Source organism: Panthera onca, chromosome C1 (genome assembly GCF_046562875.1).
Source record: "Panthera onca isolate mPanOnc1 chromosome C1, mPanOnc1 haplotype 2, whole genome shotgun sequence".
NCBI lineage: Eukaryota > Metazoa > Chordata > Mammalia > Carnivora > Felidae > Panthera > Panthera onca.
The window spans coordinates 204,888,455-205,032,633 of NC_138346.1; the positions used below are offsets into that span (position 1 = coordinate 204,888,455).

At 47.8% G+C, this 144,179-nt stretch overlaps 1 protein-coding gene across 1 annotated transcript; it reads right to left on the minus strand.

Moving 5' to 3' along the window:
- Positions 1 to 15,682: 15,682 nt before the first annotated feature.
- ZBTB40 (zinc finger and BTB domain containing 40) lies at positions 15,683 to 95,317 on the minus strand. Its single transcript, XM_078452232.2, has 18 exons — positions 95,153 to 95,317; positions 53,240 to 54,003; positions 52,149 to 52,282; positions 44,037 to 44,229; positions 43,292 to 43,434; positions 39,253 to 39,445; positions 36,449 to 36,585; positions 35,837 to 36,038; positions 35,349 to 35,482; positions 33,547 to 33,715; positions 32,761 to 33,228; positions 31,795 to 32,001; positions 27,824 to 27,988; positions 25,068 to 25,282; positions 23,756 to 23,918; positions 22,974 to 23,060; positions 21,572 to 21,789; positions 15,683 to 19,748 (listed from the first exon to the last, which is right to left on the minus strand). The coding sequence occupies exons 1-18, from the start codon at positions 95,245 to 95,247 to the stop codon at positions 19,554 to 19,556; spliced, it is 3,882 nt and encodes a 1,293-aa protein (XP_078308358.1). The 5' UTR covers positions 95,248 to 95,317; the 3' UTR covers positions 15,683 to 19,553.
- Between the last annotated feature and the right edge of the window lie 48,862 nt (positions 95,318 to 144,179).

Sequence of the window (144,179 nt, forward strand, 5' to 3'; positions counted from 1 at the left end):
TCACCCAGGGAGCAGCAGAGAGACAAGGACCCCAAAGCGGGGTCTGTGGGGAGCCCACCCTCAACCCTCCGCCCAGGCCTCCTCCCTGACCCTTAGCTCCTGGTTCCCAGCAGCTTGGGGCTCACTGGCGCCCCGTGGGCAGAGGCTGGCGGCCTGGTGAGGCTGGTGGCTGACCCAGTGAGCGTACTCTGAGGGAGCCCCCGGGGGTGACCACTGGAGGCGGGGCGTGTGGGGAGCCCACTCCCAGTCCCTGGCGTGGTGGCCCCGTCCACACCCTCTGGCCACCATCTCATTTTAACAGCAATGGCCAGCTTGCTAGGGGACTTCAAAGAGAGTATTTGAGGAATTTTAGCAGCTTCAGCAAAACTCTAATTTGAATTTCAGGCGCGGGTGTGTGATTTCCTCGGTGACAGCTCCGAGGAATGCTTGGCTCGGCTGTCATCCAGTGGGGCCTCCGCTGGCTGCCGCAGCCGCCTGCCTTCCCGAGGAGGAGAGAGACAGCAGGCTGAGAGGAGCTGGGGCCCCACTGGAGCTCAGGGAGGGGAGGCACACGCGAGTGACAGGGAGAGGGCGGGCGAGGGAGGGGACCCGAGAGCAGAGACGGGAGCACAGAGAAGCAGGAGGCTTCGGAGGAGAGAAAGGGAGTCCAAAGTGGGGGAGGTTGGGGGGCCTGGGGGGGAGGAGGGCCTCGGAGAACAACAGAGGGGGGAGGCGGGGAGATGAAACCCAGAGGGGAAGAGGCAAGAGAAAGGGGGGAGGAAGACCAACTGATGGCCAACATCCGGACTGAGGGAGCAAGAGAGACCAGACCGACAGCGGAGGAGAGGTGGAGGAGCCCGAGCACGGAGGTGGAGATGGGGACACAGGAAGACAGCAGAGGGCAGGGAAAGACAGGGAAGGGAGGAGGGAGAGGGGCAAGCTGAGAAGGATGGGGGTGGTGAGGAGACCCTGCGAAAGATGCCCTCGGCCAACCCCCATTTGCTAAGCGAGCTCAGTGCCAGGCCCACAGGGGTTGCAGGGGTATCTAGACAGGGTGGGGGGCAGTGAGTCTGTCCCCCAGCACCCCCCCCAGAAGCCCCTCCCATCCTAGCTGGTGGGGCTGTTCCAGGGGTGAGGGGCGCTCCCACTGAGGCCACGCAGAACTGCCTTCCACCTGCACCCGGGCCCTGCAACGTGGACCTTTGGGGCCCTATCCTAAGGCTGTGGGCCGGATGGGGCTCATTTCCCACGGAGCCCTCCCCGACACGTGTGCGCCGCCCACACGGACACACGTGTGCACATACACACGTGGGCACACACTCACCACCGCCCCCAACACACACATACACACACACACACACACACAGCACTGGGAAGGAGAGAGGAAAGGGAGGCACAGAATGAAAGAGGGATCTGGAAGCAAGGGAAAGGTCAGTCCATCTCTCTGAACTGCAGGTTCCTCCTCTGCGGAAACCCAGGAGAGAACAGCACACGTCCCGTGGGGTCCTTGGGTGGTGAGATCAGATAATCAAGCAAAGGGTCCAGCGCTGGCTCAGATGATTCTCAGCCGAGGGGACACCCATCCAAGCACAGGGACCCTGGGTTCCGAGGTCTACTTTCCCCGTGACGTCGCTCCTCCTGGGGGAAGAGGAAGGCAGCGCCCCTCCACCTTCTCCTTCCAAGCTTCCAGGCAGCTGCACAGGTCTCCACCAGCCTCGGAGCCCCTGCGGCTGCAGTCCAGGGTGGGGACTACGAGGGAGAGGCAGCCCACAGTCCCCGAGGGCACCAGAGTGCTCCTGGGTGTCTAGGAGGGAAAGCTCGGGCGCAGGACCAGATGGGAATTCCAGCCCGGCACTGTCCAAACCACTGTGCTAAACAGCCTCTGGCCGCGTGTGGCTATTGAGCACTTAGAATGTAGGTGGCCTGAATTGAGATCACTTATTATGAAAAAAATATAAACTATCTCATGAGTATTTTTGTATCGGTTACATGTTAAAATGAAAATAGTTTGGATGCATTGGTTAAGTAAAATATATTAGTCTCAGCTGTTTCTCTAAAAAATTTTTTTAACATTTTAAACTTATTTTTGAGAGGCAGAGAGAGACAGAGCGCCAGTGGGGGAGGGGCAGAGAGAGAGCGAGGGAGACACAGAATCTGAAGCTCATTCCAGGCTCTGAGCTGTCAGCACAGAGCCCGACACGGGGCTCGAACTCACAAACCATGAGATCATGACCTGAGCTGAAGTGGGATGCTTAACTGACCACCCAGGCACCCCTAACCTGTTTCTCTCTCTCTTTTTTTTTTTTTAAATTTTTTTTAACGTTTATTTTATTTTTGAGACAGAGAGAGCAAAGCATGAATGGGGGAGGGTCAGAGAGAGGGAGACACAGAATCGGACCTGTTTCTCTCTTTTAATGTGGCTATTAGAAAATTTAAAAGTCTACGTGGCTCATATTATCTTTCTATGGGACTGCACTGTTCTAGAACGTCTAGACATCCAAGACTCTGAACCTCTGTTTTATTAACGGGGAGACTGAGGCCCGGAAGGAAAAGGACTTGCTCCAGGTCACACAGCCGAAAAGGGGCATCTGGAAGATTCATGCTTAGGTCTCAGGGGCAGAGCTGGGGAGACAAACACTGGTCTCCTCTGGCATCGACAGACCATCAGTTCGTCGGCATAGTTCTTGACCGTTCCAACACCGGCAAGGAGGGTGAGGAGCTTGGACAGGCGCCTGCTGGGCAGTCGCAGGGTCCCTACCTGGGGTCCGGGCCCTCCCCAAGGATGGAGGCCAGAGAAGCGACGATGCCACTTTCACCACTGAAGGAGTGTCCTCGCTTAAAAAGCGGGAAAAAGGAAAAGCTGACCTATGAGCAATTATGAAGGCTGTAGTCTTTACCTGCTTAATAAAAGGCAGCAGGGGCGCCCTGAAAACATGACCCGTCCCTCGACTAACACCCTCAGGGGACCCAGCAGAGGGCTATGTGAAGAACAAAGCCAGCGTCCCAGACCGAAGCCGGCTGGGTGACCTCGGGCCACACCATTAGCCTCTCTGGGTGCCAGCTTTCTCGTTTGTGGCCTGGTGTCTAAGAGTGCAGGCTTTGGAATCGGACAAACCTGGCCACCGGCTCTGCCATTATCCATGACCCTGAGCCAGCCACTTAACCTCTCTGGGGCCCCAATTCTTCATCTGGAAAGTGTCTGACTCCTACCTCAAAGGATCGCTGGGAGGATGCACGGATGACAGCCGGGTGGTGCTCAGCCCCTGCCGACACATGGGAACAATGGTGGGGCACCTGCATTCTCCGGGGCCCTGGGGATCCCACAGCGAACAAGGCAGGTCCCCGCCCCTGCGGTGCTTATGATGCAGGTGAGGAGAGAGGCCAGTGGGTACTTGATCAAAGTTTCGATCGTGGTAAGTGCTGTGAAACACCAAAGGCGGGTGGAAGGTGGATGGTGGCGTGGGGCTGATCTCGGCAGCGTGGACAGGGACGGCTCTCGGGAAGGAGGCCTCCGAGCTGTTGTTCCTATCAACACGATCTGAGAATCCCGGTGTTGGAGAGGTCTACAAAGGCCGCTGACCTCACAACCCCCCACCTCCCTGGCCCCCCGCCCCATCCCCCAGGAGGGCTCTCCCAGCACAGCCAAGAGGCTGTGACAGTCCCTGCCCCACCTCCCAGCAGCTGCGTGATTCTGGGCAAGTTCCTTTACTTCTCCAAGACCCGGTTTCTTCACCTGGATAATGGGGGACACCCGCAAGGCTGCACTGGCTCCTGGCGAGGGGCCCTGAGGCTCTCATTCCACCCACTGATGCCGAGCAGGCTGGGCGACAGCTGAGGGTCCCAGGAACAGGGAAAGGAGAAGGTTCAGCCGAACCACAGAGGACAGATGGGCATTCTGACCCGGGTTCGGGGAGCAGGGAGGGACTCCTCCTTCTTGCCCCAGGGGTGGGGCTGGGCAGAGTGGGTCGCAGGGGCCATTGGCAGTTTGATAACCAGAGAGTGACAAACGAGGGAACGGTGAGTGATGGAGGCTGGGGAGGCCAGCAGAGAGGGGAGGCCGGCAGAGGCCAGGTCTCCGAGGGCCCCGCCTGGCTGACTGAGCCTCCAGGACTTTCTCTCGGGTGCTGTTGCGGGTGGAGCCAGGGCACCGCGAAGTCGGATCCCTCTGACAGTTGAAAGGTCTGTGAAGACAGCTTTAGGGCCCCTTGGGCCTTCCCTTTTCTGGCTTGGGGTCTCCAGGGCCTCCTCCGGCTGCCCCCCATCCCACCTCCTCAGTGTGGCCTCCACTTGGAGGTGGCCCCAAGGACAGTTAGAGATTGTGGCTCTTGGATGGACAGCCAGGGCCACCCACGGGAAAGCTGTCAGGTGTCATCCAAAGCAATATCTCGAGTTGAGGGATGAAGCTCTAATGGGGCTTCCAAGCATCAGCCAGTAGCACAGCGTTATTCTAAGCTGAGGACATGGCAGAAAGATCTTCTCAGTCTCCCCTAAACCCATTCCGCACCCCACCTACCCAAAGGAATCACTCTACGTAGGCGTCTGCATTCTCTGCCCCTAGACAGGATCTGATGGGCTGGCCTTGCCCAGAACTGTCTTATCCACCTGCTGAAGTCCCGTTTGGCCTAGTCTCTGGAACCTTCCTGATGCTAGGGCCCTACCTCCACCCCCTGCCCCTGGCATGGCCCTTGTCATCGGGTATGACGATTGCCTATTTTCTCTGTCTGCCCCTTACTAGATTGTGGGCTTAAGGGCAGTGTCCTTTTGCTTGGTCACCTCTGTCCCCAGCACCGAACTGAGCCCTCTATTATTGTGTGGTCAAATGAGTGTGTGCTCTAAGCCCCGACCCTCCCTCCCTCCCTTAACCTGGTGTTTCTTACTCTTCTATTCAGTATTGTTCCCCAAGGAGCCTTGTAAGACATTTTCTCCCCTAATCTCCACTCCTATGGAATCAAATACTACAGATACACTGCATGCCTGTGTGTACTCTACACGTGTCTGCACTGTCTATGTAGAGAGTATGATTTTGTCACCCTCCCACAGTCAACTGCCAGCCCTCTCAAGCATGCAAGCTTTAACTCAAGTCACCTGTGAGTTCTGTGGACGGTAAGCCACCCTGGCTAGGTTGACTGGATTGCTTCAACACTTAATCACTTCCGGGTGAAACATGAAGAGGGCAAAATGAATGTCAGGGTGCATTTGCTGTTCCGATGGGTATTCCGGGAGCAGGGAGCTCCGCCTGAGCCATGGGGGCCCAGCTCAGAGGAGGGCAAGGGCAAGCCGGCCTCGCTGGGGTACTGGGAGGTCTGAGTTGGTGAGTCTCTTGAAGGTTGTCCGGTCCAAGCTAATTTTACCGATGGAGAGACAGACGCCAAAGAAGGAATGTGGAGGCCCGGGGGTGAGAGTTTGTAACCAGCTTGTGAGTCTGTTGAGGGGACTCGTTCTTAGGTCATCAATGGGACCAAGATGTGCAGGGCATGGTGGGTGGATGAATGGATGGACAGACTGACGGACAAAGGAAGGTCAGACTGATGCCCAGTCTCCTCCCCTCACTGAGGAGGTGAGTCCCAGCTGCAGCCCAGGCCTCTGGAAAGCTCTGGTGATGTCAGGTGCCAGGTAGGCCTCCAGAAACAAAATAGGAATGCCGGACAGAGTGACCTCTAACTCCCCTGACTGCAGACTCTTGCTTCCCCTGCCTCCTTTCCATCTCTACTCGGGCATTTCACAGACACCTCAGACCGAGCATGCCTCAAAGTCAACCCGCCGTCTTCCCTCTGGGACCTGCCTTCTCGTGGTTCTCCCCATCGCAGCACACAGAAATCTCGTGAGTCACCCTTTGGGGCGGGGGGGGGGGGGGTCTCTCTTTTCCCCTGAGACCCCACGTCCGGTCCATCAGCAGATTCCACTGGCTCTGCTGTCAGCATCTGACCCCTCTCCACCACCACCCTGGTCAGGCTGCCGTATCTCCCCTTGCCTGGCTGACAAGCCGCTCAGAAACTTACTTAGGTCCTAGCCTCATTTTCATTTTCAAGTTTCGAGCAACTCTGCTGTGATGAGATATGGCAACAGCCCCAAAGCAATCTCCCAGCACTCACCCTTCTCCCCATACTTACTCTCTACCCACAACCGCAGCACCGCACCCAAAGCCACCACCAACCAGATCCTTGACATCACCCAGAACGTCCTACATACTCCAGACCCCAATTACTTTTCTAGCTTTATCTCCCACTACTCCTCTCCTGCCCTTGCCCACCCTGCTCTAGCCACATCGCCTCCTCCATACTCCTCAGACAGGCCACGTGTACTCCTGCCTCAGGGCCCTTGCACTGGCCCTGCTGGGGGGTGGGGTGTCTCCCCCAGACACACAGCCAATCCCTCAAAGCCATCAGATCTTTCCTGAAGACACTCGCTAAGTGAGGTGGCTTTTCCTGGCCTTCCTCTCTAAAACTACATTTGCCTGATGTTGCCAACACTCTCCTTGACGCTTAGCATTATTTAGCATACTATATACTTCAATTATTGTCTGTCTCCCATACTAAAATATGAGCTCCATGAGAGCAGGGGTTTCATTCTCTTTTGCTCACTGTGGTGTCTGTAGCACTTAGAACACTGTCTAGCCCTTAGTAAGTGCTCAACTGATGCCTGTTGAAGGAAGGACGGAAGGAAGGAAGGAAGGAAGGAAGGAAGGAAGGAAGGAAGGTAGGTATTCTGGCTTAGGGATGGGAGAGCAGCGTGGAGGGGCCATGCCTGTCTCAGGAAGCCTCTGGCATGGCATGATCTTTGTTCTTTGGCCTCTTTACCTGCTCTTTTTACTCGATCACTCAATAGAGGCCCAGGGCTCTGTGGAGGGTTAAGACACGAACACAGACCGATACTGTACAATCCATTTCTGTGAGAAACAGACTAATTCATAGACAGGAGGCGCAGAGAGGTGTCCGGGGCCTGGGAGGAGGGGGGCTGGGAGTGAAGCTAGCAGACTTGGGGCTTCTTTGGGGGGTGCTGAAAATGTCTAGCGGGTAGTCTCAGTATAAAGTGCTGAGAATGTTCTGGAAATGGATGGTGGTGGCAGTTGCGCAACAACGTGAATGTACTCAATGCCGTGGGATTTTGCCCTGAAAAATGGCTAAAATGGTAAATTCTTTTGCTGTACTTTAGCACACACACAAAAGGCAATGAAAAAAATGAACAGAGATTACCACATGCTCAGAATCGTGGGCTGCAGAAGGTATCAGATGAGTCCAGAAGGCACCGTGGCTGGTGTGACCGGGGGCAACTTTGTGGAGTGGGGGATATTTGGGATGGGCCTTGAAGGACGGGGACATGGAGGGTGGGAAGATCTGGCAGAGGACGCGGGTGGGGGTGGGGAAGAGGGCGGCCAGGAGGTAAGTCTGGCCCTGTGTATGTGTGCTTGGCTGGGGGTACACGTGGCCCCACACGGGGGACCCTGAAGCCCCGTCACCTCCCCCTGCCCCCTGGCAGCCTGGACCTGAGCTCCTGGAAAGGCTCATGGGGAGGCTTCTGGCCAGGAAATAGGGGGCAGCCCACGGTACCCAGGGAATCCTAGCTCCTCGGGCCTGCTGAGTGGCGGGGTGAGGACGCCCCCACAAACGTAGGGTTCCGGGCTTCTTCACCTGGCCAGGCTGGCCTACCCTGCAAGACTCTGGGCCTTGGGCCCAGACTCCCCCTGTTAGTGCCAGGGCCACGACGTCTGCAAGGTCAGGGCCGAACACCTCGCGTGGACGCCCTCCTCGCCATTGCCCTGTGGGCACCAGAGTCCACACGACAAAGCAGAGTCTCCTGCAACCACTGCCCTTTCCAGGCTCAGGCCCAGGGGAGCTAATCGCAGCCACCTACCGAGTCCCTTCTCTGCCGGCACCGCACGGGGGTCTTCATGGGTATTACTTCATAATCCCGAGGGACGGACAAGTACTGGTACCCTCCCCATTTCACAGGCAAGGAAAATAGGGCTCAGAGAGGCTACATGGCCTGCCCAAAGCCAGAGCACTCGGGTTGGCATGTGACCGTCTGACTCTCAGTCCCTGAGCTCTGGGCTGGCTTCAGACCAGGGCTCGAGGGATGGCTTGGCCACTGTCCCTGTGTCCCACTCTCCTCCTGGGGCAGCGCCTCTCCCCAGCTCTGGAAAGCTTCCCTCTTCCTAGGCCTAGATGGTTTTGTCGCCCGTCCCTGCCAGCTCCTGGGGGGCACGGTCTCCAAGGCCCCAGCCCTCCCTGAGGTGAGGGGAGGCAGGGCTGCCCTGGACGGAAGCTGCCACAGGAGGCTCCCACTGGTGCCACTCTCAGCACCTGTGCCAGCATTTTGGCCCAAAGAGGACAGGTTTCCCCTCCCGTTGAGGACAGGAGTTCCTCCCACATCTGTTCCCCACGAGTGGTTATGAGGTACTTCGCTGCATGCTTGCCCCAGGCCGGGCTCGGTGCTCACAACACTGCAGGGGCAGCACCAGCACGGATGAGGAAACCGAGGCCCAGGGAGAAGTCGCACAGGTGCAGGTTGCAGAGCGATGCCCGGAACCCGGACTGCCCCACTACCAGAGCTGTGCAAGGAACCACAGACTGCTAGACAGGGGCCCTTAGAGGCCCTCTGGTCCAGTCGCCGGGGTGGGGCCTGCGGCTCGTGGGTGACGATGCATCCAGTTTTCCTAGGACTTCTGTTCTACATACGTGCTGACACGTTGCCACAAATCTTGTTAGCTCCAAGATAAACAAAAGTCACGTGTAAGTTTATAGTATGCTTTAAAAAACCGTTTAATTGAGGGGCACCTGGGTGGCTCAGTCAGTTAAGCGTCCAACTTCAGCTCAGGTCATGATCTTGCGGTTTCTGAATTTGAGCCCCATGGGGGGTTCTGTGCTGCCAGCTCAGAGCCTGGAACCTGCTTCAGATTCTGTGAAGCCCTCTCTCTGCCCCTTCCCCAACTCACACTCTGTCTCTCTCAAAAATAAACATCAAATAAAAAAATTTTTTTAAATGTTTGAGGCAAGTACCTTCTACTACGATAGCCGACACAATGCCACCGACACAGGAAGGTGAGCCTGGCCTCCGAGAGTGTGCCTGGCCCCCACAGCTCACTCTATGTGGACATCGGCTGGTGCCCGGGGCAGCACGCTCAGTGTGACCGTGTCCTCTCAAAGATGGGGTAGGCAGAGGGCTTCCTGGCTGCCCCTGTGGCAACTTCTCATTTGTTTAGCTCTGGTCTGGACTTTGTGTTTACACCAGGGTGACCCTTCTGGCAAAAGCTGGCTGACCTCAAATTCCTCCACCCTGTTGAGCTCCAATGTACCCACCTGCAAAATGGGCTAAAAGTAATGTCACTAGAGAATCAGCATCCCCGACGGGGCAGGGAGAGCCCCTGGTATCGACACTGACTCGAATGACGGAGGAGGAGGGGACAGAACGGGGATGGTGCGAGCCTTAGGCGCATATGGCGAGGGACACCCTTAGTGAACAAAAGGAGGCACTCCTGACCTCGCTGACACTGTCCACCGCTCAAGTGCCTGTCCCTCCTGGCACTGGGCACCAGTGGAAATGTCACAGGCTTTGGGGACTGACAGACTTGGGCTTGAATTTGGGTTTAGCCGCTTCCTGAATGTCTCTCACTGAGCACGACAGCCACTAGCCACATACAACTATTTAAAATGTAGGGGCGCCGGGGTGGCTCAGTCAGTTAAGCGTCAGACTCCTGATTTCAGCTCAGATCGTGATCTCACCGTTTGTTGTGAGATCGAGCCCCCCCCCCCCCCCCCCCCGCATGGAGCCTGCTTGGGATTCTCTCTCTGCCCCTCCCCTGCTCACAGGCACGTGCTCTTTCTCCCTCTCAAAATAAATAAATATTTTTAAGAAATAAATTAAAATAAAAAATTCGGTTTCTCGGTCACACTAGCCACATCTCAGGGGGTCAAAGCCACATCTGACCAATGACTCCCACACCAGGCAGTGCAGAACAGACCGTTTCCCTCATCACAGGGAATCCTACCGGGCAGGGCTCATCTGGTGACCCGAACAGGATGCGATGTCTGCGCTGGGGACGATGCGCACACGGACCGGCCCAAGGCAGAGGGCAACGAATGGAAGTGCTCAGCCCGCCCCGGCCGCGAGGGCTGAGCAGTGCCTTTCCCTGCAAAGTGCAGGTAATGCTGGGTCGGGCTGCTCGGATTGCCGTCTTGCTGCGGACTTACTGGGTGACCAGGTGAGGTCGCCTCCCGGAGCCTCAATTTCCTCATTTGCAAAATAACAATTCATGCTCTTTTAGCCCCAGAGCACTGCTGCCAGAGCCAAGCAAGCAAATGATTCAAAATGCTCTGAAGTATGGGGGCCACGGTGACAAAAGGGACAGCAGCCCAGTGGAGTGGGAAAAGCCCACGTCTGGTGCCAGACACCTGGACGGCAACTCCACCTCTGACCAGCCGAGGACGCCGGAGCCCAGAGAGGAGGCCGCGGCTGAGCTCCTTCGCTGCAAAAGGAGTAATGACGAAGAGACTTAACCTTCCGTGTTGCTGTGAGGCCGGATAACGACCCGAGGACGGCAGAGCGCCACGAAGAGTAGGGCCTTATGGGCCTGCTGTTACCCGTGCAGGGAGGCCAAACACTAGGGAGGCCACGCCGGGCCGGGCGTTTGCCACCCGGTCTCCTCGCTGCGCTCCGCCTGCCTGAGTCCCGCTCCACCGGCCGGGAGCCCTCCCACTGCTCCAAGCCGGCACGCCCGCAGGGGACAGACCTGGAGGCACCAAACGGACCGAGACAGCCTGTTCTGCTGATGCCAGAACAAGAGGCCACAGGGCCAGGACCTCGGGGTGTGCTCCGAGCTGAGAAGTCAGCCTGCGGTTGGTGGCACACCCCTGGGCTGCAGGCTGTAGCTCCAGGCGGCTCAGCGGTGCAGCAGGAAGCAGCAGCAGGAGCGTGGCTCCCGGGCATCCAGACCCCAGCTCTGCTTCTGGTTTTGCTGCTCACCTAGTCACTCAGGTGTTTCCTGAGCCCCGGCCATGCACGACTCCAGGGGAATGGGGCAGAGAGAGGCGGCTGAGGAGGCCCTGCCTTCCGGACACTCTGTCCAGCTTGCCCTCTTTTCCCTCTTCCTCCCCCACCCAGAAGCCCACCTTGCCCGAGCTTCAGAAGTACCAGTGGGGTCTCTGCATCGGGGCAGGGACCACTCCAGAGCTCTGGGGCCCCTGTTAGCATGAGTGGCATTTTTTTTTTTTTAAGTTTATTTATCTTTGAGAAAGAGAGAGAGAGAGAGAGAGAGAGAGAGAGAGAAGCAGGCAGAGAGAGAGGGAGAGAAAGAATCTCAAGTAGGCTCTGCGCTGCTGTGGGGCTCGAATTCATGAACCATGAGATCACAACCTGAGCTGAAATCAAGAGTCGGATGGATGTTTAACTGACTAAGCCACCTGGGCGCCCCATGAGTGGTATTTTTTTATTGAGCACTTTCTACATGCAATAACCTATACCAAAGCGTTATATGTGTTACCTTTAATCTCCACAATTACCCTAAGAGTTTTTATTACCTCCATTTACAGACAAAAAAAAAAAAAAAAAAAGAAAAGAAAGAAGAATCAAGGTAAAGAGAAGCTAATACCCAGGGTCACACATCTAACAAGCGACACAGCAGGGTATTGAATTTAGATCTGAATAGCTCGGAAGGGTGGCTCTGAACCACATTTCATATAGTGTTCTAATGAAATACTTTCCAATAACTTTGGCTGCTGTTCTGGAAAACATTTATCTTTTAGGAGCCCAGGATTAGGGGAGAGGTGGGGAAGTCAGAGAGGCCAACATGCTTCCCGGAGCTGTGTGGGTCCAGGAACCACCCTCGCATACCTGTGCCAGGCTGTGTAGGCCTCTGCTGCTCCTGCGGGGCTCAGGCTGGTCAGGTGACTGTCCTTCCACGCTCCAGGGACTGGAGTGAGCCTGGACTGAGGTGGCAAGTATTGACTGAGGGCTGGTGAAGCCGGGGTGGGCCCTTGGCCACAGACCAGCTAGTCCCAAAGCCAAGGCAAAGGGCATGACACCACATTTCTAGCGGATAAAAGCAGAGGTTTAGGCCTGACTGGCCATCTCGGGAGGGACGGGGGGAAGGGAAGGGAAAGGAGACAGCAGGCAGGGAGCCTTGCTAGGCCCTCTGACAACAGTCCGGGTACGGCAGGCCGGGCTGTCAGGGACTGGTAGTATAGCTGACTAGATATTTTCTGGCCGACTAGGTATTAAGCAAGAAATGCTTGGCAATTTCCTTTTTTTTTAAAGGTTTTATTTTGAAGTAATCTCTACACCCAACGTGGGGCTCGAACTCACAACCCTGAGGATCAAGAGTCACACGCTCTGCCGACGGAGCCAGCCAGGCGTCCCAGGCGAGAAATGCTTGGATATAGCGTCCACGTAAGAAAAAGCTCTGGAGTCAGAGCGCCTGTGTTCGAACCCCTGCTCACCAGCTCTGTCACTCATTAAGTGACTTCTCTGGTGTTGGTTTCCTCACCTGTAACACGGGATAACAGCAGTGACGTCACAGTGCCAGGGAAGTAAAATTACACAAAGCTCTGTGTCCCAAGCGCTTACATACAGTAAGCACTTAACAGGGAATATTAGGAGAATATTTCAAAAAAATATTAACCACTCCTATGTAAAAGAAAACAGAGAGAGAGAGAGAGAGAGAGACAAACACAGCATTTATAGGTACTTTAGGTGTGGACCGGCATGGATGCTTTTGGTCCTCGTTTCTCATAATCTTTGTTTGGGCAACATGACTATCGGTCCCTAGCACGACCCGACCTCTACAGCATCTGGCGTGGGACGGAGGCCACAACAGGACCTCAGAGAGCCCAGAACTCCAGGGAGAACAGACCTTTTGCCATCAGACACCAGAGGTGCCTGGTTAACTGTGTGCACGTGTGCGTCTGTGTGTGTTAACAGAAACGATGATGTACGGTTCTTGCCCTTGAAGGGGTCACGTTTTAGTGAGGGAGGATCTTAAGTCACCCTGTGACAACCTGATAACCCCATACTCCCAAACCCACCCTCGCTCCTGCCTGACACGTCTCAGCCCATCGCGTGCGTGTGCACAGCCGCCCTGTTCCCCGTCTTACCTACACTCCCTGGGCTCACAGGCAGCTCCAGCCCCGGCCTCTCTGCAGGTGCTGGCTTTGGTCTGGACCCTGTGTCGACCACAGAGGTTCCGACCTTAAAAGGAATGAAAAGCTGTTCGGTCGTGCGCCAGCCCCGTGGGCCCTCTTCCCACCCCCTGCCCGTTTTTATCAGACCCTCCTGATGGCAGGTCTATGAAATCTTCCCTGGAGGGGGCTATGGGTCCCTGGACTGACCTTGTCCTGATGTGTTTGATCAGCTGTTTCTGGCCTACGCTGGGGGAACCAGTGCGAGAAGAGTGGCAGGAGTGGTGTTTGATCAGAGCAGCTGGGGAGCTCTGGGCCTGGATAGCTGCTCTGAGCCTTCTGCTAATCTCTCCTCGGAGGACAAAGGAAGGAGGATGTTCTGATAGACCAGCCCTCAGGTGGCCTGGGGAACAGCCTCGCTGGCAGGGGGGAGATGTGGGAGGGGGTTTCTCCCTGAGGGGCACGAGGGCAAGCCAGACAAGCGGCATCTACCGAGCACTTGAGTGCACCGTCTGGTGCGATAAGTGTGCAAACAGATGCAGGTGTCTTAGTGGGCACGCACTGACTGACAGGGCAGAAGATGGCACCGGGGCACAAGAATAAAGCCTAAAGAACGTTCACAAGAAGAAATAAACCTCGTTGTGGGTTTTTAAAGGTTTTATTTTTAAGTAATCTCTACACCCAACATGGGGCTCGAACGCACAACCCTGAGGTCGAGAGTCGTGTGTTCTACCGACCAAGCCAGCCAGGCACCCCTGAACCTGGTTTCTATGCCCATGTCCTAGACCCTCTGTTCTAGGTGAAGCCTTGGGTACTGGAGTATTTCTCAGTGAAGGGTGAAGCCCTTTGGTCTAGGACAAGTTCACACAGAGGCAGCCAGAAGCTACATTTCTCTTTACACCCAAACACATCCCTGAGTGTAAGTGTGGAGGGTAAGAGAAACAATGAACAGGAGCACTCCAGAGGCAGGGTGGGAAGACCAGACATCATTACAGACTCCGTGTTCCAACTCCCTGGTTCTCACTGGGTGCTGCCCCCACCTGTGCTCAGACAAGACTCCTCGGCTGTGCTGCTGAGGGGCTCCGACAGTCCCTGCTCCACTTGGGATGTCCTGTCCCCCCCTAATCCCCATTCACTTGGGTCTGGGACAGAGGCCCTGGGATTACACGGTATGGCCCAGAGAGGGGAGTCTTACCTTGGTCTTGGGCACCCCGGCACTCTATTGCAGGCCCTCTACCTTAAGGATGTGTTGGACGTACTCCTTCTTGCCCTTCTCTGCCCTCTCCCCCCAGGCTCTTTAAACGTGTTGCAAACATCATTTCCAAAGCATCTATATGCTGGTAGAAGTTTAGGAAGGCCTTGCCCAAGGTCATTCGTCTAGTTAGTCCATGCCCTTCCCACTGTGCTGCTTAGCCTCCTACAGCAGCCCCCAGGCCCAGGGCGGAGATGACTGGATTGTCAAGGGATCACTCGGCCCATTTCCCACCTCTGCACACACTCACCTTTGTGGCTGGAGCCTAGGGGTGCGTTACCATTATCCAGAGCCACCCAGCACCCTGTAAGGATTATTGCTTACAACAGAGGGCTCCAGCCTCTCTCCAAAGACCGCTTAGGCAGGGGCACTCCTTCATAAAGGCCCTGTGGGCTCTGGACAGGGATCCATTCGAGCCACTCCAGGACTGTCCCGGGAGACGTGAGCACAGAGCCACCCTGCCCGCCCGCCTTTCCCCAGCCTCAGGGCTGACCTGACCTTAGAGGACCTCTGGTTAGAACGCGCCTCCCCTTGCCTTTCACGCTGATTCTTCCTGCAGAAATGAGGTACATCCTGCCCGTGTGCGGCCTCTCGGTTTCCTCGTTGGCTGCCAGCAACGTGACATTTTCAGCTATTTACCACAAAAGGTTTCTGCTTATTTTATACTCATCCGCTCAGCACTTTGTGCTTTGGGGCAGTTGAGATTCAAGAGATAAATGAAAAGTGGTGGGTGTTATAAGGTTCCCCGAGGGTTCAGAGAGAGAGAGAGAGAGAGAGAGAGAGAGAGAAAGGCAGGGGGAGGGAGGGAGAAGAGAAACATGAAGGTGCAGGAATGGACACCCGCCTCAGTGCCAGCCATCGCAGGGACCGGCTGACCTCCACGTGAAAGACTTCGCGAACAATTACAATCTCAACGCTAAACCCATTAAAGTCAGACCTGGAACCTCCCTACAGTTCTGTACGGCAATATCCCCCATTATAGATGGGAGTGGGGAGGGGGGAGGCTGAGAGGGTGTCTCCCCCAAGGTCACACAGTCAGAAAGTGGCACAGCTTGGACATACCCAGGTGGCGCACCTACGCCCATCTCTGAAACACTGCGGCACACTTGCTCCCTGGGAAGAGGGCTTCGGAAAGAGCCTCCACGTGACAGGACAGCATCCGTCCGCCCCGCCCACTCCCCCCCCCCCCCCCCAACGCAGGCCAGGCTCGTGTGGCCTGAAGGCACAAGAGCCCCGAGGACACCAGGCCTATCAAGCCGGTGCCCATCTGACAGCTGACCAGAACCAAAGAGGAAACAGGTCTGTAACATCACAGTCCATTTGAAACTCAGGCAGCACAAGATTTTCAAAGTACGTATTTTATTTATACAGAATAGTGCAAGTTAAATGAAAATAACGGTTTGTAATCTAATTTACACAGCACCAGGTGCTGGCTAGTTGTCCTGACCGTGGTGGGAGGTGTGGCTGGCCTTGGGAAGAGAAACGACGAACATTTACACGGTTGGGACGCAATGTGAATTAGCCCAGGAAATAATTTTTCTCAACATGATCCCCAGGACACAGGCGGCTTCCCTCGTCCTTAGAGGCACAGCTGTATGCGCAGGAAGTTTCTGAGTTCTGGCTGTGCTTTGAGCCTTTGGCTCAAGTCCTACCAGCCCCAAGGTTTTCCATGACAACAAAACAATCATCATCAACTTGCTTCCGATACCCTCTTCGACCCACAAATCTTACTGTTAATCCCATTTCTTCCCTACAACTCAAGGGACCCTGGGATACACTGGACCAAGCGGAGCAGGGCTGAGGCTGCTGTTCTTTGTTTGGGAGGAATAATTAAAACATCCCAGCAATTTCTCTGTCACTGTCCAGCTTTCCAGTCCCGATTTAATAGAAATGCTGCTTGTCCCCTACAACCGTTCTATGCGAGGTTACCAGTTTCTTCCATCCCTTAGGCAATTCATAGATCTCAGGCACATTGAGATTTAAAGGCACAGCCCTCCCATCTCATTAATATGTCATCAGCCTGTGGAGACTGCGACATCACCTGCAGTGAGAAACTCTTAGGGCCCATCTCATCTTTCTCGATTCTGAGAGTACACCTGATTTATTGAAAACCATGAGCAGAGTAGGCCACCTCCCCCACCCCCCACCCCCCCAACCCATTCGCCCTGTCGGACTGGACCTCATTTTGTCCCTCGGCACCTGACCATCAGAGCTCTTCCCTGGGGCATGTGGCCAACACCCGTGGTTGGTGGGAGAGGAGGGTCAGTGTTTCCGCACAGAAGCCCTGGATGGATCACCAGGATTCATCACGGAACCCAGGATTCACAGCACAGACAAGACCCTGGCACTCGCTGGGCTCAAAGGCTTCTAAACATAAAGCTTCTGAGACAGAAGAGACAGGCTTTTTGCCTCAGCCCCTCTGCTGCCCTGCCGGCCCCAGGTGCTGCTCAGGTACTTGGGACAGTCCGATCTTCCTCGGGCAACCCTTGCTCTTGAATCTCCTATCTGTCGTCTCACTTACCTGGGATGGCAAATCCCGTTCCATAAATGATCCCCATTATTCCCACAGAAGCAGACTCCAGCTTGGAATCTGACTGCCTTTCCACTCCTCACCGGCTGCTCCACGAGCTCTGGAAGCAGAGAAAGTCCGCGGTCCCACTGAACGTAGCCGGGAAGCCCACAGGCTCCTCCACTCCACCGCAAACGTGCCAGGGTTCAGCCTGGAGGCCAGCGGGGCGCATCCCTGGCAACGAGGCAGACAGACACCCCTGCCATAAGAAAGCAAGTGACGGGGACCGAGGAGAGCACAATGACAATGTCCTCTGTGGCAGACATTCAGAAGGTCTCTCGGGCAGCAGTGGGAGGAAAGAACCAAAACAGCAGAGCTAGAAAAAGTCTTCCTACAATTAAAATCCACACTTAGGCATCTTTGGGGAGGGACACTGTAAAATCACTGCCACGCAGTGCCCTGCAGAGGTCCACTCGGAGCAATGACTAAACTCAGGACGCACCTTTCCTCGCTGTCGACTAGAAGCGGCACAGGGTCCGTGCCTCCTGCCGAACGGGCCACGGGGCAGGCGCGCACCTAGCACACATCCGACCCCTCTGTTTGCTCCCAGCACAGTGAGCTGCGGGTCTGGCGATTCTGGAGGAAATGTGTGCCGTGCCACAATGTGGGGCTCCACCGGAGACCTGAGAAAGGATTTCTCGGTACTTGAAAAGATCTGGAACTTGGTTTAAAAACTTCAGCTTTCCTTCACCAGGAGACTTTTTTAAAAAGAAAAATCACTTTTCCCTACGAGCCCTTAGCAATTAAGTTTCTATTTGTTTTTCGACTAGAAGGGATTCTGACGGCGCTGCAATCCCCAGCCGCCGCCGAGGCTCATGAGGAGTGGCACTCTTATCCGCCGGGCTGGCCCCCGTGGCGCTGTAAGCACGGGCCACTCCATTCTCTTCCGGAGGGTTTCGTCTGGTCCCAAGGGGCGATTCGGTGCCACTCTGCCAGTTGCAGATCGAGAGCTCTCCCGGTCTGACGGCTCACGGGACCGAAAAACCTTCAGAAGAGACGGCCGTGGCAGGAGCAGTGAGGGCTTCACGCGGAGGCCACGTCTTAAGGGTTTGAGCACCATCTTCTGGTCAGGTTTTGGCTTTTGAGGACTTGCCTTTGAAAACTTCATTTACTCCACAATGGGAAGATCCCTGAGCCGACAAGCTCAAGTGACTTGCATATCGAAACGAGGACACGAGTGGAGGCAGGAGCAGTTAGCTGCCTGGTGTGCACAGGCCTGCGCTGGACCTCACCGCCCGCGCACGGCCAGATGGCCGCAGCGAACGCGCCGGTCAGCGGCAAGGCTCCGCCTTCCGCCCTTCCAGCGGGGCGCGGAGGCGGTGAAGTCCTCACCGGGTCCCAAATCGACCCCCTGCCCCTGCTCGGACGGGGTCACGCGAAATGTGCTCGGCAAGGAGGCGTGGGCTCGCGGGGGGCCGACGCAACTGGGCACTACCTCCGCGGGGGGTCAAGCCCCTCGCCGTGGCAGGGAGCCCTGGCTGCTGTGTAAACACTGCACTAGCAGACTGCGACCTCCTGGCATCAAGGAAAGAAGACAAATGCTAGTCGTTCCCTCCAAACGGCAGGAACCTACATCCATCTAATTGCACTTCATAACGGATTCCACAAACCATTAATTATCAGATTATATTTTAGGAACCGCACATAAAAAACTTGGTGAAATTCAGACTCCAAAGGCTCACGACCCTGCGGTAACAGCGGCAGCCTGGAGAGTCGGACGACAGGCCCCTCGCAAGGCAGGGGGAGCGGGGCCGGAGGAAGAGCCAGGGGCAACCACGGGCACCACCGCACCCGGCCCGGCCCTGGTTCATTGGCCGTAACGCCAGCTCCAGAGTGAGGGAGCGAGGGTTGCGGGCCACGTAGACATTTCCCGCTCTGACTGGAAATAGGGGTGAGGGGAATGTGGGAAGGCTGCGGGAACCAGCCTTCAGGTACAGAACACCACGGAAAATATCCTGGAAAGGCAGGGACTGTCTTTGCAGCGGGACGGGCCCACACTGACTGCTTCCCGCAGAAACACGGCAAGGCCTCGTTTGGGGAAGGGCTGACGGTCCTGACGAGGTGGGACTCGGCATGGAAGCGAGGCCTTCCCACGTTAACACGCCGCTCCCCGTCCACCGGGAGTGGGCTGGGCCTCCCGAGCAGATGGGAGGATGACAGGGTGAGGAAGAGGCCAGTGTGCACCAGCCTGGGGCTCTCTGGATCGTCCGTTGTGCTTTGCTCTCATTTTTAGACGCCCAGAAGGCACCGGCAGCCCCGATCTGTGGGCCACTGTCCCCCACACCCCTGCCATTCTGCACAGGGAAGGCTGCCCCCGATATGTGACCGCCGTCCCACAGGCACCTGCCATTCTGCAGGGAAGGCTGCCGGCACACAGCCCCTCTCTGGTGCCCTGGCCATCAGCTCCCGTCCCACTGCTCATCACAGAGGCCACTGCAGTAGGCCCGTCCCCTCTGAAGGGCAGCGGTGTCGGTGCCGATGACTCCAGCACTGTTGGTTCTATGAGACCGAAGTGAGAGTGTTCCGGTTGGTGGAGGCTAAGATGCCCACTACTCGGGCCAGCTGGGGGCGGAGGGCAAAGGGCAAAGCTACGGAGCGTTCTCTCTGCGGCAAACGCAGGGCCCTCCCCTGGATGGGCAGCCACTCACTTGGCCTCGCCACAGATGAGGGTCACGGTACCATCTAGCAAATCCTCCACGGTCACCGCCACAAGCTCAGAGCTGGTCTGAGACGTCTGTGAATCCGGCAAGGTCACAAACACCTGTGACCCAGCAAGCTGGGTCTCCTCCAAGGTGATCACCTGCTCTGTCGGGGCCGCCGGCTCTGGGGTTTGGATCACCTGAAAGGGAAAGACCGCGAGACCGCTCTGGGCAGTGTCCACAGTGGGCTCCCCAGAATTTACGTGGTTTTCGTCTCATGCTGTAATGATGATATTTATGTTTTCACCTGAGGAGAGCAATTACATGTGCCTAATGGGAAGAGGCAAGTCTAACACTGCAGCGATGCAAAAGAGAAGGCAGGCAAACAATTTAAATAACTCCGTGTGCTAAATTGCTATAATTTAGCTCAGTACGCATCTCAGGGTGCCCGGACTCTGTGATTACCCACCGGTGAACACGGGCTCAGTTTCTTACACTGGGTTTTCCTGTCTCGAGGATCACGCTGCGGAGGGGAGCGCCACTGAAAGGAATGCTACTGAAGGTGGCCGGTCTCAGGCTTGACCACGGAAACGGAAAGACTTATCGGAAGCCCTTAGTCAGGCAAAGAGCCTTCCTTGGAGGCTGTGTGGCTACAGAACTTGGGAGCGGGGACGAGTGGAGGAAATGTGACTTCCGTCAGCTCCCTCGTTTGCCTCCCCAGGCTGGCAGCCCCCCTCTAAGGCCACACGGACTTCTTCCAAATCCGGGTCACCTGTTCCAGACGGCCTTCCCATCCCAGGGAGAGCCAGTCTGTGGCGAAACACCCATTTCCTGCCCGGACCTCCACGCTGATGCTCGTGGCCTGTGGAGCTCGGGACAGCTTGGTGCCCCCTGATACTCTGAAACCAGAGAGCCCGTAGTGGGCGACGCTGCCCTGGCTCTTGAGAATCAGCCCGGAGTGAGGAGCAGAGCGCTAGACCTGAGGGGGCAGAGCAGGGGAGGCCAAGCTCAGTCACCTGTCTGTGCTGTGGGGATGAGGGGACTAATTCTGAGGTCTAATAAAAAATCACCCGGGATAGCAGTTTTCAAACTGTTTCTCCTTATTCTTTAGCAACAGAAACCTTTTTCTTCCCCCTCCTCATAAGACATCATAACTTACCAAGAATCCTAGTATATAAAATCCTAGTATATAAAATCCTAGTATATAAAATCCTAGTATATAAAAAAGATCAAAGCAGAGCCATCGTGGGTGATACAGCAGCAGGGACTTCCCTGGAGCCTGCCCACCTGCCTTGGTCTCTGCTCGCACAGAGGCCTGTAAGAACACGGCTCACAAAGGACTCATCTGTGGGGCTGGACAGCAGGACCGTTCAAGCAGTTAATGCTTCCGTTCCAGTCCACCCACAGACGATCGACAGAACTGGGTTTCTTTTCCTCCTCTACCCACCCTCGCTGGAGAAGACAGGAAGAGCAGGAAGAGGACCAGGGACACAGACAGGGGCTGGAGCAAGCTTAGTTTTGAAACATCAGAAGAGGCGAGCTTCCCCCCGGGAAAGGTGAATGGCCCTGACACACCCAATGTGTTTCGAAGGTGTCTCTGGCCCTGAAGGTGGTTGGTCTCAGGCTTCAACGGCAGGGGTCCCGACAGAGAGCTCACCCCCTCTTCTCTGAGGCCTCCCGCAGCTCCTGCCGTACCCCAGGGTGTTTTGCAGAAGATGGGGAGTGTGTGAATGAGGAGAAACCAAGCTTGTTGTGCTTGTGGAAATTCTCATTCCAGGATCCCTCTACCCAGGGGCCATCTGCATGTGTTCGCCAGGAGACTAGAATTTTCTGTTTTGTTTGGTTAAGAGGTCCAGAGAGACTCTTCTACAAGGCCCTCTTGGTCGTGAGTATAATTACTCATGGGACCCTCTGGGAGCCGGAGAGAAAGGCCAGGTGGCATGACAGAGCTGCCTCTAGAGAAGCCTTAGGAACCTCGTGTTAGCACCCTCATATCCGAAGGCCCCAGCATCACCTGCCCCACCTGTGAGGCTGCTGCTTGAGTCTCAGAGCCCGTCACCTTTGGGTGTTCAGATTCCAAGTGGCCATCAAGCTGGGCCTGCGAGGTGAAGAGCTCCCCGCAGAGCTCACAGGGGAAGGTGCTCTCTGACTGCTTGAAGTGCTCCGTGGTGACGTGGTGTTGCAGTGCTCCCGGGAAGCGGAAAGTAGCCGCACAGTACAAGCACCTGAACGGCTGCGACCCTGGAAGAGGGGGACACAAAGGACGGGCTGTGGGTGGAACGACTGAGAGAAGGAAGAGCAGGCACAGGGGAGAGGCCGCACGGCCGGGATCAAGGTGCAGACGCAGATGTAGGTTCTGAGGGGCCTGAAGCTTGTAGCTTTCGGGGATCCTCTTTAGGAAAAGGAACGCAACGTGAAAGATACAGGAATGGGCCCCACGCAGGTGAGGGGCTCTGCAGCACAGCACCAGATTCAGGCTCCAAGTGCCTCTGCTGAAGCCCATTCTTCACTCAACTGCAGGTAAGGGTGCGGACGATACTACACTTCATCAGGTCCCAGAGGCACGTTTTAACATCCCTGACACGGAGCCAACGGCATCTCACGACTGCTGCGGGCCAGGCGGCGGGTGACGTACAATTACCAACGGCTGCACAGGGACGGACGTCTAAGGTGGCGGCACCAAGCCCTGCGGAGTGTGCGTCCAGGGCTTCGAAGGAAACCCCCGAGACGGGAGCAGCGCACGTTGCTAGCTCACAGGAACCAAATGGCTGAGGAGGGACGCGGTAAGCGGTGGACGCTCAGCTACATCCCCAGAGCAGGACAAAGGGGCTAGTTTTCCCTAACGCTCAGGGCACCAACACCGACGGCCTGCGTGTGTCCGTCCCCAGTGCTGCTGATGCGGAGTAGACATCACGCACGACGACACATGCCCTGGCGGTCAAACTGAGAGCTACTCTGAGAAGCGGCTGCTCACGGTAATTTCTGTCTACCTTCCTCCCGACGTGCACACACAGGAGTGCGTACAGCCTCCGTCACATTAAGTCCCAAACGGCACTGAGAACGGCCTGCAAATTCTAAGTGACAACTAAGTATAGTTTAATTGGCAGCAGTGTTTCTTTCTTAACGGCTCATTAAAAACTAGCATTTCAGGTCTGATGAGACACGGCCCTGACTACGATAACCACAGTGGCGCTTGAGGGATGCCCGCCGGGGTCGCGCCTCCCGTGTTCCCTGGGTATGAACACATTCAGTTTGCAGTTACGCCGTGAGGAAGGAGGCACTACGATTGTCCCCGTTTGATAGATGAGGAAACTGAGGCACACGCTGATTAAGGGTCCTGGACCACACACCGCACAGCCGCGGATGGTGGAGAAGAGCATCCCCGGGGCGGCGGGGCCCAGGAACATCGTGGAGGGGGCACTGACCTGAATGCTGGCACTTGATATGAACCTGCAGCAAAGCCGGTGTGGGGAAGAGCTCCTTACACTGGTCACACTCGTGGAACTTCGTATCTGCGGGGCACACAAGGAAACAGGTGCTGGGAACAAACAAGAGGATGGCCCTCTCGGGCCGGAGAGGCACAGGGCTGGGGGTGGCAGTGACGGCGAACACTTAGCCAGCGTCTCCCCGGGGAACCTCGTGCCTACAACCTGTCAGTGCGGTCTAGTGTAAAGAGCACCAGATCAGAACGGGCCGCCCGGAGGAAAGTAGGGCTGCCGTGAGAGGGGAAGGAGAAGGCACCCACCAGAGCTCAGCGTGCGCCTCACACACAGGAGATGCTTCAAGCCCGCAGTGATTACCCCGCAGACTGACCTGCGAGGTAGGTATTAAGAACTTTCTGAAGAGAAGGAATCTGGCTCAGAAGAGAGCGGTCACCGGCCGAGGTCATGCAGCCGATCAGCGCCGGAGTCAGGAGTCCACCCAAGCCCGTCCACCACTTCCCGGGTACCATGATGAGCCACTGTCGCTCAGGGGCCCATAGGAGCTTACGGTGCTCCACGCCTCTGGGTTTGAAAACCACAGCCACTCAAGCTGCTGCTTACCGTTACCGGCGGGCCAGTGCGGTGGTGTGCTGGGACAGAACGAAGGCAGTTGCCACACCACACCACAGCCCCAGAAGTTGGGGTTGTGGACAGAGCTCAGGATGCTGTCATCTAGCCACTCCGCCCGTCAGCTCCCACCCCGTCTACAGGCACCCGAACTTCACCTGCATGCTCTGCTTTGATGTGCTTCTTGTGTTCAACGGTGTTGGAAAAGGTCTTGTCACAGGAGCCGCACTGGAGCGATGAAAATTTGGAAGATCGATGATTCTGAGCGGCAAACACATCAGGGTGGTGGGTCCGGTTGTGGTACCACAAACCAGACAATTGCTGCAAGGAATACGGCAAATGTTAAGTCTTGGAACGTTCCAACAAGCTGGAGAGTTCACCAGGCCCTCGTGAGACAAATGAGCTTATGGGTCTAGACCCACACTCTTACCTGTCACACTGAGAGCCCATGCGAGAGGAAAGGCTGGGGAACAAGGCACCTGTGTATTTGCCAAGAGGCTACTATGGGGCAGGGCTCAGCCTGGCCCTTCAGAAACTCTCACCCCTCACAACAAGCCTATGAGAGAGAGGCCAGAACCTTTCTAGCGAGGTGGAAGCTGAGGCACAGAGGGGCTAAATGATTTGCCCAACGTCATATGATTTAGTATAGAGCAGGGCCAGGATTCAAACCCTGGCCTTCCACCTGGAGTGTGTGGGCTGTATCTCACTGCCTCCCAGAGGCCCAGGGAAGCAGCAGAGACCCTCCTGGAGCGGGAGCATTTGTTGTCCCTGCTCCATGAGCAACTGCTACTCCTTTCCGGGCTCCAGAAGAGCCCCGAGACACTGTGCCTACAGTTCTGCTTTCCTAGAGGCCAAGCCCAGGTCAGCTCTGTAACCCTGACGTCACAGCACCAGCTCGGCACAAAGTTAGTGCTCCATTTCTGTTGAGCTGTGCTTCTCTCCGTATACCCAAATCTTACAGTTGTCACAAGAACCACCGTTTTCTCTGTAGTTTTAGAGTTGAGTTTCTCGTATGTGGTTTCTTTTTAGTTCCATATGGGGTTTCCCCTTAATCATATACCAAATTCGAAGGTGAAAAAGCAGACCCCCTTCCCTGGGAGTTACACAACAACCACCACCCAGTAATTGTGCTAGATAAGGGAGTTCCAGGCAGTGTTACGCAGCCATCGTCACTCTCACATCCCTTGACACACAGGGTCAATGGGTTCCACAGAGTGTGAATGTCCACAGGGAAAAAGCAGCATTCGGTTCGTGACAAGGCTGAGACCTGAGAGAAGAGGTGTAGGAATTCTCGGCAATTAAAGTTCCCAACAGCATTACTCTGACCAGATCACCCTCGAGAGTCTGAGTAATTACAAGCTGCATCCTTCACGGGAAGCGGCCACATCAGCGTCTCCAGGGCTCCCGGCAGATCGGAGGGAGGGCAGCCTGGGGACAGGGGGAGGCGCTCCTGGCAGAGCCTGAGGTCACCTGGTAGGCCTTGTTGCAGATCCCGCAGCTGAAGGGCTTCCCCCCGACGTGGGTCACCATGTGCCGCTCCAGCATGGAAGGGGCGCTGAAGATCTTCCCGCACGTGGGGCAGGGGTGGTACTCCTTGGAGTGGACCTCGTGGATGTGCTTGCGATGGTCCTGCAGGGTGGGGAAGCTCATCCGGCATTTCTTGCAGTCGTAGGGATCTTCTATGTCTGGTGCCACGGGACATCGTGAGAAGAGACGGAGGGGAAAAGAAACGACAGGCAGCAGTCAGTGAGACGCGGGCCGTGTGCAGCTCCAGGTGCCGGACTCCGTTCAGACGTCAGGCACGGCCGCAGACTCTGAGGACCAGCTGCGAGTGCGGTGGTCACCTGACTGCCCCCTACCTTCGTCCCGGGAGGAGGGACTCCCCCGAGGCCTCTGTACTAACCACCTCTGCGGCATCAAGCGGTTCATCCCGATTCCTCACGTTACACCCTACAAGTTAAATTCCGCTTAAGTACTTTGCACGGAGCAGTGCCCTTGCTCTTTCCCTGCTCGCGGTGGGCATTTCTGAGTTTTCTCGTTTTCTACAGAGATTTCCAACAAACTCCCCGGAGCATGCTATCTCCTTTATTGTCAGCACATGACTGACAGGAAGAAGGCTTCCTCGCTCCTCGCCTTAGACTCAAGAAAGAAAACATTTTCAATGTTTAATGAGTGCCATGCGACAAGCATGTTTTAAGTGCCTTACACATATTAACTCCCTTTATCCTTCCAATAATCCTACGAGTGGGATCTATTATCATCCTATTTTAGAGATTAGGAAAAGCAAGGCTTACAGACTGCCTGCGCAGTGACACCAGTGGGAATGGCTGAACTGGGTGACAGTCCCAGCTCTCATTCCCGTGGCCCTGCTCCGAGCCACCTGCTTAACTGGACATGCCAACTCTGCAGCGAGGCCTCACAAACAAGAACTAGCACCGATGCAGGAAACGTGTGCTGTCGCTTTGGCAGGAAACTTCAGTTTATTTTTTCTGAAAGCAACGGAAAGCAGAATGTTTTCATCCTTTGCCCACGAGCCGATCCTACACGTGCACCGAGTCAGATTAATTCAAGAATCTGGACGCGCAGCAGCACTCGGTGTCATCAACTAGTTTCCCTGTGGACATGAGCTCTTGAAATCTCAGTTTACGCTGCTGTCAGGGCGCTCTGAAGCGGTTCTCCGCAAGCCATGATGCGGGCCTGCGACACAGGTAAGGAACAGTTCAGAAGAGGGGCCTGGATGCTGGCCTGCCACCGGGGACGCTTCCTAAGACCCGGAAGTCTTTGGGGTCCTCTGCGTCCTGACAATTGACCGGTCCCGCCCTCACCCCTCTCCCCGGTAATGCTACCAGGAAAAGGAGACCAGAGGAGCATGGCATTCAAAAAGGCTGAAAGGACATAAGATGATGGCACTAGATCCAAGCCAGATCTCACTCATCTGGGAGCCTCACGAGCTGGACGTGGGGACCCAGGAACACCTTGGGGGAAGGGGGCAGCCCTGTGTATACCTCCTGCATCGTCCACGGTGTCCAGCCCTGGGCTGGGCACAGAGGAGCCCCAACAATGTCCTTTGCCAGGTGGCAGATAACAGATTTGCATGGGTCGACCTTAAGTACATGTTTGTGAGGCCCTGTGTTTGCTAGAAACTGGTGCGTGGGAAACAGAGGCAGGGAGGGGAGAGGAGAGGGGAGAAGGGAAACAGAGGTGGGGAGGGGAGAAGGGAGAAGGGTATGCAGGGTGCATGACGTGCTAGAGAGACCGGCTTTGACGGTGACAAATGGCATCTGGGAGGGCTGCTTCCATCACCAGTAATAACATCTGGCATTTAGTGAGCATTTCTGTGTCACGCTTTACACGGGATACCTCACTAACTCTCACAGCGATCCAAGGTGGCGGCATCCCTTTCTCTCATGTACAGAAGGGGTACGGGAGGCTTAGAAAGGTAAAGAAATCTGCTTAAGGTCTCAAGGAAGAAAACGGCAGGGTCAAGATTCAAGTCCAGGCCCGTGTGATTTCAGAGCCCAGCTCCTCCTAACTCCCGGGGACACGGTGTCGATCACACGCCTGCTGCTGGAGAAGACGCAATGTGGCCAGCCAGACACCACACTGGCCATCTCCCGAGGCCGGAATGAGGACGGAGTTTTCTGTACCCTCCTATGTGTGTGTCGAACAGTAGCACGTCTTTGTATCAGTGCCAGTAGAAGGGGACAAAAATGGGGGCAGACCCCACTGACCAAGTGGCCAGGGGAGCCCTGGAGAGAGAACGCGGGGCAGAAGGCTTTCAGGGCGGCGTGAGCAGGGACCACGTACAACGGTGTGCATGAGCTCAGACAGCGTCCGGCCGCTCCTATGGGGAAGGCGGGTAGGGCTATGAGATGAGTGGGGGCGGGAGGGGGCGTGGAAAGAGAAGCTCGGTGGACTAATGGGAATATTCTGGTGCTCTGCAGCCTGTTATCAAGGATCTCCTTCAAGCATAATTTGCCTTTGTCAGCCAAGCAGTACGAGGTGGGCTAAAAAGGAGACAAGGAAACAGCCTGGACGTTACACGATGACACGTTAAAATGGGATTTTTCTTGGAATAGGAACAAGGGACTCGGTTTTGCAGGAGAATAGGGGAGGGGAAGGCAGCAAATGGGGCTGGCTCTGGTGGAGTGTCACTTTCTGTCATGATTGCTACGAGCCCTCTCAGAGCCAGTGCCTGACATCCACTCCACAATCTCGGTACGTACTGTGAAAGGTGTGCAGGTGGATGGACAGGCCATTGGCTTGCCGGAAGCCCTTGCCACAGTCCCTGCAGACATATGGCTTGTCCCCGGTGTGGGTCCTCACGTGGCGGGACAGCTCAATGGACTGGGCGAACACAGCATCACAATACTGGCAGGCATACATTTTCCCTGGAAACATACACGAGTTTACCCATTAGAAACAGCACCAAACATTCACGGCATTCCTAAAACAAGATCACACTGCAAGGCACGTGGTGGGGAATATGATCTGGGAGAGGACATTAAACCACAAGCAATCTGCAACACACCGGGTGAGAGGTCTGAGCCCCTCTATCAGACGGCGGCACACACACAGCTGATGGCACAGTGTGGTCTCTCTCCCCTGAGGAATGAGGACAGAGTTCTCATCACACAGACTACCCATCTGCTAACCAGGCCACCCCAAGTACGGAAGAGCTCATTCCACTCCCAGGAAACAGATACGTCCTCATGCCCAGAAATTCTCATGCCCAGGTACATTCTCATGCCCAGATACATCCTCACGCCCAGGGTCTGGATCCCTTGCCACAGCCACAGTGCAGAATTGCGACTTCACATAAAGGTGACAGACGGGGACTCAGAGAATGGAAGCCTTCTCCCGCTGACTTGCTATAAAGTTATTATAAATCATTTGGCTTCTCTATTTCCTCATGCACATTATGAGAATACAATGACCAGACTGCCAAAGACTGTTAGAAAATACAGGTACAGAGCAAGGCTCGGACGCCGGCATCTGTAAGCCACTCGACCAGCTGTGCCTCCAATGTCCATTATGGGCCAACAGAGAAGTGGAGAAATCAGTGAGGCAAGGGTCCAGGTCCCCCAAACCCTAGGGACTGCTTCAACGAGAGCAATCAATGCCATGTTCATCGTTCACATGTTGGGCTTTGAAATAAGATTCGTTAGGGAAAAAAGGGTTTCTTCAATCAAGAGTGGAATTATTAAGAAGCCCAGGGCTCAGCCCTTGGCCTTCCTTATTCACACTTCGTAGAGAACCTTATCCCGGAGCTCAGATGCCATCTGTACCCTGACGACGGCCACATTTTTGTCTCCGGCTCCCATCTTTCCCCAGAACTGCGGACCTGCACATCCAACCGCCATCACCCTCCTTCTCCGCCTGGAGGTCTAACCGATACTGCAGACACAGCTCCCAATTCCCTGTCCCCAGCAACCCCAGCAACCCCAGCACCCCCCACCCCCACGCACTCCAGGTTCCTCACCACAGTGAACGGCAGCACCATCTAGTACTCAGTTGCTCAAGCCAGAAACTCCAGGCCGCCCTCAACTCCCCCCTCACATCGGCACCCAGCCCAGCGTGGGTCCTGTACTTCTGTGCCAACAACGCATTCTCAAACATGAACGTTTTACAACCGCTCCTAGCACAGCTCCAGCTGAGAGCCTCATCACCTCCACACCAGATGACTGGCCCACCTCGCCTCCCCGGGCACACTCTTGCCCTATCACAGCTGACAGGCTGGAGTCGCCAGAATTAACTCCAAAACCCCTAAGTCACATCCTAGGGATCTTCTGCTCACAACTGTCCTATGGCTTCCTGCTGTAGAATCATGGCCCTCAAGGACGTCCGCGTCCTAGCCCCTGAAACTTGGGGATGTGTCCCCTCACATGACAAAGGGGGCTTTGCAGACATGATTAAGTTAAGGATCTTCAGATGACAGGATTATCCTGGATTATACCAGCAGGCCCAACATAATCACCAGGGTCCTTGGAAGAGGGAGCAAGGAGGGTCAGAGGAGGAGGTGGGATGAGGGACACAGAGGTTGCAGCGCCACGGCCACGAGCCGGGGAAGGCAGACAACCTCTAGAAGCTGGGAAAACAAGGAACGAGTTCTGCCCCGAGCCTCCAGAAGGAACACACCTGCCAAATTTTGACTCTACGCTCGTTAAAACTTCTTTTGGCCCCCTTACCTCTAAAATGGCAAGATACTACGTTTGCATTGTTTTAAGCCACTGTGTGTGGTAATTTGTTACAGCAGCAATAGAAACTAGCACTTTCTGCCTAACAACCAGTCCCAACCTTGATTTACAAGACCCTTACAGGAACCTGGGTGGCTCAGTTGGTTAAGTGTCCGACCCTTGGTTTTAGCGCAGGTCGTGATCTTGCGGTTCTTGAGTTCGAGCACCACATCAGGCTCTATGTTGACAGTGCAGAGCCTGCCCGGGGAGGGTCTCCATTTTCCCTCTCTCTTGCCCCTCCCCTACTCGTGTGTGTGCACACGCGTGCTCTCTCTCTCTCTCTCTCAGAATAAACAAATAAACTTAAAAACAACAACTTAGAAAAAACAGAACAAGACCCTTACGAGACCTGGCCTCTGGCAACGTCTCCAGCCTTACCTCTCACCCTCTTGTCTCGTTTAGGCTGCTTTGGCCCCTTCTAGTTTCCTGTGGTCTCTCAAACAGGCAAGGCTCCTCCCCACTTGGAGAGGGGGTTCTGCGCCTGTGAGGCTTTTCTAGATCCGTCACCGGTTCTGGCTCTCACTTCACTCGGGTTTCCACACAAACCTCATTTCATCGAGGCCTTCTCTGACGACACAGAGGGTGCCCCACCCCAGCCCTGCCGCCCTCCTGCCGCTCACCCTGCTTTACTTCTCGTCAGGGCAAGTACTACCATCTGACTGTGTATTACACCTTTGTTCACGGTCTCTCTTACCCAGTGGAATGTAAACTCCACGAGAGCAGGCTGTGTATAGTGACTCTGCCCCTGCTACCTGGAGTCGTGCTCAGGAAAGTCATTCAGTCAGTAAATGTTTACTGAGTGTCTATCCACTCTTGCTAAGTACTATTCTAAGTTCCAATAATACGCAGTGGTGGGGGGAAAGACTAACAGCCCTACCCTCAGGGAGCTGGCATTCTGACAGGAGGAGACTCACTAGAAACACAGTAAACTAATGAAGCAGAGAAGATGGCCGGTGACAAGTACTGTGGAGACGAGCCACGCAGGGGAACGGGGCGGGGGGGGAGGAGGGGGGGGGTTGCTGGGTCTGCGATTTCACACGAGGCGGTCAGGAAAGGACTCACGGGAAGAAGTGTGAATAAAGAGCCGAAGGAGGTGGGGAGGGATGAAAAGCATTCCAAGCAGCGGGAAGGACAAGAATGCAGGGCCCACGGCAGGTATAGTGGAGAGAACAGGGTGTGGGCAGGGGAGAGGGCCCAGGGGACCTGGTCACACGGAGCCTGGCAGGCTATCGTAAGGCCTTCAGATTTTCCACCAAGCGAGGCGGACAGCCTTCGCAGCAGAGAAGGGAGAGGATATGGTTTAGTTTTGAAAGGATCCCTGGGGCTGTGGACCGAGAACACAGTCCAGGGAGAAGGGGAGAGCCAGGACGCCAGTTGGGTGGCTATTCCCGCAGTCCGGGTGAGAGGACGGTGGGACCGTCACTTCCACAGAAATGTGCCGAACGATGCAGAGGATCTCCCGAGGAGCCTTCTCTGACAACACGCCTCCCCTCCGACTGGACTAGAAACCCCTCCCTCATTCCTCCATCTCCCCGGTGTTACTCCCTGTTCCAACGGCCCCTGTCTCTTTCCCAGACACACCCTAGACCGTCAGCTCTGTGAGCACAGGACGTCCAGCTTCATCACTCAGCCCCTGCCGCTGCAAGCGCCACAGCAGGTGCCAAACCAAGGTTCTTCTCACGCCTGAATTCCACCTCGAAGCCCAAGGAACCCCTGGCTTCATGTAGATTCCAACTATGGAGTCACCAGCCCAGGTGAGCCAGCCTCTCTTCACACACTCTCACCGGAGCGTCTTGCACACCTGTGCACCTATGTACTCCTGGTCATCCGTGTGCCCACAGGCTGCACGGTCGCTGTTTGTAAGCTACCTGAGATCTTTATCATGCCCAGATCCACGGGTTTTTAGGCAATTCATACAGTTAAAGTCGGCGGGGAAAATGAAGAAATTCTCCACGCCTTGCCTTCCGAGTGCTTCTTCTTGGTGTGGTAGGCCAGGGCAGAGGCCTGGGTAAAGGTCATGAGGCAGTGCTTGCACATGAACGGGCGGTCCCCAGTGTGAAGGCGAAGGTGGTTCTTCAGGGTAGAATTGGCCGCAAACTTTGCCCCACACTCTTCACAGGAGAAAGGCTTCTCATCAAAGTGCTCTGTCAGTTTGTGGTACTGCATGCCTAGGGACCAGAGGGAACCAGTAAGCAGCGTGACGAAGCCAGCAGGAGGACATGAGAGCGCTGTCTGAGACCAGGCCCTGAGAGGAAGCCCAGCACGAACCACAGGACAGCAGGCCACGTTCCCTCCGACCTCACACAGCCATGCTGCTCACCCACCCGCCGCCCAGCACTCCAGAGGTCACCTCGGTCCCACCTGTTTGATTCAGGCACAAAGTGTTCTGGGTTTATCTTTCCCATCCCCTCTTTCTCTTAAATAGGGCCTGCCACAGAGGAACAAGAACTCACTTTACGTTTCATTAGGTTTCCCCGACATCTGGGACAAGGGTAAATAATTTTGGCTATACACCCCATGGTTTCTGTGACTTACTTATTATCGAGAAACAAGTAACAGCATGGAAACCTAAGAGTCGAGTGTTAAATAGCTGGCTGTTATTCTGAATAATAATGGCCACAGTTCACGAAGTCCTAACTCTGTCGTAGGCACTGTACGTCAGGTGTGTAACTGTATTATCTTAAATCTTGACAACAATTCAAAAAAACGGGTGCTCTCAGGGCGCCTACCTAACAGGTGGGGAAGTTAAGAGAGCTGACGCCAAAGCTCACGCTCTTCTCAACACATGACCCTGCGTCTGTAGGAACCCGCTCCGTTCCCCAGGCCAGTCCACGGCCCTCACTGCACACAAGACACAAGGCCTGGAATCCACACTGCGATGTCCAGAGTTATCACCCTCTTAAGTTACCTCGCCCGCCTCAAAGTACCTGAGGCGTGGGCAAATTCTCTCCCACAAAGGTCACATGTCACTGGAAGCCTCTTCTTCTTCTTCTTCGGGGCGTCGGGCTCTCCTCCTCCACCGTGGGCCTCCAGCTGATGTTTTTCCAGCTCCTTCTTAGACTCCTTGGTCTCGCTGCACTCCTTACACTGCACCTGTTTGCTCTTGGCCACCCGGCAGCGCTTCATGTGCACCTTCAGACGGCAGTAGAAATGGAAGCTTTTGTCACAGGCCTTACAGACGAAGCTCTTCTTGGCAGGGTCGGGGGAGGCAGACGTGTTTTTCGCTTGTGGCTCTGGCAAGGAGCCGGTCTCTCCTTGACTGCTCTGCTTCCCAGACCGGCAGCCTTCCTCCGCTGGCTCGGCTACCTTCTCATCTGTTCTGTCGTTGGCTGCGCGGGGAAATTTACTGCTCACTTTCCACCTTTCCTTCTCTCCACCTTCCTGAGTAAGGAAGCCTGCATGTAAGAGAAATCACACGGCTCTGGAAATTCTCCTGCGTTTCTACTTTGCTTCCCAACTTTTCTCCTTAGGATACACTGGAGACTACTTGAGACCCTCCTCAGACTCTAAAGTGATACCCTTGTCATCCTGACTCGCCGATACACGTGAAGAGCATCACTTCACACGTAGCCTAGGACTCCTCCAGGTACCGAGAGCATACAGAAGGAGTAAGGCAGCAATGGATGAACTCTTGTGCAGACTACTGCCTCTTCTCTCTAACAGGGGAACCACCCGCGGGCCTGACAGGACCCCCACCCCACTCTGTTCCTTACCAATGTATGCCAACTCATGCATGACAGGCTGCAGGCCTGGGAAAGATCTGTGGACACTGCACAGGAGGGAACATATTTCAACGGCCGCGACAGATTTTTCCGTGGCTCTGCTCAGCACTGCTTTCAGGGAAGCTTCAGGGCTGGCTGTCTCAGGGGAAATGCTCAGAATCTAAATGAATACCAGGAGACAAAGGTTTGTGGTTAGTATCAGCAGTTTTCTCCATGGTTTTCAACTTAAGGGAAAAAAGCTGATTTCAGGAAGGCACTGCTCTCTCTGTAACAAGTTTACATTTCTTGTGATAAATGTGGAGAACCCTCTTTTCCACAAGAACAGGGAAATGGGCAAAATTTAAAAAAAAAAAAAAAGAGAGACAGATGTCAAGACAAATGTGCAAATACAAAGAAGGCACAAGCAAGGAAGCATTAAGCATTTTCTATGAGAAATATCTTCTCAGAAACCAGGAGTCTCCGAAAGAACTTTTCTAGATCTTAATATTAAAAGCTTGGAAAGCTGTAGGATTTGGTAGCTGGTGGTTCTGTCTTGAAGATCAAGATCATTTTTCATAATACATAATTGTCTCAACGTCTGGAAGCGATTCTGCATGATCAGTGGCCTCACATTTTTAGACACTTAGATGTACCCTTTTAAACATTTTCTTTCATGAAAAAACTCAGCTTTTTAAAGAAGGTTCAAATAGGGGCTTTAAAGAGGCCAAGAATATGATTTCAAAGCCATCCTCTTTCAGAATGTTACAGCTATCAGCAGAAAGAGTCAGTACACTGAGAAAATAAAGCTAAAACCATCCACAGATGGCCAAATGGAATTTTCGTTCGGGAAGACATTTTATTTCTGCTCTTTTCAAGCCTATCTAAATAAACCTGATGTCCCTGGAGGCAGGCCTGAGACTCATTAGCGAGGCTCAAACTCATCAACTGCAGGAGCCCCATTCCTGAAGCACGAGGCGAGTTGGAGAGAGCCTAGTGGTACATCTTTCCTCGGAAGCCCCAAAGAAACACGCACCACCTTCGTCACATCTGAGAGTCAGGCCAAGGTGGGGCTGTCACCTGTGCGGACAGAGCTAGAAACCAGCCCTTCTGCACACCATCCACGCCTACTTGGATTAAAAAGCACTACAGGTGAACCTGTAGTTGAATTTCAGTCCCTTTAGAATTCTTCCCCCCTGGAGAAGCACACGATCCTGGGCTGGACAGCCATGAATCCCCCCCTAGTCCCCACCTGGTTTTTCTGGGATGCAGGCCACACCGAGAAGCCTTACAGAAAATGAGCTGGCGCTATTTGCTACCCCATATGGGCAAAAGCTTTGTTCTATCTATGTTTATCTTGGCTCTTCCTAGACGCCAGAACAGAGTATGTAATAAGACCAATTTTACTTTCCTCCCTTTGAAAGCAGTTGCGTCTTAGAACGTGTTGAGGCATGGTCTCATGGTTCCCTTTGAGTTTACCTAAGTTTAGACAAATGAAATACAGCTAGGTTTGAGTCACATGAGCCTGGGTTCAAATCCTGGCTTCGACTCTGACCAGCCAGAGCATCCCAGACATGCCACGGAACCCTTTGGAGCCTGAGTTCCCTTACCTATAAAATGTGGATGACATCGCCTGCCACACAGAGTTGGGAGAATAAAAAAACAAAGAGGTGCCGCGAAGGGTTGGCTCAGCAGGCAACAGGCACTCTGCGGAATTTGGTGTCTCTCTTAGGAACAAGAGCATCCCAGGCCTGGTAGAATTCTCTGGAAAAATGTTTGTCATTCCTCCCCCCTCCCCCCCCCCCCCCCCCTCGCACCTCCTTCACAGCCTCTGCCAGCTGCTCCTCCTCTGCGGTAAAGCACTTGAGTCCAGTCCCTTGTTGGATGGCCTCTAGAATCAGTCTGCGATGCCTTAGCATGGCTTCTAAGGCCGCACTTTCTGGGTTGGTCGCTGAAAGAAAGGAGGATTACAAACTCATGACTGGAACTATGAACACCATTTTTCCTTCACTCCTTCTCAGCTCCACTCTTCATAGTGAGAATACACTTCACTGATCTTCTTCCTGGGGCTGGGAGTGGGGAAAATGGCAAACATCACTGCAATTACAGTATAATTAATATCGGCTTAGATTTCTGCATATTTTCAAAGGTTCACAAACCCCCATGTCCTTGAACAAAATTTCCAGTCCTTACTTCCAATGGTGGGGATGTGGAGGATGACCATAGAGAGCTCTTTCTAGTTTCTGGCAAGGCTGACGATAATTTCTACCAGGGGCAAAGCTAGGACAGAGATCAGGTAGCCTACCTGCCCGGAAGAAAGCATCGGCACCAGGCTCCCTTCGTATTTCTTCCATGAGCAGGTTCAACGGGCAGGTCTTTGTCTCCTGAGCCACCAGCAGCAGTTGCCAAATGGCTGTTGCAGAGACAGTCTGCTTTTCTAGAACTGCTGACATCAGAGAACTGAAACCACCCGAGCCAGAGTCCTGTTTCACAAGCTTCTCCATGACCTTCAAAATGTGGCACAAAAATACAGTGAGGGACTTTCTAGCCACCAGACAAGTGGCAAAGCTGCAAGTCGGGGTCCTGGATTACAGTGGACGTATTTCTGGGGAGGGGTTTTTCAACATCCTTCACCTCCCAACCTGAGAGACTTTTATACAAGACCAAGTTCTTCACACTTCCTTCTGAATGCCTTTCTTATTACTGCAGAAGTTACAACTTCCAACTTATTGCTGTGCCCTAGAAATTAAATCATCTTGTTTTCTTTCTCCTCTACTGACTCCTTAGCATTTCTCAATATGGCTGTGTGTATATTTATGTAATATAAATATATTTTTAAAGTATGCATATATGTTCATCTTTTTTCCTTCTCTCATTTTACCCACCCTCCCTCCCTCCCCCCTTCTTTTTCTCTTACCTCTCTCTCTCCAGGGGCTAAACCCTTCATGTGTGGGATCATTTTTAGTAATGTCTGGTTGTCTGTGAAAATCTCCAAAAGGTTTTCGTGATATCGTCTCAACAGCTCAGTCCCATAATCATCAGGGCTTGCTTGGACTGCAGGGATATTAGCAAAACAATAATGTTTGTGACAACGAAACACCCCTACAGGTTTCTCCTACACAAGGTTAGGGGAGCTGACAGAGGAAGAGAGCTGAAATGCCAGCGCTCTGTCTCCTCTAGAAGGCAAATTTGGCTCCCAGCTTGGGGCCTCATACACACGTGTTCAGATCTCCTTTGGTCTACCCTTAAGCACTTGGTGCTTCAGGGTCGCAAAACCACTAATGCTTTAAAAGTCAGCGCTCAGTGGCAGAAGCTAGCGATTGCTCAACAGGGAGGTAATTAGAAGGCACACTTGTAAGAGAGATCCAGAGGTACAGATTTAAGGGGTGTTACTCCTCGAGCCTGAGGTTGAGGATCCGTGCGGCAATCCAAAACACTAGCAGGCATGACTCAAGACTCTGGTAGTGAAGCTATACTTAAGTTTTGTGTATATGCCCTTTGAGCCAATCTGAAACTCTCTCTTAAATGGTTATATTTAATTTAAAAGAAAACTAAAAACCATCAGGCATTTCCTTTAGCTTTACAAATATTCTCCTCTTTGGCCCAGTAACTCCACTTCTGGGAATCATGCCTTAAGAAGGGGGTGCCTGGCTGGCTCAGTCGGTAGAACACCAGACTCTAGATCTTGGGACTGTGAGTTCAAGCTAGAGGTTGGGTGCAGAGATTACTTAAAAATAAAATCTTAAAAAAAAAAAAAAAAATTTCAAAACACTTTAAAAAAGGGAGGTGGGGAGGCACCTGGGTGGCTCAGTGAGTTAAGCTTAGTGGGTTGACTCTCGATTTCAGCTCAGGTCATGATCCTAGGGTCACGGGATCGAGCCCCGCATCAGGCTCTGTGCTGAAATGTGGAGCCTGCTTAAGATTCTCTCTCTCCCTCTCCCTCCGCCCTTCCCCCCATTCATGCACGTATGCACTTTCTTTCTCTAAAAAACAAGAAAAAATAAAAATTAAAAAAAGAAATGCTCTGAAGGGAAAAAGTCTGTGTACAAAAGTATCTGCCACTATATAACTTGTGATGATGATGAACAGAACACTTAATATTTACTGAGTGTCTATGATGTGCTAATATCATAAAAATCACTCATTTACTGAGTGTCTATGATGTGCTAATAAACGTGCTAAATATTGTACACATATTATCTCACAGTGGCCACAAAAATTAATGTAATGAGGGGCGCCTGGGTGGCTCAGTCGGTTAAGCGTCCGACTTTGGCTCAGGTCACAATCTTGCGGTCCGTGAGTTCGAGCCCCGCGTCGGGCTCTGTGCTGACAGCTCAGAGCCCGGAGCCTGTTTCAGATTCTGTGTCTCCCTCTCTCTGACCCTCCCCCGTTCATGCTCTGTCTCTCCCTGTCTCAAAAATAAATAAAACGTTAAAAAAAAAATTAAAAAAAAAAAAAATTAATGTAATGGGTACCATTCTTACCCCCATCTGAGGGAGGAGAAAATGAGGTTCAGAGAAGTTAAATCGTTGGCTCAGGGTCACACAGCTACAAAGTAAGTCAGGATAACAAACTCAGGTAGTCTTTTTTTTTTTTTAAAGTTTATTTATTTATTTTTTAAATTCATTTTGAGAGAAAGTGAGCATGGGCAGGGGAGAGGCAGACAGAGAATCCCGAGCAGGCTCTGTGCTGCCAGCGCAGAGCCCAACGTGGGGCTCGATCCCACGAACCGTGCAATCATGACCTGAGCCAAAATCAAGAGTCAGAAGCTTAATCAACGGAGCCACCCAGGTGCCCCACGAACCCAGGTAGTCTTGATAGCCCTAACCATTACGCGACACGTACCCCTAACAGGGCATGAGTAATACACGATATATACACCCTTATGATGGAAAACTACATAGCCTTCAAAAAATAGGGTTACAGGGAGTTTTCCGAAATGTGGGGGAGAATGCTTAGGGTATACCGGAGGAAATGATAAAATTATAAAATATGATAGAATATCTCAACATTGTAAAAATAATGTGACAAAATAGGTCAATGTCTTAACACTAAAATAATCAAGTGGTAGGGTCCGAGGTTGTTTCCTTCTTTATTTTTTAAATTGTTCAAGTCTGTAAGTATTCATTATTTCTATAAGCTAGAAAAAAGTTCTCTCATTTTCCAACTACCCTTTCTCTGAAAGCCCTGTCAGTTTCAAGTGCTCTGGGACAGGGGAGAACTGGCTAGACTTGGCCCATTATCCTAAGGGCTGGGACACGGACTCACTTCCCCCAGACAGAAGGTACGTGAGGGGCTTAAGGTTAATCCGGGGGACTGCCAGAGCCGAACAGCACTCAAACGGGAGTGGGAAAATCAAGATCTGAGTCTTTGCTGCTTGTATTTACGAACACAGCTTGTCAAAACCATGCGCTCTGTGAGCCCGTCTGCTCCTTAGGCATTCACGGGTGCCATGTGAGGCAACCCTGGAAAAAACCACACCTTAACAAACCCCGAACCACAGGAACATCATGAGGGAAACGTGATGGAGAAGAGCAATTCTCAGATTCCAGATCTTCACTCCAGAACTATGGAGGATCACTGATCTCTGACAGCTAGTCTCTGTTTCACGAGGGCATCTCCTACCATTATCTCATCTCCCCAGCATGGAGCCAAAAGGGTGTTTAAGCTCTAATTTTCTGGGAGAGGTTCCAGTCCAGAGAGCCGACAATTAACTAATACCTGTGGTGCCTGGCGAAGTGGCTAATTTCTGCAAATTCTCCAGCAGAAGGCCCAAGTTTGGGGACGTCGGTTTCACAGCCTGAAGGAGTTTTACCAAACTCTCTGCAGTCAGAGTCTTGTCTTCAGACATTCTGTGCAGCAGCTTTTCTACGGTCTCCTTGGGGGTCCCGCCCTCGCAGCAATTCAGGATCTCCTGCAGCGGCAAGCAATGAGGCAGACACTGGTTACTAGCGATTCGCGGTGCATCTAACACACCGCTGGCGAGCCCAGCAAAACGGAAGGACGAGGCGCCCGTCCCCGGTCCTCCTCTGCCGTCTCTAGTGCCACTGTTCCCATGGTCTCTTCTTTGTGTTGTGTCAGTACAAATCCCGAGCATTCTCCAAACAAACAGCTCTGTGAGAATCCTTCCTTCTCAAATGCAGGTCTGTGTACATTCTTTGTCCCCCAGTGGTTTGCATTTTGTGAGAAGATTCCTGCACGAGGCCTATGTGGCAGAGCAGGTAGCTGACCTCTCACGTTGTTCTTCAGATCTGATTTGTTCAGACACAGACACAGACACTGAGAAACAGACTGGAAATTAATGAGTACAGTTACAGTGGTTTTCAGCCTCTGTTCAGTACAGTACATGACCACGGTAAGAGGCTGCAATTTCAGAGCAATCCTATTATTTTACTTCCTTTTACTTTATTTGCATAGCAATTTGAATGTCCAGATAAGTTACACGTTAGTCTGTGGCCTCCGAAATGATGGATTTAAAGTGCACTTCTGGATGGTTTTTCTCGTGGATTCTGCATTCTCGATCTCTCTTATCAGCTCTGCACATACATCAGCTCCAGTCGTCAGCCCCCACCTCTGCCCCCTTTTCTTCCTCGGTGTGCTAGAGGATTTACTGAGTCAAAAGGACACAGGGTTCCAGCAAAAGGTTGAAAAGTAAAACAAATGACTGTTATTTTACAGCTATTTTCCTATTAAAATAGTCCTAATGGACTACGACTCACTATGTGGAACTAGGCTCTTCTGGAACTGATAGATAATGTGGGAGATTATTTCAACACATACAATCTACAGATTCCCAGTAACCAAATTTTGAGCTTTCCTATGGGAAAATGCTAGCTTTCAGGAGAAACAGTGAAGCAGGTCAGTCACAGTTGCATGCCAGAGGATGCCATTGTCAAATTAACTCCCATTTAAAAGTAAATGTAGTTATAAAACCAAATTGGTTTTACGTATACGAAAGGAACACCTATATACATACGAAAGGAGTGCATACGTTATAAATTAAGCTGTCATGTTCCTCGTCAGTAGAGAACACAGTCATTCTCTTTGTTTAATGTCTAATATGTACTAGATTTCTACTAAATGAATCATAATTTAAAGTGAAAGTGTCTCTATCTAAAACCCATACTGATTTCACTGCTATGTCTTAGTTCCTAAGTAATTCTCTGATACATAATGAGGCGGCCAGAAACTGTCAAGAGTGGGTACAGGCTTTAAAGCCAGACAGGCCTAGTAGGAACCCCAGTCGTAAAATGTATTGCCTGTGTGACCCTGGGTGAGTTATTTAATTCTTTGAACCTTATCTTCCTACCTGTGGAAGAAGAGAATAACAACAGCCCTTGCACAGCGGTTATTAGGAGTCTATAAAGTGAAGTCGCTATTTGTAGAGCCCGACATAACTTCTAGGACACATGTGATCTTTAAACGATAGTGGCTATTGGTATGATTAGGAAGCACTATGCCCAGCGGTTAAGAGAACTGTGCTTTGCTTAGACTTCCTGAGTTCCAGGACTGGCACCCAGCAGCTGTGTCTTGGGGTGAGCTGCCTAACCTTCTCAAGTGTCTGTTTCTTCACCTTTATTTTATTATCTTTTTAAATGTTTATTTATCTTTGAGAAAGCGCAAGTGGGGGAGGGGCAGGGAGAGGGAAATAGAGGATCCGAAGCAGGCTCTGTGTGACAGCAGCGAGCCCAGTGCGGGTCTAGAACTCACGAACTGTGAGATCGTGACCTGAGCCGAAATCGGGTGCTCAACCGACTGAGCCACCCAGGTGGCTCCTGTTTCGTCATCTCTAAAATTAGAGTAACATCCATGACGGCATGGAATTGCCGCGAGGGCAGAACTGAGGAATGTTTCAAAGGTCCTCAGCACACAGTAAGCAGTAAGTTAAAGACAACTGTAAGGTTACCCTCCTTGTGACTGTTTCCAATCCTGAAGTAAAGACATTTCTATTCACCATTTCTTACAGAACCCAGGGTATGGATAGATAAGGGCCACGGTGCCTTGATTAGCATCATCCCGTAACAGGGAAAAGTTCCAAAAGGGCTGAGTGAACGCCCCACACCATGTCAAAACACGGTGGCGATTCGAATCAACATTCACCTCTACACTCCTGCTTTATTATTTTGCTTCAATTTTCATGAGAAGTAGTAGCTTAATGAAGCTCTGGTAGAACCCCGATTCTAAGAAGTGTTTTTGCGATTTAGAACTAATTTAAGTTCTTCTCCTTCAGTCCTTTCTGTCAAGTAAACTGAAAGTGACAGAGGAAAATGATAGCGTGGTCTGTCTTGGTGCAGGGAATGCGGCTCCGTTTGGGCTCTTCCTATAAATGCTATTTCACCGAGATAATGAAAGAGTTCAAAGGACACATTCAATCCAGCTAATAACGAAAAGGTTTGAATGAGTAATCGAATGAAATCCCTAAACAGGGAATCAGGTACTTCTAGAGCTATCGGCAACTTACTTAAACTGAGTGCCTGAAATTACATTTAATTTTAAGTCTCAGGAGAAACCAGAGGTTTAACCTTATTTTGTATATTGTCTTTCTCTAAGAAATTCAAAGGAGTTATAATTTTGGAAACAGAATTTATAGAACATAATTTTGAGATTACAGATTGCTCCCATTTTGTATGAAAAAACTCCAGTTTCAGATCACTGAAAACAGAGAATCTAGGTAGGAGCCAGTCTTCACTACTAATCCAGTGCTCAGCCATCCTACCACTACTTTCTAAACATTTTCTCTCCCCAACATATAAGCCACTTCCCATAGTTTTAAGAACTGATGCCACAGAAGTGCTCTGTCCCTGTTCCTTCCTTCCAGATATGAAACTATTTTTAGCACAAAGTTGAAATCAATAACACCAACAAATACAGTTATCTAGTTGACTTGAGAAGTCATGCTAGCAGTTTTATGAGGATTTGAGTAGCTGGCTGGTGGGAGAGTAAATTGGCACAACCTTTCTGAAGGGCAATTTGGCAAAAGAGAGCAAACACCTGAACATTTTGACACTCTCTGTTCCAAAATCTTACTTCTTAGAAATTACTCGAAGGAAAGAATTTGAGAGGTATGCAAAGATGTGTATGCAAGGATGTTCTCTGCCACCTCATTTATTATGGCAAAAAAAACTGGAAACAGATCTGCCGCCACAAACAACTAATGGATTATGGTGTGTCCGTTAAACAGAATACAATGCAGCTACCAAAATCCAGCTTACGGGGACGAAGTGTAGTCGCAGTACAGTAAGTAGAAACACCAGGTTATCCTGGCTACTAAGCCTGTCTCTGGGTGATTCAAACGAGAATACGGAGGGGCACGTGCTCCAAAATGTCAGCAGTGGTCACCGTGGAGTGGCGAGACGGTGACAGATTTGAATTCTTTTGTTTTTGCTGGTTTCCCCACTTTTTCCTACCGATGAACAGTGTACCCTTTCTATAAAGAAGGAAAGTGTCATAATAATTACAAATGTGCCTGGACGTTTTAACCTTTGAGGCAACTTTTATATTAAAAACTCACCGAGTCGGAGCAGGACTGTGCACCCACCCACACATCTAAGCGTTTAATTGTACGCCATGACGTGCGAGGCCCTCAGCAAGCTGCTGCAGGGGGTACAAAGAGACGCGGATCAAGAACGTGAACCTCAGGGTGCTTTCTATGCAGCGGGCATAGAAACACTGCAAGGGAGAAAATGCTACGTGCCACAGAGAGGTTAAAAACTGTGCTACGCAGATTCAGGAGGGAGGAAGAAATGCTTGACACGGTTACCCTTCTCTCAGCGCCAGTTAGGAGTTCCTCCTTGGCTGTTTCCAGGAACTCCAGGATGGGTCTCAGCTGTGTGACACACTGGATCAGGTCCTCTTTGTGTTCCAGTAACAGAGCAGACAAGGTCTTCCCCTCCTCTGTGCTCCCTGGGGGAGAAAGAGACACACACCAGAGAAGCTAGTCAATTTGAAGAAAATGACAGCACGGTTTGTCAAGAGAGATCTAACGGAATAGGAAAGTGATTCTCAGCCTATTTTGAGCGCCCGAATGCAGAATCTCTTTTTGGAGAGGAAAATACTTTATTATTCTGTTTAAACTCTATGAAAGGAAAAATGTTTCATTTATCTGTCGAAACACAAAGCTGCAGAGCCAGCCAGAGGTTAACTTCTGGTTGGCAAGGCCACTGCTTTGTACCTAACCCAAGCGAGAGAAACTTCAGCTGCAAGTGCTGCTGGCAAACCAGTTCACGTGACCTGGGCGGTCAGAACACTGACTGGGACGTGTGGCTTTTTGAAGGGCAGGAGAACACGGACCGTCTGCTCCAACTTCAAGGTGTCGGACTAGTTAACTAGGGGATAGAAATGGAGGCTCAAGTTTAGGTTGTATATATTTAACAGGCAGCTTCTGGAATTACGGGCAGAATTGATGTGGAAAATCACTTCATGGCAACTAAGCCACTGGAGCAAACTTGACAGCATCTTCCCAGAATAAAACTCAAGCCACTTGGGTGGACAGGGTTTTCTCCTACCTTTTGGCTGCGCTGCTTGTACGTCTTCTGGCTTTCTGTGTAACAACGCTGCCTTTACTGCAGGATTGGAATCTTGGTATAGCCTCAACAGAGACACGACAGTCTGAACATCCAGGCTCTCATCTCTTACTTTATCCAGGATTCTCTGGAATGCTGAACGTCCTTCTTCACCCTCAAGACACCCCATTATAGTCTGTGAACACAAGTAACCAACAAGAGAGATCAGCCGGCCACAAGAACCCCACGCTCTTCGGATTTGGAGAGTGAGGCCCTAACCAATTTGATCCCTGCCTGTTTGGCCTTTCTGTGGTATATGGCATTTCTGTGTCCCTTGCATGAGACGACATTGAGTGGGGGAGACGGGGAGAGAGGAAGGGGGAGCAGAGAGGGGTGCGGGGAGAAAATTAATCTTAAGCAGGCTCCACGCTCAGCACAGAGCCCGACACGGGGCTTGATCCAATGGCTCTGGGATGGTGATCCGAACCAAAATCAAGAGTAGGATGCCACCCAGGGGCCCCGGGCTCCTCTGACTTTGTAACACTGAAGCATTTGGTGTGGATAAGCACCGGCCTTTCCGACCCCTCCTTCTCAGCCTTCCTCACTGGCTTTCCTTCCAAACTTCTACCTATCAGCAGTACCAAAAACTGGTCTCAACTCTGTCCTTTTTCTTCCATTATGCTCTCCCTTTGGAAAAGCTCTCACACATATACTTTTTATATCACCTCTAGGCAGATCCCCCTGAAAGCTAGCTCTCTAATCCGAAGCTTTCCGTTTAAGTCTAGAGCCGCACAATTTCCACCAGAAACGCCTTATCCTCCAGAGGTCTTGGCACCAAGTGCCACCATCTGGACTCTTCTAACCCTGGAGTACTAAAATATCAGCCACTCTGGTGGCGAAATAAAACAAAATCAGCGGGAGGAAGGCCAACTGGAAAGAAGGGTTAATATTTCTATTTTAGCAATCATGGGTTTACTTTTAAAAATAAGGAACCGAAAGTTAATTTCACGTGCATAGCCTTTGTATTTCTAGTTGGCAAAACTACAACCTACCTTTGATGATTTTTAGTGTCGATACTATAAAAGAAGAATTTTTGCACAAGAAAGCAAAAAGTTATGGTTTTCTACACACACAGACAACATGAAAGGATCTCATGAAAATCTACACTTGCTAAATTCATCTAGATAGTTATCAATTCTGGTAGTAATTACAGGTTTAAAATTTTTGTTGAGAGAGATGTTTATCCTTTTCTCCTCCTCCCAAATAAACAGGAATTAGGAACGAGTTAGGCTTTGTGTTTCTTGGCTTTGCTTGAGCTTGCTTTCTGATCACAGAATGGCTGTAGAAAGCCAAGTTAAACTTGAAAGACAAGGTTCCTAGGATTTTTAGTCAGGTACAAAAGTAAATTCAGATAAAACCCAGTTTAGGAATCCATATTAAGTGAATTAAGTAACTTCCAAGAACCTGAAGTAACTCATCTTGTCTCTATTTTAATAACAAGAGACAAACGAGATACCAACTCAGTTGAATGCTTAATCCCCTTCAGTCACATTTATTCAGCCTTCTGTACCTTTGTTGGTCCACCTAAAACCTCTTCAGAGAATGCCTTTTCCCTGATGGCAGTAGGAGGTAGGCAGCCTCTAAAAGGATCGCAATATCCCCGGCACCAGGTATTCGTGCCCTCAGGCTGAGACTGATGACATGCTTCTAAGGAAAAGAATATGGCAGGGGTCACGGGATGGCACTTCTGAGGCGAAGTTTCTAGGACTTCCGTCTCGTCTATGTGGGTGTTGTCCGTCTTGGCTCTCGAGGCAGGCTGCCGTTTTGTGAGCTGCCCTACGGAGAGGCCCACGTGGCGGGAACTACGTCTCCGGCCAACACTCAGTGAGCGGGCTTGGAAGTCAGTCTTCAGAACTCTGCCAACAGTCACGTGGGTGTACTTAGAACGAGACACTCCCCACCCCCACTCCAACCCAGCCCAGGCAGGGGCTGTCTGCGGCCTTGGCTGATGCACCCTGACACAGACCTCCTAGGCACCTCGAGCCAGGGGCTCGGCCAGGTATGCCTAGATTCCTGACCAACAGAAACGGCGAGGTCATAAATGTGTGCTCTTTTAAACTGCTAAATGTTAATCTGTTACAGGGCAACAAATAACTAACACAGACCCACTCAGTGCTAATGCCCTTACTAATTAACGGGTTTCTCCCTCTTCATTTTCACTTTCCTTCCACTCTTTCTTCGATGCATCTTAACCGATACAGCATTTAGCCGTCCTCTTCTATCCGAAGCCGGCGTTCTTTCACCCGAAGCTCTCTGAATATCCCGAATCCACCTCTCTCCAGTATCCAATTTGTCGGGCATTATCACATGAGCCGGTGGGGAAGAAAAGCTTTCATCAATGGTGGCATCTGATGTGCTTCTCATTATCCTCTCTGCTGTCTCCTCCTCGGCAGAACTGCTCAGCAGTGAAATTAAAACATTTGTTAACTTCATTGCTCAGCAGTGACGCTAGGGTGTGACCATCTGGGAAGATGAGCAGGGGTGGGCTGATGAAAGGGCCAGGAGGGAGCAGTCAGTTGCCTGGACAGCCCTGCTCTTTGCTCTTTCTTCCAGAACCTACTGGGGACCTGGCACCAGAGCCAGCATTTTAACTGTTACTCCATCAGCCTCCGAAGCTGCCTGGGGCTCCGCCGTGCGGTGAGCCCTTTTCTGAAATAGCGTATCTGCCCGAACAGAGGGTGTCACATATTGCGGCAGACTGAGGTTCACTTATGGCTATCGTGTACCAGAACTCTGAGAGATGAACCCAAAACCGAGTTTTGCTCTTTAACCATACACTTGGAATTCCTTGGATTCTTAGAGTTAAAGGTACTTCAATAAATTCATATCAATTTATGGTCACACATGTATTCACAGAGTACTTTGATTTATGAACGAATTACAGGTCAGTAGATTTAAAGATGGGACAGTTTCCTTTTAAAAATTTAATCTTTGCCTTGTACGAAGGTCTTTTAATTGAATTTACTTATTTTTCCCAACTGTCTGCCTACTGCCTTTGGGTCTGTTTGAGCTACGCTGTATTCTTGTTCACTCACTCCTCCCTTGAATGCCGAGCCAGATGACGGCACTAATGATACAGACCACACGAGCTCAACACCATCCCAGACACTGTGCATATATGCCGTCTCCTTAACCCCTCACATCAGTCCTAGGGCGCATTACTTCTACAACTACCTAAATGAGTCAAAGAGGTGAGGTAACCTGCCCAAGGCTGCATGGCCAGGAAGTAGAGTTCCCTGGAGGAAATACTGAGCTGATTCCATTGACCTGGAACCCTTTTCATAGTTCCAACTCCCAGATTTTGAGTATAACCAAATCCGTTTACACTGCATTGTACTGGACTTACTAGAATCACTTTGAACACTGGGTCATATCTTGACCATCCGTAGCATTCCTCCTGGTACCGATGATTTGTATATAGACTGGTACACAGTAGGTGCTTAATAAAGACTTGTTTAACTGCATGAAATTCCCTTGCCATAAAACCAATAGCCCTTCTACCTATGGCTGCATATCTTAGACTTAATAATTTACAGAGAGAAGCTTTGGAAAAACAACAACTTATTTTCATTTCTCATAGGCCTTTAAAATGAATCCTATTAACTTCTCAACAGGGTCACCCTACAATGTCAGTGAACACAGTCCACAAGACACAGACCTGCACTTCTTGACAAACCTCCAAAGTAGTGACATGTTTGAAAACATCACATTCACATGGGAGACTTGTCTGCCTTTGAAACAAAGTTGAAGGAGAAAAAAATGCTACTAGATCTTAAGCTTTGGGAGTCTTTCTAGAACTTTAGGAGAAAAGTGGATCAAACAGCAAGGAAATCAATAGTAGAAGTTATCTCCTTATTCTAGTCATAGATTCACTCTGCTATATACACAACTAATTAAAAGCAGGGACATGGCTAGGAATAAAGAAAAAAGACAATTAAAAGTTCCTGCATTACAGCTGAAAAAAAATATGAGCTTGCCTTTAAACAGAGGTTTTGCTCAGCTCAGCCAGAAAGCCTGTTAAGGTCAGGATCTGCTTTTTCTAATGGGCAGCAATATTACACTGAGATAAAGACAGGCAGAAGCCACTTTCCCATCCCAGCACCCAAGAGATTTCTCCTTAATCAGTTTTGGCTTCGGTTGCACACAACCCAAGCAGCCCGGCCTCCTCTCATGTTGCCGCAATCACCGCTCGGGGAATGGCTTTGCCACCTTTCATCATGTATCTCAGGAAAGAGAATAATCAGGACACTAGTTGATGGTGTCTTCCTGAAACCCAGTCCAGGCCGGTTGCACACCCTATATCTGTGTTTCAGAAAAGGAACAGGCTGGTCCATCTCAACAGAATGCTCACAAGCCTTACTTAACAAGCCTCAAAATTACACATCCAAGCACAGATTATTTTTAATGTTAAGCTGTCTTCTTAATGTTATGCTGATTAACCAAATAACAACAACAAAAAGCATTCAAAGCTCCTTGGGAGCTAAAGATGTTTAAACAGAAAAATAACAAACAAACTCCCAACCTTTACGATTGTAGCTGAAATGCAGACTGATGTTTCAAGTGAACCGTCTGCAGATGCTTTCAATACTGAGGCCTTCTGGGGATTCCCATAGTTTGGGGACTTCCAAAAAAATAATTACACGTGTGGCAGGACTTCTTTGCTATAGGGATAGGGATCCAGTCTTATTTCCTTTTCTCTTCCTAGCAACCAGCTCAATGCCTGGCACTTACCAGCTGCTCAGTAAATATTTGCTGAATCAGGGGTAAGCAAAGAGTAACACTTGGGAACAATGTGTGCTTGGTGGGCCCTCAAATCACTGAGAGGCAGCAGCACACTGTGACATCTGCATCATACATGAAGAATTGTGTGAGCCATGAACTTCTCTGACAGTGCTTCTGAGAAATGTGGTCTACAGATACCGAAGCAGCAAAACGGGGAGCCTGTTAAAGACGTAGATTCCCCAAACTCTACCACAACCTAAGAATCAGACCCTCTGGAAATGAGGTTTGGAGGTGTAAGTTTTAACAAGTACACCGGATAATTTTTATATACACTGAACCCATTGTCCTAGAGACCGATGGCTTTGTACAAGACGCTACGCCTGCAGTTCAGGAAGGTACTTCCAGGCGGGTAATGGTACCTATTTGAAAGCATGACTTGCAAATTAAGCTTAAAGAAACAGCGATCCATCCCATGTGTCAGAGAAAACGACCATGGAACGAGGATATTATAAGGCATTAAGTAAAAAACGGGTTTCAAAGTCAACTAGGCCTAAAAATAGAGAGTTGATGTAAAAACAAACAACAGCAGTCACCACCAACTGAGCTCTTTCTATGTGCCCGACATTTTAGTGTGAGTTTTACATCAATAGTCTTTATTAATTTGACAACGATCCTGTAATGTAGGTGATAACATTTCTGTTTTACAAATTAAGAAATTAACGTTTATAGAGATTAAGTTGTTTGAGAGCACAACACTAGCAAACGGGAGAGCTGAATAAAATAATTGTATATCCACACTGGAACCCTGCTCGGGCATAAAAAAGGAATAAACATACAATGACATGGATAGACCCCAGAAGAATTATACTGAATGCGAGAAGCCAGACCAAAAAGAATATATATTGACTATATGACTCCATTTGTATATAATACTCTAGAAAATACAAATTCATTTACAGAGAGAAAGCAGGTCACTATCACCCAGGGATGGGTAAGTTGAAAGGGGGGAGGGGGGGAGAAGGGAGAAGGGATTACCAAGGGCATAAGTAAACTTAAGGGTGATGGATATGTTCAATATCTTGCTTGTGGTGATGGTTTCAGGTTTTAAAACTTATCAAACTGCACACTTTAAACACATACATCTTGCTGTATGTCAATCATACCTTAATAAACCTGTCTAAAGGGAAGTTATAAGTGACAGATGGGGCAACCTGGGTGGCTCAGTCGGTTAAGCGTCCGGCTTCGGCTCAGGTCATGATCTCTGGTTCGCGGGTTCGAGCCCCGTGTCGGGCTCTGTGCTGATAGCTCAGAGCCCGGAGCCTGCTTCGGATTCTGTGTCTCCCTCTCTCTCTGCCCCTCCCCCGCTCACACTCTCTAGCTCTCAAAAATAAATAAACATTAAAAAAGTGAGACAGAAGTACAGGCCCTAAGTACAAAGCAGCACTTCACCAACTCTATATTTTAATTTAATCTGATGCTCTTTAGCCGTTTTTCTTTTTCTTTCTGTAACTGAAAGGTTTATTATGGACTATAACAGACTCAGTTTTAAATACAGCCACCAAGTGATTTGTAGAGCTCTTACTCTCATCTCTAAAACTGAGAAAAAATAACATAAGCCTATAATGATCCCCAACAGTGAATCAGTGTTCTTTCCAAGTATTATTAATGTTACTGCCATCAAAAGATTAGGACAAGAATCAGGAGGGGAAAAAATGTTGAATGAAACCACGTACAGCAAAAATTTCTTGAGCATTTGTTATTTCCCGCACATGTTAGGTACCAGTGTTAGAAAAAAATGCTTAACACACAGTTCAAGCAAGTCCGTCCACAGGCAACACTAAAAATTTGGGTGTTGCTGGTCTAAGGGATGCTCTTGCTCCTCCATAACCAAAATTAAATGGAGAGGAAGTCCTAAGAGAACAAATGAAGAGATGTGTCTATAAGCTATCAAGGTAACAAACTAGTGACAAAAATGATACACCGAACAGTTAAGAGAACATCCAAGTGCAAAAATATAAAATCATAATGTCCTTCAACATAATCGGTACAAAGAATACCAAGGATTTGTACCAAGATACCAATCTGTAACCTCCCTACCAGAGTCATCAGGGTTAACCCAGTCTTATAAAAAGCTTCTCTCTCAAGAAAATAATTTACAGCCAACTACTGATTAACCACGGTCAAAATAAATACTTGACCTTGAATTTCTTTTTCTTTTTTTTTTTAAAGTAACTTGCTATGAATCGGGGAAATACTTAAATAGTAGAAGACATTTACTGCTTGGATTATGGTAACTAACAGCAACATGGGAGGCCTCCCCACCCCACTCCACCCCTCAGATGAGCCTGCAGGCACAGTGCCCGCTGGCTGTGCCAGCCTCTCTCAGCACGGGAGGCACGGCTGGGTGAAGAGAGAAGCACGAGGAGTTCTAAAGTGGCCGTGGAATCAATCCTGTAGGTTCAAGATCTGAGGAATCAGGTAGTGGGAAGCCCACAGGTGGGGATGCGTCTCACCAAGATACTGAAAAGGAGAAAAGGTCAGCTAAGAAAAAGAGCATGATAAGCCATTGGGCGGTTTTCTGCCAGGCAATTCTTAAACATTTATACATACGTGACAAATGTGTATCATTTTTACCCTATTGGCAGTAAAACCCAGTGTGCAAAGGAACAGCTAGCTCTGAAGTCAAAGTGGTTTGGTCTGAATTACTGCTCAGTCCTACGAGCTCTGTGACCTTGGCCACGTTATGTTACCTCCTTGAGACTGTTTTCTCTTCCACAGAATGGGGCTAGAAAAGAGTAAAATCCACCCTGGTGATTTCTGTCAGAATTAAATGTGATAACATGTGTCCCAAGTGTAGCATATTAAGTACTCAATAAATGTTCACCACTACTGTTTTGTGTCTGAAAATGGCTACCGTATTCCTAAACACTGACTACAGTTTACCATGTAAGGTTTGTATTAAATCCTTGACGTGCCACGTTTTGAGTATTTCTTGTTGTTCTGCTTTGGTTTTTATCATTTGATCTTGATTTGGGGTTATCCATGACTACCCTCTGCTTCATTTTACCCTTGATTAATCAGGAGGAAATGGTATGATCAGTTAAGCATCCTGGATCAAAACTGGTTGAAAGCTGGGATTCAGGTTTTGAAAGCACATTGCCTAGTACTGTTGCAAGACGGCTCTTTAGAGACTAAATGTCAAAAAAATTTAAGTTTGAAAAAATTGAGACCCGAGGTATTTTGCATTTTCATTGTTCTGCCCCATATGGAAGGCTGATCTGCTGTCCAGAGAACACTGGACACCAGCAAACAAACAAAACTCGCAGGACCTACCTCCTCCTGTGCACCTTTAATTTCTGAACATTCTTCTAGTCTTTTTAAAACGTCCTGGGTAACCAAGAGTGCATCAGAGAAGATACTTTCATTTTCTAGAAGAAAATTCAGCTGATGGCGTTTCCTCTCATACTCTGAGCGCAAAACAAAACATAATAATAAAAAAAAAAATCAGTGATTCATCATTTGAAGTGATTTTTAAAAGTTTAAGCTGATGACCTTTAGGGCACATACTGCATCTATAACTGACACCTGACACCTCAGTTATGGGTAACAAAGAACAGTGTCTCTTACAGCTTCTTCCTTTGTGCCAGCCTCATCCTGGTTAGAATAATGGGTAGACATCAAAACTGATACATCACTATTTCGGTATTGCTTTTCTGCTCTGTAGTTCATCTTCAGACTTCCAACACTCAAAAACACAAACACTTTTTTTTTTTTTTTTTTTTTTTTTAAATTTTTTTTTCAACGTTTTTTATTTATTTTTGGGACAGAGAGAGACACAGCATGAACGGGGGAGGGGCAGAGAGAGAGGGAGACACAGAATTGGAAACAGGCTCCAGGCTCCGGGCCATCAGCCCAGAGCCCGACGCGGGGCTCGAACTCACGGACCGCGAGATCGTGACCTGGCTGAAGTCGGACGCTTAACCGACTGCGCCACCCAGGCGCCCCCACAAACACTTTTAAAAGAAGAATGCCCCAGGAGGAGTTTTGCTTCGGATTTTGTGTGGGATTGGATTGGATTTTGGTTGCCTATCTAGCAGTGGTCTTCAGTAAATTCATCACTGAAACAAAAGAACTCCTGGGGCGCCTGGGTGGCTCCGTGGGTTGAGCGTCCGGTTCTTGGTTTCACGCAGGTCACGATCTCACATTTCCTGAATTCGAGCCCCGGGGTCACTATGCACTGGCAGCCCGGAGCCTACCTGGGATTCTCTCCCTCTCCTTCTGCCCCTCCCCTTCACTCTCTCTCTCTCTCAAAAATAAATAAACAAACTTTAAAAAAAAAGAAACAAAAACTCCACAAGAGTCACTGAACATAGTAACTGACAACAGAGGGACGGATCACAAAACAACTGTTACGCGAATGTTACCTGGTTCCGTGCTCGCCTCCTTCGCCGCACTAAAGGCTTGTCCGGCAGGGGAGGGGGAACAAACTTCAGCTGTACGAGGAGTCTCCACCGGGGCGTCTGCATTCCCCGGAATCTCCTGGGCGGTGGAAGGACCCACGCTCATCTCCTGTGCGACCGTATGGACCGCCTCCTCGGTCTCGGCTTTCACAGGGCCCCCCGGAGGGGCAGAATCCTCCGGGGAACAACGAGGCTCTGCAGCACCCTCGGGGGAAAGGGTTTCCACCTCGGGCTTCTCGGGCTCCTTCCTGAGTGACTCTGAGGACGGTGCGGAGACATCCCGCACCACCTGGCCCTGAACGGAGCAGCTTACGAGGTTGGTGAGAAGATTTTTGCAACTCACGGCCACGTCGAACATCTGCAGGCTGTCGGCTAAAGAGATGATTTTGGAGAAGTTGTGCTTGCCCACAGGCAGCCTGCCAGTGTACACCATCTCCAGCAAGAGGGCAAACTCCTCGGGGCTCACCACAGACGCGTCGATGGAGATGGTGTCGGTGTTGTCCAGCAGGGTTTTGAACAGGAGGCTGGCCGCGGCCAGGACGAGCTTGTGGGCCCGGAAGTAGATGGTGCCAACGGAAATGGTGCAGTCACAGAAGCGCTGCTCCTTGCACAGGGTGTAGAGCTGCTGCAGCAGCTGCCGGCCATAGCTGGGGAGCTCCATGGCAGCGGCCCCGCCCCGAGGACGTCTCGCCCTCTCGCCTCCGGAATCCGCTGTCTGCGGATCAGCGCTGCATCCCAGGGAAACCCAGAAAGCGCCACGTTAACACCTCACCGGCACAAAGGGGGACGCCACGAACGGAACAGTCAGACAAACGGGCAACCCACTGGTGCATCTGACAAACGCTTCTCAACAGGGAGGGGCGCTGCGCCAGGTACGCTAAGTTCATGACGGCAACCGTCACGCGCTTAATACACGGAAGCGACCACGCTTAGCGCTTCATCTGGAAGCTCTCGCGGGATCCTCACAGTGACTCAATGGAAACCTTCCCCATTTTACAGATGAGACTGGAGCTCAGAGGTAGGGAGAGAACCAGCCTGAGGAAAACAGCTGTTCAACAGCATCTGCGTCCCACCCAAGTCAGAGCTGTACGCGCCCCTGCTTCCAGTGAGTTCTCAGCCAAACGAAGAAGGCTCATACAGTTACATAAACGGACCTTCAATACGCTGTCCTCATCTCATCTGGCCTATGTGCAACACAGGACACGGGTCATCACTCCCTCCCGCTGCAAACACCTGTTTCACTTGCTCTTGCTCTCTCTGGTTCTCCTGTGACCTCACCACCCAGCTTCCTTTGCTGGGTCCCCTGGGTCACACTGGCCTCTACAGTTTGGAATATTCCAGGACTCAGTCATCTCTCCTCCTGTCTTCTGTCCCATCTAATTCCACACTTTTGAAATATCAACATTTCCTGGGGCACCTGGCTGGCTCAGTCGGTTGAGCGGCCGACTTCCGCTCAGGTCACGATCTCGCGGTCCGTGAGTGAGTTCGAGCCCCGTGTTGGGCTCTGTGCTGACAGCTCGGAGCCTGGAGCCTGTTTCAGATTCTGTGTCTCCCTCTCTCTCCAGCCCTCCCCCGTTTGCGCTCTCTCTTTGTCTTTCAAAAATGAATAAATGTTAAAATAAATAAATAAATAAATAAATAAATAAAAGGAAATATCAACAAATCCTGACTATGCAGTTTATCCTTATCCTGTCAGCTTGCAGGGTGACATCTCAAGCTCAGTCCTGTCCTCTGGAGTCCAGATGCACACCTCCAGCTACCTACTCAGCATCTCCAATCGGAGGCCTGATAGGTTGTTTCAACTTGTATCTAAAACTCTCCTGCCACCTTCCCATTTTATAGCAATTTTGTCTTTCTAGCTGTTCAGAACAAAACTCAAAAGTCAACCTTGATTCCCGTCTTTTCCTCCTACCCCGTATGGAATCCTTTATAAATCCTGTTGGCTCTACCTTCAACACATATCCAAAACCCAATCACTTCCCACTGCCTCCCCTGGCTCTCTCTGATCAGTCCAAGCCCCCGACCCCTATTATCTGGACTACGACAGCGATCCCTTCTAACCGTCTCCATGCCTCTGCCCCTTTCCAGCACTACCCCAGGAGTCAGAGGGGTCTTCTTAGCACACAGCCACATCCTGTCCCTTCTTCGCACAAAGGCCTCCTGGGCTTCTGGTCTCAGAGTAAACGCCAAAAGCCAAAGTCCTCCTAATGGCCTACATTCCTCCTCATAACCTGGTTGGCATTAACTCTCTGATGTCACCTTCCACCCGCTCTCCCTCACTCATTCCACCTTAAGCACACTGCCTTCCTCACCGATCACGGAACACACTAAGCATGTTCATCTGCAGGTGTCTCCACACGTGTGCATGGCTCACTCTCACTTCCATCAGGTCTCTGCTCTAAGGCCCCATCATCACTGAAGGCTTCCCTATGTCCTTTAAATAGGAGCCTCTTCTCCATTCCATTCCTCTTACTCTATTTATCATCATAGCATTATCACCTATGACATATATTTTTACTCATCATCGTGTATCTCCCTTCACTGGAATGTAAGCTCCTTTAGGGAAGGAACTTGTTAAAATCGTCTGCTATATCCCAGAGCTTAAAATTCTGCCTCACACGATGTTGTTGATTAGATGGTGGCATGAATAAACGAATGGAAGGAAAGCTAATGGCAGAGATTTGCACCCAGAAACCCAGCTTCGGAACAGGGGGGTCAGGCAGTTGGAGGAGGAGCTGACCGGCCTGAATAAATGAGTAGGCACTGACGAGGGAAAGACAGTGAAAGACAACAGGCGCTCGAAGCAGGGAGCCTGCGCGAGGCACATGAACAAGAAAACATCCCCAGTGGTGGGGGGGAAGGGGGGGAAGGGGGGGAGGGGGAGCTGTAAGGATGTCAGTGATACTGGACAGGGAGTATCAGGGGCTAAATCTGGCAGGGGGTGTGGCCACAGATACATGGGCCATGCTTAGGAGCTTGGATTTATCTGAAAGGGAATGAGGAACACTGAAGGGTTTCAAAGGCTTTAAGTAGGGAAGTTGCATGGTCAGAGAGGCATCTTAAATGTATCATCTAAGTGACATCTGCACAGAATTGAGGGAGATAATGCTGGAGACAGGCTCTATTATTGCATAGTTCAGAGATAAATCAATGAAGGCTTTGACCCGGAAAAGTGGCAAGAGAAGAGAGAGAAAGAGACAACCAAAAATACTCAGAAAATGTAACTGTCATGATTTAAGAGTATGAGCGGATGCGAGGGAAGAGAGAGACAGCTCCCAGGTCCTGGTATGGTACGTGAAGGTGGATGCTGAGATGATCCAGACAACATAAGAAAAGTTTAGGGAAGAGGACATCCAGTTCAGTTTTGGGTTTGATGATCTTATGATCATAGATAGCCAAACTGTATAATCTCACTCGGATAAGGAAAAGAAAATGCACTGACAAGGGGGTGGGGTGGGGGGGACAAATGTCAGAATACCACTGGTTGCCTTTGTTAGCAAGATTGTGGATGATCCCCTTCTAGTCCACCACCATTTCTTTAATTTCCCACATTTGAAGCTGACAGATAAAAATATAAATATTTCCAAGTTCTGGTTTCTGGTCTGGCATGGAAGGAGCTTAGGAAGTCACCATTCCATCCTGACAACAAGTAAAAAGCTGAAAAAAAATGGAAAGGTCAACAACTCTTTTTAGATCTGTCAGAGAACTGAGGTCACAGGGCAAAACTGCTATCCCCCAAAGTGGAGAGAAAGACAGGCAGATTCGGAGAACTGCAACTTCTCAGAACAGAAACCCACCAACAGACACATGGTGGGAACCACACCAGGAACAAAACAAAAAAATGCAATTGACAAACTGCCTCAGGCTCAGGGTGGACAAGTCTGAGTTAAAAACTCCAGAGGGACCAAGTCATAATTTTGTGAGTTCTACCTGCAGGAGCTCTAAGGGGTGAATATAGGAGAAAAACCTCCTCCTGCTTCAGGCAGAGGAAGGGAGGGAACTAACCATTTTTAAATATACCAGAGCACTCTGTTCTTAACAAGGCCTAGTTTCAGGAGAAACTATTTTACCAGATTCATACCTAACTGGGGGAAGGAAAATACACTTCACCCCACTTTTAGCCATCCTGCCCCAAGATGTGTGTTGGGGGGGGGGGGGTCCTGAAAAACACTGGTGAAGTTCACAGACCAGGGGCACAGGCTCACCAAACCACTGAGACCTAATCATCAGTCTATAAAATACTTCCTCCCCTGTACCTTACCATCCCATCAACTATAGGCTTATTTACCACAATTTCTTTCTCTGTATGTATGTATGTATATATATGTGCACACACACATATATATATATACACACACACACACGTATTTTTTATATTTATATAAACATAAATGCTCACTCATTATAGATTTATATATACACATACATATATACATGTGTATATATATATATATATTTACTTATTTACTTATTTTTAACGTTTATTCATTTTCTGAGAGACAGAGTGTGAATGGAGGAAGGGCAGAGAGAGAGAGGGAGACACAGAATCGGAAGCAGGCTCCAGGCTCTGAGCTAACAGCACAGAGCCCAACACGGGGCTTGAACCCACGGACCGTGAGATCATGACCTAAACCAAAGTCGGACACTCAACCAACTGAGCCACCCAGGCGCCCCTACCACAATTCCTTTTACCTGGTACTTTATGTCTACCTTTCAAGAAAAACTTTCAAGGGGCGCCTGGGTGGCTCAGTCGGTTAATCATCCGACTTCAGCTCAGGTCATGATCTCACAGTCCGTGAGTTACAGCCCCGTGTCAGGCTGTGTGCTGACAGCCTGGAGCCTGCTTCAGATTCTGTGTCTCCCTCTCTCTCTGCCCCTCCCCTGCTCATGTTCTGTCTCTCTCTGTCTCAAAAATAAATAAAAACATTAAAAAAATTAAAAAAGAAAAAAGAAAAACTTTCAAGACATACCGAAAGGCAAAAATTACAGCTTTAAGGACTGAACAAGCATCAGAACTACACTCAAATATGTCAGGAGTTATCTGACCAAGAAGTGTTTGGTTGTTTGGTTTTTTTTTAAGTTTATTTATTTATTTTGAGAGTGGGTGGGGAGGGCAGAGAGGGGGAGAATCCCAAACAGGCTCCGTGCTGTCAGTGCAGAGCCCAACGAAGGGCTCAAACTCAAAAAAAATGTGAGATCGTGGCCTGAGCCAAAATCAAGAGTTTGATGCTTAACCAACTGAGCCACCTAGGCACCACTCTGACCAAAAATTTTTAAACACCACAATTAATATGCTAAGGGCATTAATGGAAAAAGTAGACAACACACAAGAAAGGATGAATAACAGAAGAAAGATGGAAATAAGAAAAAATGAAAAAAAATGCTACAAGTCAAAAACATAACAGAAATTAGGAATGCCTCTGATATGTTCATTGGAAAACTGGAAAACACTGAGGAAAGAATCTCTGAGTTTGGGGTGCCTGGGTGGCTCAGTCAGTTGAGTGTCCGACTTCGGCTCAGGTCATGATCTCACGGTCTGTGAGTTCGAGCCCCACGTCGGGCTCTGTGCTGACAGCTCAGAGCCTGGAGCCTGCTTCGGATTCTGTGTCTACCTCTCTCTGCTCCTCCCCCACCCACACTCTGTCTCTCTCTCAAAAATAAATAAAACATAAAAAAAAATTTTTTACAGAATTCTGAGTTTGAGGATTGATATAACAATAGAAACGTCCCAAACTGAAAAGCAAAGTGAAAAGATCAGGACAGAGTATCTAAGAACTGCAAGACAACTGCAAAAGGTAAAACATATGTTCAGTGGGGATATTCGATGGAACCGAAAGTAAAAGGAACACAAGCAATATTTGAATAATAAGACTGAGCATTTCCCCAAATCAATGTCAGATACCACACCACAGGTTGAGGGTGCTCAGAGAACACCAAGCAGGGTAAGCAGCAAATGTTACATTTAGGCATATCATATTCAAACTACAGAAAATTAATACTTAAAAAAAAAATCTCCAAATAAAGGGGGGGGGTGGGGAGGAAGACCACTCTAACTTCTAGAGGATCAAAGATAAGAATCACCTCTGATTCCTCCTCAGAAACCATGCAAACAGGAAGAAGGTAGAATAAAATATTTGAAGTGTAAGAGAAAAAAACCAACTTAGAATTCTGTACCCTGCAAAATTACCCTTCAAAAGTGGAGGGTGGGGGGGGGATAAAGCCTTTCTCAGACAAGCAAAACTGAGAGACTCAGTTGCCATTAGACCTGCCTTGCAAGGAATGTTAAAGAAGTTCTTCAGAGAGAAGGAAAACGATAAAGTACAGAAATCTGAATCTACATAAAGAAAAGCATTGGAGAATGAATAGGTGAAGGTAAAATAAAACATTTATTTCTTAATTCTTAATTGATATAACTGATAACTGTCCAAAATAACAGCAATTTATTTGATTATGTATGTTTATGTCTTGATATACTTACATATATATAAGTGAAATAAATGACAGCAATGATACAAGGGATGGGAGGAGAAAATTGGGATTATTTTATTGGTATATATGGTACTTGCACTACCTGTGAAATAGTATAGTGTCATTTGAAAGTGGACTTGAATTAGATATAAATGTATACTGCAAACTACAGAGCAACCACTAAAACAAGTCTGAAAAGGAGTATAACCGATATGTTAGGAAAGAAGTGAAAATGGACTCAGGTCAAATACTCAATTAAAAACCATGAAAGAATGAAAAAAACTTGGAAGACAAAAATAGGAACAAAGAACAAGGGCAACATATATACAACATTAACAAATATGGCAGATATAAATCAACTATATCAATAATCACTTCAAACATCAATGGTCTAAATACACCTATTAAAAGGCAGATATCAGAATAGACTGAAAAACAGGACCCAAACTCTATGTTATCTGTAAGAAACCCACTTCAAATATAAAGACATATAGATTTAAAGTAAATCCACAGAGAAAGATATATCATGCTAGTACTAATCAAAAGAAAGCAGGAGTAGCTATATTAATTTCAGACAGAACACACTTCAAAGTAAAAAAAAAAAACAAAACGATCAGGGATAAAGAGGGGCATTACAAAATAGAAAAGGGGTCAATACTTCCAAAAGACATAATCTTTTACATGCATATGCCTAACAACAGAGTATCAAAACAAGGCAAAGTGAAAGAACTGAAAAGAGAAATAGACAAATCTACTATTATAGTTGGAGACTTTAAATATCCCTCTATCAAAAATGGACAGGTCCAGCAGGCAGAACTTCAGTAAGGACACGGTTGCAGTCAACAGTACTACCAGTCAACGGGGTATAATGGGCATTGATAGACTTTCCATCTAACGACAGCAGATTAGACATTCTTCTCAAGATCACATGAACATTCACCCAACTAGACCAATTCTGGGCCATAAAACTCCCTTAACAAACTAAAAAGAATAGAAATACAATCTCTGCTCTCAGACCACAATAGAATTAAACTAGAAATCAATGACAAAGAGATAGCTGGAAAATCCCAAATACTTGGAGATTAAACAGCACACATTTTTCTAAAATTTTTTAATCTTTATTTATTTTTGAGAGAGAGAGAGACAGAGCATGAGCAGGGGAGGAACAGAGAGAGAGGGAGACACAGAATCCGAAGCAGGCTCCAGGCTCTGAGCTGTCAGCACAGAGCCTGACGTGGGGCTTGAACTCATGAACCGTGAGATCATGACCTGAGCTGAAGTTGGGACCCTTAACCGACTGAGCCACCCAGGCACCCCAAACAACACACGTTTTTCTAAATAACACATCGGTCAAGAAAGAAATCGCAAGAGGAATTTAACTAGGGGGCACCTGGCTGGTTCAGTAGATGGAGCAGGTGACTCTTGACTTCAGGGTCATGAGTTTAAGCCCCATGTTGGATGTAGAAATTTAAAAATATATAGGTCCTAAACTAAATGAAAATGTAAATACAACTCATCAAAATTTGTAGAATGCAGCAAAAGCAGTGCTTAGAAGAACATCTATAGCACTGAATGTGCTTTCAGAAAAGAAGATCTAAAACCAATAATTTAAGCCTCCACCTTGGGATAGAACAAGAACAAAGTAAATCCAATTAAACAGTAGAAAAAAATTAGCAAAGAAATAAATGAAATTGAAAAGAGTAAATGCATAAAGAAAAATCAATGAAACCAAAAGCTCTTTCTTTGAAAAGATCAATAAAATAAGTATGTCTCTAACCAGACTAAGGAAAAAACAAAAAACAAAAACCAAAAGGAAACAAAACAAAAAACACAAGTTACTCATACAGAAATGAAAAAAGGGACATTACTATAGATTTCACATAAAATAAAAGGAAAATCAAAAAATATGAGCAACTTTATGCCCACAAATTTTATAACTCTGACAAAATGGATCAATTCTTTAAAAGATAAAATCTGCCAAAACTCACACAAGAAGAAAGAGACAATCTGAATAAGCCTAAATCTATTAAAGATATTGAGTAATGAATACTGGAAACACCAGCCCCAGATGGGTTTACTGGTGAATTCTACCAGACATTTAAGGACAAAATTACACCAAATATCTACAATCTCTTCCAGAAGACAGAATCAGAGAGAATACTTCCTAACTCATTCTATGAAGCCAGCATTACAACTAACACTAAAACTAGACAAAGACATTAGAAGGAAACACACACACACACACACACACACACACACACACACACACACCTCTCATGAACCAAGATACATAAATCCTCAACAAAGTATTAGCAAATCAACTCCAACAATATATACAAAGAATGATACACCATGATCAAGAGGGATTTATCCCAGGTATTTAAGGCTGGTTCAATATTTGAAAATCAGTAAATGTAATCCATCACATCAACAGGCTAAAGAAGAAAAATTACATTATCATATCACTTGACAAAATCTAAAATGCATTTATGATTAAAAACTCTCAGCAAGTTAGGAATAGAGAGAAACTTCTTCAATTTGATAAACAACATCTACAAAAACCAACAGCTAACATTATCGTTAATGGAGATAAACTTGTTCTTGCTAAGATCAGGAACAAGGTAAGGGTGTCTCTTCTCGCCATTGCTTTTCAGCATTGTACCGGAAGCTCTAGCTAATTAATAAAACAAGAAAAGGACATAAAAAGTCTACAGATTGGGGAGAAAGGAATAAGACAGTCTTTGTTTACAGATGATGACTGTCTCTGTAGAAAATCCAGCAAAAAAATCAACAACAAAAAAAACCCTAATAAGCAATTATAGCAAGATTGCAGGATACAAGGTAAATATATGAACATTAATCACTTTCCTATATATCAGCAATAAACAAGTAGAACTTGAAGTTAAAACATTACCACTTAATTAGGACCTAAAAACAAAATTTAAAAAATGAAATATTTAACGGTAAGTCTAACAAAATATGTATAAGAGTTATATGAGGAAAACTATAAAACTTTGATGAGAGATCAAAGAAAAACTAAGTAAACGGTGAGATGTTCTATGTTCATGGATAGGAGGACTCAGTTTTGTCAAAATTTCAGTTTTTTCCCAACTTGATCTATAGACGCAACACATCCTAATCAAAATCGCAGCAAGTTATTTTGTGGATACTGACAAACTGTTTCTAAAGTTTATTTGGAGAGGCAGATTAGCCAACTCGGTATTGAAGGAGAGTAACAAAAACTGGAGGACTGACGCTACTCAATTTCAAGGCTTACTACAAAGACACAGTAACTGAGACAGTGCAGTATTGGTAAAAGAGCAGATAAATCATCCCACAAAAATACAGTCAATCGATCTTTGACAAAGGAGCAAAGACAAGACAAGGCAAGATAGTATTTTGAACAAACAGTGCTACAAAAACTGGACGTCCACATGTAAAAAAATGAATCTAGAGACAGACCTCACGGCCTTCGCAAATTTAACTCAAAATGGATCACAGATCTAAATGTGAAACACAGAACTAGGAAACTAAAAACACCACAGAAGGGGCACCTGGGTAGTTCAGTTGGTTAAGTGGACTCGGCTTCGGCTCACATGTTACAGTGGTGAGATCGAGCCCCTATGTCGGACTCCGCACTGACAGCACTGAGCCCGCTTGGGATTCTCTGCCTCCCTCTCTCTGTTCCTCCCCTGCTCGCTCTCTTTCTCAAAATAATAAGAAAAGAACATAGGAGAAAACCTAGATGAACTTGAGTACAGTGATGACTCTTCAGCAACAACACCAAAGGCATGATCCCTAAAAGAAATAACTGAGAAGCCAGATTTCAAATTATAAAAAAAACACTTTTGCTCTGTGAAAGGTAATGTCAAAAAAATGAGAAGACAAGCCACAGACTAGAATAAAATATCTGCAAAAGACACATCTATTAAAGGACTACTACCCAAAGAACTCTTAAAACTCAACAACAGGAAAACACACAACCTGACTAGAAAATGCCCCAAACCTTAACAGACCTCTCACCAAAGAGATACAGACAGCAAGTACAAGAAGCAAATATGAAAACAATGTTCAATATACGTCCTAAGAGAATTGCAAATCAAAGCGACCTATTACAACGGCCCAAATGCACAACACTGACCATACCAAATGCAGTCAGGATGTATAGTAACAAGAACTCCTATTTATTGCTAATGAGAACGTAAAATAGTACAGCTGCTTTGGAAGACAGCTTAGCAGTTTCTTAGAAAACGAAGCATACCCTTACCGTATGATCCAACAATTGTGCTCCCTGGTGTTTACCCAAATGAACTGCCCACACAGAAAGGTGCACGCAGATATTTATAGCAGCTCTATTAAGAACTGCCAAAACTTGGGAGCAATCAAAATGACTTTCAGTAGGTAAATGGATAAACAAACTGTGGCACATCCTGATAACAGAACATTATTCTACACTAAAAAGAAATGAGGAACGAGCCATAGAAAGACATGGAGGAAACTTAAATGCATATTGCTCAGTGAAAGAAGCCAATTTGAAAAGGCTATATACTGTATGAAGCCAACTATTGTATTCTAGAAAAAGGCAAAATTCTAGAAAAGGCAAAACTATTGAGGCAGTCAAAAGATCAGTGGTTGCCGGTGGCTGAAGGAAGGCAAGGATAAATAGGTGAAGAGCAGAGGATTTTTAGGGCAGTGAAATTATTCTTTACGATAGCACAATGGTAGATTCATGTATTCTACATCTGTCAAAATCCACTGAGTGGACAATGCCAAAAGAGTACCCTAATGAAACTATGGACTTTGGGTGATAATAAGTCCACGTAGGTTCACTGACTGTAACAAATGTATCACCGTGTTGTGAGGTAGTGGGGAGCCTGCGGGGGGAGGCAGGGTTACATGGGAACTCTACTCTGTACTCTCAATCTTGCTGTAAACCTAAAACTTCTCTAAGCATTAAAGTTCATTTATTTAAAAACCTTCATAAAACGAATGTAAATCTTTCGGTTCTCATCACCCCAAACCTTATCTATATACCGTGGTATTGAACATTGTGGAACATTCATGAATTCATAGAATTTTTTTTAGCTTACTCACAGTATCTTTAAGAATATCTACCCGGGGCGCCTGGGTGGCTGGTCGGTTGAGCGTCCAACTTCGGCTCAGGTCATGATCTCACGGTCTGTGGGTTCGAGCCCCGCATCGGGCTCTGTGCTGACAGCTCAGAGCCTGGAGCCTGTTTCAGATTCTGTGTCTCCCTCTCTCTGTGACCCTCCCCCGTTCATGCTCTGTCTCTCTCTGTCTCAAAAATAAATAAACGTTAAAAAAAAAAAATTAAAAAAAAAAAAAAAAAAAAAAAGAATATCTACCCCTCCTGTTTGAATACAATTTGTCTTAATATCTGGATCACAAAAATGCATACTTTTTTTAAAAGAAATAAAGTGCAGACTGGGAGGTGACATGTGACACTAGTAGCCGCAGGGGCAGGACCAGAATCCGTATCTCCTGGTTTTCTAGTGGAAAACAAAACAAAACAAAACAGATGCTGTAAGATTTTAACGAGGCAAAAGTAGGAGCTATATTTTTTTTAAAAAGGAGATAGTTCTTAAAATTTGTAAATTAACTTGTTTTAATAACCGAGAATAAAATCAGAACAAGAATTCAGTGTGCAGACAGCACAAAGTATAAACTACTAAACAGGCACTACAGTTTTTCTAAAAAATGAATTTTATCAACAGAATGTGCCTTTTTTCCCCTAAGAGCAAACATAGGCCTTGTGGATTCAGTAAATCAAAAGACTTATCTGGATGTACATTAGATCTCTTTAAACATTCTTATTAATATGAAGTAAGTGACTGAGATTTTATTTTCAGGAAAAACTAAAACATACTTAAAAGGTCATTTTTGGGGGGCGCCTGGGTGGCTCAGTCAGTTGAGCTTCCGACTTCGGCTCAGGTCATGATCTCACGGTCTGTGAGTTCAAGCCTCGTGTCGGGCTCTGTGCTGACAGCTCAGAGCCTGGAGCCTGCTTCAGATTCTGTGTCTCCCTCTCTCTCTGCCCCTTCCCTGCTCATGCTCTGTCTCTGTCTCAAAAATAAATAAAACATAAAAAAAAAAGAAAGAAAGGGGCGCCTGGGTGGCTCAGTCGGTTAAGCGTCCGACTTCAGCTCAGGTCACGATCTCGCGGTCCGGGAGTTTGAGCCCCGCGTCGGGCTCTGTGCTGACAGCTCAGAGCCTGGAGCCTGCTTCAGATTCTGGGTCTCCCTCTCTCTGACCCTCTCCTGTTCATGCTCTGTCTCTGTCTCAAAAATAAATAAACATTAAAAAAAATTTTTTTTTAAATGTCGTTTTTGGTAATTTTTTCTAGGGAAATTATCCACATCTTCCATCAGATTAAAAAACAAAAGATCTACCAATGACCAGAGGGAGGTATTTTAAGCATTAACTACAGAATCTTGTAGTCAGAGCTATTTCATATTTTTGTCAACAACTAGATTAGATGAGAAAATAATAGAGTCACTGTAGCAGAATAAGCAACTGAGCAAAGTTAAAAAAAAATTGAACTGAACTATATGGTTTACTAATATACAGATACTAAAACATAGTTATCAACCTGCAATAAAGGGAGAATGGAGGTAGTTAAGGCAGAAAACATTCAAGGGTGATCAAGGGCTACGTAATATGTAAGCTGGCAATGTTGAAAGTTGAAAATTACCGAGATTAATAGGAATACTAATTAAAGAGCGGACTTTTGGCAAAATGGCACACTGAGCTGATGTAAATGGACCTTTTCTCCCACTTCATACACACAGAAATGCTGGATAAAACATTTTAAAAGTGCTTTTAAAATATATAGTCAAGCTTAAAAAAAAAAAGAAAGAAAAAAAAAAGGAAATCCCAAGCACCTAAAATGAAAGAGACATCAAAATCAAAGCTGGAACAGCAAGTGGATGTTGAGACCACGGTGACCCACAGGGGTTTCAAACTCCAATCCAGGCCCTGGGCTTGGAGGAGAAAGCATTAATCCTCACATGGAGACTAGAAATACAGCTTCAGGCAGGTAGAAGGTGGGTGAGTTGAAACTGAGACCCTTGTGTAAAGCCCAGAGACTCAAATATCTATCCTTCCTTGATACACTGTCTGAAAAAAATCTCTGCTCACTGACTCAGGGAAGCAGCAATAAAAGTTGTTAATTATCTATGCCTTAAAAGGAAAAGGCACCCACAAGAAATCTAAAATGTAGGCCTATGCCACACAGAGGCATGTGTAGGTATGCAAATCTGTATCATACAGGAATCCTGAGCTGAGAAATTAACATCCAAACTGGTCTTTGACGTGCAGCGGAAAAAACCCAGAATACTTTCACAACCCAAGGCACAGAGACACGGGGAAGAAGAAAAACACAGAACAGAACTCACTATTACAAACCATATGAGGAAGACCCAAACGTGAAAGGTAAATCTATAAAGGCTAACTGTAGAAAATGTCAGAGGGGGTCTTTGAAGCAGGGGTAGGGAAACTTCGTAATGCCCCAAATGCCAAAAAAAAAAAAAGGGGGGGGGGGAATGATGAATTTCACTGCATTGATGGTAAAGATTTCTATCAAAAACATGATTAACAGACAACGGACAAATGGTAAATCAGGAGATGATATTTGCAGAGCTTAAAGTCAACAAGGAGTTAGTATGAGATTTAAGTAATTCCTGCAAATCTTAGGAAAAAAATTAAAATTCAAGTAGGGGTAAAAGGAGCAAATGATATAACCAGGCAATTAAGAGAAGGAAAAGCTTACTTTTGATTAACTGACAAGTAGTAATTGTAGTGGTTATAACAGCAGTAATAAGAGCTGGCATTTATTTGATGCTTATTATATTCAGGAAGAGTTTATTATATTCAGGAATATGCTTTACATATATTAATTCATTCTGTCCTCTCAACAACCTGGTGAGGCAGATTCTGTAATTATCCCCTTTTACTGATGAAGAGCCTAAGGCCCAGAGAGGTTGAGTAATTTCTCTAAGGTCTCACAGTAACACCGGTAGAACTTGAATTTGAATCTAGGGTACCACTGGTGAGTATATAAATTGATACAGCTATTCTGGAAAAACATTCTGGTAATATTTAGTGAAATTTTCTCTGCATATATGCCTTGCAACCCAGTAATCATACTCCTGCATGCATATCCTAGAAGAGTTCTTACATGGGTCCATAAGGAAACATGGCCAGAAAGATTACTGGGGCATTGTTTGGGTAGCAGGGAGATGAGAGGCAATTTAGATGTCTATCACTAAAAGACAGTAAGGAAATGCCCTGGATGCATACTATGGAAAATAGTGCATTAGAAAGAAACAACAACTAGCTACTCAGACAGAACGTGGATAGATACCCAGTGTTGAGTGAAAAACTAACAGCCAAAACAAGATCTAGAGCATAATAAGCATTTATATGAACTAAAACACATAATCTAAATAGTACTATACGTTAGACAAAGCTACATATGTAGCTAAAGACATTTTATCCAATACATTAGAGGGGGTACCTGTAGCAGGGGAGGGCAATGACGGTAGGTGTTGAAGGTGAGAAAGAAAAATAAAATCAAACAAGAGGGGCCTTGCCCAGATAAGAGAAATGCTACAGTGTCACAGGAGGAGGCTCCCTACACCATCCCCACAAGGCAAAAATAAAACTAAAAAGTCACATGAGATGAATCATGAGAAGGAAAGACATTAACTGCAATAACCAGCACAAATAGCAGCCCCAAGAACTGAAAATCATAAAAATAATAGAATACTGTGAAAAATGCTATAAATTGTGTTTCATTTTAATAAACAGGCAAAATGAAGAGAAGTCATAATCAAGGAACAAGATAACATGGCAAAAGGATAATCAGATATGAAAAAGAACCGAAAGAACTCCTAGGAATAAAAACTGAAATCACTGCATTCGTCCATTGATAAAGTAAATAGACTAGATACAGTTAAAGATAAAATCAGTAATTAAGAAGATAAGTCTGAAAAAATTACTCAGAAGATGGCAGAGTTTATAAAAACAGAAACATGAAAGGGAAGCTAAAGGATACAGAAGACAGAATGAGAAGGCAGCGCATGCCTCTCATAGGTGTTCCAGATGGGGCGCCTGGGTGGCTCTGTCGGTTGAGCCTCCAACTTTGGCTCAGGTCATGATCTCACAGTTCCTGAGTTCGAGCCCCAAACTGGGGTCACTGCTGTCACCACAGAGTCTGTGGTGACAGGCTGATTCTTTGCCCCTACCCAGAGCTTACGCTCTCTCTCAAAAATAAATAAATCTTAAAAATTTATAAGTGTTCCAGATGGAAACAATGGAGAATATGTAGAAGCAATCTGAAGATATTATTGCGGAGCTCTTTCTAGAATTAAAGACGAACATGAGTCTTCAGAATGGAAACTTCAAACTATTAACAACAATGAGAAAAAGAAGTTGTAAAACAACAACAAGAGAAAAAACACTACTTACAAAAGACTGACAACTGGACAGATACAGACTTTTCATTTAATAACAGATGCCAGAGGAAAATGCAGTAACAGTTTTTGAATATTAAGGGAAATAACAATCAAGCTTCAACATCCAGGTCACAATAAAATTATCTTCAAACAAACAGATACAGACGGTTACCGGAAGAATTACTTTAAGAAGGAAACTGAACCAAAAAAGGTGGGGTGGGGGGGGATAGAATGCAAGAAAAAATAGCAAGTGGCAAGCAAAGAAACAGCTAAACAAGTAAACCGGAAAAGTTAAAATCAGGAAGACTAATAACACCAATGTTGGAGACGCCGAGTGACCAAACTCTCATACGTTGTTGGTTGAAGCGTAAAATAGTACAACCACCTGGGAGTGTGGAGGTTTCTTACAATAAAGAATAAACTACTAATAAATGCAACAACATGGATAAACCTCACAACTATTATGTTAAGGAGCATCTGGGTGGCTCTGTTGGTTAAGCATCTGACTCTTGTCAGGTCATGATCTCAGAGTCGTGGGATTGAGCCCTATGTCAGGCTCCACACTAAGAGTGGACCCTGCTTAATAGTCTCTCTCTGCCCCTCCCCCATGTGTGTGCACTCTTTCTCTCAAAATAATTAAACACTTAAAACAAAACAAAATGAACTATTATGTGAAGTCAAAGAAGTCAGGCACAAAAGAGTACATACATAGGACTCAACTTATAGGAAACAGAATTACAGGTAAAACTAATTTACAGTGATAAAAATGAGGAGTGTGGAGGCTGTGGGGATGGTGTAGGGAAGGGAATGGAAAGAGACACAAAAGAACTTTCTGGGGAATGGAAATGTTCTACATCTTATCTTGGGTGGTGTTTAAAGAATAGCTGTTTGTCAAAACTCTTCAAATTTAATACCTAAGCTCAGTTGTTAATTATATTTCAATAAAAAAGAAATTAAGAAATGTGTTAGGATACCGAAAACACACTGACTGTTTAAAAATGGGTACTGGAAGGAGAGGTTAAAAACAAGGTAGAAAAATGACAACCGAAGTAGCTAGCATTTACTGAATGCTTACTATGTGCCAGGCATTGTTCGAAATACTGTGCATAAATTAACTCATTTAACTCTTTGAATAATTTATGAAGCAGGTACTCTTATCCACATTTTACAGATTAAAAAAACAAAAAACAAAAAACCGGCACAAAGAGGTTACATTACTTAACCAGGGTTTACACTAATGTGTGGCAGAGCTAAGGTCCAAACTCTGGTAGCCTGGCTCTCAGGTCCCGCATTCTTAGAAACCCACTGCCTCTCCGAAATTAAACAGTCAACAACAACACGGGAAGAGCAGAGAAGGAGAACAGAGTCAGGGTGTTCCAAGGGTCAAGAGGGTGACTGATTGACTTTAGCCTTTGGCCTAAGTGAAGTGTTAACAAGTAAGGATGTAGGGGAATAGAAGCAAGATTAATATTTGCAAACAAGGGATACAAAAGAGAATAACGGATATGTGATTAATCAACAGCAAGTGAGAAAAGGGAGAAAGAAAGGCAAGAGAAAATCGTATTAAGTAGATAACAACTGAAGATGGCAGAAAGAAGTCCAAATGTATTAGTAATCACAACAGAAACGGACTGAACTTTCTTGTTAAAAGGCAGAGAGATTCTCTGATTGGGTTTTTAAAAAATCAGCTATGTGTTACTTGTAAGAGAATTAATGTGTGGGCATGTTTACACTTGAAATGGTGCCCAGCACATAGAAACTACTCCATTTGTTGGTGGTTATGACTATTAGAAAGAGACTGTGGGTCATCCTCATTAGTTTTCCAAGTAGCCATCTGACAGGACAGCTGAAATATCTATCTACAAATAAACAATTAAACTGTATCATCTCTGTAGACTACTTTCAGGTACAGAATACTGTTATTAAATAAATCTAATATATAATCATGAGGGATACACTGGTGATTTGGGGGCTACTGAGTACTACAGAGGCTAAACTATACTTTGCTGATCTCACAGCTAAAACATAAGAGCCTCTAACATATATTTTACTGTTTGCCCTAATTCCCTTTGTAAAGATGTGAAACTGAACAGAGAGAATACGGCACTAGATACGATGTTGTGAAAGTGTATCTTTCAGAGTTAGAACACTGCATGTTGGACTCTTAAGTGAAGTCCTGTAGATTCTTGTATAGAGGCAAACCTAATTTATGTTATTAAGCACTTACTGAAATTGCTGGGCTTGGGAAAATTGTCAAAGGTCCCAAGGGAAGAACATTTAAGCAACAAAAGAGCACCAGAAAGATGGCTGTTCCTCAAAGGAACAATATTAAAGCCTCAAGAAAAGACTATACTGATATAGAATAAAGATACTTATAGAAAAAACTTAATTGGCTGAACCGAGTGCTACGTAATGACCCAAAACCCAAATGGGAATTCAACACAAAGTGGAAACTAGGCCAGCTTTCTAAAAGGAGCACAAGGAATATTTATTTACTTATTCATCCATCCATTCATTCATTCATTCACTTATATTTTTATTCTGTCTACTTCCAAAAAGGATTTAGGGGCACGTGGGTGGCTCAGCTGGTGAGTGTGTGACTTCAGCTCAGGTCATGATCTCATGGTTCGTGACTTCAAAGCCCCACATTGGCTTGCTGCTGTCAGTGCAGAGACCACTTCAGGTCCTCTGTCCCCTCTCTCTGCCCCTCCCCCACTTGCACATGTGCGCTCTCTCTCTCTCTGTCTCTCTCTCTCTCAAAAATAAGTAAACATTAAAAATAAAGGGATTCTTGGGGCACCTGGGTGGCTCAGTCGGTTGGGCACCTGACTTGGGCTCAGGTCATGATCTCACCGTTCGTGAGTTCAGGTCCCGTGTCAGGCTCTGTGCTGACAGCTTGGAGCATGGAGCCTGCTTCGGATTCTGTGTCTCCCCTCTTTCTCTGCCCCTCCCCCTCTCGTGCTCGTGTGCGCGCTCTCTCTCTCTCTCAATAAATATTTGAAAAAATTTTTTTAAATAAAGGGATTCCTTCACTTAAAAGGAAATGAGAAAAACCAGAAAAAGCAAAGGTGAGAACTAAGTCATAGTTCATAGAAAACACAAAATCCCTTCAATGAACAAGGAAGAATACAACAACACTAAAGGCTTATTCTCGATATGCACTGCTTACTTTAAATAGCGTAGATGTTCTGAAATCCACAATTGCTGGAATGTCCTTATAGCAAAAAAGCGCTCAAAGGCCTTTCTTTGCTGCTACTGCTAGAGAGCAGTCGGAGGCTCTTTTCTGTCCGTCAGGAACCGGACCTCCCCTTCCCCGATTTACTACACTCACTTCCCGTCCGTCTTCAGCCCGTCACACGCCCGTGTCATCCAGTTACTAACTGTGGGTCATCTGCCTTTTGTTTACTCAGCACCCTGCTAGGTGCTGTGTGGGAACCAAGTGAAATATAAAACAAGATCTTTGTCCACAGGGAGTTGGTAATAAAGCTGACCCCGTGCTGGAATGCTTAAAAACAGAACTCTTAAAAAGACTCAATCCATAACAGACAAGAAGAAGGAAAGGAAGAAGAGGAAACAAACAAAACAGACCAATCCCAGTGAGCGGCAAGGAAAAGGAAAGGAGCTAGAGCTGGTAAACGCAAGTTAGGTGCGTGGCAGACACAATTTCAACAGGCCAGGGTGAAAGGAAAAGAACTCCAGAGGAAGAACCATGATCAGTTCCGGAAGAGGCACGCTTAGCATGTATGCTAGAAACCGTGTATGTGTTCAGGCAACTGGCACTGCACTTGGCTTTGGAAAGACATCTAGTAACTAGCTGCCATCATTACTACGGACCCCGGGCTGGCTAGGGTGGGTCTCCAAAAGCACTGGTGGAAGAGAAGTATGGAGCACAAGGGTATGCAGGGTTAGAGAGCCCAGAAAATAAGCAGAGGAACTTATACCTGCTTTGAGGGAGGAGCTTCTGAAATAGGAATAACACAATTAAAGCAGAGCTTTACCAGTGACAGGAGAGATGGACTAATCAGGAAAATGTTTAGCAATGGAAAGAAAGAACAGGCTCCTATATTGTCTATATTGGCTGTCTACATAGGTTTGTTGCCTTAGACATCCTGTATCATAGAATTCCCTGGAGTAGAAGTTGGACCCACCTCTGCCTGGATTTGTGCTCCAATATCCAAGAGAGAAAAGCCACTCTGTGACTTAATCAAGGGTCCTCCATTCTGGTTCCCCTAACAATTCTGCACTCTCCCCTTTGGCATACCTATCTCACGGTCTGAGATATCTCTCTTATGGTCTGGCTCAATGCAACCTTATCTGCTTAAAGTCTCCCCCCCCCCCCCCCCCCCCGTCACTGTTGATAACCCCTTTCTCCTGAATAAAATCTTTACCTCTACCTTGATGCCTATGCTCTGCTGGAACCAGAGAGCTGGAAGAGACCTTGGAGAGCCCTATTCATCGCTTTCAGCAAACAGAAGTTCATTACTTTATCTATCACGTACTCTTGTCGCACGACCAAATGACCTTAGTCCAATCTCTTCCCTTTTTAAGGGAGGAAACTGAGGTCCTGAGAGGCTGAGTTGCTCTTTGATCCAAGTCGGCTTCAACCCCATGGCTATTTAGTCTCACAAACAACCAGAGTCAGGTGAAATAACAGGCACTCTCAACATAATTAGAGTAAAGATCACACATTTAGAGACAAGAAATGGGGCATTTGCTTCACACAAAAAGATGATTTAAAATGTAAGGTATCTAAGGAATCAGCTAAGTTAAAAGAGAACCACTAGCAATTATTTCTGAGAATACAAGGTGGATGGGTGAGGTCAAAGAAGGGTGACTGCAGCTTTTCGCGGGCCCAGATTTCTCAAGTTCAAAAGCAGCTGTCATTTGGTCTTGTCTCTTACACAGAAGGCCTGAAAGGCAGTAATGTGTAGTGTGAGGGATGGAGGTTTCTGCATTTGGCACTCCTGGATTCATGGTAGTGTCTTCTTGTATGTATTGCCATTGTTGTTTCTAATGGATGATGGTATCACTACCATCATCATTCCATTCCAAATGCTAGTCTACCACAACTATTCCCGTCCTTGTGATTTATAGCAATACACGAATGGCCTGTGTGCTTTCCTAAGATACATTCTGGTCGCTGGGAACTCCAAGTAGCCTGAACAGCTCCGAAGAACGCCAGGAGTGAGCATTCCAAAGTGGCCGGCTGCGTCAGGCATAAAATTCACCTGCGGGGATTTGAATGCTGTCCAGTGAGCAACGTGGCAGACGCAAAGCAAGCATGATCTGGACATGCTATCTTGCTTGTGTACTGGGACTTATACCAAACTCCATTTAATCTCGTTTACAGGTGAAGGCTAAGGCTCAGACATGTTAAATGCCTTGTTAAGGATCATGAGTTAATGAGGCAAAGAAGCGAGTGCAGGTCTCAATTCTCAAAATATGGTTCTGTCCTCTAAAATGTGAAGGCCTTGCTGGATGCCAAGACCTAGCTACCCCTTCTGCAGATAATTCTCCCTTCCAAGAGCTCAGAAGCCATTAAGAAGCACAGCTGTCAACTCTTGGTTACTTAACAAGTATACTTACAGTCTCACCCTGAGGGAACAGGTTAGTGAGGAACCACATCCACTGCCCCACCAGCTCAAGAGACCCTATTTTTCTCAATTATCAACTCATGTCTCATGACAGAGTTAGCCCTAATGATATCCTCCTGCTCGTTCTTTTCATAGTGTGTCAAACTACGTAGGAGTATTATTTATCAAATAACCCCTAATAAGAGCTACTAATAATTAAGTACTTTACTTATGTTTCTGAGCACTTTTTATGTCACCTCCTTTAACACTAACAATCCAGCAAGATAATTAAATCCAATTTACAATAAGTCCTGATAGTGGAAAGGTTAAGGAACCGGCCCAAGATCACACAGTAAATCAGTAAAGGAAATGAGATTTTAATCCAGTCTGCCTGACCTAAAGTTCTTGCCTTCTATCCACAGAAAGATTTCTTACCTGGGATCCTGTCAAAGAGAAGATTCTGATCCCGAATGTCTGGGGTGGGGCCTGAATTCTGCATTTCTAATAAGCTCCAGGTGATATGGATACTGTTGGTTCAGGAACCCACTCTGAGGAACAAAGCACTATATATACGAGACTCCCTGTTCTCCAATCACTTTTTCCCTATCAAATTATTGTGTTTTAAGCAACTCTTCATCTTTTTTTTTTAATGTTTTTTTAACATTTATTTATTTTTGAGACAGGGAGAGACAGACCATGAATAGGGGAGGGCCAGAGAGAGGGAGACACAGAATCTGAAACAGGCTCCAGGCTCTGAGCTGTCAGCACAAAGCCCAACATGGGGATCGAACTCACGGACCGCGAGATCATGACCTGAGCCGAAGTCGGGCGCTTAACCGACTGAGCCACCCAGGTGCCCCACAACTCTTCATCTTTAAAAAGTCTCAAGTCATCTTCCAATCCTTCCCTTTTGCACCTGCCTTTGGTTCCAATCAGAAAAACAGACACCATAATCGCTCTAGGAATACAACGTACCAAATATGGAGGACTCCAATTACAAGGCCTGAGGTGAATAGATCGATGGCCCCGGCACCAACTCCAGTTCCTACAGAACACATTCCAGTGATCTGGTCTACAAAGCTAGTGCGGCCTTCCTGGCTGCTGCCAAAGTAACTGGAGGTCAAACTGCCCCTGATCTAGAGTGGTCAACTGAACCTGGTTAAGCGTTGGGAGGGCCTAGGACGGCACAGCCAATCGATGAATGTATGCTGAACCGAATACTATGAAGAGATCTCTGCTTAGGACACTCCGTATGGGTTACTGTGATACTTCCTTTCTAGCCACTATGCCATTTATCTTTCCCCACAAAATCAGACAACTCTATTTATCTTCCATAGCCTTCTACCCAGATCCCCTGAAAACTGTAGTAAACAGCATTTCAAGGCCTGTGTTCTCTTCTGTGACACAGAGTCTAAAATCAAGACTCAATATTATGTGCTGTCTTGACATCTGGTAAAATCAGGAGAGCCTCAAATGGCCCAAGCACAAATTCTGCTACCCATTCTGCTCTGGTAGACAAGGTCCCTGAGCCAAACAATCCTCCTTATCAAAGAGACTAAGGTTCAGTTCCTGTTCATCCCTGAGTAGTGGGTTTCAGTTCCTTGTCAGCACCCCCCCCCCCCCCCAGTTATTCCAGCAAGCCAATTACATCCTCTAGCAGAAACCAGGGGGCGCCCCACCCTCTTGATACCACAAAGCCTGCCTCCCACAGCCCCTGGTTGTTTACTCTGCTCCTGAGGGCAACCCCATATGGTCCTGAGTAGCAGACTATGTATGTCCTCCTCTGGGGCTGTGAGTACACGTGAGTAAAAATCCGTCAGTCTCATTTGCCAGAGTCCAGTGTTGTGCACTCCCCCATAACCCTGGGGCGGGGATCCTTCCCTCATCAACAGGATGAATAAGAGGTGATTAAAACATCTGTTTTGCTCAATCCACTGGTCTCGGCTCTTTTCATACGCTTGAATCTTTTGAACGCCTTTGGCAAGGTCATCCACTGCTGCAAGATGGCAATAATGTCCAGCATCGTGCTAAGCACTGTCCATACACTTTCCATTCAATTCCCCAACATCCTATGAGATAGATACATTATCCCTAATGTACAGATGAGGAAACTAACGTCTAACAGCCTATGCCCAAGACCATACAGCTAAGAAGTCTGGGTACAGTTCAAACGCAGATGTGCTGACTCTCTGTTCTTCATCACTACCTTAGCCTTGACAGCATCTCGGGGCTCAGCAGCAGCATTCCTCGGTGCCGCTCACAGATAGAGACGCGCTGCTAGCTGGCCCGACAGCAGCACCTGCATTTGAGGTGCCTTGTTTCTTTTGCTGGTCTCTACTGAAAGATGGATGGAGATGCGTATCCGGAAAGAGTGCTATGGGAACAGGCCGGCTGGCTGGCTGCCAAGAGAATTCCCTTGATGGCTTGAACTTAATTTACCAAAAGGTCTAGTCTGGTTGTCAACCTTGCAGATACAAACCACCTATCCTATAAAAGTCTCATAGTTCATCGGACTTCGGAAGGCTGGATAACACAGTCCAAACTCATATAAGAGAAGTGATATAAATCAGAAAGTAAATTTATTAGTTCATTTGTTAGTGAAATAGGCCTACTCTTTACAGTTATCTGTGAAAAAGATTCAAGCAGCACGGTCAAGTATCATCAGAAGAGACTGTATGCTACCAGCATGTAATGAAAACAGGGTTCATCTGTCTTCGCCATGCAAGTAAGTGCCTGGCGCCACCCTGGGCAGGTAAGAGTCTGAGGGTCAAGGTACACTACACAGGCACCGCCAACTGACATTGTCTTGTCCCTTCTATCACCGAGTTCCTGGATGTTCTGTGGCTCCAGTTTCTCTTTTGATATAGCCGGACTCAGCTTTGTCTCTGAGGTAACCTCGAGCAGGTATTTAATAGCACTGATCACAGGCTAATTTTTCAGTCTCTCTCAGAACGCGAGCAGTGCGCCCCTGGTGCTCCTGCCCACAGGTTTTTCATTCTGTGCTCCGAACATCTATCAGATCAGAACTGGCTCCTCCAGCAAGCTTCACCCAATGAAGCTCTCAATTCACTTCAAACTTATCCACCTTCTAACTTCTATCTGGCTCAACCACCTGACATGGCCTATCCCTGATTCTGTCCTCACTCCTTCCCTTTCCGTCTGTCCCTCACCTACTCCCTACTCTGCACTTCTGTCACTCTGCCTTCCTCTAAGGCACCACACGTGTCACCACACATCCCTAATTAAAACTTTTTTAAAAAAAGTATCTATCAATACCAAATGTACGTGAAATGACTCCCGATGAGAAGGATAATAAAAATCAAGAGAATTATCTAAGGATAATTTAGAGGGGTGCCTGGGTGGCTCAGTCAGTTAAGCTCAAAGGTCATGATCCCACGGTCAGTGGGTTTGAGCCCCACATCGGGCTCTGTCTTGACAGTTCACAGAGCCTGGAGCCTCCTTCAGATTCTGCGTCTCCCTTTCTCTCTCTCTGCCCCTCTCCTGCTTGTGCCTTCTCTCTCTCTCTCTCTCTCTCAAAAATAAACTAATTAACATTAAAAAATTTATCCTCAGAGACTATGTAATCCAGGCCTATCATTCTATAGATGAAAAGACTGACAGAAATTAAGGGACCTGCCAAGTCATGTACCCTGGTAATGGCAGGGCCAAACCCAGGACCCGAGTTCTGGGCTTTCAAGCCAACACTTGAGCCAAAATACCAAACTCCTAAATATACACATCGGGTGAGGGGTTCAGTGGGGAGGGCTTCCTAGGTATCTCACAGACTGGTGGTCACGAGCACTAGGTGTTGTTATACAGCACATTTACTATTTTTCTTTGAGTGCTAGGTACCAACCACTGATATCTCTTTCAATGAGAAAATAATTACCCTCAAGCCAGAAAACTGCCGCAAAGTGTCTCAGGGAATATATGACTGCAAATTCCCCAATCCACGGTCACCAGTAAGACTGCAAGGTGGATCTGTGACTTAACAACAACAAAAAGAAAAACCACATTTCTAACATGACTATTTAAGATACTTAAAAGATAACATTTAATGAATATGTAATTGAGATCATGACGGAGAAGGCCTTTTTATGCATAGAGGAAACAGAAGAAATTCACAAATAACCAACAGATGTGATTACATAAAAACATAAACTTCCAAAACCCAGCATCAATAAAACTAAAAGATAAATGATATGTTACATGAAATGAAAAACAGTTAATATTAGAATAGAAAGAGCACACAAATCAATAAAGAAAACTAACATTTAAAACTTTAAAGACGGACAAAGAAAAACAATTTACAAAAGAAATAAAAAGTTAATTTTAAAAGTTGATCCTTCTGAATAATTAAAGAAATGCACATTAAAACATCCATACTATTTTGGGGCAAATTAGAAAAGTTTTGCAATGATAATATTTAATTGAGAAGCAGTAGTTTTAGTTTTATTCATTTATTTTTAAAAGTTTATTTTTGAGAGAGAGAGAGAGAGAGAGATAGCAGCGAGCATACATGTGTGGGGGAGAGCAGGAGTGCGGGGGGACAGAAGATCCCAAGCAGGCTCTCTGCTGACAGCAGAGAGCCCGATGTGGGGCTCAAACTCACGAACCATGAGATCATGACCTGGGCAGAAGTTGGACACTTAACCAACTGAGCCACCCAGGTGCCCTAAGAAGTAGTTTTGGACCATGCGCTCTTGATTTGGTTCAAAGCTTAACTTAAACACTTACTGAGTGACTTTGGGCAAGTCACTTTAATCACTGTGAGCCTGAACATCTTTACAGTTTTGTCGTGAAGATGAAGTGAGACAACGCATCTGAGGTGTTTCAGCAAAGTTCCTGTCAACAGCAGAGGCTCAGTGTTAGCCGCTATTATCATATTACTTGCATTAATAACTCAAGGAAGGGAGCACTGAGACAGGTACCCACATGGTACGGATGGAAGTATAAGCTGGTAAAAATCCTTCAGGGAACTAATGCGACAAGTAATCTGCTCATCTAGAGCTATAAGAAATGTCTTTGCTCTGGAAAACAGTATGGAGGTTCCTCAGAAAATTAAGAAGAGAACTACCCTACGACCCAGCAATTGCACTACTAGGCATTGATCCACGGGATACGGGTGTGCTGTTTCGAAGGGACACATGCACCCCCATGTTTACAGCAGCGCTATCGACAATAGCCGAAGTATGGAAAGAGCCCAAATGTCTATTGATGGATGAATGGATAAAGAAGATGTGTGTGTGTATATACATATGTGTGTGTGTGTGTGTGTGTGTGTGTGTGTGTGTGTATACACACACACAATGGAGTATTACCCAGCAATCAAAAAGAATGAAATCTTGCCATTTGCAACTACGTGGATGGAACTAGAGGATATTATGCTAAATGAAATTAGTCAGTCAAAGACAAATACCACATGACTTCATTCATGTGATCATTAAGATACAAAACAGACGAACATAAGGGAAGGGAGGCGAAAATAATATAAAGACAGGGAGGGGGACAAAACAGAAGAGACTCTTAAATACAGGGAACAAATTGAGGGTTGCAGGAAGGGTTGTGGGTGGGGGATGGGCTAAATGGGCAAGGGGCATTAAGGAGACACTTGTTGGGATGAACACTGGGTGTTATACATAGGGAATGAATCACTGGATTCTACTCCTAAAAATCATTATTGCACTATATGCTAACTAACCTGGATGTAAAGTTTTTAAAAAAGTGTCTTTGGAAAGAGACATGAGAATCTGGGTGCTAAGGGTGGTCATGTGCCCTGTCTGAATGGTTTTACCAGAAAGTTTACATGGCAGTTGTATAATTATAGATAAATAAAAAAGAACGAGAAGCCCATGACAGAAGACAAAAAGATTGTTTTAAATATGTATGCCTTTAGACCCACTTATAGGAATCTATCTATACACAAATAATCAGAGATATAATGAAATATTTATGTACACTGAACTCAGAACAATAGCATCCCTAGTAAAAAACTGAAAATGTAGATGTATGAGGAGTGTGTGTGTGTGTGTGTGTGTGTGTGTGTGTGTGTTGTTTTTTTGTTTCTTTGGAGAGAGGGCAGGGGGGAGGACAAGAGGGAGAGGGGGAGGGAGAGAGAGAATGAATCCCAAGCAGGTTCCATGCTCAGCACAGAGCCCAACACAGGGCTGGATCCCACGACCCTGGGATCATGACCTGAACCAAAATCAAGAGTTGGATGCTCAACCAACTGAGCCACCCAAGTGCCCCTACAATACGAAGCTTTTAAGTAAATAGGGTATACAGCCATATTATAAAATATTATGCAGCCATTAAAAATTAGGCTGTCTACAGAATACCTATAGCACAAGCAACCAAAAATAAATAAATAGGACTTGATCAAATTTAAAACTTTTGGGTATCAAAGGATACTATTATGGAAATGAAAAGATAACCCCAGAATGGGAACAAATACTCTCAAGTGACTTATCTGATAAGGGTCCAGTATCCAGAATATATAAACATAGCATATCAGAGTACAGCATCCAGAGCTCTTACAACTCACCAGTAAAAGGACAAATAAGCCAATTAAAATCAGCAAAGGATCTGAATAAACATCTCTCAAAAGAAGGTATACAAAATGGCCAATAAGCACGCGAAAAGATACTCAGCATCAGCTGTCATTAGGGAAATGAAGATGGAAACCACCGCAATACCACCCCGTACCCACTAGGATGCTGCAACAAGACAAGCACACACAGACCAAGAGTCCAAGTGCTGCTGAGGAGGCAGAGAAACTGGAACCCTCATACGTTGCTGGTGGGAACGTAAAACGGTGCAGCCACTGTGGAGAACAGTTTGCAAGTTCCTCAGAAAGTTAAACAGAGATACTACATGACCCAGCAATTCCAACCCCAGATCTAACCCGAGAAAAATGAAAACATACATCCACACAAAAACTTGTACACCAATGTTCACTGGCACATTATACGTAACAGCCCAAAACTGGAAACCCAAACGTCCACCGACTGATAAATGAACAAACAAAATGTTGTCTATCCACACAATGGAATATTACTCACCCATAAAAAGGAATGGAATACAGAATACTGTTACAGTAGGGGTGGACCTTGAAAAAATTATGTTCTGTGAAAGAAGCCAGGCACAAAAGGCCACACACTGTAGGACTCCATTTATAGGAACTGTCCAGATTAGACAGATTCGTAGAGACAGACAGTGGATTAGTGGATGCCAGCTGGGAGGAGGGGGAGTTGGGGAGAGAATGCTAATGGGTACGGAGTTTTGGGATTTTTTTTTTTTTTGGAGGGATGAAAATCTTCTAGAATTAGAAAGTGGTGATGGTTACACAGACTTTTAAATTGTACACTTTAAAACAGTAAATTATACAGTATGTGAATTATATCTAAATACATTTTTTTAAATTAGGCTCTTGAAGATTTTTAATAACATGAGGAAATGCTCTCAACATACTAAAAGGAAAAAAAAAAAACCCAGCATGCAACTGTATGTATAATTCCAATTTGATTTAAAAATATATGTACATGCATATACACATTTGCATTTAAAAAGACAGAAAATATATCAAAATGCTAACAGTGGGTTCCTAGGTAGTGTCATTATGGGGGACTTATTTTCTTCTTCATACTTTTTTTAATGTTTGTTTATTTGAGAGATAGAGCAAAGGCAGGAGAGGTAGAGAGAGAGGGAGATAGAGCATTCCATGCAGGCCCCACCCTGTCAGCCCAGAGCCCAATGAGGGGATCGATCCCACGAACGTGAGATCATGACCTGAGCCGAAATCAAGAGTTGGACGCTTAACCAACTAAGCCACCCAGGCGCCCCTCTTCTTCGTACATTTCAATTTTTTTTATAGTAAATACGTACTATTTTTATAAGAAGGAAGTTGTAAAATAGAAACCCAGGTAGGTCAGTCTGGCTTCAAAGCTGGTGTCATTTCCAACATGCTGTTCGTTCATTAAACACGTATTTAGTGCCTACTCTGTTCCAAGCAAAGTTAAGGAAGATATAATCTCTGCAATACGACCGCCTAACGAGTGACTGGGGACGGCGACTGCATTCCACCTACTGCGACTCTTCCAGCCGGCAGAGGAGAGTCTCAACAAGCAATCATCACTCCGATGCTTTCCTAGCCAATTTCTTAGATGTTTAAAAAAAAAAAAAAAAAGGCCCTTGGCTTTGTCACTGGTACTGATAGCAGTTTGTAGTGACCCGAAGACGTGGATAAGTTCCGAGTTTTCACCAACTTGATTGTAGGAGTATCTTTTCTTCAGCAGGGAGTAAGAAATCTGGACACACAGTATAACACAGTACCAAGGCTCAGGTTCAAAGACACCCATTTAATGGAAAGACTAAAGAGCTCAGGCAACTACACGATACCAAGCCAGGCCTTGTGGCTCCAGAGGCCGTGTGCCTAACAGTAAGGGCTGGAGGCTCTAGGGCCGGCCGCCCGCCCAGGGGGTGGGTCACAGCACTGCCACTCTCACCAACTGCGTGACTCTAGGCACGTGACTTAACTCTCTAGTCCTCCGTTTTCTCACAGGTAAAATGGAGGTTTTAGTGCTTTTCAGCGGCGGAGCTGTAAGCGCTAATAAGCCACTGCATGTATATGAGTCAATACACGTACAGGACATTCCCTAGAATATGGGAAACATTCATTAAATGTCAGAAGGAAGCATAAAAACCCACCTACCAAAATATTTAGTTTTCTAGTTCTTAGGTTGGATAATCAGTTCACAGATGTACTTTTTTTTTCAAAGTTTATTTATTTTTGAGGGGCGGAGGGTGGACAGAGGATCCCAAGCGGGTTCCGCGCCGACAGAAGAGAGTCTGATGCAGGGCTCGAACTCACACACTGCGAGATCAAGACCTGAGCCGAAGTAGGACACTTAACCGACTTGAGCCACCCCGGTGCCCCCACAGATGTACTTTTTGGAACTCACTCTGCTTCATTACTTATATAAGTTACAAATCTACCTTCTATATGTCAAATATTGCGTAATTCTTTTTTTTTTTTAAATAATGGACTTTATAGACAGCCATGCAGCTGCTGGTTTCAGACAGCCTGTCTAGGATGGGAGGCAGCTAGGAAAGCAAGATAAAATGGGGTGGGTTAGGCCTCTCATACCAAAGAGTGTTGGGCTATAATCTGAGAGAATTCAAAGTCTTAAACTCACTGAAAGTTAGCAGGAGATACAGGAATTTTTGAAATCACCTGGTCCAACTCCACATTTTGTAGATGAGGAAACAGAGACGTTGACAAGCGTTTTAAGATCTTCCAGTTCATGGGGCCCTGGGTGGCTCAGTCGGTTAAGCGTCCGACTTCAGCTCAGGTAACGATCTCACGGTCCATGAGTTCGAGCCCCACATCAGGCTCTGGGCTGATGGCTCAGAGCCTGGAGCCTGCTTCTGATTCTGTGTCTCCCTCTCTCTCTGCCCCTCCCCCGTTCATGCTCTGTCTCTCTCTGTCTCAAAAATAAATAAACGTTAAAAAAAATTAAAAAAAAAAAAAAAAAAAAAAGATCTTCCAGTTCACTAATGACAGAAATGAGACTCTTCCTGTTACCTGTGTTTTAGGTACATACTCTAAATGGAAAGCGATGAGAAAAACATTTTGGAAAGGGAAAAAGACACAGTTTGGAAGGATTAAGGTAGCAATCTAACAATAGGAGGTAACACTGCGAAGGTTTATCATATCCCAGGCACTGTGCCAATCACTTCGCATGGTAGCCTTACATAAATTTTGCACAACCTGTGAGGTAGCCACTATTATTAACTAACTCCGCTTTCCAGAAAGTAGAGGCCTATCGAAAGTAAACGGCATGCCCCACGTCACAAAGCCGCTGAGCGCGTAGAGTCTGTAAATGAACCCACACTGTCTGACTCCAGAGTCAGAACCTCCACCCCTGGATATTGCCCACGCGTGAGAATTGACAAAGCAGTGGAACTCTTCATGCCTCAGTCCTTCTCCTACTTTTTGGGTAACTTCCCTGTTCAGACGCAGTGCAGCTGCACAGTAAATTAAGTGGGGTTTTTGTTGTTGCGTGATTGTTTTTAATTCCAGGATAGTTAACGTATTGTTATCTGAGTACAACACAGAGATTTAACAATTCTATATATTACTCAATGCTTATCATAAGTGTACATAAATAAGCTGCTTTTAAACTAAGAGGAGATAACAGTAATTTAGAGCCTACTTGTTCTGTGCTATGCGAGGCACCACACACAGACTCAAGTGCCCCAACCTGTCCAAGGCCACAAAGCCGGTGACAGTGCTGCTGGGGGAGGTGGAACCCACGCAGCCCTAGCGGGGCTCCAAGGCCCTATTTCCCAGCCTATTCAGCGGACAGTGTGCGCCTGTCCATCCAGCAGCTCTTTACTGAGCTCAGCCAAATGCCCTTAACTAAGGCTTGTCCTTACATAGAGAAGAAATTCAGCAAAACCCTGCTCTCACAGAATGCACAGCAGCGGTAAGAGAACGGACCGCTTTCAGCCCGGAACCCTACTTTCCTTGTACCTCAGCAGTTGAGTGGCAGAAGCAGCAAGGACTCTGGAGCCCCCGCCTCACCCATCACTGTCCTAGGAGACCACACACATCGCCCAGCCTTCGCTGCACCTCTGTGCACACTTCACAGATGAACTCCATTCTCCTCTCCTCCTAATGCTGGAAGCTTTTTGTCTTCAAAGTGGGAACTATGTTCATCTCTAGCTTTCTCTCGTTTACCACCAGGTAGTATGACAAAAGGGTTAACTTGAGGAGCTAACAACAACAAAAATGCAGAAGAGGGTAACTCCTCTACTGCCTCTACCTTGGGGAAAGGGCCTATGGGATTCCACGGTATGTGCTCAAAAATGTCCAAGGAAGACATGGAAGATTCTATCCTCGACACTTCGCTGCCTGAGAAAAAAATCCAGAACCCTAGGGGCCAATTATTCTGCTGCCTTGGACTCTGACCTTAGGAAGTCTCCTTCTGGTCTGAACCTGACTGGAACTGAGGGCAGCTGACAGCAGAATGGCAGCTATGTGCGCAGCCGGTAGGAGGGCGGTCAAAGCCAATGACAGCCAGCTTCAGAGCACCATTAACGAGCTACCACACCAAACCCATGGGATAGATGAAGAGTGGCAAGTCTTACTGTGATTTAAATTCGTAAGTTCCTGCTCCGTTCCCAGTATCATGCCGGGAGCTGGGGACTCAAAACACCAGCAGGCTTTTAAAAATCAAGTAACGGGGCGCCTGGGTGGCGCAGTCGGTTAAGCGTCCGACTTCAGCCAGGTCACGATCTCGCGGTCCGTGAGTTCGAGCCCCGCGTCAGGCTCTGGGCTGATGGCTCAGAGCCTGGAGCCTGATTCCGATTCTGTGTCTCCCTCTCTCTCTGCCCCTCCCCCGTTCATGCTCTGTCTCTCTCTGTCCCAAAAATAAATAAAAACCGTTGAAAAAAAAATTAAAAAAAAAAAATAAATAAATAAAAAAAATAAAAATCAAGTAACACTGGGGGCGCCTGGGGGGCATAGTCAGTCAAGCGTCCGACTCTGGTTCTCGGTTCAGGTCATGATCTCACAGTTCATGAGTCTGAGCCCCGCATCAGGCTCTGCACGGATGGCGTGGAGCCTGCTTGGGATTCTGCCTCTCTGCCGCTCCCCGACTTGTGTGCACTTGCGCTCTCTCAAAGTAAAAGAAAATTTAAATTAGAATTAAAATCAAGTAAAACCGAATTGCACTAATAAAACTAGACCAAGAGAAGGCAAGGAAGAGCAGAGCATGAAGAGAAGTAGGAGGGAGAGGGAGATAAGAGGACTTACTGTTTGCAAACAGAAGTGAGGGAAATCTTTGTGACACGAATTAGATGGGAAGACTCATGTAAAACTACCAGCTGGAGTTTAGAATGGAGTGGCTCTTGACTGTCTCCCCTGCTTCTGCTTTTCCCTGGCCAGATGGGAGTTTAAAATTTGAAAAACAATCTTAATAGGGAGCTAAAAAGAGCTGGGTTCTAAACCTGATTTTAAACTTTGTAACCTTGAGTCACCTTAATCTTTCTTTCAAAACCTGTTTCCTCAACTGTAAGAGGGAGGTAACACCTATACGGGAGCTCATAAAGCTATTCACACTTTTGTATGTTTGAAACTTCCATATTTTAATGGAGATACTAATACCTATTGCTTAGTTGCTATGAGGATTACAAGAAGTAATTACAGAAAATACGTAGCCAGCGCCGGGGACTTTGTAGTATTCAATGGTAACTATCATTATCAACATGGTGTTTTTTAAAGTTCTGTGATGAGGGTACGGAGAACAAAACACTATGAACTAGTGAAGTCACTGCTGCGGAGCGTAGACTAGGAATGTCTGGATGTCTATACAAGGACAATCTTCCCATATATCGGTCTTACAGGCTCACTCTGCCACCCACTTTCGTCTTCCCCTTCCTGCTTTATTCATTCACTCAACAAATATGCATTGACTGCCTGCTGTATGTAGGACACAGAGCTGCATACTGAGAATGGGAACCGGAGGAAGAAAGGAGGAGACAGTAACAGGACAGGATGACGGGGACACCCACGAACCATTTGAAATGATAAAACGTTTTGAGTATGTCAGTGTGTGCACTCCTCTGAGAAGTTCTGGAGAGGTTCTAAAAGGAATTTTTTTTTTTTTTAAGTTAAGAAAATCTAATAAACTTAACGGAAAACATACAAAACGTACACAGGGAAAAACATAACACACTCGTGAAAAATCACAAACGTAGCCTTGAGCAAATGGAAAGACAGGCCATGATCTTGGATAAGAAGACTCAATATCATCAAGATGTCAGTTCTCTCTAAGCTAGATTTAACATAATCTCAACAGAAACCCCATCCAGTTGTTGCTGCCTGAAACTAGACAAACTGATTATAAAGTTTATATGGCAGAATAAGCAAGCAAAAGCAGCCAGGAAAACATTAAAAAAGAGCAATATGAAAACATTGGCCCTTCTAGATATTAAAACAAATTATAAAGCCTCTAAAATTAAGATGGTTTTGTAGCGGCATATGAATTGACGATGAAACCGACGGAACGTAACAGAAAATCCAGTAAGAAACCCAAATGTGTACAAGAACTTAGTATCCAGTAAAAACAAGATCTCAAAGCAATGGAGAAAAGATAAGAACTTTTCATAAGTAGTGATGGAATACCTGGCTGGCTAATGGGGAAAAGATAAAATTGGATCCTTCCTCAAACCAAACGAAATGTCAAGATAAATTCCAAATGGACAGGAGCCTTAGATGTGTTTAAAAAAAAGGGGGTGGGGGGGTGGGAGGGGGTGAAACCATACATACACTGGAAGAAAACATTAACAAATACCCCATAAATTAAAAGCAGGGCAAACTTCCTGGGACTCAAATTCTAAAGCAATACACTGTAAGACCCATAAATATAACCATGTAAAGATGAAAAACCTTTGTACAGCAATAAAACAACATATGCAAAGTTAGGCATATGACAAATTGAAAAAAATATTTTTGCAACTTATAGCACAGACTTTGGGCAGATACCCTGTATCTCATTAAAGGAAAAAACAAATTTAAACTATAGTGAAACATTTCTTACCTAACAGATGGGCAAAACTCCCCCAGAACTTTGGTAGCAAGACTCCAGAGAAACAGAGAAGAGGGATCAGGCATCAAATAAAAACTTCTGTGAGGGGCGCCTGGGTGGCTCAGTCAGTTGGGCGTCCGACTTCGGCTCAGATCATGATCTCGCGGTCCGTGGGTTCAGGCCCCGCGATGGACTCTGTGCTGACAGCTCGGAGCCTGGAGCCTGTTTCCAATCCTGTGTCTCCCTCTCTCTCTGCCCCTCCCCCACTCTCACTTTGTCTCACTCTGTCTCTCAAAAATAAATAAATAAATATATAAAATTTTTATTAAAAAAAAAAACTGTGAATGAACATAGTTTTGATTTTGAAACCACATAAATGGTTTACACAGTTAAAAAACAAAATTAGATTTTTAAAAGCAATTCCTAAAGTTTAAACCAAATGAGTCTGTTGATAAAGCTTATCAAATTGGTGGCATAAGCACACAGAGAAATAAACACATCAACTGGCCTCAGGGCAGAATCTGACAACACATTTGAAGTAGCAGATAGTCTAAGGACAAGGGAACCAACAGAAAATTCACACAACATTCAGTGATCTAATGATCAGTGCAGTTAGTGGCATTGCTACTGGGCTGGTTAGTAACATGGCCAGGAAAATCCAGCAGCCTTCAAAGCCCCAGAGTGTGACCCACTTGTCCAGGGAACGATAAAGTTCTGTGGCCCATTTGAGTGTTACTGGCTAGTGCCCAAGTAGAAGAGTGAGAGGGAAGGGAAGAGAGTAAAGTGAGATTTGAACACACCCAACCAGAGCTTGAGGGCAGCACAGGCCAAGCCACTAACTGCATTTACCCTGAGGGCAAGCAAGCCACATGACTTTTAAGGAAGGGGGTAACAGAGTAACATGTGATCTGTGCTTCGTAAAGATCACTGGCATCAGTATACAAAATGGATTAGAGAGGAACAAAGGAAGAAGCCAGCTGGACAGCTAGGAGGCTGCTGTCGTAATCCCGGACAAGAATTACAGTAGCTTTAAACCAAAAGAGAAAGGGGACATCAGTAGACTTGTAGCCTAAATAAATACGTGCTAACTGCAGGTAGGGAGTGGAAGGAGGGTGGGAGGCTGACAGAAGGGGAAGAATATGCGGGACTCCCAGGTTTCTGCCTTTTGCAACTTTGTGGTGCCATCCGAAGAGACTTGTAACTGAAGGTAAGTACCAGGTGGAAGAAAAATGGCAAGTTCACTGCTGCCAGAGCCCCTGACATCATCCTTCAGAGCTGGTGGGGACAAGGAGTTAAGAAGGAAGATCCAATAACCAGGCTGCACTGTTACAAAGCTGAGAAACAGATGAAACAAGCAGGTCAGATAACCTCTTGCAGTATTTTCTCAAAATCAGAAATAGAACCACATACTGTTCACTTTGTTTTTTCTTTTAATGTTTACTTTTGAGGGAGAGAGACAGACTGCATGGGGGGGGGGGGGCGGGGGGGCAGGGAATAGGGAGACACAGAATCTGAACCAGGCTCCAGGCTCTGAGGTGTCAGCACAGAGCCTGACGCGGGGCTAGAACTCAGGAACCGTGAGACCATGACCTGAGCTGAAGTCAGATGCTTAACTGACTGAGCCACCCAGGTGCCCCTCGCTTTGTTTTTATATTTTAAAAAAATGTCACGTAACCAATATCTGGAGGCTTAAAAGCTAGTGATCCTTTGTTTCTAATCTCCTCTTCCTTCTTGGGCCCTTTCCTTCATAAAAACTGACTTCGTAAAACGTCTAGAGTCCCAGAATCAGACTCTCAGGCGGATAATAGAGGTCACTCACACAAATACCTCCAGGGACCGGAAAGACATAAAGTCTCTTTAAATGTAAGCAACTCGCTGTTAAACACCATATGGGCCAAACAAACTGGCCCACGGCAGTTTTCTACTGAGGTCCCATGTTTACAGGATGTCCTAAGAAAATGACTTAAAACAGTTCCTTCCTTTTCTTTCCATTTGAGTACTAATAAATAAAACCAGAAACTACACCAACGAATTACTTTTTCAGAGGTCTTAGTTTAGATAAGAAAGAGAAGTTTGGCTTCAAAAAGAGCTCTTTCTTTCCCTCCATAGATACACAGGGCTGCCAGGACAGATACAGGGGCAGCCTCCCTCCTCCTTTGCTCCTCGGTCTCTGCCTCCGGGAATCCCTCTCCTCTTCCTCTCTCTCCTAACCTTACTTTCCTGTGGTCCTGAGGAACCGCGTCCATTAGCAAGAAGTTGGTTCCTAGAGCCAGAGTATTAGGCTCCTACCACTCTTCCTTTCACGGGTCAGAAGAAACCAGCAGGGCAACGGCTACCAAGGTTGCCAAGACAACGCACTGCCATTTCAACAGTCTCCTATAAAATAATGACGATGATCTCCGAGGCATTTCCAAGTACCTCACTGGGTATCCCTATGAGACAGGAACACCCAACTCTGCTTGGCCACTTTAGAGAAGAAACAAGGCCTGGAAAGATACTTTCAAAACTGAAGTCAAGACCGCACGGCAGTAAGAAGTAACTGGTTTCAGGCGGGATTCATCACCACTTTGGTTCACTGGTTTTTACTACATGTGACGTTTCATTGTTGGCTCTGCACCTTTAGAGGGTCAAGGAACCCTCTGAGACCTGATTAAAGAATGGGCTCACTCCCCACAGACAGACAAATCTGTAGGCAAATTCAAAGGATTCGTGAATCCCCCGCAGCTCAACCACTGACCCCAGTTTAACAATCTGGGATCAGCTAGAATGTATTTACTTCATCTAAGGACATGAAGAACTTGGGTGTCATGAATTTGAGGATTTGGAGTTAAATAACAACATCAGGGAAATACAAGGAAAGCCGGCGTTCTTTCCTTACCCTTCTCTCCCTTGAGGGCTGCAGACGTCTCAAAACTGCAAAGGTCTCTGCAAACGACACACCACACCCTCTGCAGGACTTCAAGACACTGACAATCTCATCTCCGAATTTAAATGCCCTTAATATTTAATTCTTTCCTCTACATGGTTACAGCTTGCCTTCTTCACATTATCGGGATGATGGCTTTCGGAGGCAGCCTATTGGAGATCCAGAAAACCATAAATTCCAATTCAATTTCCTTGTGAAAATCAAAGAGCTCACTCGCTTGAAGAGTTGAAAGCGTCTGAGGGGTCACTGCCTTCCTCCAGGGTGCTGGTACAGGCAGTGTTCCAGAAGGGTAATGTAAACACTCAGTATGAGGCAACAGGGCATACCAATTTGTTTTTCAATCTATTTTATTTCAGTTCAGAGCTTCTTTGCAGACAGATAGTCCACAAAAACAACCACACTTTGGTTGTACTCAGTCTTCTTCAATCTCCAAAAGCAGCTGAGTATTGCCAAAGTGTGGCTCGTTTCCCTGCGCTGCCTGTCTGCAATGAGGCTTTGAACTGAAATAAAATAGATTGAAAAACAAATTGGTATGCCCTCGCTCTTCCTGCAGTTTTATATTATCCTTCAAAACTAGTGTTACCACCTTCTCTTTACTGGAACCCAACAGACCCAAATAACAGAGTAAAACTGCAACACTTTAAATGTGCAGGTCCCACCCAAACCCAAAATAGCAATTTAATGCTGGGCTTATTGTTTAACATTGCATTAACATGCCACTCTCCTTGCTCCTGTTCCTTGCTCCATTTGCCGGGCTGGATTACACCTTCTAAGGACACATGCAATCGGGTTACTAGACGCAGTTTAAAGCAAAACCTGACACTGCCGATCCTCTTACACGGTCTGCTTGATTTCTCACTGCCTCTGCAATTTTTCACGTTCATGACCCCAAATACCTTCCTATTTTTACCAATTCAAAAAGTCTGTTACTTGCTTTAAAGCATCCAATGCCCTGCTTAAAGTATGCAACATTATTTTGAAAACTTTCAGAGGAAACCAAAAATCATTTGCAAACAAACTTTGAAATGACCAACTAGAAGAAACCTGTAATTTTCTTACACTGCCTTAAGAAAATGCACATGCCTTCAATGGAGGAACACACTAAAATAATGAAAAGTACTCTGAATAGATAGTTGTATAATTTGGTTGAAAAAAATTTAAAACTCGTTTGGAGGAGTTCCTCTCTCAACAAGCACAATGAGAAAAAATAAGAGCTGTTCCTGTCTCCCCCAAAGATAGAAGCATACACACACACCCTCAGTTTTGTTGGTAACATAATCCTAGACTTTTGTTATTATTTAGCACTTTAAATACATTTCCATTTGGGGCCCAATTTGGTTTTCTCTGATTGGAATTCAGCAACATGTGTAACAACAACAAAAAGGAAACAGCAAACCTGTTATTACACTTTTTCTTATTTAATCCACACAACAACCCTTTTCAGGAGGTACCACTATCCGCATTTCACATACTAGACCATCTGTAACTGGCCCACGGCACGCAGCTCTCCCAGCAGTAAAGCTGGCTTGAGGGCCAGCGACTCAGAGCACGGGACTGAATCACGGCACCACTACTCACTTCTTTCAATCCAACACCCCAAATTCTTGCCACCTCACAATCTCTGACCCTACTAAAAAGTTCTTCCTTCCCAGTTCTCTCCCTTCTCCCTTCTTGCCTGGACTGGATTCTCGTCACTCAAACAGGTTCGGTTTAAACTACCTTTCTCAAGTGCCTTGCTGGGCCAGGCCGGTAAGAGGGGTCCTCTGGGTCAGCACTGTCTTATCACCTTTATCACAGTTGCCACTATTTGCCTTAGACACGAGGTGTTAGGTCCATCTTGCTCACGGTAATCATAAGGCCCAGCACAGTGGGGTCTGGTACATAGCAGGCACTCAAATATTTGATCAACAAATGGCCTGAATTGTTTATTTAATACTTACCAGACTACAGGCTGTGGGCACTGGCTAGCAGCTGATACAAAAATAGGTAAGGTGTGGTCCTGCCCTGGAGAGCCTCCCAAGAAAAGGTAATTAACAGACGGAATAATACAGACTGGTGTGATCAGTTGAGGTTCAGAACCCAGCTCCCTTGTACATTAACTATGTAACCTTGGACATTGCTCTGAATCTCAATTTTCTCATCTTTACAACAGGAATATTAATACTACCTTCGTCACAGTGTTGGTGAGAGAGCCGAATGATATTCCAGGTAAATAGAGCACACAGTGCTTTGCAGAAATCATTTAATAAATATGAACTGGTGACTTTATTATGATGCTATGACAGCTGTATTTGAAATTAGCTTTGTTTACAGGTATACCATCTGTCCAAGACCCTGCTGAATTTAAATCCTGTGCAAGGGCAAAGAGCTTGTTGATCTTGTCCACCACTTTTCTTCCAGGGATTTGAATCATCCTTAGTACATAGTAGGTGCTAAAAAAATACTGAAAGATTCATGAATGCATACGCGCAGGCAAGGGGTGTTCTGAAATCGTTTGTTAGTTCAACTAGGGATGAACAGCTAAGTTTGGGAACTACCGCCATGAAAGAAATGCATCTAAATTAGAAAGCAGGGTGTGGTATAAATTTGATGATTTAGCTAAGAAAAACTTCACTTTGAGGTTGTAATTAGATCTCCATAAGCCATACAAAGATTTGGAATACGATTTCAGGGAAGAACCAAAGAGCCCCAGGTTGAGACTTCAAAGAAGTTCCAGCAGTATGAGGCGGGTCACAAAGCAGAGGGCTCCCTGGAATGAGCTCCATCTGCCAGACCTATAATCTAGTACACCCTTAGGAAGCTTAACCTCAGAATCTGGTATTCCTGTCTTAAGCGGAAACATGGATACTTACTTAGGAAATGTTGTTAGCAAAAAACCGCTGGGTATGAATAGAAACGAAGCACCTTATTGTAGGCGCTGGGTGGATGGTACTGTTACTAAAAACAGTGGGAAACAATTCCCACATTGATTAACAGATCAGATCAATAAGCCCAGAGCTTTAGGTGCACGGGGTAGTTTTAACTCGAAGCCCAGAGCTTTAGGTGCACGGGGTAGTTTTAACTCGAGTTTCCCTTTCCGTGAGAAATGATCAGAAGAATCGCCGGACAACGCTGACCAGTCTACTTGTGTCTAGGGCAGGGGCTGGCACACTTCTGGGAAGGGCCGGACCTTAGGTATTTTTGGCCTTGTGGGCCATGCCCTTAAAGCCATGCCATGTCTGTCGCAACTCAACGTAGCCCTCGTAGCAAGAAACGAGCCACAGATGATATAAAACAATGAACATGGCTATGTTCCAACAAAATTTCACTTGGGGACACTGAAATCTGATTTTATATACATTTCGTAAATTACAAGGAAGTCTTCTTTTTTCCCTCCCAAGCATTTAAAAATGTAAAAACCACTGTTAGTTCCCCACAGACCAAAACGGGGTGGGGTGGGGGACCGGGGATTTGGCCCCAGGCCGGAGTTTGCCGAAGCCTGGCGCAGACTTGGCAGGAGGGGGGAGAGACTCGAGAAGCAGCAGCGAGGAGGCCTCGGATCGCGCCGAGGAGCAGGCGGTGACGAGCGAGGGCAGGCCCCAGGCGGGGGCCAAGCCGGGTGCACCCCGACAGGGCCCCGCGGCCTCTCCCCACCGGAGACTTACAGCCGAGCCTGCGCTCGGGGTGGGAGCCTCCCCAGGGGGTCCGCGTCCGGGGCAAGAGGAGGCGGCTGCGACTTGGCAGAGCCCCACGGAGTTCGCCACGCCGAAGGGTCTCAGCGCGCCCCTCATTTGGGGCGCCTCTCGGGCCTCAACAGCTAAAGGGGTCTCCACGCTGAGTCCCAGCCCCGTTTCTATGGTTACCTGTTCAGCACCGATTCAAACTGCCGTTCTTTATTGACAGCGCCATAGAGGACACGAACACTCCTGCCCGAAGGGAACAATAAAGCTTTCTCCATTCAACAGCGGCAGAGACGCCAGAAGGCGGCCATTTTGAGGCCGGCGCGTAAGGAGTAGAGCGGCGAGGGGCCGGCCCGGCCTGCCCCGCGCGCCGTGGTCACGTGTCGGGGGGGCGGGCCTCGGGGGGCGGGGCCTGCGTCGAGCGCGCCCTCCACCAATGCTAGGGCGCGGGGGCTAACCGGTTGTTAGCCTGTTCTCTGACCTATGACCTTAGCCACTCCCTCCCCTCCCCACACTCTCTTATGAAAGTTTTGATGGGGTTCCACGGACTCTCGCTTGGGCAGTACTAGAGTGGGGATCTTGTTTCAAGAATGGCACAGAAGGAGACACAAAAAGGTTTCTCTACATTTTTCCAAAACATGTTCACGTGCAAGGCAGAGACGTGACCTGAGCCGCGTCCCCAGACGCATCCTCATAGGTGGAGAGTCTTGGCACCGCTCGGACGTGATAGGCTACCAGGGTCGTAGCAGCCAATCGAGGTGCCCGGAAGGCGTTTTGATCCCGCCTTTCCCTCCTCCCGCTCAGGAATTTAGGGTGTGTGTTGGAGGGGGGGGTCATAGCTTTTCTTTTGCTCAGTTTCTTTCACACGCTTTGTTGCACAGTGAGCGTTCCACGCTGGAGCTCCTGTTGCCACCCTCATACAGCCGAAGAGATTAAGTCAGATCCAGACAGTATCAGACAAATTAAGTCACATCAGTGCTGGCCCACTGAACCTCACACTGTCACTCCGTCACTGACGCGCAGCCAATTTTTCTGTCACTGCCAGTCATGCCACCCAAATCCAGCAGTCTCAGTACAATGCCGAGTTCCCTCTGTGGTTACAGCTGTTACATCCACAGTGTCAATATTCGGTCGTTCTGAGAGCTGTCACTGTCAGGCTGACTCCCACTCCATCACCGTTTTTAATCACAAATTCAGTCTGCTGGGCAGAACTGTCACTTGCATTGTTGCTGTCGTTGAGTTCATTATTGTTTACTGTCACTGTCCGACCACAGGCGACCACTGTCAAGGACCACAAACTTCAAACAGTTCTGTACAGTATAGCAATTGGACTCTGTGCCCAGCCGTCACTCTTTCGGTTGTTTTCACTGTCATTGTCACTCAGCTACTTTCACTGCCCCATAGTCAAGCCAATATTCAGCAGGCCCCTACTGGGTACACAGCTGTCCTTGTTACTGCCCGATTAGTCACTTTCACTATTATACTCTCATGTCACTGTCACGTTCAGGGTCAGATTTACTATAGCTGACACCCAGTCACTCTTGTAGTCACTAGAGCCGCACCACAGCTGTTGTGCCCCCTAATCACTCATTTCCACCACCTCTGCATTGTCCCTTAATGGGAGCCCCCAATACACAGGGTTGCCACATTTAGCAAACAAACCACGACTACCTAGAATGGTACTTGGCACGTAGTGGGTGCTCAAAATATATTTCCCAAATTAATGGATTTTTTATTTTTTTTAACGTTATTTTTGAGACAGAGAGAGACAGAGCATGAACGGGGGAGGGTCAGAGAGAGAGGGAGACACAGAATCGGAAGCAGGTTCCAGGCTCTGAGCTGTCAGCACGGAGCCCGACGAGGGGCGCGAACTCACGGACCGCGAGATCATGACCTGAGCTGAAGACGGATGCTTAACCGACTGAGCGACCCAGGCGCCCCAAATTAATGGATTTTTAAAAAAATGTTTATTTATTTATTTTGAGAGAGAGACAGAGAGAGAGAGAGAGCAGAGGAGGGACAGAGAGAGAGACCCAGAATCCGAAGCAGGCTCCAGGCTCTGAGCTGTCAGCACAGAGCTCAGTGGGGGCCTTGAACCCACAAACCGCAATATCATGACCTGACCCGAAGTTGGACGCTCAACCAACTGAGCCACTCAGGCACCCCAAAATGGATTTCTTTTAATAAAAAAAAAAAACAAAAACAATATTATTGGCAATGTACTGTTTGTAAATGTGAATGGCTTGAGGTTCAAACATCTCAAACAGTAGGAATAAGTCTGCAGCCACAGCTGTCCTCACTGTTCCACTTAACAACACTCTGCATCCTACAGGCACTAGGAGAAAACATGAGAAATGTGGCTACCGGGTACATGAATCCTGGGACCATGGTTACAAAGAATACGATTCCTTAACTTTGGATTTCTTAGTTTAAAAGGAATGCATGTTGGGGTGCCAGGGTGGCTAAGTTGGTTAATTGTCCAACTCTTGATCTCATCGCAGTTTGTGGTCTCACGGTTCATGAGATCAAGCCCTGTGTCGGGCTCTGCACTGAGTGTAGAGACTGCTTGAGATTCTCTCTCTCTCTCCCTGTCTCTCTCTCTGCCCTTCCCCCACCCTCTCTCTCTCAAAATAAATGGACATTTTTAAAAAAATGAAAGGAATGCATGTTTATTGTAGAGTGTTTATAAAATATGGGAAGGACTCTTTTGCCTCTGAAGGATTGTTTTAGGATGTCAAAGAATACCCTCCCCCAGCACCCTCACACACAGTCATGGCTACAGTTTTCTCCGTAATTGTTCACTTGAGGTTTTGCATTATTGGAAATTTTCAGGGGAATTTCTTGCCTATAGCTGGCCCAGCACATGGGAGAATAAGAAAACAATGACGGGAACCTCTAAGGACCTCATCTCTCCAGAGAGCCTCAAGGATTTGGAAGAAATAACTTGTGCTTCCCAGTTGCCAGAAGGACCGATCCTTGAACCTAAAGGAGGAAGGTACTTGAAAACTTTTCCCCCCTTTCTTCTACCTTGACGGAGAATGTTCCCAGGCTCTGCCTGAGGTGGCTCCAGCTAAACTACCGGCTGTTTCTGGAATGGCTACCACATGCCAAGGACATTGAGGTCAATGGAACACGGTCACTGCCATAAGAAATAGTACAGCCTTCACCACTTCTACTGCTAATAGCCTCACTCTCATTCTCTGCCAGGTACAATGCCAAGCTCTACCCAGATATCTCATTTAATTCTCCCAACCCCTGGCAGAGGTAAGTGATATTATTACCTTTATTATTATTATTATTATTATTATTCAAGAGAAAACAGATTCAGGTGTGCCTGGGTGGCTGGGCTGGTTGAGCGTCCGACTCTTAACTTCGGCTCAGGTCATGATCTCAGGGTCGTGGGAAGGAGCCTTGTGTTGGGCTCTGCACTGAGAGTGGAGCCTGCTGAAGATTGTCTCTCTCCCTCTGCCCCTCTTCACCTCTCCCCCCTCATGCTCTCTTTCTCTCTTAAATAAATAAATAAATTAATTAATTAAAATAAAATAAAAACCGATTCAGTGACGGTGACGCAGCTCCTAGGCAATGGAGTTGGGGTTTAAACCTAGGAAGTCTGACTCTAGAATGTTCACTTTTTCCCCTCAGAATGACTTGAGGGTTTTATGAAATATATGTGTCTGTTATAAAGAGTTCAAGGATTACGGGGGGAAAAAATGGAGAAGAGATTTAAAGGCAGAATCACTCTAAATCCTAGCACTTAACAATAACGTATCATTATAGCTGAGCATTTCTCCATCTCTGGCATATATATGTAGGTGGGTAGATGGAGGGGTGATAATGATAATGATGAGCTTCCCTCTATGCACTGGACACTGTTCCAAACACTTTCCATGAATTAACACATTTAATTTACTCAGAGAGAGAGGTGGAGAGACATAATTTTATTAAAATGAACTCATTTAACATACTCAGGGTTCACAGCAGCAGCCAACCACCCTGGTGATGTTTTTCCCCAAATCTGGTTCTTTTCCTCAGTCTTTGCTCTCTTCTCTCCGCCTCCTAATCAAATCCTAAACCCAGAGTCCTTGGGCTGCAAAAGCTGAGTCTTTAAATAGCACCCTCTGCACAGCTGCTGCCCGGTCAAATGTCTCTGCTGTTCCCTAAGGCGGTGGCGGTATTTGTAGACGTGAAATTTGCTAGATGCTCGGCATACGCTTTTTATTTGTTAGGGTAGGTATCTGGGCTTTGGCTTTCTTTTTCCCTGGCTTTTTAAGTGTTCAAATTCACTCCCCTGTTCTCAAATCCAAATGAAGCTTGGTCTTCAGATCTTGCCCAGTGGAGACCAGCTAGTCTCAGATGAGAAAGCTGTTGGAATTTGCCGAATGACTCAGAAAGGTCAGCCGCCTGCTCATCCATCCGACATGACAGAAGACGTGGAGGAGGGAGACTTTCTCGCTGCAAAGGGGCTGCCCCGGCCAATGGAATCTGGGGCCCTTCTGTGGGTCTGGCCCTACCAACATCTGACACTGTGAATGAATCCCTTGCCTTAGTTTCCCCCCAAACAAAAGGCACTCTTGCATTCAGAATGACGAAATGAAATTGACATCTCCATGGAGATGGGCCATCCACAGAAGCTATGATTTTCCAGCCAAATCTGCTTCTCCTCTTCAGCTCCTTAGCTCAGAGAGGACAACCCACCCACCATTCTCTGCCCAGTTGCGGGTCAGACACATGGAGGTTGTCCCTGACACTTCTGTTGCTCACGCTCAATCAGTCCCCTAGTCTTATTGATTTTACCTCTAAATATATACTCTCCATTTCCACGGACAAAATCCAGTCAACCTTTACCTCTCACCTATTGTGATGTCCTCATCCTCCAGCCTTTATTTATTTTTGAGACAGAGAGAGACAGAGCACGAACGGGGGAGGGTCAGAGAAAGAGGGAGACACAGAATCTGAAACAGGCTCCAGGCTCTGAGCAGTCAGCACAGAGCCCGACGCGGGGCTCGAACTCACATACCGCGAGATCGTGACCTGAGCCGAAGTCGGACGCTTAACCGACTGAGACACCCAGGCGCCCCGCCAGCCTAGTTTTTCATGTCAACTTTATTAAGAACATTTTACATAAAAGAAAATGTACTCAGTTAAAGCGGAGTTTGGGCAAATATATACACCTGTGTAACCACCACTATATCAAGATATAGGACATTTTTTATTTTTTTAGGGCAGTTTTAGATTCATAGCAAAAATGAGAGGTAAGTACACAGATGTCCAATATTCCCCCTGCCTATACACAGTGCACAGCCTCCTCTCTACCACCAGCATCCCCACCAGAGTGATACATTTGTTACAGTTGATGGACCGACATTGACACAGCATTATCACCTGAAGTCCACAGTTTACGTGACCGTTCACTCTTGGAGTTGTGGATTCTGTGGGTTTGGCCAAATGTAGAAGGGCATGTATCCACCATTATCATATCATACAGGAGAGTTTCACTGCTCTAAAGATCCTCTGTGCTCCACATATTCATCCTCCCCCATCTGACCACTGACCATTAACTTTTGGACTATCTCCATAGTTTTGTCTTTTCCAGGATGTCATATAATGGGAATCATACAGTATGTGGCCTTTTCAGATTGGCTTCTTTCACTTGGTAATATGCATTGAAGTTTTCACCATGTCTTTTCATGGCTTGATAGCTCATTTCTTTTTAGCACTGAATAATATTCCATCGTTAGTTGAGTAGTGTCAGTCCTCCAGCTTTGTTTTCCTCCTTCACAATTGGGTTGTCTAATCTGGGTCTTTTGCCTTTCCATATAAACTCTGGAATCAGTTTGATCCCTTAGATATCAGTGGTATGGGACATCTAGAGTGGGTTGGAGTGGGGTATTTCCTTTCCCCCTGACAAAAGCACCAAGGGATTTTTCTCTCATATTCACTAGTAGAGCTCCAGGAGGTAAAGTAACAAAAACGAATATGACTAACCTCCCCCCATGACCGGTCCCTCTGGAGTTTTTAACTCTTAATTAGACTCGTCCACACTGAGCCTCTGGCTTTTTGTCAACTCTAGTTCAGGTTTCCCTGTCCCTACGCTGGTTCCCGCCAAGGTTTCTGTTCCTGGGTTTCTGCTCGGGTAGGTTGGGATTCTCTGTGTCCACCGGTCTGTCTCTCAACTTGGGGGGGCAGCAGTTTTCCCTGTGACCTCACTTCTCTGATGAATCTAAAAAGAATTGTGGATTTTTCAACTTATTCCGCTTTTTATTTGTTAGGACAGAGTGGCTACTTCCAAGTTTCTTTCATGCCAGACTAGAAACCAGAGTCTTAAGACACTTCCATCACCTGAAAAAGTGCACTGTTCCCTTGTGCCCCTTCCCTGTTCAGCTGCCCTGCCGCAGCCCCCCAGCAACCACCCATCTAACTCGCTGTCAGTATAGGTGACTCTTGTCTGTTCTAGAATTTCAAATAATCAGATTACATAGTATGTAGTATCTTGTGCCTCCCTTCTTTCACTCAGCATAACTTAGGTGAGCTTCATCCATGTTGCTAAGTTTATCAATACTTTATTCCTTTTCATTGCTGGGCCCTTTGGTTTTGATAGGCCACCATGTGTAGAGTCATTCACCTATTAACTTGGGTGTTTCCAGCTTTAGGGTATTATGAATAATGCTGCTGTGAATATTTGTCTACAAGTCTCTGTGTAGGTGTGTGTTTTTGTTTGTCCTAGGCAAACACCTAGGAATGGAATGGCCAGATTATATAGTAACTATTTATCTTTATAAGAAGGAACCAAAGAGTTCCCCAGAGTGGCTATAACATCTGTGTTCCCAGCATCAATGCTGAGAGTTCCAATTAATCCACCTCCTCGTCATCTATTGTCAGTTATTTTAAATGTAGTCATTGTAATGCCTGTGAAGTGGGTATCTGCTTTTGGTTTTCATTTTCATTTCCTTTTGCATATTGTTTTTTTTTATTATTATTGAGTTATAGAAATTCTCTATATATTTTGGATACAAGGATATAAGTTCTTTATCAGATATAGGTATTGGGAATATTTCAGTCCTGGCTTCCCTTTTCTTTTTTTTTTTTTTTTTTTTTTTTTTTTTTTTTTTTTTTGATGGTGTCATTCATGGAGCAAAAGCTTTGGATTTTGATGAAATCCAATTTATCAATTTTTCTTCTTAAAAGGAAAACCGTTAACACAGTGCAACTACTTAAAGGGGGGAACCCTGGGGCATTCTGCTAAAAGTTAGGGACAACAAGGATGACTACCATCACCATTATTATTATTATTTTTTTAAGATTACTTTGGATGTATTACTCAACACAGTTGGATAAAAGAAAAGAGAGATAATAGGATTATATATCCAGAAACCCCCAAAGAATCACCTGAATAACCTATTCTAAGGAAAAGAATGAGAGAAGGGAGGGAAAGCTAGAGAGGATGGGGGAAGGGAGAGGGAGGAGAAGGTGGTAAAGTAAGTAAGCTGATGATGTGTGAAACAAACATGCAGAAACCAACTAGAAGACAAAGGCCCTCTGCCTTGGACTGGGAATTCTACCATCGGCTTCAGTTCTCAGGCCTTTGGCCGTGGACTGAACTATACCACTAGACTTCCTGGTTCCTCACTTTGCAGATGGTATATCATGGCATATCTCAGCCTCTGTAATTGTGAGAGCCAATTCCCAAAATAAATCTCCTCTTATATATTCCTATCCCTATCTTGATCTCTATGCTACTGGTTCTTTTTCTCTGGAGAACCATGACGGATGCATTAATGTGTAAACTTTACACAGAACCCAGTTACGAGAGGTAATGGAAGAAAAGAGTGTATTTACAATAGCAACAAAAGATAAAAATACCAATGTATAAACTTAAAATATTAGTGAAGGACACAACAGAAAACTTGAGCAGAAAGACAGACCATTTCCTAAATAGCAAGAAGACTAAATATGGTAAAAATGTTGATTCCCAGCAAAACACACCAACAGGGCTTTGGGTTGTTTTTTGGTTGTTTGTTTTTTTCCTGCCAAGAAGCTGATTATAACATTTAAGTGGAAAAATAGACAACAAAGAATATGGAGAACCAGCCCTACCAGATATTAAACTACATTCTAAAGTTTCATCAATTGGGGCGCCTGAGTGGCTCATTTAGTTAAGCGGCCGACTTCAGCTCAGGTCACGATCTCGTGGTACGTGAGTTCGAGCCCTGCGTCGGGCTCTGGGCTGACAGCTCGGAGCCTGGAGCCTGCTTCAGATTCTGCGTCTCCCTCTGTCTGCCCCTCTGCTGCTTGCACTCTGTCTCTTGCATTGTCTCAAAAATCAATAAACATTTTTTAAAAATTAAAAAAAAAAGTGTTGGCAATTAAAATAGTGGGCACGCAAATAGACAAACAAAACCAATAGGACAAATTAACAAGTCCAGGAATAGACCAAAATCACATAGAGGAATTTAGCATATGCTAAAAGTGTAAGAGGAAAGGTAAATTTTATAATTAATGGTGTCTATATCTCACATCTTATGCTAGGGTAACTAAAAATAGATCAAAGATTTGAAGCTAAAAAATTTTACACATTAAAGTCCTAGAAAAAAGTGGACAAATTTCTTTAAAACTGTGAGGTGGTAAAATTCTTTTTAATTGACTCAAAATCCAAAAACCAAATAAGAAAAGACTGATCAACTTAACCACATTTAAAAATCACGAACAAAGACTGATCGATTAACCACATTTAAAGATCACGAACAAAGTCTAAATATAAATGACATCCTGGGAAGGGCATCTGGGTGGCTCAGTTGGTCAAGCGTCCGACTTTGGCTTAGGTCATGATCTCGTGGTTTGTAAGTTTGAGCCCCACTTTGGGCATACTGCTGTCAGCATGCAGCCCAGTGCAGATCTTCTCTGCCCCTCCCTTGTTCATGTTCTCCCCCACCCTCTCTTTTTCGTTCAAAATAAATAAATGAACTTAAAAAAAAGATGACATCCTGGGAAAATATATTTGCAACTCATATTACAAAGGATTAATTTCCCTAATACATGAAGAGCTTCTAGAAATTCATAAGAACAAGAACAAAACTCTCTCCAAAATCTTAGAAAAATGGGCAAAGATGTGAAAAGCATATCACACACACACAAGAAGACACACAGACAGCCTATAAATACACAAAAAGATGCTCAACCCATTCATAATATGAGCAGTACAAATTAAAACTCCCTTGGAGTATCTTTTTTTAACACATAAAATTGGAAAAAATTCTGGAAATGTGACCATGTGATAGTAAACAGACACTCTCATACACTGCAGGTTGGAATATAAATTAGTACAGTTCCTATGTAGATTAACAATACTTATTGCGATTTTAAAATGCATTTTCCTTTTGACCCAATAATTTCACTTCTTGGTATTCATTTTATATATGCACCTGCCTGTGTACAAAATGGCACATATACAAGGTTACTTACTGAAATAGTTCATGAAATAGGAAGAAAATGGAATTTAAACCAAAAACAAAATGGCTTAAGTATATTGTGATGCATTTATTCAATGGAATACTATGCAGCTTAAAAAAAAAAGTGAGGAAGCTCTAGAATTCTTGTAAGGAAAGAACTCCAAATATATTGCTAAAATGAAAAAGCAAGATACAGAACAGCAATCAACAAGCGTTTTTTTGTAAAGGGCCAGATGCAAGTGTTTTCGGCTTTTCGGGCCATGTAATCTGTGTTGCATCTATTCAACTCGCCAACCTGTCATTGTAGCAGGAAAGCGTTCAGACATATATAACTAAACAGGTGTGGCCAGATTTGGCTGGATTTGGCCTGCTGCAGTGGTTTGTCAGACCTCTGCCCTGGATGTATGGCTTGTTATTTTTGTGTAAATGAGTGTGTGTGTGTGTGTGTGTGTGTGTAGATGAGAATCTATATTTGTATTTGTTTATATTTGCATAGAAACATTGAAAAGATACATATGAAAAATGGAGTGTGTATCAGGGGCCAATAGGGAGACAGAAACCAGGGAAATCTGAACAGAGAAACTTTAATATAAAGAATTATTAGCTAGTCATGGAACTCATATAATATTAACTAATATGATGTAAAGAATTATTAACTGATAAAGGAGATTAAGTCCTCAAAGGGATAGAGAGACCTCTGAAGCCGTGAGTCCAACAGCATGGTCTGAAATATTGGGTGGGTTCTGTCTGTGCTGCCCAGTGTAGTAGTCATTAGCCACACGTGGCTATTAAACACTTGCGATGTAGCTACTGTGATTGAGGAACGGGGTTTTTAATTCGATTTTATTTTAATTAATGTCAAAAATTTGTTTTTCATGTTGATTTATTTTTGAGAAAGAGAGAGCGTATGAGCAGGGGAGGGGCAGAGAGAGAGGGAGACGCAGAATCTGAGGCAGGCTCCGGGCTCTGAGCTGTCAGGACAGAGCCTGACACGGGGCTCAGACCCAAGAACTGCGAGATCATGACCTGAGCCAAAGTTGGACGCTTAACCGACTGAGCCACCCAGGCGCCCCTAATTAATTTATGTTTAAATCTAAGTAGCCACCCTGGACTAGTGGCTGCCACATGAGCAGAGGTGTGGGGAGTTGCTGCCAGCTCTCAGCTGAGGAATGTACTCAGGGAGAAACAAACTTGGAAGAGCCCCTCACCCCCCCCCCCCCAAAACTGAGATTTGCACCTCATTGGAGAGGGTATAGCTGTAGCCCACGGGATACTGGTATGTACTTGCCACTGGGTTTCCGGCATACCTTTGACAGAGAAGTGCCTGCTAATAAGGAAGCCGCCACACGATAGAAGCCAGAAAGGAAAGCACCAGAACTGGAAGAACAGTACCTTCATCAAGACATCAAAGCCAAGCTTCTTTTCATCCTACTTTTCCATCCTCAGTGCAGCAGACTCATCCACAGACCAGCTCCCCTCCTAGACACAAGACAGCTCATCAGCTCCAGGCTTCCCATTTCTCGGAGAAAGATATCTTTCCCCAAAGCCCCTCATCCTCTGCATATCCGGTTAACCCTTGGACAAGGCGGGTGTTAGGGATGCCAGCCCTGTGCAGTTAGAAATCTGTGTATAACTTTGAACCCCCCAGATTGTAACTACTAATAGCCCACTGTTGATGGGAAGCCTTGCTGATAACATAAACAGTCAATTAGCACATATTTTGTATATTTATGAATTATACAAAAAAGTAAGCGGTAGAAAAGAAAGTATCATTAGGAAAATCCTATTGCAAAGACTCCTTGTATAAGTGGACCCGTGCGGTTCAGACCCGTGTTGGTCAAGGGTGAACTGTACTTTTCTGCCTCACTGCATCATATACTCACATCTGAGCTAATCGCTGACAAGGAACAGGGAACCACTGTGTTTGGCATCGGCCAGATCTGGGTCACTGTCCAAATGGCTCTCTAAGGCCGCAGGAGGCTACGCTCTCTTGAAATATGTGACCAAGTGGAGAAAAATGGGGGTATAAGGGAGATGACGGCTGGCGAGGCTGTCAACATGTCTGCTCTTGCTATGAAAAACTTGATGCCAAAAAATTTGGAAAGCTTAAGCAAAATGCGTAAGGGCTTGGAAAAATATGAAATACCCAAAATAGCACAACAAGAAAAATACAGTGTATATTTGTATAAAATATCCATTCACCCATTCATTCAATAAATACTTATTTTTTGTTAAGTGCTAGGCACTCTTGATAAGTGTAAGCACTACCACTCCCCTTCTGCCACGCCTCCTGACTCTCCCACACCTCCCCTCCCTACCCCCCTCACCCCTCCAAGGAAAAAAAAAATCACCAGACCAGAATCATTTTGCAGGTAAATTCTACCAAACTTTTAGAGGACAGCTAGTTCCTACATCATTCAAGTTTTCGCAGAGAAGCAGGGGGAGGCTGGAGAGGGGGTGTCATGCAACCAATTTATGAATCTAGTTAAACCTTGATATTATAGAAGATAGGAACGGTAATTTTAAGCTGTTTTTACTTATAGTTACAGATGCAAAATTCCTAACTCAAAAAAACCCCAAGTGGGATTTAGTTTAGAAATGTAAGGATGACTTAACAGCAGATAAATCTATCAAGGTGTTTCAGGTTAAAGAAGAAAATACAGTATTTCAATAGATACAAGAAAGAGATCTATTTGTGATTAAAGTAGCTTTCTTAACAAGGTGTTTCAGGTTAAAGAAGAAAATACAGTATTTCAATAGATACAAGAAAGAGATCTATCTGTGACTAAAGTAGCTTTCTTAACCTCCTAAACATTCTCTATTAGAAACTTACAACACACAACATATTTGATGAAAAGCAATGTCGATTTCTAGCTAACATGGAAACCAGAGAAGCATACGTCCCACTAACACTACTGTCTAATGTAGTATTGGGAGCTGATATATGAGAGACATGGCATCACAACCCAGCAAGGAAAGAACAAATTATTTTAATATGTGGTAGTGGGAGAATTGATTCAAAATGTAAAGAAAGTGAACTTGAACTCCTATCATACACTATTTAAAAAAAAAAAAGTCAAAATACTTCCAGATGGATTAAATACCGAATGTGAGAAAGCAAAGCTATAGAAGAAAAAGGTAGGCAAATGTCATTGTGACTTTGGAATTGGTAAGAATTTTTTTAAAGAGGAAAACCAAAGGATTAGACTATTTCAAAATGAAAGACTTTTGCTCCTATCATTTAGATTTAAGGTTCAGCTCTGAGAGAAGTAAGCAGTCCAGAAATAAGTGGTCCATGCCAGGCCTCAGGGACCCAGTCTTTCTATTGTAGTGTCCCTATCCTTAGCACAGGGCTCCCTACTCATGACCCAACATGCCAACCAGTGAGGAAAAAAGAGGAAAGAAGGGAATGGTTTCTCCATAAGACTATCTCCGGCAAATTTCCCATAATACCTTTTCTTACATCCTATTGGCCAGAAATTAGTCACATGGTCACACCTTGCAAGGTATGCTGGGAAATATAGTGTTTATGCCAGAAAGCCTTGTATCCAGTTAAAAAACAGTTTGTCTTTAAAAAAAAAATTTTTTTTTAATGTTTATTTTTGAGAGAGAGAGAGAGCGTGTGAGCAGGGGAGGGGCAGAGAGAGAGAGAGGGAGACACAGAGTCCAAACCAGGCTCCAGGCTCCTAGCTATCAGCACAGAGCCCCACGCAGGGCTTGAACTCATGAACTGTGAGATCATGACCTGAGCTCAAGTCAGATGCTTAACTGACTGAGCCACCCAGGCACCCCCAGTTTGTCTATTTTAATAAACAAAGAAAAGGAGTTATTGACGATAGCTAACACCTATACAAAACAAAACAAAATAAAACGAAAATGAAAAAACACCACAGAGTTAACCAGCAATTGAAAAACTTGGGTGCCTGGGTGGCTCAGTTGGTTAAGCATACAACTTTGGCTCAGGTCATGATCTCATGGTTTGTGGGTCCGAGCCCTGCATAGGGCTCTGTGCTGACAGCTCAGAGCCTGGATCCTGCTTCAGATTCTGTATCTTTCTCTCTCTCTGCCCCTCCCTGCTCATGTTCGGTCTCTCTCTCTCTCTCTCTCTCTCAAAAATAAATAAACATTAAAAAATTTTTTTAAAAAACCCTGGGTGAATATATATTCAATACATATGACTGTCAGTGCCTGAAACCACCAAATCAGAAAAAAAAAATTCTATATAAAAATGTGGAAATAAAAGCAAGCAATTCACTGAAGGGGAACTCAGAAATCTAAGTGGCTAATGAACAGATAAAGAGATGTTTAACCTTAATAATCATAGAAATGCAAAATAAAGTGAGAAATAGATACTGCTTTGCCTTCAAAGATAAAATATGTGATACTATCAAACTGTCAAAGATGTGGGGAAGACGCAGCTTGTAGGCACTACCAGAGGGAAAATTGGTACAATCATTTTGAAGGGCAATTTGGAGGTATTTGGTGATATGGACAAAATGCACATCACTTTACACTGGAGATCCTGGCTCGTGTATAAACCCCAGAGAAATTCTTGCCTAAGCCCACAAAGGGATATGTTCAAGGATGTTTATTAGTTTATATAGCATTAATTTATAATAACAGAGTTGGAGCTAGCTTCAATGTTCTTCAATAAGGAAATACTAACGAAATATAATAAGAGTAAATGATGGAATACGACGCAACAGTCAAAAGCAAAGGACGAGGTCTACGTTAATCGGCATGAACAGATCTCAAAGAAGCAGAATGAGATAAATAGCAACATATCCCTCGTGTACGTGAAATATGCACACATAATAATACCGTATGTTGTATTACGTAAATAGATATATATGTATCTAAAATGTGAATGCATTTAAAAGTGTAAATAAAATGGACAGAGAACCTGAGAACAGTGCCTATGGGGAAGGGGGAATGGAAGATGAACAGAAAAACATTAAATTGAAGGAGAAAATAATAATAGATAAAAATAAATAATAAATATGTGCCAACGTGGGGCAAGATTAAAGCTCCTTAAGTGTAGATCTGGGCTCAATTCATCTTTCAAGCCACAAAACACCCAGTTTTACAAATAACCGAGTGCTCCACAATGTTTCTTGAATGAATGGATGACTATTCCCCAAGCATAAAATCGCTGTGTCTGATGTGCTACAACATGGGATTTGTGCAATGATTCATAGGAATATTTTCCTCTTTGGGGCTTGCATCATTTGCCTCCAACTGTTTAATCTCATCAAGCAGCGCGCCCACAATTTCCAGTTATTTCTTGTGAGGCCATTATCATTGCTGGGGTTTTTTGTTTTTCATTTGGAATTGTGTTTCGAAAGTATCTCTTTCCCTGCAGGTTTCGAGCCATCTGCGATAAAGAAGGTACTTAAGATTTCAATAACAACAAAAACAGATTAACTAAAGGTTTGCCTTTCATGTTGAGTGTGTTTCTGTTCAACTTTCAGGCGAGGCACTACAAAGAGTCTTTATTTTGTTTCAGTCGATTGAAAATGAGGCCTATGTCCTGGATGAAATGCATTTGCTCTCTTTTCAACTGTTTCCAAGTGTGGCAATCTCTTCCCTCAGATATTCACATGGCTTCACTCACATATCTGCTCAAATGTCATTTTTTTAGGGGAGGCTTTCCCTGTTTATCACAGCATCTCCGTTACTCCCTGGTTTTTTACTCTTGTTTTATGTTTCTTCAGGGCTCTTATTATTATATTGTACTCTATGTTCATTCATTTATTATATGTCCTCTCCCAAGAATGTGAGCTCCATGAGAACAGAGACCTTCTCTCCTTTGTTCACTGCTCTGTCCCCCCATTGGGAAAAGTGCCTGGAACAGAGAAAGCGCTCGCTAAATGTGCAGGGATGGCATGAATGAGGAATTTTCTGAAGGGTTTTGTAAAAATGTCTCCCTTATACTCCAGTTCTGTATATTTTTTTATAATTAACCCAAAAAGCATTTCTCCCTTTAAAAAAAAAAAATTGAATGTATATTTATTATTGGGAGACTGAGTGTGAGCAGGGGAGAGAGAGGGAGACACAGAATCTGAAGCAGGTTCCAGGCTCTCAGCTGTCAGCACAGAGCCCGACGTGGGGCTTGAACTCACAAACTGGGAGATCGTGACCTGAGCCTAAGTCGGACGCTTAACCCACTGAGCCACCCAGGCACCCCCACATTTCTTCCCTTTGCTGTTAATCTTTCAGCTCTGTCTTTATGATTCACCTAAGATTGATTGAGCTCCTACCATGTGCCAGGTCCTGTGCTCAGTGCTGGGGGTCCTGCGGACCCTGCCTCATAATTTTTGTTTCTGCTTTCACAAATGACACTGACCTCACCTTTCTAAAATTGGTATACGGGGATTAAAAGTTTACTCCGTGCTAAGCACAGACTGAATCTCGTTAACATCCATTATCTTTTTCAAACCTCCCAACAATGCTATGAAGTTGATATTATTAGAGTGTTCCAAAATTTCTTTCCTGGAAGCATGCAGTTTGTGAGCAATAAATAAAACAACAGAATTATCTTGTCAAAGCCAGATGGAGGCTTCCAGAGAGCGGCATCCAGGGCACAACTACGTGGAACAGGTGCAGAGCCCCTGCAGAGCCTCCCCGCTCTCCCCCCACCTCTTCCCCAGGGGCTCTTGACGCTCTTTTCCCATCAAGCACACCTTTGCCTTCAACTTCACAGGTTTATTTAGCAACTGTCTTATCACTCAAGGCTTTTATACAGAAGGAACACAGACATGCAGGGTCACAAGGGCTTTAAGACATATTTGAAAGTGATGCCAAACTGTTTACACGCAGTCACCTTTTCCATTCTGTGCTCAACACTGCCCCTTCACGAGAAAGGACTTTTGATACACCTTAGTAATTTCGACATCATTTTAGAGACAAGGAAATTGATGGCCAGAGAGGTTAAGAAACTTCCTCAAGGTGAATAAGTGGCTGATTCAAGATTTATACCCAGGCCTGTCTCCCAGACCTCTGTTCTCATCCACCAAGCTGTGCCCACTCCAATGGGACCATTTTTGCCCATTGAGGCCTCTGCCAAGTCCCTTTTTATATTTCTGTCTGAGGGCAGGGCTGCTAACCCGGGAGACCAGAGATTTGGACTCTAGTCCTGACTCTGTCTATAATTTACTGTGACCCTGGGCTGTGTGTCTTCCCCTCTCTGACCTTCAGTTGCCTCATCTGCAAAATAAGAGGGGGGCACGCCTGGGTGGCTCAGTCAGTTAAGCGACCGACTCTGGCTCAGGTCATGATCTCAAGTTTCATGGGTTTGAGCCCCGGGTCAGGGCTGTGCTGACAGCTCAGAGCTTGGAACCTGCCTCAGATTCTGTGTCTCCCTCTCTCTCTGCCCCTCCCCCACTCGTTCTCTGTCTCTTTCTGTCTCTCAGAAATAAATAAACATTCAAAGAATTTTAAACGATGAGAAGGGAAAGATGGGCATTTTTCATATTTTTTAAAAAAGCCTTTCTTTAAATGAAATCACATATAGAAATACAATGCCCAGATATGTCAGGCAGGTGAACGTGCAGCTTCTCTCATTGAACCTGGAGCTGGAAGTTTCCAAGCTCTGTCCATGTGGCCCTCCCCCACCACCGAGGACTGGTCTCAGGGACTCTATGAACCTCTGAAATTGTGTGCTGAGTTGTGCGTGTACATGTGCACATTTTTCGTCGGTCTCAGAGGGGTCCGTGATCCCCATTAAAAGGTGTGGACGATGATCCCAATCACGGCTGACATGTACCAGCAGCCATGCTGAAGCACTTTGTACGCATTAGCTAATTTCGTCCTTACGACAACCCGATGAATAGATACGGATGATAGAATTTCCATTTTACAGATGAGAAAACAGAGGAACAGAGTGGCTAAGTCACTGGCTCCAGGCTGTACAGCTAATAAGTGTTTTTCTAAACAGCTAGCTTTTGGGGCGCCTGGGTGGCGCAGTCGGTTAAGCGTCCGACTTCAGCCAGGTCACGATCTCGCGGTCCGTGAGTTCGAGCCCCGCGTCGGGCTCTGGGCTGATGGCTCGGAGCCTGGAGCCTGTTTCCGATTCTGTGTCTCCCTCTCTCTCTGCCCCTCCCCCGTTCATGCTCTGTCTCTCTCTGTCCCAAAAATAAATAAAATACGTTGAAAAAAAATTAAAAAAAAAAAAAATAAATAAACAGCTAGCTTTTTGTAAAGATGACCAATCTCTCTTTTGTGAAGTTTTATACACTCACAAAACTTTATACTGTTTCCTTTGGGATATCGTTTTTCATCAACTATGATATTTTGCACTCAAATTGTTGCACTTTTTACCTAGACTTTGCCTAGAACCCATCTTGGACAGCTCTTATTTTTCCTGGGCTCTTCGGCTTGCTCTCTGCCTGAGTGCTCCAGGACAGTGCTTTTCCAAATTTAGTCTGGAAACCTCGCCCTGGAATCACCTGGAAAGATATAGATCAGCTCTGATCTGAACCAGGGTCTTTGGTGTGTGTTGTGTGTGTGTGTGTGTGCGCGCGCATTTTTTTTTTTTTTTAAACAAAAAAGGGTGTATGGAGGTTGGAAGATGCTGGTAATGAAATCCCACCACCTGACTTCCCTGCCCCGGGGATGCCTTTGAGGAGAGGGTGTGCCTATGAACAGAGGAGTAGGAGTTACAGGATGGGAGGGAGGTCATATTATCCAGTTCCACATCAAGCTTTGTCTTTTTTTTTTTTTTAACCGTTTATTTATTTTTGAGACAGAGAGAGACAGAGCATGAACGGGGGAGGGGCAGAGAGAGAGGGAGACACAGAATCCGAAGCAGGCTCCAGGCTCCTAGCTGTCAGCACAGAGCCTGATGCGGGGCTTGAACTCACGGACCGCGAGATCGTGACCTGAGCCGAAGTCGGACGCTCAACCGACTGAGCCACCCAGGCGCCCCTCAAGCTTTGTCTTAAGCACAGTGTTTGCCATTTTTAAAGCTTGACAATAACCAGAGGTGGGTAATATTGCCCCCATCTTGTAGAGGAGGAAACCAAGGCTCAGGGAAGTGATGACTGTCCCCAGGTTCACACAATTGGTCAGCAGAGGGGGTACAGCTTGATTTTTTCCTACCATTAAGTCATGAGAATAAATATTCCTATATTATCTTCTGTAATTTTTATTCTTTTGTCTTTCACATTAAGATCTATAACCCACTTGGATTTAGGTTGGGGAAGAGGGAATGAAAGGAGATAAATTTTTTTCTGTATAGGTATTCAATTTTCCCCAAGCCATTCATCAAAAAAGACCATCATCCACCCTTTTGTTATAAATCCAATCTCCAGGCAGGTGAGGGTGTGTTTCTGGGTTCTCTATTCTATTCTACGTTTCTCTTTGTCTTTGTACCCACACTCCACTCTCTCAGTTTTTAGCATTTTATAACACATTTTGATGTACAGTAGGGCAAGTATTTTCACATGTTCTCCAAGATTCCACGTCTCTGCCTGGCCAGATACTTCATTCAGGTATCTACTCAAATGGTCGTTAGAGGGCCCTTCCCCCACCGCCCATAGAAAATGGCCGTCCTCCCCATCATTCCCTATCTCCTCTGCTTTATTGTTCTTCCTATCACATGTTGAGTTGTGTATTTCCTGACACTCGTGCACTAGAAGGCAAATGCTATGAGGGCTGTGAAGGCAGGGGCTTTGTTTTGATGTACTCCTAATGGCATAATCAGTAATGTTTGGCACACGGTAGGCCAAACACTAGTTATTGAAGAAGTGACTGACTGACTGACTGACTGACTGAATTAATGAATGACTGGGAGGGTCTTAAACAGGGAGACCACATTCTAATTAAAAAATTTTTTTAACGTTTTTCATTCATTTTTTGATAGAGAAACAGAGCGTGAGTGGGGGAGCGGCAGAGAGTGAGGGAGACACAGAATCTGAAGCAAGCTCCAGGCTCCGAGCCGTCAGCCCAGAGCCCGGCGCGGGGCTCGAACTCAGACTGCGAGATCATGACCTGAGCTGAAGTCGGGCGCTCAACCGACTGAGCCACCCAGGCACCCCGACCACATTCTAATTTTAGGACAATCCCTCTAGTTGTAGAATTGCAAAGAGATCACACAGGGTACAATTGGAGGCTGTTGGACAGGCTGCTAGGTTGGCTAACGCAGTGCCCAGACTTGAGGTGATGTGGCTTTGACCAGGGTGGTAGTGAGGGGTGGTGGAGAAAGTGGACAGAGAGGCTTGGTAGGGGCATAGCTCTAGGACCTGAAGCCCAGGGGGGCTGAAGGACAGACAGAAGGCGGAGATGGTCTCCGTAGCTTTGACTTGACCAACTGGCTGGTTATGGTGCCATTTACAGCCTCAAGTCCATGAGAATGGTGTTGGGGTGGCTCTGGTGTCTAAATACTTATGTCCCCCTTAAATCCACCTCCATCTTCTTCTAGGGAGTAGAGGTGGGGGGTGGGGAATAACTCCCAGGAGAAGAGGGCAGAGCACCTGCAGTGGAGGGAGTGGCTGGGCAGGGATGACATCGACGATTTCGGCCATGCGGGCATTTCAGACTTCCTGCCATTCGCACAACTGAGGCTCCCTTAGGATGCTGGAAGAAATGTCATCCAATAACCAGCAAATACCCCTGGCCTCCCAGAGATGCAGTGCTGCCAATGACCTTGGTAGCAATGACCTTCAGAGGAAGATCCAAGGGAGCACAAAGCCAGTGGGGGAAGCTCTCCAATCTAGGGCTGGAGTCGCCCTGACTTCAGAGTGCGTGGCCGCTGACCTCTTTGGCCTGGTAGTGACTAGAACTCATCTTCTGCATTGAGGACACCAAGATGAAACATGGAGATTTGCTGAAGATCCGCCTTGAGCCAGACCCCCCAGCCTTTATTCTGGGGACTCTGGGGATGCAGTGACACCTGGCCTCCTTTCCAGCCTCAGTTACCTAGTGGTGGATGAATTCATATTCACAGGGGCACAAAGGCCAAGTTGCTTTATCCCGTGTGCCTGCCACAGCACCTGACACAAGGCAGGCCCCCAGTAAGTGTGGAGGGAAAGGAGAAATAAATTTACAATATTGCATTGGTGCAAAAGAACTGGGAGATCTTAGTTCCGGTTTGAAGTAGGAGTCCTTTGTACCACCCGGCATGGGAGATGCCAGGATGGGAGGATGAGGAACCGAGCCTCTGTCTGCCACAGAGGCTGATTCCTCTCTCTTTTTCTTTTGAGGCTGGTACCACAAACTTCCCTTCAGAGACCTGGGATCCAGACTCTGCTCAGACACTCATTTGCTGTGTGGCCTCGAGCAAGGCAGTTCCCTCTCTGGGCTTCCGTGTTGCCCTTTGAGAAGCAAAGTGGTTGGACCGCATACACAGAGCTAATATACATAATTTTGGGCTCTTACCTGGGCACCTGGCTGGCTCAGTCAGTAGAGCGCGAGGACCCTTGACCTCTGGGTTGTGAGTTCAAGCCCCACATCGGGCATGGAGCCTACTTAAAAAAAATCTGGTCTCTTACAAGCACCAGGCACTGTTCTGAGTGCTGTGCATGTATTACTCCATTAAAAAAAAAAGTTTTTAAATGTTTATTTTTGAGAGACAGAGAGAGGGAGAGAGACAGAGCATGAGGAGGGGAGGGACAGAGAAAGAGGGAGACACAGAATCGGAAGCCGGCTCCAGGCTCTGAGCTGTCAGCACAGAGCCCGATGGGGAGCTCAAACCCCCGAACTGTGAGATCATGACCTGAGTCAAAGTCGGACACTCAATCGACTGAGCCACACAGGTGCCCCTGTATCACCCCATTTAACCTTTACAATAACCCTGCAACATGGGTAGTATTTCCTTCATATTCTTAACGGGGAAACCAAGGCACAGAAAGGTTAAATAACGTGCCCAAAGTCTCACAGCTAGTAACAAATGGAGCTGGGGCTTTTATCCAACGACCGGCTTCCAGAGACCACCTCTTAAAACCCCAAAGCCGAGCTCCTTCTCAGCTGCATGATGTATTTATAAGACCCATTCCTGCTTTACAGTGGAAACTCTATTATTCCTTTTTTTAAAAAAAAATTTTTAACATTTATTTATTTTTGAGACAGAGAGAGACAGAGCATGAGCAGGGGAGGGTCAGAGAGAGAGGGAGACACAGAATCCAAAACAGGCTCCAGGCTCTGAGCTGTCAGCCCAGAACCCGATGCGGGGCTCGAACTCATGGACCGCGAGATCATGACCTGAGCCGAAGTCAGACGCCCAACCGACTGAGCCACCCAGGCGCCCCGGAAACTCTATTATTCTCATGATGAGGATATTTACATTTGATGCCTTCAAAGTCCAGGTTTTTTTTTTTAAAGTTTGTTTGTTTGTTTATTTATTTATTTATTTATTTTGAGAGATAGAGCAGGGAAGGGGCAGAGAGAGATGGAGAGAGAGAATTCTAAGCAGGCTCCATGCTGTCCATGTGTAGCCAGAAGCAGGGCTCAACCTCACGAACCATGAGATCACCACCTGAGTTGAAATCAAGAGTCAGTCGCTTAACCGACTGAGCCACTCAGGGGCCCCCAGAGTCCCGTCTGAACTGGCCATTTGCTGAGAGAACAGAGGCCTTCAGCCTCTTAGCCCCTCGTGATGGTTAGAGAGGAGGCTGGCGAGGGTGTGGATTCAGGAGGAGGGCAGACCCGGACCCGACTTGGGGCCCCGTCCGCTCACCTGCTGTGAACGTCGGCTGGTTCCTGCACCTCTTGGAACCTCGGTTATAAGACCTGTTGAAGCAGAAGTGAGTTTCAAAATCTTCTTTGGTGGCTGTAATGATGATGTAATACAAGAAAGTTTGCCAGATTTAGCAAGTAGAAATACAGGATGTTGAGTTCAATTTGATTTCCAGATAAGCAAGAAATAATTTTTTAGTATAGGTATGTCTCATACGATATTTGGGACATACTCATTCTGATAAATTATTCCTTGTTCATCTGGAATCCCAAGTTAACTGGGTGTCCTGTGTTCTATCTGACAAGCTCACATGCAGAGGAATCACTTAGCATAGTGCCTGTCCCATTGGAAGGGCTCGGTAAACTTTTGAAAGATCTCTGCCTAACCCCCCCACTTTGCCTTTCCCCGGGACATCCTTTGGAGGCCTGGACTGTGGTTAAAATCTGCATTCGCCCATGTTCGGTTGCCCTGACTGGTACTGTGAACCTTTGATTAACTATGTGGCTTGGTTGTCTGTGGATTTGAGTAGACAGACCTAGGATTGCAGAAGAGGACGCTTGACAGGGCCCTTCTGAAACCCCAGCGGATGGACCCAGATGCCCCTTCTCATCAGAGGCGGGGTGGGAACCACAGGCCCGCCTCCTCAGCCGCCCTGATAGACTCACCGCAGCTGGTTCTCTAGCCAAGGGCGCCATCTTGTGCCAGCATCTAGGTTGCCGGCCTGGCGCGCGGTTCCAAGCAGAAGCTGGGTCCTGGGGAGAACCCCAGAGAGGCCTGTCTTGCCTCGTCTTGTTCCCTGTCCCGACAGAACCTCCCTTCCTAGTTCCCTAATGATCCCGCTTCCTCTTTTCCCATCCATCTCTCTCTCTCCAACACTCACATCAGGCTACTGAGCGACCCCTGTACTACATACACCTCGAGGTTCTTGGGGAAGCTGCAGGTGCCCGAGAAACAGCACAGATCAGGAGTCAGAGGAGCCTAGATCAGAACCCAGGGAAACCACTTAGTAGCTATAGGACCTTGGGAGGATTCACGTAACTCCTCTGAAGCTATTTGCTTTGTGGGGTTGTGAGAAAGATCTCTGCCTTGCGTATCTCGAGGGACTGTGGTGAGGAGAAATGAATCATGCATGCAAAAGTGCTCTGAAAATTGTAAAGTGCCCTGACAACGTAAGTGATTTTATGGTATCTTCTTAGGTAGCATCCGTAATAATAGAGTTTGTTATTAGTAGCAGTAATAACAGCGACATTTCCTGGGCACCCTAATACCGAGCCCTGAACGTCTGGAGACATCTCTACCTCCTTGCCTCTGTTTGCCTCTGGCTTTCAGGTCCTGGTTCTCCCCACCAGGTTCCTCTGTCTGTGCTGAATCAGGTCCCGCCAGCATCCAGGAGGCAGAATGGCTCATTGGCAGTAAAAAGCCCCGTATCTGTTAGCAGCTACTTGTTCCCTATGCCTGTTTCCTCAACTGTATAATGGGGATGAGTGATAGTAATTCTCCCTTCTTGCGAGAATTAACTGTAAGTGTGAAACACCTGACATCTTTAGCAAACTCCAAATAAACGCTAGTTATTACTTCCTCCAGATGCTGGCTGTTATCCCAACTGTTCCCTTTGAAGGAGGTAGGGTGGAGGAGAGACGGAAATTGCGTGGGGTTTGTGGCCAGAGAGAAGTGACTTTGAGTATCAGCTTTGTCCCCAACATCATCCCTCCAGGACTCTGGCAGGTGTCTTCACCTCTCTGAGCCAGATTCCTCCCCCTTGAAATGGGGACAGAAATAGATTCTATCTCCACGGTGACATGAAGATTAAATGGCATCACTTTGTAAAGTGCTCTGCGTGTTTCTGCCTAATTACGAGATGTGGCTGCTCTTACATTTTCCTTCCTCTTCTTTCAGCCACGTCCAGTCGTCCAGCTATTAAACTTCTCCTGTGGGCCGGATCCCATGCTAGTTCCTGGGGATACAGAAATAAATAAGACCCGCGTCTCGCCCTCCAGGATTTTATAGTCTTGTGGGGGAATATGAATAAAAAGAATCACTTCCATTTATTGCACACCTACGATTCAGAAGGCACAATGCTAGCATCCTCTCAGTAAAGTGTCACAAAGACCCAGGACTTAAGTCTAAGCAGAGGACATGACTCTAGAGGCCTTGGTTTCAACCAAAGCTCCCTCGTGTCCTCCAGGATCAACTGGTCAGGTAAGTGGGCCAAATGCACACTTTGGTGTGAGGGCCACCACGGGGGTCTGAGAGAGGCCGGGGGGGGGGGCCCAGAAGCGGGGTGCTTAGCTCCATGAAGGGGGGCTGGGGAGGCCAAGCAGTCAGTGGGTGGTCTTAGGGGCAGAGGCTCTCCCACGGCCAGAGGCAGAGGCCTGGAGGCACAAAGGAACAGGTGTCGTCGGGGGACCTGAGTGCTTTGTGCCGGTCAGAGCCAGAGTGCAGGGGTGGGAGTAGATGATGCTGGGGAGGTGGGTGGAGAAGGGGCTCAGCGCATGGAGGGGCCTCAGCTGTCCTGATTCTGCCCAGCGGTTTGGACTCCGTGCTGCAGGGGTGGGGGGTGTTGTGGTCTCCGAGCCAGGTGTGTGAATGCCGAGAGGGGGATGTAACCACCACTGCAGCAGTGTGGACGGTGGAAGGAGGAAAGCAGCCGGGAGTAATTTGCCATAACCCAGTCCTGGAACAAGAGCAGGGGTGGAAGAGGGTGGAGAGGAAGCAGGCGGGCAAGGGCTAGGTGCGACAGGGTTGACCGCCTCACTTCCGGCGCTGACCCCGGGGGGGACAACAGGGACGGCTCCTCCGCAGATGGAGGAATGCTGCCATTTACCAGAGCAGGGAATCCGGGAGGAAGAGCAGAAGTTGGGGAAACGGATGATGAATTTATGTTGAGTTGCTGATGAGGAAGCAGCTCAAAGGGCCACGTTCCAGACGGCGCTGTGCACTCTATCCCAGACCCAAGAACCAGCTCTGGACAATCCCATCGTCGTCCCCGCTTTACAGACGGGGAAACTAAACTTCAGAGTCGTCCAATCTCTTCCTGGGATCACACAGCTTGTGAGCGGCGAGGCCAGGGTTTGAACCCACATCTGCCTGGCTCCAAACCTGGGGGGGGGGGGGAGGAAAAATCGAGGAGGGATTTTTCAAGGGGTGGTGGTGTCCAATGGTTAGAACTGGACCCTCAGAATAATTCTAGAAACTCAGGAAGGTATTGACACTGTCTTTCAACCTGTTCTCCTCTTGGCCGCAGAGAAACCCTCCAGGGTTTTAGCCCTTCTCCAAGACTCCACCTTGGCCGAGCTCGCCCTGGGCCGGAAGGGCCTACGGAACCATTAGGGGGCTGTGTCCATGGTGCCTGCCTTCTAGTCCCTGACCAGGCCACCTCCTCTCGTGGGATAGACATGACATTCAGGCGCTGGGGATTCATTTGCCCCTTTGGGGTTTGTTGATAGGACCTGGAGTGAGAAGAGGCGGGGAGCTGTGCTTGGGAGAGCTTGCGGGCCAGTGAATGAAAGGCACCCAACAGATAATAATCCTGGTAGCAAGGGTTACAATGTGTGGGGGCTGGTTACTATGTACCAGGCATTGTGCTACCGACCTGTCTTACTTTACACCTCGTTTGGTCCTCACAGCACTCTGGTGACATAGGTACTACTACTTTTCCCATTTCAAAGAGGAGGAAACTGGGGCACAGAAAGGTTATGTAACCTGCCCGAGGTCACACAGCCATCAAATGTTCGAATGTCACTCTTACTCCTTAGCTTGTCCCACTCTACCTGGCGTGTCTGGGAGCCAGTGAGGGGGAGGGGGCAGAGGGAAAGATGGGGGAGGGGGCAGAGGGAAAGACGGGGGAGGGGGCAGAGGGAAAGACGGGGGAGGGACAGGGGCAGGGACAGACGCAATAGCATTATTGGGTCCAGCCTCCCTGAGCTTCCTGCTGGAGCTGAAGGAGGAGGCAGGAGATCCAGGTTCTGGTCTCTACTGTGCCCAACTCCCTGTGTGACCTTGAACATGATGTCTCCACCCTGGATTCAACAATCTCCTCTGTGCAAAGAGAGTGTTTGCTTAAGAGGTGTTTCAGCTTCTTTCCAGATTAAAATGATGTGATTCTAAGAGCCTGGGACGGAGGGATTATTTGGGGTGTAAAGGAGCCAGTGACCCCGGCACGTAGTGGACTGGCGAGGGTAGGAGCTGGAATGTGCTTCTGATCTGTGCCTCTTCTTGGTTTGCAGCCGCTGGGAAATTGAGGCTTCCCCGGACTTCAGTGTCTGTCATTGTGGCACAGCAGCCACTGGAGGGCGCTGTGTCCTCACAGTTCTGGCTGAGCTTCCCTCCACCGGCCAAGCCCATCCACTCGAGGCTGGAGAGAATTTGGGAGGCCTGGGGCCAGCACCTGGGAAGCCTCTGGACACAGCAAGGTGCACTTAGGCCATATGGGGCCAGTAGGATGTGACTCTGTGGAAGGATGTGCAGAGAGTGCTGATCAGGGGACGAAGCCCTGGGCCTCGGTCTGCCGCTGACTCATGGTGAGTTTGGGGCAAATTATTTCACTATTTGAGCCTCAGTTTTAGCAGCTGTAAACTGGGGACAGTGAAATCTATGGGTTTGTTGCAAGAAATGCCATAAAGGACAGATCATGTGTGAGTTCCTCCAAGGACTTGGATGTCGTCAGGGCCAAAGTAAGTATTTCTTGTTACAGTATTACCCTCAAAGAATCATTCCCTCGCCATTCATTGCTGGGGAGGAGAAGAGCATTTGGTAAGGGCCCAGTATGAACCTAGAACCGGCCGGGTGCCTGCGTGGCTCAGTTGTTAAAGCATCTGACTTCGGCGCAGGTCATGATCTCACGGTTTGTGAGTTCGAGTCCCACACTGGGTGAACATGAGCCCCGCTTCGGATGAACCCTGCTTCTCTCTCTCTCTCTCTCTCTCAAGAGAAAAAAAATAACTGGCTTAGGCACTTTCCCTAGAGCCCTTTAAATTCTCACAAAGGCCCCACGAGGTATAAATTACTATCATGTCCATTTCACAGTTGGCAAAGCCCGGGCTCAGAGAGGTAATGTGGCTTGCCTGGGGTCCCCCAGCCACTGGGTAGCCTTAGTGGGTCTAGCTCCCCAGACTTCCCTTCCATCACGACATGATCCCCACCGCCTCGTGCTAAGGAGAGGGGGAATTTGGCACAACTTACTAAAGTCTCTCAGGCCAAGGTTTCCGATGACATGATTCTTCCTCCTCCTTGGGAAACAGACTAGCTCCCCCTGCAAGTTGACCAAGCTCCCAGTGTGAGTAAGTATGGGCAGGTGGGTGGGAGAAGCCCACCTTGGGCTCCACGGTCAGCCTTCCTAAGATGTTTGGGGTGCAGGGTACTTGCGGTGGTAGTCCAATTGTAGGGTTGCGGTTTTTCTCAGTTTTAATTATCTGTCCTGATGAGAGGAAGATGATGCTATTTGCACGGTTGTAGAATAATGAAAGTATGGCTTCGTTTGCCATAATTTCTGTTCTGTCTCCCTACTTTTCCCTCGCTTGAGAAGGGTGGAGGGGTGGGGGTGCCTGGGTCGCTCAATTGGCTAAGCATCTGACTTCGGCTCGGGTCATGATCTCGCTATTCGTGGGTTCGAGCCCCACGTCGGGCTCTGTGGTGACAGCTCAGAGCCTGGAACCTGCTTTGGATTCTGTGTCTCCCTCTCTCTCTGCCCCTCCCCTGCTCGAGCTCTGTCTCTCCCTCTCAAAAATGAATAAACATTAAAAAAAAAGAAGAAGAAGAAGAGTGGAGGGGTGAAGATGGGGAGTGACAGCAAGGTGAACTCTGGAATCTTCCAAGTGGGGGAGTTCTTGAAGCCCCAGAGACATGCAATCGTGTGCTGACAAGCCAGACCTCTCAGGGCAGAGATGAGGCCCCTGAGGCCCAGGGAGGGGCTCAGAGCCCCCCAAGGTAGCCCCAAGGCCAGTGACAGACCGGAACCAGAATCTGCCTATTCTCCTGGTCTTACACCAACACATTTTGCTAAGTCACTTGTGGTCCAAAATGTGGTCAGTTTAGCAAACTCAGATAAGGAGAGAGGGGATGGGACAGTGGACAGGGACAGGGAGATGCTGACCTTGCCCTTTGAAAGCTCTGGTGGGGAGTCGATTGTCTTCATCTGACGTCAGCCCCTGGGCAAATAGTGGCCACAGAAAGCAAATATTATGAGAGCAAATGTGTAAACACGGAGCCTGGACACCCAGGCAGTTTCGGTGTCAGAAACAGCCCGGGGACTCCAGGTTCTAACAGGACAGCCACCTGACTGACACTGCCTCTAACCAGATGCTGGGGAAGCGGGACCTGCCAGCAAGGATGAGAAGCTGCAGTGGGGCTGCAGGAGGGTTCTGGGAGAACCGGGGGATGCGGCTTGCCCAGGGCTCACGGGACAATGTCCCAGGATGCAGGAGAGAGAACGGTTGATTACTGAGTCCCCAGGCCCAACTGAGCACTTCGCAGAGATTCTCACTTAATCTTCCCAGCAGCCCTAAGGGACAGGCATCGTTGTCCCCATTTTGTAGATGAGGAGGATGCCGAGACTCAGAGAGGTTAGGTAACTTGCCCACAGTCACACAGATGTGAAGTGAAGGACCAGGGATTTGATCCCACGCCTGTCTATTCTAGTGTGTTTCAAAATCTGGGTTGGGGATCTTTCTTTATCAGAATCACCAGGAACACTGGTTAAAAAGGAGCTAGCCAAGCCTCACCCCAGATCTACTGAACTGGCACCTTGGGGGGAGTGGCACTTTTAACAAGCTCCCAGGGAAGAGGGGAGGTTTATGTTGCTAAGACCTGAGAATAATTGCTCAATAGCAGGAGTAAACCAACTTTTTCTGTAAATGAACAGCTAGTAAATATTTAAGACTTTGCAGGTCTTATAGTCTCCGTCACAACTATTCATATACATATAAATGAATTCACATACATATGACTATATATCTATATCTATCTATCTATCTATCTATCTATATCTATATGTAGATGAATTATTGTGACTGTGTTCCAATAAAACTTTATTTACAAAAACAAGTGGTGGGCCACGTTCGGCCCATGGTAGTCCCTTGCTTAACCTGCAGCATGCAAAGTACCCTCATAGCCCATCTCTCTCCTTGTCTCTGTGAAAAGGATATGGTTATTCCATTCTACAGATGAGAAGACTGAGGCCCAGGGAGGTTAGACATCCATGGTCCCACAGGGAGCTGGAATTAGAACCAGACTTCCTGATTCCCAGGCCAGTGGCACTGAAAAGTATGAAGCCTGATAAGAAGGCGTGGGCCAGAGGGATTGTTATTATGTAATGAAAGCAGCCACCGCTCATTGAGGACTTACCACGTGCTGAGACAACGTGAGCTCATATGAGCTGCTACCCAGATGTTGAATGTCATTGTACCTGTCACGTGTGGCCGTCACAATCTCCCTGGGAGGTAGGGAGGCATCTGCAGCGTGTCAAAGCCAGCTTATCTCAAGTGTCCCATACACCTGACATGCCACAGCTGGGCAAGGGAAAGGTGGAAGCTTCTGGCAAGACATATTTGCCCTTCCGTCCCCGAGTGTACATGTGCACATACACGTGCACACACACACAGACACTCAAACACACACCAGACAGACATGTGGTCAGTTCGGTGATCTCCTTCTTGTAGGCAGGAGAACACAAAATCCAAGGTCTGGAAACGACTCCTCTGTTTTACATGTCCCCACTGAGATCAGGCATCAGAAAACTGCCTGGTGTGGGGAAAAGAGTGGTGGTGGTGGGCTTCCAGTTGGCCTAGATTCCACACCACACTCTGCCCCTGTTCTGCTGGGTGACCTTAGAGGCCGCTTGCCTCATTTATAAATGAGTGTCACTTTCCTAATTCATAAAATGGGTGGGAAATAGGTTTGTTCCATTGTGTAAGTCATTCATTCATTCACTCTAACTGTAACAAGGTAGTAAACACCTACTATGTACCAAGCACAGTCAGATCATTTTAATTTGGAATGCCAAAGGTTTGAGAATCAATCCTTTCTACCCCTGAATAGGAGTTGGTAGGGAAATGATAGGTCCTTTGGTTCAAGAATGCCTTGGGCCAGGATTTCTCTCTAGGTAGAAAGTTTCTCTCTCTCTTCTGTGTGAAGTAGGTGTTAGCAAGATGTAGAGCCACTTCTACCCACCAGTCTAGTCATCAATCCATCCACCCATCCATCTATCCACTCATCTATCCATCATCCATCCATCCATCCATCCACCCACCCATCCTTCTATCCACTCATCTATCCATCCATCATCCATCCGTCATCCATCCATCATCCATCCATCCACCCATCCATCATCCATCCACCCATCCACCCATCCATCTATCCACTCATCTATCCATCCATCATCCATCCATCATCCATCCATCCATCCATCCACCCACCCATCCATCTATCCACTCATCTATCCATCATCCATCCATCCATCACCCATCCATCCATCCATCCATCCACCCATCCATCATCCATCCACCCATCCGCCCATCCATTTATTTCTATCAATCCATTTCTCCATCCAAGTATTCGTTGAAGACTTACCATGTGCCTGGTTTAGTGCTGTGTCAGCTGTCTCCCCACCTCCAGGAAATCCTTGCTGCTGCCCACAGAAACCTGGGGTTTGAGGCAGAGATGATAGAAAGCCCGGATTCTAGGTAGCAATAATTCTCCATGCTTGGAATCCGGGGAATTTCTGGAATGTCTCCAGGCACTTTGAGAAGAGACAGGGCCAGAGATTGATGTCCTCAGGCTGCACACACCTCCCCATGTGGCTGCGGCCCCTCCTGCTGGTTCTGTGCTGATCTCCCTCCCTCTGAGAACATCTAAGTCCCTTGCACTGGGCGTGAATAAAAATAACCCTACATGAATCGGTACACAAAATGCGGTATATCCATTCAATGGAATAGTCTTCAGCCATGAAAAGGAACGAAGGACCGACACATGGTACAATGCAGATGAACCTTGAAAACATGCCAAATGAAAGAAGCCAGACACAAAAGGCCACATGCTGCATGATTCCATTTATGGGAAATGTCCAGAATCGGCCAATCCACAGTGGATTAGTGGTTGCCGGGCACTGTTAGAGTACAAGTTTTCTTTGGGGGGGGCTGAAATTTCATGGAATTAGCAGCGATGGGTGCACAGCCAGGAGCGTATGATTTAACAGGGTGAATTTTATGGTATATAAGTTAATTTATTAGCTCAAAATATTTAAAAGTTGTTAGAGAACGTTAAACATTTTATTATTATTATTGTTTACTGCATATTTATTTTTTGGAAAGCACAACTGGGGGAGGGGTAGAGAAAGGGGGACAGAGGATCTGAAGCAGCCTCGGCACTGACGGGCTGACAGCAGTGAGCCTGACGTGGGGCTTGAACTCACGAACCGTGAGATCCTGACCTGAGCTGAAGTTGGATGCTCAACCAACTGAGCCACCCAGGAGGCCCTGAGAACATTACATATTTTAAAACAATATTCCCACGTGTTATCACATCTGCTCCTCGTAACTTCTGGTGACAGAGCCACCAGGACAGGCAGCATTGATGCTGTTTTTCAGCTGAGAAACTGAGGGCTCAGGGAGGGTAAGGTCAAGACTGCATTGCTGATTAGTGGTAGAGGGATGATGAGAAGCAGAGTTGGACTCCTGGTCAAGTGCTCTTTCCTTCACGTCATGCTGCCTGAGGAGTAGACAATTGCTTCGTGAGCCAAACTCCCAGCTCTGTCCACATTTGCCACTTTAAGGGGACGCCTGGGTGACTCAGTTGGTTGAGAGTCCAACTTTGGCTCAGGTCATGATCTCGCATTTGTGGGTTCGAGCCCCGCATCGGGCTCTGTGCTGACAGCTCGGAGCCTGCTTCGGATTCTGTGTCTCCCTCTCTCTCTGCCCCTCCCCTGTTCACACTCTGTCTCTCAAAAACTTTTAAAAAGTAAAGCAAAACACATTGCCTCTTTAACAAAGGAGGCTCTGCAGGCAGGGACCTTGCTGGAAGAGGCTGCCATGACAGCTGATGGCTGTCACTCAAGGAGCATTACTTGATGTCAGGCACGGGGGAACCATGTGTATTTATTTCGTTCTCAAAGACCCCTGTTTTCAACCTTTGTGGTTACCTCCAAACCCCCCTTTCATGAGCACCTGATAATTCCTGGGGAATTGGTGGGAGGCCATGCTGTCCTCTATGGAAACCTTGCCGGGTAACATAGGTTAGGCCATGAGCACTGAGCAAGTGATGTGAAGGCCCAGGGACCACTGGAGTCCCGGTCATCCTGATACAATGGCCTGCATCTGAGCTGCTCCCACTTGTTCCCGTCTCTCTTGTCCTGCCCTTCACCATCCCCTGCTTTTCATCTACTTTCTATGCATGGGGTTTGTCAGCTATAGATTCGTGGGCTCCCAATATGCTCCCGATAAATTCCCTTGTGCACTCACGAGAGACAGTCAGGTTCTGTTGCTTTGCAACCATTTGCTCTGACCAATGTGTCCCTATGAGGTAGATACTCTCATTTTGCCCATTTTACAGATGAGGACACTGAGGCTCAGAAAGATAAAGTGACCTGCTCAGGGCCCCCCTCCCCAGATAATGAGTGGAAAGCCAAGATTTAACCCCAGGTCTGTCTGAGTCTAGAGCCTAATCCCTCAACCTCTATAAGAAAGAAGGGACAGCAAACCTTTCTTGTAGGCCAGACACTGAGCTGGGCATATCCACTCAATAGCTCAATGAGGGAGAGATCATCCCTATTTTAGAGATGTGAAAACTGAGGCTCAGGGAGATGAGGTAGCTGATTTGTAGGTCCCGGAGCTGACATTAAAACTGAGGTTTGCCTGACTGCAAAGCCTGTGCTGATGCGCAGAGGTGGGGAGGGAGGCACGGAGAGTGGGTCTCCCTCTTCCCAGTTGGCAGAGTCCCGAACTGCTCTTGGCCCCATCAGCACCTCCCTGCCAAGCCCTGAAGGGCAGAAACTTGACTCAGGCCATTAACACGGGAGATCCAGGGTTGGGGCAGCCCCTGGTAGGAATCCTGCCCCACAGCCCAGGTCCCCCATAAATCAGGGGCTGAGGAAGCCACACACTGGTAAATATTTACTGTTGCCTTAAAAAAGTTTCACTTGATGTATTTTATTTGTGAAAAGGCAGTAAATGGCAGGGCCCCATTGCTTCTGGCCAGCCCAGCGGAGCTGTGAGGATGCTCTGTCTTAGCGGAGCTGGGGCCCAGCCTGGTGCCTCTGGGGCACTTCCACGCATCTGCGTCACAGGCCACAGGTCAAGGTGTGGTGTTCGCTTGGGCCCTAGTGGGCCGCAGGCAGGACTCCAGGAAGGACCCCTGTGGGGCAGGCTTGGTGGAGATGGGCACGGGGCTGGAGCAGTGGAAGGAAGAGGGCCCTAGCCCTCTTCCTCGATCGGCCCCAGAACCAGCCTTAGCCCAAATCCCAGGACCACTCCCAAACCATCTTGAATTCAGGCTGGACATCAGCACCCACCTCACAACCCTGCTCTGTCCGCGTCGGGGTGCTCTAAGCCTCTGTAAGCGCCCTCGCCCCAGCCCTGTTCACAGTTCAACCCGACGTCAGCTCTGTCTCAGGCTCAGCTCAGGTTCAGCCAACTCCAGGTCTAGCCTCAGACCCACTGCAACCACGGTCCAGTCTGAAAACTCAACCCTGAGCCAGGCCTGAATCCTGCTCCCAGCGCTAACCTCAGCCCCAGCTCACCTGAGCCCCAAGGCCAGCTCGTGGTGTTCTCTGCTCCAGGGCAGAAAGGTCAACAGATGGCTTTCCTTTGCCTCGGGGTCTGAAACAAATATTTATTAAATACCTTCCATGTGCCAGGCCTTCTAGGTGCTGGGAACACATCTGTGAACAGGAGCATTGCCTTGGGCAGAGGGCAGAGGCCCCTCCCCCTTCTCTCCCCACCCTCTCCCCAGCCTCCCCTCTTTCCCTCTAGCCTCCATCATTCCAGTCCCAGCCTCCCTCCTCTCCCAGCCTCCCCTTTCCCCTAGCCTCCCAGCATCGAGACCTCTCCTTAGCCTCCACCCCCATCTGGTCTCCGCTCTTCTCCTCCAGAGCCAGGAAGCTCTGGCTACCCTTCTGCACAGTCATTTTCTCCCTGTGTGACTTAGGCAGGTCTCCTCCCTTCTGGGCCTTCAATAAGCTTCATAATGGACAGTGTGATAGGAAGGCCGGTGAAGGAGAATAAGGCTCTATCCCCACTCCTATCTAAGGAGAGACCAGTGCACAGGCATTGGGTCCAAATGCTGGTTGCCAAGGGATGTCTCCGACTCTGCATCCCCTTAAGGCAAAGTGGGGGTGCTGCCTCACCTCCAAGTGTGATGGATGTGAAAGCCCTTTGTTACATGTATGGCGAGGGGCAGGTGCTCTTTGTTAATAACACGGACCATTCATATTGAATGTCAAGGACTCAGCCTTTAGCAGGGAACCTGTGGTTACCTACCAGCTAATGGTAGAGTTAGTTACTGCGAACTCTGCAGTGACTTTAAGGGGTTTGTGAGCCTCACCAAGTTTGAAAAACAGTGATATTTGACTTGGATTTATTCCTACCATCTTGGAAAAAAGAAAAACAACCTGGCGGCTAATAAACTGTTCATTCAGACCGTCTTATGTGTAATTGGAAGTCGAAGAGGTTGTGTGTGATTGGTGCTCATGATTGCCAGCTTTTTTATTTTGTTGAGGACTTACCATCTGCCAGAGACATTAAAAAAAATTTTTTTACGTTTATTTATTTTTGATAGAGAGAGACAGAGCACAAGTGGGGGAGGGGCAGAGAGAGAAGGAGACACAGCATCTGAAGCGGGCTCCAGGCTCCAAGCTGTCAGCACAGAGCCCGACGCAGGGCTCGAACCCACAAACCGGGAGATCATGACCTGAACCGAAGTCGGACGCTCAACCGACAGAGCCAGCCAGGCGCCCCAAGCCAGAGACATTTTAGGACTTTGACCTGCTTTCTCCACCCTCACATCCCTAGGGGGTTAACGCCCCTATTTAACAGACCAGGAAAGTGAGGCTTGGAGAGGGGAGGTAACTCGCACAGGACAGTTGTGGCTTCAGAACTCAGATCCTTCACCACCATGCTCTCTTACGATGTGCTGAGAACTTTGCTTCCATTGTGTCAGTCAGTCTCATGATAATTCTGCTAGTCTAGAATGTTCATGCTTATCACGGCCCGCTCGCGTGGAGCTGCGGCTATGTGGCGGGGCCCGCGCAGAGCACGGTGCTTGACCATTTCATTTCCTCCTGAGAGCTCTGCGAGGTACTCCGGTATTATAGATGAGGAGGTAGGGGCTCAAAAATAAGGTTCAAACCAACCTCAGAATAGTGCTTAAGCTCCTTAGCCCAGCATTTGAGGCTTAGGAGGCCCCTTGCGGCCCGGCCCCTGCCTCCCTCCCTAGCCTCGTCAGCTGCCGTGTCCCCACACCCAACTTTCCAGCACTGTTTGCTTTTCTCTGAGAGCATCCTGGCATTTTATGCTTCTGAGCCTTTGCAAACCATGTTCCCACCACCTGGGATACCTGGTCCCTCTATGCTGCCCGATGCTGCTTGTCCTTTAAGTCTTAACTGGGAAGTCACCTCCTCCAGGAAGCCTTCTCTGATTGCTTATGGTTGGCCTTTGTTGTGTTCTGCCCCAGACCTCTGCCTCCTCACCCCTGATACACTGCGTTGTAACCATCTCTTTGCTGGTTTATCTTTTCTCCTGCACAGGAGCACCATGAAGGCAGGGGCCTGTTTGTCGTGTTCGCTAATATCTTCCCAGTTCCCGGGCCAGCACCTGAGTCCAGGAGGTGCTCCATCCATACTGAGTCTTACGCAAATAAAACACTTATTCTGTCAAAGTAGACAGAGCAACTCAGTCCTTTCAATGTTTACTCAGTGGCAAGTGTTTTACACATACCATTTCATTTAATGCTCTCATTTAGGGTTTTGACAACAACCTTATCTCCATTTCAAAGATGGGAAACTGAGGCACAGAGAGGTTAATTCTTTGCCCAAGATCACACAGCAGGTACTGGTGAAGCTGGGACTCACGCCCAGGTCGCCCTACTCCAGCATCCCTACACCATCATGCTTCCAAGATACCTAAAAGGAAGCCAAAATCCTTGGAAAAGAGTAAACTCATAGTATAGTGATCAAAATACAATTATAGTGGGTTATTCAAATGAGCGATTGCTTTTAGAAAAACTGAGCTAAAAAAAAAAAAAAAAGAAAAACTGAGCTCAGCTAAAAATCTTTAAAATGCTCAAAGGTAGGCAAAACAGGGGGGAAACCTCCCTAAAAGCTTAGCAGGACCTACATCCCCAACATATTGCTGAGTGACATGGAGAGCAGGTAGAGCTACAGGTAAGCTGGCCTCGGGTGATGTTCCAGAATGTTCCCTGGCGTTGAGACAACAGGATAGCTCCTGGACCGGGTGGGTGTATTCTCACCATCCAGCTGCCCTTTGCCCCCTCTCCTCTCCTCCACCCTGACTAGACCCAGCTGGGCTGCTGGGTGGATGGGCAGCTTGGTTGGGGGTAGGACACTCATCCCAGGCTTGCTTCGAGGGCACATTCTCAGCACTTGGACAGGGGTGTCTGGGGCTGTTATCTGTCTGGTTTGAATTAGACGCTGGGCTCTGCAGAACCTTGGGCTCATTAGCGGTTTCATCGCCCGGGCTGGCGCCTGCAAGATGGTAACATTTTATTGTTTCCTTGCTTTTTCTTTCTTTCTCCTTTCTGTCTCTTCCCTCCCCTTTCTTTATTGTTTCAGATTTCCACCTCATGCCACAAAAATGCAAAGACTGCCATGGTCCCCCTTGGGACACGCTCAAGTCACCGGTGCCTCTGGGGTCCACGCTTCTCGTTAGCTGAGGACCCAGGGGTCGCTCCCTTGGGGCAGGACATTCTGGAGAGTGGGACTGAGCATTTCCCTGCTTCCCCACCCAACACACAATACACCCCACACCTACATTTCTCTGGGAACTTAAGGTGGTACAATGGTTAGCAGTTGTTTCTGGAGTCTCTCTGCCTCCACCCCGAGTTTTGAATTCTGATCCAAGATTCAGTCTTTTGCCTAACAACTCAGCCTTTTGAGGTTGAGTGTTTCTCCCCTACCACTGATGTTCGGCCCGGAAGGAGGGAGTGAGCAGAAGATGCCTATCCCAAACAGCAGGCGTTGCCATTGTCCTGCTGGTGTCCGGGACAGCTCTGCCACCTGGAGAGCACCTACCTCGGTGGCTGCAGAGACTAGGAGATGAGAAGTCTCACTGGGTCGGGCTTGGAGAAGCATTTGCGGGGGTCAGCATTCATCATCATCATCGTTCGCTGCTGTTATCCTTCGGCTTTCTCCTGGGGCGGGGGGGAGAGAATGTGATGAGCTGACTGGGGTGAACTGTGAATTAATTGCATGGCCAAAAGGACCCCTAAAGAAGTGGCTAAGTTGGGGGGAGGGCAGGGGAACCCCGAGGGATGGTGAGTCGCCTCCAGGAGGAGCGGGAAGGAGAGGATGGCATTGGAGGAGTTAGTTTCTTTTTTTTTTTTTTTTAATGTTTATTTATTTTTGAGAGGGGGCGGGGTGCGGAGAGAAGGAGACACAGAATCTGAAGCAGAGTCCGGGCTCTGAGCTGTCGGCACAGAGCCTGACGTGGGGCTCGAACTCACGAACTGCAAGATCATGACCTGAGCTGAAGTCAGACAGTTAACCAGCTGTGCCTCTCCAGCGCCCCTGGAGGAGTTAGTTTCTGATGATCGTGACGAACGTGTGTTACCTTACGTTCGAGTTGAGGGTTCTTCTCAGGCTTCATGACTCGCAACGGTCTGCAGGAGGGTGGTAACGCTCCCATGTCTGTGTTGTCATCTCAGGCGCAGGGTGGGGAGGGCATGGAGGGGGCAGACACGCAGGGGAGGGTCTCTGGGAAATCGCACCCTGCGTGTGTCCGCTCATCGGGGGAGGAGGGTGCGTGCCTGCTGGGACCTGGGCGGGCCGTGCCAGCACACTGGCTGGTGTTTTCTGTCTGGACCGAGGAGAGGTCACTGGGCTGCCGGTGGGTCCGTGGCTGGAGCTGGGACTCAAGAAGCCGGGGTTCCGGGATGCTGATCTCTGTCTCCTGCCCGGAGCACTTGATGAATGACCCAGGGCACCACATTTTCTAGGTTATCCTCCTTCTGTGGGCATCCCTTCTCACTCTCCACCCCCTCCCTGGGTATGCTCATCCAGTCTGAGGGTGTAGGTTGAATCTCTACACCTCGACATCTCCCCAGTGTCCATCTCTAGGCCAGACCTTTCCCTTGACCTTCAGACTCGTATATCCAGCTTCCCACGTGGAGAAGACCCACTACATCCACAACCAGATCGACTCCCTGAAAACTGCCCTCTCTTCCGTCTACCGCTGCTAGGTAACTGGTTGCTTCGGCCCAGACTCCTGGAGCCGTCCTGCCTGCTCTGTCTCCCTTCCGTCCTGCCTCCAATCCATCCACGGGTGTGGTCGGTGCTAATCTAATAACGGATCCTGACTCCCATGGCAACCCTAGTCTATCCCACCAGCTCGCGCTCCTGTTGCTGAACGAGCCTTGCTTCCCCCTTCCCCTCATGCCTTCTGGCCCCGTGACTTCTCAAAAGTGGACATCAGATCTGGTTGCTTCGCTGCTAAACACTCTCAAATGCTTCCTGGCCTAGATGTAATACAGTCCTACCTGGCGGCCGAAGCCCTACTGTGTGTTGACTCCTGACTGCCCCTCAGCCCGCGTCTCCTACGATCCTGCCTCACTCGCTCTGATCCAGACACGTTAGCCTCCTTGTGTTCTTGGCCTTTCTAAGCTTGTTCATGTCTCAGGGCCTTTGCACTTGCCACTCTTCACGCCGGGATGCCACTGACCCCCACGTTCCCGAGATGGCTACCTCTCTTTGTTCAGATCACTTTCCCAAAGCTGCCTTATCCGAGAGGCGGTCCCCGCTGGTCTCTGCTGAACGACCTACCCGGGTTGTCCTGCTCAGACTTCACATCAGTCTGCTCCGCCCCTGCCCTTGCATTCTTCTCCTTTGTAGGACTTACTTCTCTGCATGATTGAAGTCGATCAGGTACTTGCTTGTTTCTCTCTCCCACTCAGCTGTAAGCTGAACTGTGGAGGCACCGTCTTGTTTACCACTCTTTCCAGAGAGCCTAGCCCCGAGCCTGGTACACAGTTCACGCCCGGTCCAAATGCGTTGGATTACTGAGCAATGAACGTCCGCCGGGCTAGGCTGAGAGGACGCATCCGTGGCACCCGGGCACGGTGACCGTTTGTCAGATGAATCAATGTGAGGCTGTTGTACTTGCCCTTTCGACCGTCAGCTCCTTGAGGGCAGACCCATAACTTGCCCCTTTTGGTATTTCTTATGATACTTTACTGGGCTGCATGACCTCAGGCAAGTTTCACGTGCCCTCTCTGGGCTTCAGTTTCATCATCTATAACATGAGAATAATAACGGTATCCACGGCATGGAGTTGTTGCGAGGATTAATGAGTCAGTGTATGGAAAGCTCTTAGAACGGGGCCTGGCACAGAGTAAGTGCTTGGGTTATTCCCATCTTGGTCTCACACATAGTAGGTGCTTCAAAACCCGTAAGGCAGAGCATTGAGCAGAGCCGAGTGACTCTGCGCTGGGCCCACGGAAGCCTGTTCATACAGCCCTTTGCTCTTCCCGTACGAGGAGCTGCGCAATTGTCTGATAAAACGAACTGAGCTGAAATTAGAAACCACACTATGCCGTCGACTCATGCTGCGTTTGTGGCCAGCGAAACCCCAAAGCCTTTCTTCACAGCCCTATTGCTCAGCCAGCGGTCCCTCATCCTGTATTTGTGGGTTTCGCTTTATTTTTTGTGGTCTTTTGCTTTTTTTATGTTCCGGATTATAAAAGTAATATATGCCCACTGTGGAAAGTTTACAATGAGCATAAAATTACAAAGGGCAGGAAAAGAGCAGGTCACAAATCAGCACGAATGGTTTGAATCCACTTGCATAAAACGTTTTTATATATTTATAAAGAGAGGCAGAGATGGACCGGAATACAGACAGAGAGAGGACGAGGAGGATGCTTGAAAAGACGACCACCAACACGTCTGCAGGGTCTGTTCTGTATGTGGCTGCAGTCCATGCAATTGATTGATTGATTGATGGATTGATTTAGAGTGGGGGAGGGGCAGAGAGAGAGAGAGAGACACAGAAGCCGAAGCAGGCTCCAGGCTCCGAGCTGTCAGCACAGAGCCCGACGCGGGGCTCGAACCCACGACCCGTGAGATCATGACCTGAGCCGAAGTCGGACGCTCGACCGGCTGAGCCACCCAGGCGCCCCCCCGCCACGTGGTTTTTATATTTTTCCCGTATATCCTTGAGGCTGCTTGAATGTTCATAGAACAATCAGGTATTAACTTTTCAAGACGAAGTATTCTTTGATAATAATTCATTTTAAGTGGAAATCGGATCACTCAGCTCCCCTGCTTAAAATCCTATAGTAGGCGTTCTTCATTCATTCAAAAAACATGCATCGAGTATGACTAGGTCCAGGCCAGTTTTCCCTCCCTCACCTTGTCTTGTGGTATCTCGCCGCTCCCTTCATCTCGGACTATTGTTCTTTATAGGCTCTGGATCTAATGTCACCCCCTCGTAGAACTTCACCCACGTGAGGGCGGAGCTCTGGGAAATGCCTGTGTCTGTCTTGTACGCAGCCTGTTCCCAGAGCCTAGGCTCTCAATAAGCATCAACGGGATGAACGAATGAATGTTCAAGATTAAAGAACAAAAGAAAATCTTTTATAATTCAGAGATTATGGCTAGCATCTTGGTATGTAGCCTTCTAAACGTTTTTTTTCTATTTTCTATATGAATCTAGTTGAAAACACATTTTGAGCCTTTTTCTTCTTAAGCCAGCCTAATACCAGAAGCATTTCCCATGGTCTTGAGAAGTGTTATTTTTCTCCAACATACAGCGGTGTTTCTCCACTGAGGGCAACGTCGCCCCCTACAAGGCATCGGGCGATGTCTCGAGACTCCCACAGCTGGTGGGAGGGGGGGCATTGCTACTGCCTCTGCCAAGCACCCCACAGTGCACAGGCCAGCCCCCACCACCAAGAGCTATCCGGCCCCAAGCGTTACAGTGCTAAAGCTGAGAGCCCTGCTTCCTAGCAGTCCCTCGCGTAGATCTATGCGATTTGACTCATCCGGTCCCCTCTTGCCGGGAACAGAGTTGCTGCTAGTTTTTCACCGATACGAATAAAGTCGCGAGACACAGTTTCACACCTAAATCTCTATCAACATTCTCTCATTCCCTTAGGAGAAACTGCCACACTTGATGTTCGGGAACTTTAAACGAAGGACAACCTTGACCTTGCTTGAACTTTGTCTTGTCAGTTTCATATGGGTAGCCCAGCCCCTCTGGGCACTCTGTCCTTTGCCACATTTGTGGTCTCCCCCAGCTGTGAGTCATGTTAAAGAAAACATCCAGACTTTCCATGTCAGAGTGCTCTCTGCGCCCCAGCGATACCTCACCTGTCTCGGTCGGCCTGGGCCGCTATAACAAATTGTCATAGACCGGGTGTCTTAAACCACAGACGTTTCTTGCTGCTCTGGAGGCCGGGAAGTCCGAGATCAAGGTGCCAAGTGTCTGCTGAGGACGCTCTTCCTGGTTTGCAGACAGCTGCCTTCTGCCTGTGTCCTCACTTGGGGGGCAGAGAGAGTTCTCATCTCTTTCTCCTCTTGTAAGGGCACTAACCCCATCACAGGGCTCCACCCATATGACCTCATCTAAACCCAAGCACCTCCGGTAGGCACCCCCTCCTAATCCCATCCCACGGTGGGTTAGGATTTCAGCATATGAATTTGGGGCGGGGGACACAAAGTTGCAGTCCGTAACATCACCTGTCCCAGGTTTCAAACCCTCAGTTGGGAAAAGCCTGGTTAAGCATGAGCCACAAATAATGTCTGTTATGGGAGTAGAAGGGCAGAATCAAAGCAAGGATGTCTTCCCTGTTATGCCAGCAAAACCACTATCGTTCAAGGGAGTTTGGATACCACTTTGGAAATTGCTTTCTGGGTAGAGAACGCCTCTCCCCTCGATAAGAACGTCATCTAGGTAGGAAACGTTGCTACGTGTGCAAGTGCAGCCTATGCACACAGGATGGTGATTCAGTCCACGAATATTTACGGAGCCTCTGCTCTGCACTAGGCACTGTTCCAGGCACTAAGGACGCGGAGATGAAATAGGACAGAGAGAGCCTCTGCCTTCATGGAACTTACATTCTAGACGGGGCACCGTCACATAAATGATACAAAATGCAATGTTAGCGATTAGTGCTTGAAAGAAAAGTACAGTGGCAGAGAGTGGCAGGGTGAAGAGTGCTATTTCAGGTAAAGGAGTCAGACCTGGGCTTTCTGACGAGGGAATATCTTAAAGTTTATTTATTTTTGAAAGAGAGAGAGAGCATGAGCAGGGGAGGGGCAGAGAGAGAAAGAGAGAGAGAAAGAGAGAATCCCAGGCAGGCTCCACGCTGCATGGAGCCCAGTGCGGGGCTTGATTTCACAAACCATGAGATTATGACCTGAGTCGAAATCAAGACTTGGATGCTTAGTCAACTTAAACCACCCAGCAGCCCCAGGAGGTAATATTTTAAATTTTTTTTAATGTTTATTTATTTTTGAGACAGGGAGAGACAGAGCACAAACAGGGGAGGACCAGAGAGAGGGAGACACAGAATCTAAAGCAGGCTCCAGGCTCTGAGCTGTCAGCACAGAGCCCGACGCGGGGCTAGAACCCACGGACCGCGAGATCATGACCTGAGCCGAAGTCGGCTGCTTAACCGACTGAGCCACCCAGGCGCCCCAGGAGGTAATATTTTAAATGAAGAGAATGAGTGAGCCCTGGAACTATCTGAGGGACTGTCAAGTGCAAAGGCCCTGAGGCAGGAGTGTGCTGGGCAGGAGTGAGGAGTAACAGGGAAGCTGGTATGGCAGGTGTGAAATGAGCAAGGGGGAGACCCCTGGGAGATGAGGTTAGAGTGACAGGGGGTGGCCAGACTGAGTAGAGCCTTGTCGGCCACAGTGGGGACCTGAACTTGTACTCCATTGGAGGGTTTAAGGGTAGGGAAGAAATCTGATGTCCATTTTCAAAGATCCCTCTGGCTGCTATATGGGAGGTAGACCAACCAAAGCGAGAGTACAAGTGGAGAACCCAGAGGGGGGCTGTTGTAACAAAGCAGGTGGGAGGCAGTGGTGCAGATGGGGAGAAGTGGTCAGATCCCGCTATATTTTAAAAGCAGAGCAGGGGCGCCTGGGTGGCTCAGTCGGTTGAGCGTCCGACTTCGGCTCAGGTCATGATCTCACGCTCCGTGGGTTCGAGCCCCACGTCGGGCTCTGTGCTGACAGCTCGGAGCCTGGAGCTTGCTTCGGATTCTGTGTTTCCCACTCTCTCTGCTCCTGCCTGCTTGTGCTGTGTCTATCTGTCCGTCTCTTGCTCAAAAATAAACATTAAAAAAAATTAAAAAAGAAAGTAGAGTAGAGAGGTGGGGAGTGTTGATGGATTGCATGCCGGGGAGGGCGAGACAAAGAGGAACTGACATGGAGAAAGGAAAGGGAGCCCTTGGCTCTGAGAGTTCTCCGCAGGGACCTATGTTTCCCTGACGTGCCCACGTGTGATGGAACCCCGAGACAGACAGCCGACCCCTGGACAGCTGGATACAGATCAGCTGGCAGGGCCAGGCATGCTCTAGGTTTTGGGGTTATCTTTTTTTTTTCTGACCTTGAACTTTTTATCGCTCTTAATTTGGTGCCTTGGGATGGGCCCTCCACCCCAGCCCCACAGAGAAGCTGAGCCTTCCTGCCAAAGGGCTGTCAGGACAGGGGCCCGGCTGGCTTTGGCCCAGCCAGGGAAGTGGTTTGAGCCGCTTCTCTCCTGCCCGCTTGGCTGGACAGAGCACGGCCCTCCTGATGAAAGCTCAGACACCCCTCTCTCAGCAACGCTGTTGCCCACCCGGCCCTCCTCTCCACCCCAGAGACCACCAGGGTGTCGCTGGCCTGCATGATAGAGAATAAGTTAATGCTTCATTAAGGGGAAAAAAGTTTGCTTTTATTGTTTGGTGATGGAATGAGGTATGGGAAAATGTTTGTTTTGGTTACAGGGCAGGGAGGAGAGGGGTGTCAGGGGACAGGCTTCCAGGAACATGAACAGCAAGGGACAAGACAGGAGGAGTGGCGGTCAGGGGCTGCCCCCTACTCGGGCTTGGGGACGGGGTGCTGGGGGTGGGGACCTGCGCTGGAGGTCGCTGAAGGTCTCTCAGTGCTTCTGGAATCTTGACTTTAAGAAATGGCCGCTGACCCGGGAGTCAGACGGAGCGGGATTCCAGATAGATGTCGCCGTGTGACTTGGGGCAAATCCCTCACTGGGCCTCAGTTTCCTCATCTGTTAATGAGAGAGTTGGTGGCAACAGCCTCTCAGGGTCTGGCTCATGGCCACCGTCTAGGACCCTCTTGACTGTGGGGAACGGAAGCTGTCCCTGGGGTTGTTCCTGACACCATCAGCAGGTGCCTGGGGGAAAAGCAGAGTGTTTGATATTTCGAGAAGGAGTTAACGCTCAACTCTAAATATAATGGCCGATGACAGAAGTCTGTGCCTCGAGCATCACCTATCCCACCTTGGGGAAGCCTGGGCGTACGGAATTCTGTTGAGACCAGCATGCTGGGGGGTGGGGAGACAGGTCAGGGCAGAGGGGAGGGCAGCTGGCATGGGTGAGGCTGGAGAGACCCCCGGAGAGGGCAGGGCCGCCCCCATGCGTGTGTACGTGTGCCTGCACGTGTGTCGGGGGTCGGTGGGGGGGGGGGAGGATTCACTGACTTCTGTTATGGGCTGCACTTAACGCTTCTGATCCATGAAGGGTTTTCAGCCGGTTTTAGTGTCAGATATGTTGTCTGAACCACGGATCAGTGTGGACACCGCCATTAATGCCAGAGGGGAGACCCAGGTCGTGGATGGGCAGCCAGGAGGTAAGGGCTGGACTCCATCCCAGCAGGTGGTAGCATGGAACCCTGGTTCTGTGCTCCGGCTCCAGACCCAGACGCAGTAGGGTTGCAACTACCTGCTGAGCAACCCCGGGGCAACTGACTTGGCTTCTCTGTGCCTCCCTTCCTCCTCTGTAGAAGGGGGAAGGAACAGCCTCATGGAGCTGGGACCAGGATTAAGTAAAATGAGGTGCCACGTGTCGGGGATAACTGGGCACCCCCGCCTGTCCGTGGGTGTTGTTTCTAAGAGGACGAGAGGCCCATCTAGCAGTCTCTGCCCACCTCCGAGCCGAGCCAAGTGAATGTGGGAAGATCCTACCCCTGCCGGCCGCCCCTGGGCCTTGAGTAGCTTCTGGGGGTGCGTCAGGTGTTGCCGATTCCGGCTTCTGTCCCAGGTCCTCCACAGGCCCCTCCCCAGGCTTCAGCCGGCTCAGAGACGACGTGCCAGTCCCAGCCCAGGCGCAAGACTGGGGCCGCCGGCAGCCTCCTCCTCTGATGGCTTGGAGGGCCAGGCCCCTGCTCTGCTCCCACAGACCCTGCCTCGTCCCGGAGGACGTATCTGTCTGCAGGGTGGATGTGCGCTCTCTCTCCCTGTCAGGTTCCAATGTGACCCGCCAGTGACTCACGGCCCCACGTGGAGTGCCTGGCACCTTCTAGCAGGCCATGTTTGTCCCAGTCCCAGGCCTTTAGAGGAGGCGATCGACGACCCACCAAATTATCTCCTTTGTGGATGCCTGAAATTCCACCATTAATACTTCATTCTTTTGGAGGATATTCCTGCCTTATCTCAGTTCCATTCTTTCAGTAGAAGCCCCTGAGGATATATAACATACCTGAATATGGATGAGCAAAACATTGTCCTTCCCGGCAGGAGGGATCCAAATTCTCAGGCTCCAAGCTCAGCACTCTTTCCGATCCCCAGCACTGTCAGTCACTCAACAAACATGATCAAGCCCCTACTCTGTATGGCACCGTCTGCCTGGGACGGAGGTGAGTGGGACACGGTCCCGTCCCTGAGGCACACAGTAGGTCCTCCCTAGATGGTAGTGGAAGGCTTTACTCTCCGCGTCCCTAGCGTCTCCCTCGACGCCTGATGCACAGTAGGCACTCATTAAATATTTGTCGAATGAATGAACGAGGCTCTACAGCTACAAGAATAAGGCAGCACGGGGGCGCCCGGGTGGCTCAGTCGGTTGAGCATCCGACTTCGGCTCAGGTCACGGTCTCGCGGTTCGTGAGTTCGAGCCCCGCGTCGGGCTCTGTGCTGACAAATAGCTGAGAGCCTGGAGCCTGCTTCGGATTCTGTATCTCTCTCTCTCTCTCCTCCTTCCCTGCTCATGCTCTGCTTCTCTCTGCCTCTCAAAAATAAATAAATGTTAAAAAAAAAAATTAAGAATAAGGCAGCACGGTGTGGGGAGTCTGAGTGCAGACTGCAGACCCCCCTGTCTGACCTCCTCCTCCAGTTCTGCCGCTCGCCAGCTCTGTGACCTTCGGCAAGCCTCTGCGCTTCTCCGCCTCAGTCTTCTCATCGCTAGAATGGGAATTACAATGGCTGAGGATTAACTGAGTTAATCTTCTTACGATCCTTAGAACATTCCCTGGCACACGGTAAGCACTATGTAAGGGTTTGTTAAATAGCTAAAATTCGACAAACATTATTGGCTATGCATGGAAGGTATTTGGTAATGTTTGTTGGCTGGTCTAAGGGCGACAGCATGGCGGGAACGATGTTTTACCGCTCTCCGTGTCCTCAGAGGCTGGCACAGTACAGGCGTCAGTAAATGCTGGTTAGCTGGACTGATCCTGTGCTCCCGGACCCATCCTTGCTTTCCCGGAGGGAGCTGTGTGCCGTGGGGAGCTGTAAGCCATAGCAGGGCTGGGGCACTTGGTAGCCCGTCATAAATCCAGTTGCTGTCGGGTCCCTCCAGCAGGGTTGTTTTTTCTGCCTCTTTGGGTGCAGACAGAAACTGTCAATACAGAATCGATCTTTATGAGGCAGAGACTAATGTGGTGTGGAGGCAAAGTGGGAACAGCCCGTTCTCACAACGCCCCTGCGGTCCCGGGCGTGCGATTGGCACCTGGAAAATACTCATTAACTGGGTCTGAGCCTGTTGGGAGCAGACAGTCTCTTCTTGAGCCCCCGGCACGCTGCGGTGTGTCAAATCCCAGCCTCTGCTCAGGCTGGCCTCGCCAACAGAACATCTTTCCACGCCCCGTTCTCTTTCCTACGTCCCTTCTGTCCTTCAGGGTCCAGCCCGGTGTCCGTGGCTGTTCCCTCGATGTGCGCCCAGTGTTTGTTCAATATCCTCCCTCCCGCACCAGCAGCATCCCAGACCCGCCAAACTCTCCATTGCTCTTCTGTTCGCTCGCTGCGCAGACATTCACCGAGAGCCTAAACGGTCACTCGGCAAACATTTACTGAGGCTCTCCTCTGTGCTAGACATTGACCCGGGACCTGGGGACATTGAATGCGTGTTTCTAGCGGGAAACGTAGAGAGTAAACAAGCTATTCGACAATTCCAAATGTGCCAAAGGAGACGTGAAAGCCGCCGTGGGGACCCAGGGCACGGAGACCTCGCCCAGGCTTGGGGGTCCGGAAGGGCCTGTGTTGGGTTTAAGCAGAGCGTCCAGGAATCAATGCGATTGGCAGGTGAAGGAAGAAAGAGAGCGGGGCAGGCAGATTTTAAAGTTTATACCGAGGGCGATGGGAAGTTTCAACGGAGGATCAGATGAAGGGACGTCAATTTCAGACACGAAAAGAGGTTGATGTTTTAAAATGTAAAACTTGTGGTTTTAAAGTTTTCTCAAATCAACTACATTGAAGAACAATTTACGGAAAACAAAACTCACCGATTCTAAGGGTACGTGTCAGTCATTTTTGATAGAGACATACCGTTGTGTAGTTAGTACTCCGGGACATAGACATCACTTCCCAAAGTTCCCTCTGGACCCTCTGCAGTCTCCCCTCTGCCCACCCAGCCCCAGGCAGCCCACTGGTCTAAAATCTGTGGATTTGGCTTGCCTGGACTTTCTTATGAGTTGAATCCCACAGTGCCTAACCTTCTGTGTCTGGCTTTTTTTCACTTCGCACAGTGCTTTTGAGATTCCCCATGTTGTGTATCAAGGCTGGTGCCTTTTTACTGCAGAGTAATATTCCGCTGCGTGGCTATACCACAGTGTGGTTGCCCCTTCGCCACTGATGGGCAGTTAGGTTGCAAGAAGGCTGCTTTTAATTCTCCCCCTCCTCCCACCCTAAAGCTTTGCTTCGGGCTGCTTTGCGGCCTCCCCACCACGAAGGACAGTCCAAGGGGCTTGTTCCCTCGGGGAAACAGAGAGCAAGTATTCTTTAGAACAAAGGGGCCGGACTGATTTTCTTAAGTTTGCAGGGAGGTAATAGTTTTGAAAGTCAGCCTTGTAGAAAGAGAAACAGGTTTTTAGAAAAGGTTCAAAGCTCCTTGTATTCATAAGCCAGGCCTGACCAACCTGGACCAGAGACCTTTATGCCCGTGTGGGATACAAGAGAGGTACCTACCCTAGAGAGGGTGGATCTGGGAGTCCTTCCTGCGTGAAGGGAGGAGAGGCAGAACCCGGCTCAGGCAGACACCGAGGGACACGGCCAGCCAGTAAGACCGAGAGAGCCCTGCTGGTTCCCTGTGGCCTGTGGGTGTTGGATGTGAGTCCACAAAGTCCCAGATTGCCTTGCAAAGCAGGGGGAGATCAGAGGGGCTGAGCGGATCAGGGCAAGGAGACCCCAGAGAGGCCAGCCAGGGAGGCCAGTTGGAGGACACACATGGATAGCAGCAACTCCCGCCGCCCTCTTGAGAACACACGGCATCTCAGGGAGGAAAGGTGGGGTGGCAGGTGGAAAGAACCTGTAAAACAGCAGCCCCCCAAAAGACACCCTAGTAACCCAAAAGAGAAAGTCTCCTTTCACTGGTAAAATCAAGTTTGTTTGTTTTCCTTTCTTCAGCGGGATGACAAGACCTACCAAGAGGTTGGGGTCCCTTAGAAAAAACGACTTTTGTCTCTACACGTGTTTGGTACATCTCTTGGCAGTGGGTG

Excerpts from the sequence above, each read along its gene's own strand:
- ZBTB40 (XM_078452232.2), bottom strand. The coding sequence starts at position 95,247 with ATGGAGAAAGCTTTATTGTTCCCTTCGGGCAGGAGTGTTCGTGTCCTC. Across the intron at positions 36,039-36,448 it reads TAGCCCCTGGAGAGAGAGAG|GTCATGGAGAAGCTTGTGAA; the intron begins GTAAGAGAAAAA and ends CACATTTTGAAG. Across the intron at positions 23,919-25,067 it reads TCTGCAACAAGGCCTACCAG|CAATTGTCTGGTTTGTGGTA; the intron begins GTGACCTCAGGC and ends TATTCCTTGCAG.